The 144179-nt window shown below is 38.7% G+C and overlaps 1 protein-coding gene across 10 annotated transcripts; it reads left to right on the plus strand.

The window, feature by feature from the left end:
- The first annotated feature begins 3406 nt into the window (after positions 1-3406).
- On the plus strand, positions 3407-109159 carry AGTPBP1 (ATP/GTP binding carboxypeptidase 1). 10 transcript variants are annotated; one of them, XM_079790470.1, is made up of 27 exons: positions 3407-3612; positions 11507-11609; positions 20061-20125; positions 29100-29224; positions 32213-32280; positions 35454-35517; positions 35917-36063; positions 37124-37255; positions 40589-40682; positions 45721-45758; positions 48701-48909; positions 50877-51054; positions 54081-54178; positions 56189-56305; positions 62055-62770; positions 64184-64267; positions 66314-66400; positions 66485-66633; positions 79153-79240; positions 81669-81813; positions 84666-84819; positions 85851-86031; positions 87309-87438; positions 89119-89250; positions 91558-91734; positions 94157-94317; positions 108472-109159. In XM_079790470.1, exons 3-27 carry the CDS (start codon positions 20094-20096, stop codon positions 108644-108646), a joined length of 3681 nt encoding a protein of 1226 aa, XP_079646596.1. In that variant the 5' UTR covers positions 3407-3612; positions 11507-11609; positions 20061-20093; the 3' UTR covers positions 108647-109159. The 10 variants fall into 10 exon arrangements, with proteins under 10 accessions (XP_079646596.1, XP_079646594.1, XP_079646600.1 ...); XM_079790471.1 differs by lacking the exon at positions 3407-3612 and adding an exon at positions 3676-3765; XM_079790468.1 differs by lacking the exon at positions 11507-11609.
- Positions 109160-144179: the final 35020 nt, after the last annotated feature.

Here is a 144179-nt window from a genome sequence, read left to right on the forward strand (position 1 = left end):
TATTCCAACCAACTGAACCACCCGGCCAGGCCAGCCTCTCTGTTTTTAAGGTCTCATGTGATTAGATTGGCTTCAGATAATTCAAAATAACCCAAATAATCCAGAGTAGTGTTCTTATTTCCAAGGTGCTTAATTTAATCAAATCTGCAAGGTCTCCTTGCCATGTTAGGTAATCTATTTACCAGAAATACTTATGTAGAAAAGCTTCCTGATTGCAATCTGGCTTCCCTTTAGCATCTGCAAAGTTCTTTAACTCTCAGCAATTTAGTACTCACAGGAGCCTGCATAAATAAGGGGCTAAGTTTAGCTCCTCACTTCATTAGCCTCAAGATAAATTCACATCTGTTCATGAATTAAACCCCTTGGACCCCTGGTTAAGAACGCCTGCTTTGCCCCGTCATTTGTTAGGGCTTCCTAGTGATCTATATTATGAATGTACAATAATGTGTTTAACCAAGTGCCTTCTGTTGAACGTTAAAGATACTTTATAATACTGCTCGGGATAAAAAACCCTTCTAGGTAAATCTCTGCATATTTTCCTGGTTCTTTCTTTAGGATAAATTCCTGTATGTAGATCAAAGGGTATTCCAAATGTTACAATTTTAGATTTGGCAGGAATATTTAAGTCCCATTTCACAAATACAGAAAGTGAGGGTGGAGTGGTTTACAGATATGGTTCTTTGAACTCCACGTTGTTGGCCCTGAGTCGTGTGTCATTCACAGTCTACCACATGACTGCTGGGAACCATTTGTCACTGTAAAAGCTTTTGCCCCCAGAATGACTCCATTGTGTGAAGCGCTGGGGCTGCTTCCCTCCATTCCCCAGCCTTGCCACATGCCCTGAGGTTCAGCTCCCATTGTTCTTACTGCACTTCTGCCGCATGGTCTATTTGTCATAAACCTTTTAGTTTGACACAGGACAGCTGTTAGGTATTTTGTTGAGTGCTATCATTTGTTTAACTCCTCAGAAGATATCAGGAGTAGTGTGTCTAGCACATGAGGAGGGGCGGAATAAATTGGTGATTGTTGAATGGTATTGAATAGTTACAACAATCCTGCAACTCCGGAGGACTGGCTATGTTTCAGAAAGTTCGTGATCAAGCTTGTGCTCCTAACATTTTTGGTTCCAGATGGAAATGGCTGTAGACTTTTGAGAGGTCTATGGCTGTTCTAAACCTGACAGCTATAGAGTTTTGTTATAACGTTTGTTGGATTTTGTATGGAAGTTAGGAAATCAGCAAGAGAAGAAAAGAAATAGCTGGCTGGCTCCAATGCTCACCTATCTCTTCCCTGACAAGTGAGTCCCAAGGTAAACTAATACAATGTTTATTGAATACCTACAAGGCTGGACTTTTATGAGGAATCCTAGTTAAGTGAATATCATTGTAAGGTTAGACTCTGATCTACATCACACAATTATTTATGTTTAGTTTTATATATCATAATAAGGTGTGTTGAGGAAGCTGTTTAAAATAGTGGAAAAGAGTGACTGACCAGCAGGCTCTGCTTTTTATCTAGTTGTGTGTGTTAATCTATGGGGTCTGTGTTCTGGCCATCAAACCACACTAACGATGCTCTGCTAAAGTGGAATTCAAAATCTACAAACACAAGCATTCGCACTTATATTTATATCTTTCTATATTGCCTGTTGATACATTTAGGAAAATGCTTTTTGAATAAAATTTCATAATATTACATATTTAATTTCTGTAAAATGTTAAATATTCTTAGATAATTAGGTGTTCTCAGATAATGCTTTTCGGACTGGGTGGTCTGGGGTGGCATTTGTTTTAAAATTATTTAAAATACCATAACCTACTTTTTGGTGCTCACAGTGGGAGAAACTATGGCATTTGGAAAATGGTAGTCTCTTGTTTATCCCCGTAAAGACATCTGCCAAGGGTAGGCTGCAAGAAACTCGCCTGGTTCACTGTGGATTACTTTTTGTTTTATTTGCTAATCCTCACCCGAGGATATTTTTTCCCATTGATTTTTTTAGAGAGAGTGGAGGAAGAGGGGTGGAAAGAGGGAGAGAGAGATTGATCTGTTGCCTCCCACATGCGCCCCGACACCGGCATCAAATCCTACAACCCAGGTTTGTGCCCTTAACTAGGGATCAAACCTGAGACCCTTCTGTGTGAGGACCTGTTTTCTAACTACGGGCCAGGGCTCCTTTTTGAACCTCTTTTACACCTGCTCAATCTCATTTAAACAGGAAGATAAGAAAACAAAACAAGGCCCTCACAGTTCTCAATTTATTTCCCTATCTCAGCGATTTTCAACCTTTTTCATCTCACGGCACACATAAACTAAACTAAAATTCTGCAGCACACCAAAAGATATTATATATTTTTTTGCCTATCTGACAAAAATAGGTATAATTTTGATTCATTCACACTGACAGCTGTCGTTGTGTTGGCTGCTGTTATTTTTTTTTGACAATCGTAAGGAAAAGAGGTCCGTGGTCCTGACTAGTCAGGAATTGCCTGTTTTAAAAATTCTTGCTGCACACGGATTGGAAATCGCTGCCCTAACTGGTTGTAATCATGTTACATTCCTTACCAGCTACTATAAACAGCAGCCAACATGACCCATGCCCTTGAAAAAAAAGTGTATTTATTAAAAATATATTATAGTCAAAACAGAAGGGGGTGTAGCAGTATTTAATCTGTCTGGAGCATTACTTTGGCTCGGAAAAAAATTCCGTCTTTGCTTTCCGTCGCCCGTGTAGCATTGCCATTTTCGTGCCTCTATGTAGGCCCAACACAACACAGCAAAAACATGTCAGCATGCTGTTTTGTTCGCTGCTGCAATAGGCATGCAATTTACTGAGGGTTGGCCGCCAGGTGCGATTCCGTGGTGCTCTGGGAGCCCAGCTGGGGAAACTGCATGTCTTCTAGCTTCTTAATCATGGATTCTCCTTGAGGTCAGGAAAGGGCTAAGCGCCACCATGGCCCTCAGGGACTGATGTGACCCGGGATCACGTGGGGAGAGTTAAGAACCGCTTGTCTGGTGCGACTAAAGGCCTCCTAAGGGCGGGGGTGCGGGGAGATGGATGGGAGCGGGCTGGGCGCCGGGTTAGTCCCGGGAAAAGGAGGGGGCTCTGGTTGGGAGCCTACAGGAAGGTGATTTGTGGAGAGTGGCCTGGCAACCCGTTTGGTTCGGTTGGGCGTCAGCTGCAGGGGCCGACGGGGCACGCGCGACACCCGCTCCAGCCTCTGGGCCCAGCCTTCCCGCCCCACCCCCGCCAACGCCGGCGCGCGCGCTCCCTCCCGGCCCACGCGCGCTCCCCACCCCCACTGACGCGCGTGCGCCGCCCTCTCCCCGGTGCGCGCTCCGCCGCCCTCCCTCCGGCTCCGCGCGCTCCCCGGCTGGCCCGAGCGTGCGGTGGGCGGGGCGCCGCGCTGACGTTGCCCGGGATGCGGGAAGGTTCCTCCGCCGCCGCTGCTGCCGCCTCTGCCTCGCCTGCCAGCCGGGTTTCTATGAAAACACCCGGTGGCGGGCGGCGAGGGATCCGCCGTGCGTCCAGCGAGCAGCCGCCGGCCCTGCCTGCGCCGAGCCAGGTGGTGCGGCTCTGCCCACTCCCTGCCAGCTGCCCCTCCTAAGCCCCCGGTGAGCGCCCCGCCGCCGTCCGCGCGTCCGGCCGGCCGACCCTCGGTGCCCCTCTGCTCTCCCCGGGCCGCGGCGTCCTGGGGGCGGGAGAAGCGGGAGAGGAGCGAGTCCGGGCCCGCCGCTGTCCGCGCCCTGGGACCCCTCACCTGACAGGTTGTGTAACGCGTGTCTTTGGGGAGGTGGTGGACCGGATCTTGAGCGAAATCCCTGATGGGCTGGGGGTTTGGCTGTTAATGGAAAACGCTCTCTTCTCCCGCTCCCACCGACGAACACCTGATCCACCTCCCTCCCCCATCCCCCGCGGAGGGTCCCCGGCGCGGTCTCGGAGTAGAGGCGACCCCCGTGCGCTGCCCTTTCTCGCTCGCCGCGGCGCAGAGCAGAGCCCAGAGGGGCGGCGGGCCGGGGGGAGGGTGCGCGCCCGGCTTCTCCATCCACTCCGGTACCCAGCCCAGCCCTCTGCTCTAGGGTGTGCCGAGCTGCGAGGCGAGGTGGGTGTGGTGTGACACCTGCGGTGGCTGGGTTTGCTTCCTCGCCATGGGTGCGTTGGCCTCCAGTGTGTTCTCTGTTTACAACTTGTCGCCTTGGGTGTTTGATTTGAACCTGAATCAGATCGCCCCAGATGACACTGCAGAGTTTCCCCACGGCCTTCCTTCCTGAGTTGCGGGTTCTTAATCGCAAGTATTCAATCCAAGGACTCCTGCAATCCCTGACGCAAGGCTTGCTAGTTCCCCCTTCCCAGGGTCGTGTAAGCCTAGTAGTGCCAGTGTAGCTTTGAATCCGTTGGTTTCCTTTCCTGGGCATTGCCCATTATGGAATGGAGTTTTTAAATATATCTTAGTATGCTCGATGTGAATATTGGTGACTGCAAGCCCCCTTTTCCTTTTCAGATAGCTTGCTCAAGGGTCTGCAGGTCTAGCACTGCTGATTACCTACCACGTTTTAACACTTAAGGGTCATTTTCTCTGGCGATTTTAATTCTGGGTGGATGTTTTTTTTTTTTTTTTCCTTTAGGCATTCAGAATTGCAGCACTGTTTGCACTGCATGACAATTTGTAGTTAGATAGGACTTGAACAGTTTCTTGATCGCTCATTTTAACTTCTCTTTTGTGTCCATGTTGTAATCTCTGTGTAAGTTGAGTTATCCCTTTCTTTAACTTTTGCATTCCTCTTCCTAAATTGTCTTTTTTCCCTTAGAAAACCAGAAAGTTATTTTTGTAATTGTATCGTGGAATGTTTTCAGTTCAGTAGACCAAAAAAGCAGTCGTTTATTTAAGGAGCTTTAAATGGTACATATTTTAAAACATGTGCCAAAAGTTAAAACTCGGAAGATCTGTAAGGATGTCCTGTGTAATACTGTGAGATAGTTATCAGTTTCTTATCCACTCCTTATTTCTCATTCTTAAGCAGAGTTGTGATATGACTTGTTAGTTTTCCATTCCACTTTTCTTAAGTTCTGCAATGAAGTTTAAAGTTCATTTTTAATGACTTTAGAACTCTGCCTTGAATTGCTTTCGACACATAGTTAGAACTGCAGTCTCGCTCTGAACCCTGAAATGACCAGGGGGTAGACTGAGAGTTACCCTTGAAATTAGCCAACTCTGCAAAGTATTTAAATGTATTAATGTAGTTTAAGCTTTTGAAGAAGAACTTTTTATTGCCTTGAATCAAGGCATTATTCTCTTTAGAATAGTCTAACTGGAATCCTGTGTGATGGTTTCATCTCCAATAGCAGAGGGAAAAGAGGTCTAGATTATAGTTTATGGTATTATATTTTACAGTATTGTATTATATTTCACAGTATTCACCATCCAAAACCTGCTCTTCTTGCTTGAAGTCCCTCAGTGCTTGGAAGTTGAACATTAGTTGTAATAAATGAGCCCGTTAGTGGGTTCTCTGCAAGTTGGGAGCTTCCTGTAGACAATTGGTAGAGTGGGCACTGACTTTTACACTTTATATATGTCTGTTAGTTACACTGCCTTTATCCTATAGCGTAGTGACTAAGGGGTTGGGCCTCAGAGCCAGACTGGCTGGGTTTGAATCCTGGCTTTGCTTTAGAAGCAAGTTATTTATCCTCTTTGTGCTTCAGTTTTCTCAGCTTCAAACATGGGATAATAGTGGTTACACCCTTAAGATGATATTAAACATTAAAAGAGCTAATACACCTGAAGTGCTTAGCCTGGCACATAGTAAGTGCTCAGGAAATATTATTGCTGCTGCTGCTTTTCTTCAGCCTTTCAAGGGAACTGGTAAGCTGAAGAAGGACTTTGGGCCGATGGAACATGATTAGTGCAGATTAATTCCACTAAGACCCATTCGCTTTTTGGGGGCTCAGTGAGAGCTTAGTCTCACTGTCCTGCCTTGGAAGCATGTAATTTAGTTTTAAATAGAGCAGCTGGACCCTGAGTGGGGTGTCTTGAGATGCTGCCGGAGAGCTGCTCAGGTATCCCTGTTTGTCCTTGTGACAGAACCTTGGATTGTCTCCCTCATGGTGGTGGTGGCTGCTATTTTAATCACCTGTTTTTGAGTATGTGATTGTGTTTATTTGACTGACATGTAATTAGCCAACTCTGCAAAGCATTTAAATGTATTAATGTAGTTTAAGCTTCTCATGTGCTACTGTGAAAAATATTATCTATCAAACTATGTTTAATCAATATATTGCATGGTATTTCCAACATATACAAAATCACTTTCCTCTAAACATTGTTTTTTTTTTGCTAGTAATATTACATAGAGTGAAGTTAGTTTTGATTTGGTATAGTGTTTCTTTTCAGCTCTCATGTAATATTCTTAGGAAAGTTTAAAAAATATTTTTATTGATTTCAGAGAGGAAGGGAGAAAGAGAGATAGAAATTTCAATGATGAGAGAGATTCACTGATTGGCTGCCTCCTGCACACCCCCACTGGGGATCGAGTATGCAACCTGGGCTTGTGTCCTAACTGGGAATCCAACTGTGACCTCCTGGTTCATAGGTCAAAGCTCAAACACTAAAAAGGTTTTTTTAAAATTAATGATTTTATGTATTTGTTCTCGATTTGCAGGGATCTGATAGAACCTTGGATTGTAATACAGTGTTCTTTAAATCAGTTTTAAAACTCTTAGTCTCAGGACCCTTTTACACTCTTAAAAAATTATTGAGCACCCTAAAGAGCTTGTGAGTCTTCTCTCTTTTCTTAGTTAATGGGCTAAAGGGTTATCAACCTTGTTAATGTTTTCAGCGAACCAATTTTTGGTTTCATTGTTTTACCTATTCTCTATTTTATTTATCTCTGACATAATTTTAAAAAAAATTTTCTTTCTTCTACTGGCTTTGGGTTTAGTTCTCCTTTTTCTAGTTCCTTAAGTTGTAAAGTTAGGTTGTTTATTTGAGAGCTTCCTTCTTTTTAAATTTGCTTATAGCTATAAATTTCCTGATGAGCACTACTTTCCTGCATTGTGTAAATTTTGGTATGTTGTGTTTTTGTTTTCATCTGTCTCTTAAGTATTTCTAATTTCCCTTGTGATTTTTACTTTGCCCCATTGGTTGTTTAAGAGTATGTTATTTAATTTCCACAAATTTGTGAATTGTCCAGCTTTCCTTCTCTTTCTGCTTTCTAAATTTATCCTGTTGTGGTTGGAGAAGGTACTTTGTATATCTCACTGTGTATATCTATTTTTAAAAAAATCCATTGAGACTTAATCTGTGGCCTGACCTATAAGGTGTCCTAGACTGTCCCATGTGCACTTGAGAAGAATGTGCGTTCTGTTGTTAGGTAGCGTGTTCCCTGTATGTCTATTTGGTTTATTGTGTTGTTTAAGTCCTCTGTTTCTTATCTTCTTTCTGGTTGTTCCATCCATTATTGAGAATAGGGTACTGAAGCATCCAAGTAGTATTGTAGAATTGTCTATTTCTCCCTTTAATTCTGTCAATTTTTGCTTCATGTATTTTGATGGTCTGTTATTAGGTGCATGCCATTTATACTTGTTAAATTTTCTTGCTCCCCTGAACCTTTTATTAACATATCCTTTGTCTCTTAAAACATTTTTTTTGATCTAAAGTTTATTTTGTCTGATATTAGTATAGCGACCTCTGTTTTCTTTTGATTACTGTTTGCATGGAATATATTTTTCCATCCCTTCACTTTCAGTGTATTTGTTTCTAAAGTGAGTGTTGTGGAGAGCATATTGTTGCATCATGGCTTTTAAATTTTTTTTATCCATTTTGCTAATCTCTACCTTTAGATTGGAGAGTTTAATTTATTTACATTTAAGATATTACTGATAAGGAGGAACTTCTGTCATTTTGCTATTTTTTAATATGCCTTATAGCTTTCTGAGTCCCTCATATCTTGTGTATTTTGATTCTTATTGGGGATTCTTATTGGGGACCTGACTTTGGCTATGGTACTTTCCTTAAAACAAACAAAACTTAAGTCATTTTAATGGATCAGAGTTAGGTTAGAGGCAATGGATATGTTTGTTTCAAGGTAAATTTTTAAATCTCATCTATCACCTATATAGATTTAGGAATTTTGGAATTTGTTTAAGCTTAAAAGTAGTCATTTGGAATCTGAATTGCTGGAAGAGTAATTTTAAATAAACTAAATTGAAGTGTAGTGGGATTCTACTTCCCCAACAATAAGACCCTATAACTTTTAGTATAATTAAGGAATCACATAGCAGAGCAAATGAGACCTTTATAAGTGCCAGAATGTCTTTTTTGGAGAAATGTGTGAAACATCCAAACTTGTGTTCTTAATGAGGATGCATGATGAGGAAAGGTAAAAAGTATAATCTTTTTATAGGTTTATTCTTACCCACATTTTTTGATCAAGTTAATGACAGTAATATATGTGAAATAAATTTGCCTGTTTACAGTTGGGCTAACACATTCATAAACTAATAATTGGATGTCATAGGAGTCAGGTAACGAGATGAAAAAAAAGTCTACTTTAACATAGTAATTTAGAATAGGTTAATATACACAGACCATGTTCACGGTAAGTATTTCTCTCTTAATTTAAATGGTATTAGTCTATCTGCCTCTTCCTTTCTTTAATAACAAAACAGATATTTTTGACCTCCTTCCCCCAGAGTTTCTCACTTTTTTCTTTAATGATGCTGCCAAGGGTATGATGGGCATATTCTTTGGGTTGTTTCTAATTAAATACTCAGGGTTGCAGTTTTTCTCACATTGATATAGTTGGTGTGGGGGAATAATAGTTAGCTCCCTTATGTTCTCAAGAGTGACTTATTCATTTCAGATGGTGAAACAATTAGAGAAAGTCAACAAAAGATGATTTGTATTCAGTGTAGCTGTTTCCCCATCTCCTGGGCGGAACCAGCTACCCAGATATTCTTTAACTGTGGTCTTTTCCTGGTTGCCCGCTCCCACTCCAACAGGAACAATATGGTGTTTAATAGCAAAGGTTTTCATTGTTAACGAGAGAAATGTTTCTTAAATATTTTTAAACAGTGGAAGTTTTTTGTCTAACGGTATCTTGTAGGAAGACCTATCTGTAAATAGATGAGAGTAAAATAGTGATGTTGTTCTGGTGGAATGGGAACTGGACCAAGTTGTTTAGTCAGGGCAAGTCAGAAGGGAATCATATTTCCTCAGATTGAATTTACAAGATTTAGATGGGACTTTGGAGTGTGAACAGTGTATGTTTCTTTTCACTTTAAAAAAAAAAAGCAGTTTAAACTTGAAATAAATTAAAAACCATGTATATTTGAAGTATTTATATATCTAGAATATATGACTTTAGGTTTGGGCTGTGTGTCAGAATTTCTTCTATGGATTGTTTGTGGAATGAATATTAGGACAGCTTATGTGTATGAAATTCTGATGCCTGGTGTGTGCTTGCTTATTGACTTAGCTCATGGGCTTGATTTCAGGCTTAAGCTAGTGAGAATTGAAGTTTTCAGTTTTTAGATTCCCTGGGCTCTGGAACTAATTCTACTTGAGGAAAATCTCAAAAATTCAGATCTAAAATTTGGTACTTTTCTTGAGCTAGAGTAGACACAATTGCTTGCTTTTCCTTATGCATGGGCTAGCTTGAGGAAGTTGATTTTGCTGTATGATTTTCTGCTAAAGTCAAATTCCAATATATAATTTTAGTACAGGTCATCGTTAAATATATAAGAGCACTATACAGACCCCTCCTCCAATTTAGGGTAATGTATGCTGTGGATTTTTAGGTGACAGCATAGATTTTTAATGTAGCTTTTTTTTTTGAAGCGAACATATCAAGATTTTATTGTCATATAATAAAACAAAATATTAAGCTTAGAGCTGGATCACTTGACCCTTTCTCTTCTTATCTCCTCCCAGTTAAAAATGATTGCATCTCTTAATAGCCAGCATTCTCTTAGATCTGCAGTTGGGGTCAATGCATTCAAGCCTCAGCAAAATCTTCTTTGTAGTTTTAGCCTTTTTTTCAGAAAATCGGCTTAGTCTGTCCTCCACAAGCCACTCCGCTTCCTGTCACAACACCGCTTTCCCTGCACACACAGAGAATCCTTGCCCTTCTCCTATGGTGTTACTTTTTGGGGTTGATGCTTGCCATACTTCTTACAGAAGCTCAGCGGGTTTTAGGAACGTTCACCATGTTTTCGAGAGCGCTTATCAGCAGGGAAAGGCAGCCTATTATTATTATTTTTAAAAAAACTTCTGTTGGATAATTAACTCAGAATACATCTCCCAAAGACCCAGGTGGGTCGGTTGTTTTGCTTTTGTGCAAAATTACATAGTATTTTGTCATGGGAAGTAGGCATTGAGGTACAGAGGACATAAGTCCCTAATCCTAATTTATAAATCATTGAATTATGAAAGTTCCTGCAGAGACTAAGCTTGTTTTCCTCTTTAAAGAGCTTTGTTGAGATATAACTCACCATACAATCTTCCCATTTAAAGTATGCAGTTCAGTGGCTTTTAGTATATTTACAGAGTTGTGCAACATTATCACAATCAGTTTTAGAACATTTTTATTACCTCAAAAAGAAACTCTACACCCCTTTACCCTCTCCTCCCACCCTAATCCCTGTCTCCCCTAGTCCCAGGTAACCAGTAATCTGTCTCTATGGGTTTACTTATTCTGGGTATTTTATATACATGGAACCATACAATGATGTGGTGCTTCGTGGCTGGCTTTTCCCATTTAACGTAATATTTTCAAGTTTCATCTAGGTAGCAAATATTAGTACGTTGTTTCCTTTGATTACTGAATAATATTCCACTATGTGGATATATCACATTTTATTTATCCATCTATCCATTGATGGGCATTTGGGTTTCCACTTTTTGGTTGCTATGAATAATGCTGCTGTGAACATTTGTGTATAAGTTTTTGTGTGGATATAGGTTTCCATTTTTTGGGGTTATACCTAGAAATGGACTGTCTGAGGCATTTGGATACTTTATGTTTAGCCTTTTAAGGCACTGCTAGACTACTTCCACTGTAGCTGCCATTTTACATCCCCTTCAGCAATGTATGGTGTTTCCAGTTTTTTCACATTCTTGCTAATATTTATTATTATCTTAATTGTTTATTATTGATTATAGCCACTTTAGTGTTGTGAAGTGTGAAGTGTTATCTTATTGTAGACTAAATTTTAAATAGTAGTTAGGCAAAGCAGGGATGATAATAGTCTAAGATGGAATTCATATTACAATTAAAGTATTTAATAGACTTTAATCTAGGACTATAATCCTCAGTAGCCATCTTAATCCTGGCTATGCGTGATTAGTATCACTTCTAATTTTATTTACTTATTTTTTGTTAATCTTCACCTGAGGGTATTTTTTCATTGATTTTTAGAGAGAGTGGAAGGGAGGGGAAGATACAGGGAGAGAGAAACATTGATGTGAGAGAGACACATTAATTGGTTGCCTCCCTCATGTTCTCTGACCAGGACCCAGGATAGAGCCTGCAACCGAGTTACGTGCCCTCGACTGGAATTGAACTCGTGACCCTTCAGTCCACCAGTTGCCGCTCTAACCACCAAGCCAGACCAGGTAGGGTTCACTTCCTAATTAAAAAAAAAAAAAAAAGTCAGAGATTTATCTAATCTCTGAGGATATTGTATGATTCCTCACTCCTTAAAAATTTCTTTATTGAAAAAGAAAACGGTGAAGATTCAGTTGTAAAGAACAGAATCTACTCTAGATACCTTAAGCAGAAAGGGTTTATTTACCATAAGATACCAAAGAGCTTAGAGAATTGTTGGGATGTATCAGTTTGGTCCTTTCAGGAGATAGAAACCCCATTGTAATTTAACAGGAAAAGATTTGTATAAAGAACTAGAGGCCCGGTGCACGGATTTGTGCACCTGTGGGGTCCCTCTGCCTGGCCTGTCATCCCCCGAAGGGTCCCGGATTGCGGGGCTGGGGAGGGAATGCAGGAGGGCTCCAGGGCGTGTCCGGCCCATTTCGCCTCGCCCAGTCCTGATCGGCTGGGCCCCAGCAGCAAGCTAACCTACCGGTCAGAGCGTCTGCCCCGGGTGGTCAGTGTGTGTCATAGCTACTGGTCGAAAGGTCGCTTAGGCTTTTATATATATATAGACTAGAGGCCTGGTGCGTGAAATTTGTGCATGGGTAGGGTCTCTAGGTCTGGCCAGCAATCAGGGCCGTCTGGGGCCTTCCTTTCCCCGGCTGCCAGCTGCCAGCCGGGGCCTTCCTTTGTTCCACGCTGTCCCCTGGTGGTTAGCACACATCATAGCGAGCAGTTGAACTAGTCAGTCAAACTCCCGAGGGGACAATTTACATATTAGCCTCTTATTATATAGGATTATTGACTAGCCTGGCCAGCATGGCTCAGTGGTTGAGCATCAGCCTATGAACCAAGGAGATCATGATTCGACTCCTGGTCAGGGCACATGCCTGGGTTGCAAGCTCGAACCCCAGTGGGGGGCGTGCAAGGAATCAATGATTCCCTCTCATCATTGATGTTTCTTTCTCTCTCTCCCTCTCTGAAATAAAGAAAAATACATATATAGAAAAAGAATTATTGACTATACTGGGATTGGAGCAATGAGGGGTTTACCAGTAAGAAGTAAAGATAGCTCTAAGGAATATAGGAAAAACTGATATAAAGAGTAGTTACTGAGATAGAGTGGGGCTGAGATAGTAGATTTCCCTCTCCATCTGGGGCCTAGACCTTGTTGGAAAAGGGCAAGGTCAAGGCAAGTAGCTGTGGGTGGTGAATTTGATGGCTATCAACCCTCTGGGGTAGTGGTCGGCAAACTCATTAGTCAACAGAGCCAAATATCAACAGTACAACGATTGAAATTTCTTTTGAGAGCCAATATTTTTAAACTTAAACTTCTTCTAACGCCACTTCTTCAAAATAGACTCGCCCAGGCCGTGGTATTTTGTGGAAGAGCCACACTCAAGGGGCCAAAGAGCCGCATGTGGCTTGCGAGCCGCAGTTTGCTGACCACGGCTCTGGGGTGCCAGGGAAAGCTGTTCATGGGGAGATGTCTGTCCGGTCTCTGTGCTACCTCCTGTTGGGGTCGCCGGGTGTGCTGCAGGAGCCTGCGGCTGGAAAAGCCATCCTTGTTGCAGGAGTGGGTCCTGCAGAAGCCTTGTCTGCTGCAGCCTAGTGAGCAAACTGGAGCCAGAAGCACAATTCTCTCCTCTGCAGTGTCTTTCCAATGTCCTCTTTTGACAAAGCTTAATATCGTGCCAGCTGGCAAAGAAATGAATATTTTGAGGGCATACATCCATTTTCACAGAACAGGCAAACGGTGATTTTGGAGATGAGGGGCAATAAATTAATGTCTGGCACAGGTATCACGTGCTTTACAGAATTGTTTGGAGATCTAAAGGAAGAGACTCTAGGTTGAGCTTGAAGGAACAACTCCCAAAACCTCTGCAGAGAACTGAGAAACCAAGGTGTGTGTGTGTGTGTGTGTGTGTGTGTGTGTGTGTGTGTGTGTGTGTAATTGTTTCTTTTATGATTAAAAGGCCTCCTGTGTAATTGTGAAATCGCTCCTAGATCTTCATTGCTAGAACCACTCTCTTGTTTTAAAATTAGGAAACTGTTGTGGTTGGTCAGGAGGCTGTGTGATCAGGAAACGTTTGCTGTGCTTACCAGCTATAGAACTATACTGGACCAGGACCAACCTATTCTGGTCCGCACCAACCCTGCCTACAAGAGACTCGACTAGCCTTTCTCAATCTTTATACACTGGAGGATCCATGAAATAATTTCTAGGTCTCAGGGAACTCCTCCATAAAAGGTATAACACCTATAAACTTTCTGATATTAGTTTAAACAGAAAGTTTAGATATACTAATTGTTATTATCACCTATAATCCTTTGGTGAAGTATGGATCTTCTGTCCTAAATAGTTTGAAATCGGTACTACCGGACACTGGTGAGATGAGATTGACAGCAATTTTCTGGGAGAGGAAGATACTGCACATCGCATGGGAATAGAGTGAACCAGCCACAGGGTCTGTGGGAGACAGGCTTTGTAGTAACAAAAGGACGAAGTAACCTTCCCATCCCTTCACTGTGGGAGCTTGTGATTAGTTTGTTTGAATAATTCTGAGAGCTGGCAGGGGACCGAAACTAATTAGGTTTTGGATTCAATCGAGTACAACTGGTTTGGCTGATGGTGGAACTGGCTGGGCGAGGAGCCTTCCCACTGGAGGGGGCACACGTGGCAAGAGTGGGAGAACTCGCATTAGGCCTTGGGGCCCTGTGAAGCTCAGGATGGTCAGGACAGTACTTGAGAATAATTAGGTCTTATAATACAGTACTCCAGTAATGACTGCTAATGCTTTATAGACATCCAATATTTATTGTTTTGTTTCTGGCTTATTTCACTTAGCACAATGTTTAAAGGTTAATTCATATTGTAGCATGTATCTGAACATTCTTTTTTATTTTCATATATGTTGTGAGTAGGGGTTCAACTTCATTACTTTACATGTGGAAATACAGTTATCTCAGCAAAGAAAAGTCTGTTCTTTTGTTATTGAATGGACTTGGCACCCTTGCCAAAGTCACTTGGCCATAGATTTATGCGTTTATTTCTAGACTTTCAGTTCTGTTGCATTCATCTGTTGTCTATTGGCCAGTACTACTTGTAAGCTGATTTGTATTAATGTATTTACAATATGAAAATTATTGAGAATGCTAAGTAACAAAGCTACTAAAAATAATGTTAATAAAAATATAGCCTAAGACAGAATTTATATAAGAATTTGAAAAAAAAACCCAACTTTTTTTTTAACAGATTGACATGATGAGAATCAAATATAGTTCCATAAGTTTCAAATTATTATATATATATGTGTGTGTGTTGATTATTTGACCTTTTATGAAAAGGCTTTATACAAGACAGTTACTTTTTAAAACTAAAAATAAATAATGAAATTTATGTCTTTCATATGAAAATTGTGTTTGCTTTCTTTCGTTGAACTTGAAATAACCATTCACAGATTTCATTTTCAACTGACATGAGGTGATTTTCTCCTTGATCTTGATAAACAACTAAAAAATTTCTTGCATAAAAAGTTGAAAACTTGTAGCCAAAATGTTCATTTCTTTATTGTGATTTGCAGGTCACTACTCTTCCATAGAAATCCAGAATTTCTTAAGGGGCAGATCAGTAAATCTCATCTTGAGGGTCTAGCCAGAAAGTGGCACATAAGATGCTTCCTCCTCAAGGTCCAGAGATCCTTTTTCACTTTCCAGCCCAAGTAGCAATCATTTTATGATTTCCCTTTGTCACATGATTTTCCCCGGCCAAGAATCTTGTCACTTGAAGTAAAAATATTTTCTCTAAGGTCTTGCCGAGAGTTGTCCAGTTGTTTCATGTGATAAGTGTTTGCTAAGGTGACTAGCTTCAGTACACGCTCTTGATCCTCTGACCTACTTGTGAAAGTGCTCCTGCAATTCACCTTTCAGCGGACACCTGTTGAGAACTCTTCATTTGCTAAGCCGCTGGATTTCTGCGTGTAGCCGGAGCTTTATGTGCTCTTTGTCCAGGTTTCCATGTAGTTCATTAAACATTATTGAGTGTACAGGTTTTTTGTTGATCATTTTTATAGCTTTAAGTAGAACTTTAAAATATTTCATCTCCCAGAGTTTTTGACACTTAGCTCTCTGTGAAAATACTGTGTTGTGAAGTCAGGTATTTTTAATTTTACTTTTAATTTTTTAATAAGAGTAGCAAATCTTATACCACATGATCTCACTCATTTATGGATAATAAAGAACATTATAAACTGATGAACAAAAAGATAGATACAGAGACAGTAAAGCAACAAACAGACTTTCAAATTACAGGGGGAAAGTTAGGGAGAGGGGGGGGGGAGATAAGAAATCAAACGAAGGACTTGTATGCATGCATATGAGCATAAACAATGGACGCAAAACTCTGGGGGGTGAGGGCATGTGTGGGTGTGGGGTGGGGGGGTAATGGTAAGATATGTACACATATAATACCTCAATAAAAAAAAAAAGAGTAGCAAATCTTCATATAGAGCCAGCTATTGATGGGATATTATCAATTCAGATGCCAACATAGTGCTTCCAAACAGACTTTTAGTTTTCAGATAGGAGGACAAAACATTAAATACCCTGTTTTTTGTTAACCTTGGGCAGCAAGCACTCTGTAGCAAAAAAAATTTTCTTGATTTTACTATTCTCAAATTTTATGATATTTATGAATGCATAATATATCTAGAGTATAATCTTAGATATATTACAGTTTACAAACTCTGGATTCATCAATCTGGATAAAAAATACACCATATTTTTCTGTTTATTACATAAGTATTTTATATCATGTGACAGGTCAATATGTTGACTTACCTTACTGTTAATATGCTGTAGAACTTTAAACATTTCTCCTACTGCATCTCATATAAGCATTTTACTCGGCGTAATTTTACATTCTGATCTCATTAGTTTCTCAGCAATTGGATGGCTTTTCCTTTTCTAGTAAGTTCTGCTACTATGCAAATTGGTACATCAGCCTTTTCATTGTATATAATTTTTTAAAAATAAAAGCTTCATTATGTTTCAGATTCCAATAGTACCTTTAACTTGTTAAATGACTATAATTTGTAGTTAAATGTCCTTTGAATATTGCTGGGACCTTTGTTGCAATACTTGTAAAGTTGTTTTCCAGAGACAACAAAGAATGGAATGGGACAACTTGAATTACCAGCCTATGTGTAAACCCATTGATAAGTAGTTTTTGTTCTCAAGATGGGATTTTGTGTGTGTGTGTCTTTTGTTGCACTACTTTAGTGAAATGACTCGCAAAATTGTCCACTGGCCCTTCTCTTGTACCTCATCCTTAAAAATGGACACATTTGATTGTGAAGCATATTTGTAAATAAAATGTTATAATGTAAAACATAAGGGCATAATAAATAACCAAATGAGACAATCACAAAATTTCACAGTATAGGTTCCTTGTAATATAGTCAGTCCACATTTTTAGAAAGTTTGCACTAATAGCAAAGCATTAGAAATGGGGCAACTGGGTATATTTCTTGGTTTTGTTTTTTGTTTTCTTCTCATTCTTTCCCCCAAGGGTTTAAAAAGGTCAGTCAGGATGTTGTGTTGAGAATAAACAGACTCTAGGGAGCCAGAGGTAGAAGGGAGACTAGGATGGTGGCTTGATCATAGAAGTAGATGTGGTGAAAGTGATCAGATTCTATATTTTAAAAGTAGAATTATTAGGACTTCTTCTTCTTTTTTTTTAAATGGATATTTGTTTGAGGGGCGGGGGAGAGAGAGAAACATCGACTTGTTGTTCCACTTATTTATGCATTAATTATTTGATTCTTGTATGTGCCCTGACTGGGGCTAGAACCTGCAACCTTGGCATAACAGGATGATGCTCTAACCAACTGAGCTACCTGGCCAGGGCTTATCAGGGCTTCTTGGTGTGTTGGATGTGGGGTGTAAGACAGGAGCCAAGGAGGAAGTTAAGGTTTTGGATCACAGACTTGGAGAGAGAGAATTGTCTTTAACTACCCTTGGGAAAAGCTGAGGTTAGAGCACCCTTGAAAGGGAAGGGAAGGTCAGGAGATCAGTTTTGGATATCTTGGGTTTGTGATAGGAGAGATCTAAGTGGAAGTGTTGAGTAGACTGAATGAGATCACCAAGAGACCTGAGGTAGGAAAGGACAAGAGAGAACTGAGCCGTGGGGCATTCCAGGAAAAGAGGCTTAGAAGGAGTGGTAGTGGAGTAGACAGAAAACAGAGTATGTCCAAATGATGCAAGTACTTCCAAGACGAGGGAGTGATCAGCTATATCCAATGCTGCTGATAGAACTAGTAAGGTGAAGACTGAGAATGGACAGTTGGATTTGGTAACACTAAATGAGATCATTGGTTGCTGACAAGAGCAGTTAGCAGTGTTGATGGAGTGGTGTGTGGAAAAGTGGACTGGAATGTGTTTAAGAGGGAATGGGAAGAGAGGACTTGTTGACAATATATATAAACAACTCTGCTTTCAGAAGGGAAGAAATGGGACAGTAGCTGAACTGCGGAACTGGGAGCAAGAAAGTACCCCCCCCCCCCCCCCCGCCCCAAGGACACACAAAAACAACAACATGATTTTATGGTGATGAAAATGATCCAATGAAGAGGAATGAGTAGATTATACCTAAATTCCACAGTCAGTTATTATATACTCCCTTGCCTACCTTCTCAACTTCTTTGCCTCTTTCTTGCTTTGTCACCTTTGGTTGGCAAAACCACAAGCTTGGTGAAATGCAGCACTTCTGTTACCCCATACTTGCAGTGAACACAAACTTTCACAGCAACACGAAGGGCCTTTGTTTACTCTGAGGCACTCTGGTCTCAGGCCTCAGAAATAAAAAGCGCTGTAAGGGACATGCTGGGTAATGAGGACGAGAATTGGCCTTTTTCCTGAGGAACTCGGAAGTCTCAGAAGGCAGATTTCTTTGAGGTTGTCAATTTCTTTGGTGAAGATTATTTGCCAGACATGTTGAACATGGGGATATTGAGGAGGTAAAAAGTTATGTGCAATTATAAAGTTTTAGTTAGCTGTTTAGCAGTCTATTTCTCTGCTGTTCTTGGTATTTCCCAGTTCCCCTAGTTATGAGTTTCCTGAGTTCTTCTGGGCAGAGTACCCTCCTTCCCCATAGTTTTCCTCTCTGTCGCTGTGGACTTTACTGTCTACTTTACTCTAGTCCTGTGAGGGAGAGGAGAGAAATGCCTGTGGCTAAATTGCTATCTTACTGTGAATTGGAAGTTTGAATCATTTCTTAACTGTTGAGATAGGAATGATGGAAATGCCCAGCATTAATTTTTGCAAATCAGAATTTACAGTGAACTTTACATAAGATGTGCTGCTAATCTAGTTTTAGAGAGAAACATACCACTCAACAAGAAGTAACTTTTTATGGCAGCAGCAGCACTTTTGAAAACACATCGGATACCTCCCCCCTTGTATATACAGTTAAGTCTTAATTAACTTGGATTTTGGGAAAGTTACTTTGATTTTATAGTCATTACAAAATAGTCAATTGAGCCCTAGCTAGTTTGGCTCAGGGATAGAGTGTTGGCCTGCACATCAAAGGGTCCCGGGTTTGATTCTGGTCAAGAGCACGTACCTTGGTTGCAAGCTCCTCCTTGGCCTGGGCCCTACTCAGGGCTCGGGCAGGAGGCAATCAATCGATGTATTTCTCTCACATTGACATTTCTCTCTCTGTCTTTCCCTCTCTCTTAAACAATCCCTAAAAATCAATGGAAAAATATACTCAGTTGAGGATTAATCTAAATAAATAAATAAATAAGTCAGTTGAAAAAAAGAACAGCAATTTAAAATTTCTTATAACTTAAAAACAGACCGTGTAATTTTTATACATAATCCAAAAATTATCAAAATTTTGTGAATCAAGATTTAATGTTTTAAAATGTATAGTATGAACTTTATAAAGATAAAACCTGTACTGCTTGAAGGAAAATATGCATGAAATGCATTAAATAAGATGTTACAGGTTTTTACTCTGTCTGAACAATTTGTTATTAATGTAAAAGTATTCTCATGTAGAAATAATCATATATATTTGCAGTATTTGAGTACTTATGTGATTGGTGGACAATAAGTACACTAATCGCAGGATGCTATTGTTGGTTTGAGTATTTTAAGGAAGAGTACTTAAAACAGGAAGGATAATTTTATCGCAAAAGAAATGGGAACACTAGATCGTAAATTGTGTTAGATTAGGTTTTTGCATTTTTGTAGCTCTAGGATTCTGGTAATGTTTTACTGGTTGATTTTAGGTAATAGTCACATGTTGTGCGTTGAAGTGACTTGCCAGAAGCACATAGAACTCAAATATTCTCCTTTGGTTTCCAGTGTTATTTTGTGTTTCCCATAATAAAAACCTTCAGCTGTATGGCAGTTATGACATCTAATGTATAGAAAACAGAATTATATTTAATTAACTTTTTTTTTTTTTTTAGATTATCTGCAATGGTGAAATGAAGTAACTCAAGATGAGCAAGTTAAAAGTGGTATCAGATAAAAGGTACTGTAATTCTAAATACCAATATGTATAAATTACAGAAATAATACATGAAGCAGTTATTTGAAACTCATTACTTTAAAAATATTATTTATGTTTAATAGTATGTTATACAGTTGACCTTTGAACAGCATGGGTTTGAACTGCACAGGTCCACTTATATACTGATTTTTCTATTTTAAAAAAAATATTTTATTGATTTCAGAGGAGAAGGGAGAGAGAGAGATAGAAAGAAACATCAGTGATGAAAGAGAATCATTGATTGGCTGCCTCCTGCAACCCGGGCATATGCCCTGGCCTGGAATCAAACTCTGAATTCCTGGTTCATAGGCCAATGTTCAACCATCTGAGCCACAGATTTTTTTCAGTAAATACCTGTAATGTTTTCATTCCATAGTTGGGTTTTCATGTATGCATGTATGCATTGACCCATGCCATTTATATAGGGGATTTGAGCATCTGCAGATTTTGGTATCCGTGTGGGTTCCTTGAACCAGTCTTCCATGGATACCTAGGGACAACTAAGTTTTTGGGGAGTCAGAAGTTACAAATTTTCAACTGCATCGGGATGGGATTACCTACCCCCACTCTTGCATTGTTCAGGGATCAACTGTATTTATATTGTTTTATTAAGATTTACCTTTTCAGTTAAAGCTGGAGTCAGCAAACTATGACTGGGAGGCCAAATCTGGCCTACCTCTTGTTTTTGTATGGCCTGTGAGCTAAGAATGGCTTTTCCATTCTAAATGGTTGGAAAAAAGAGTAAAAAGAATATAATATTTTATGACACATAAATATTTCATGAAATTCAGATTTCAGTGTATGTAAATAAACTTTTATTGAGCATGCTCTTTCACTTATAGATTGTCTGGTCACTTTTGTACTACCATGGCAAAGTTGAGTAGTGACAGAGACTATATGGCCTGTAGTGCCTAAAATATATACACTATCTGGCCCTTTATAGAGAAGTTTTCATTGACTCCTGAGATAAAGCATCATCTCTACTGTGGACTTTCTTACTTTTTAGCAAATCTGGAGGGGTGGATGGATATCGATACTTGCTGAGTTTAAATAGGGTTGTAATTGAATGAATTAGATTGGCAGATTTAAAGACCATGGGTGGTGATTTAAATCAAATTAACATGTTTTGTAAGATACAGCAAGCAGAGCCCTGGCTGGGTGGCTCAGTTTGTTGGAAGTGTCGTCCATATGCCAAAAGTTTGCGGGTTCAATCCCTGGTCAGGGCACATAGACAACCCATTGATGTTTCTCTCTCCCATCAATGTTTTCTTCTCTCTCTCTCTCTCTCTCGCTTTCTCTCTTTCTCTTTTCCCCTTTCTCTCTCTCTCAAATCAATAAAAACATATCCTCAGGTGAGGACTAAGAAAAAAAAGGCTACAGCAGGCAGATATTTTCTCTATATCACATTCACCGTCGTCATGATCATGCCCTAAATGTTACCATCAGCAAAATTCTCGTTTCTAAGTACTAATTCAGACTTTTTTATTCTCCAACAACAATCTTTCATCTGTCTATCTCAACTTGTGCAAATATCTGTATTGTAAGTGTTCTGCCTTACCCAGAACTCTAGTTTATTGACTTTTATTGTTTTCTCATTTAATCTCCTTTTTTACTCAGTGTAGACTCTATTATACTCTTGCAAATACCTGGAATGTCTTTATCTCACTTTGTGTGTGTGTGTGTGTGTGTGTGTTTTGGTTAATCCTCATCCGAGGATATTTTTCCATTGATTTTAGAGAGTGGAAAGGAGAGAAGGAAGGAGGAAGAAAAAGAGAGAGAGAAAATCTATATGAGAGAGACACATATTGGTTGCCTCCTGCACGTACCCCAATGGGGGCCAGGGATGGAACCTACAACTCAGGTACGTGCCCTGATCAGGAATTGAACCCATGACCTTTCAATGTACAGGGGACAACATTTCAACCAACTGAGCCACACTGGCCAGGGTACTTTGTGTGTGTGTGTTTTTAATCACACCCACTGGACAAAGCCCTTTCCCTGTAAATCTTTATTGAGCAGCTGAGTGATGTTGGAAGATGAATGAACTTGGCAGAGATCATTAAAAATTATTGATTAACAACCTGAACAGAGCCCAGCAATCTTCTTATTGTGGTTATCTGGAAAGTTCATTTTCCCAAATTTTGTAATGACTGTTTTATACTTCCTTTTATATTCCTCAAACCTTTGAAATCCTCAGATAAGTCAATACATAACCTCAGCAAATGACCATTTCTCATGATATCATAGAGAAAATAAATCTATTATCCTCATTACTTTTTATATTTTTTCCTCATTACTTAAAAAATTTATTTTTTATTGAATTTATTGGGATGACATTGGTTAATACAATTCTGTAGGTTTCAGGTGTACAATTCTATAATACATCATCTGTATATTGTATTTTGTATTCACCATATCTTCATATTTCTTACACCAAATTTACATGCTCCCCTTTTTTTAATTCCATCCTCTTCTTACCATATTATTATTTACTCCAACAGAGCTTGTCTCTTTTCTTGTCGAAGACTAATACTGTCACCTCTGTTCTAGATTTTTTACCTCCTTTCTTCTCAGGGTCTTTTAATTATTATTTATTCTTCTGTCTTGAATCTTTAACTCCTCCATTTCTTACCATTTAAAAATGATCTGGGCTTTCCAGTATTTATAGACTCTGTTCTTCTTTTATTGTCCAATTTATATGATTCTTTTAAAAGCCCAAATTTTGAAATAGTCTATAAATGCAATCTACATTTCATTTCACACTCTCCAACCACTCTTGTTTAGTTTCTGTTTTATCTACTATACCAAGAGTACTTATTAAAACCACCTATTATTTTTCTAAACAACTTTATTGAGGCATAATTATCATAAACCAGTAATACATAGTGAGTACAGTTTGGTAAGTTTGGCCTATATATACCTGTGAAACCATTCTCTCAGTCAAAATACTGAACACATTCCTCATTTGTTTCCTGGCGCCCTTTTGTAATCCTTTCTTCCTGCTTCATCCCTCACTCCAGGTCAGTGGTCGCCAATCTTTTGGACCTCATGGACCACCAGTGGTCCGCAGACGACTGGTTGGCGACCGCTGCTCTAGGCAATCACTCGTCTATTTTCGGTCACTACAGATTTTTGTGTGTTTCTAGAACTTTATATAAAAGGAATTATACAGTATGTCTTGTTTTGGGGGTTGGGGTGGGAGGTAGGGGTGTGTGACTGGCTTCTTTTACTCAGCATAGTTATTTTGAGACTCATCTCGTGGAGTGTGTATCAGTTATACCTTTTTTTTTTTATTACTAAGAAGTATTCTGTTGGATTAGATATGCTGCAGTTTGTTTACTCATATATTAGACATTTGGGTTGTTTCCAGTTTTTGGCTATCTATAATAATAAAAGAGTAATATGCTAATTAGACTGGACGTCCTTCTGGATGTCCTTCCAGACAACCTTCCAGACAAAGCTGGGGCTGCGAGGGAAACCCGGGTCCCAGGTGCCTGCCGGTGGCCTGAGGGAAGCCCGGGTCCCGGGTGCCAGAGGGGAGCTGGTGCCGGTAGCCAGGGGAAGGAAGGCCTACTCTTGCATGAATTTTGTGCATCGGGCCTCTAGTTACAAATAAGGCTGTTAGGAACATTTGTGTACTAGTATTTGTATGGCCTTATGCTTTCTTTTCTCTTGGCCAAATACCTAGGACTGGAATGAATAATATAGTAGGCCTATGTTTCTTTTTAGGAAACTGCCAACAACCTGTTTTCCAAAGACATTATATTTTATACTTCTTCCCGCAGTATATGAAAATTCTAGTTTTCTACATTCTCATCAATACTTGGTATGGTCATTCATTTAAAATATTTAAATTCTTACGGTCATTCTTCTAAAATTGCAGTCATCCCAATAGAGGGTGTGTTGGCATCTCATTCTGATTTTAATTTGCATTTCCCTAATTGCTAATGATGTTGAACATCTTTTCCTGCACTTACTTGCTTTCAGCATATCTTATTTGGTGAAGTATTTTTCCAAATTTTCTTCCCATTTTAAAAATTGGAGTGTTTGTTGTTTTTATTATTGAGTTTTAGAATTTATTTTTTAATTAAAATGTTTTTATTGATTTTTAGAGAGAGAGGAAGGGAGAGGGATAGAGAGATAGAAACATCAATGAGAGAGAAATATCATCAATTGGCTGCCTCCTGTACTCCCCCTTCTGGAGACTGCAACCCAGGCACGAGCCCTGAATAGGAATTGAACCTTGATCTCTTGGTTCCCTGGTTGATGCTCAACCACTGAGCCACACCAGCTGGGTGAAATTTTCTATTTATTATACATAAAATTCCTTTAATAGATTTGCAGACATTTTCTTCCAGTCTTTTCATATTCTAAGAGTGACTTTTAAAAGATGAGAAGTTTTTAAATTTAGGTGATGTCCATTTTGTTTATTTGTTCTTTTATAGATAACTAGAGGCCCAGTGCACTAAATTTGTGCACTGGTAGGGTCCCTAGTGGCTGCCAGCTGCCAGCTGGCTACTCCCTACCTTTCCCCGGGGCCGCCTGCTGCTGCTGCTGGCCAGGGCCTCCTTCCCTTGCCACGGCTGCCTGCCGCCACCACTGCCGCTGGCCGTGGCCTCCCTCCCTCCCCCCGGCTGGCCCTGCCCCCTGGTCGAACTCCCGGACAATTCTTGGTTGAGGGGACAATTTGTATACTACACTTTTATAATATAGGATGCTTTTTAGAGCTGTAGATAGAAAGATATGCATAACCCATGTTTACCTATGTTTTCTTATAGAAGTTTTATAGTTTTAACATTTAAGTTTGTGCTCCATTCTGAGTTAAACTTTATTTATGGTGTAAGGTATGGGTAGTTCTTTTTGGCATATGGACCAGCACCATTTTCGGAATGACTATGCTTTCTCCATTGAATTGTCTTGGTACCTTTGTAAAAAATTAGATGTCCATTTATGTTTGGGTCTGTTTTGGACTCTGTTTTCTTCCCTTGATCTAGATGTTTATCATAGTGAGGATACCTCACTGCCTTGATAACTATAACTTTATAATGAATCTCGAAATTAGTGTTGGTCCACCAACTTAGTTCTTTTCCCCCCCAAAGTTTGTCCTATTTTAGGTTCCTTTGCATCAGTTTGACATTTCTACACAGTAGCCTGCTGGGATTTTGATTTTTCTCACTATAAAATAATCTATCCTATATATACTAGAGGCCCAGTGCACAAAATTTGTGCACAGGGTGGGTGTGTGGGTGTGTCCCTCAGCCCAGCCTGCACCCTCTCCAATCTGGGACCCCTTGAGGGATGTCCGACTCCCCATTTAGGCCCGATCCCACCGGGCAGTCGGACATCCCTCTCTGAACCGCTCGCCTGCCTGCCTGCCTGATTGCCCTTAACCGTTTCTGCCTGACAGCCTGATCACCCCCTAACCACTCCTCTGCCAGCTTGATCAACGCCTAACTGCTCCCTACCAGCCTGATTGCCCCCAACTGCCCTCCCGTGCTGGCCTGGTCACCCCTAACTGCCCTCTCTTGCCAGCCTGGTTGCCCCTAACTGCCCTCCCTGCTGGCCTGGTCCCCCCCAACTACCCTCCCTTGCAGGCCTGGGTCCCTCCCCAACTGCCCTTCCCTGCAGGCTTGGTCCCCTCCAACTACCCTCCCTTGCAGGCCTGGGTCCCCCCCAACTGCCCTTCCCTGCAGGCCTGATCATCCCCAACTGCCCTCCCTTGCAGGCCTGGTCCCTCCCAACTGCCCTCCCCTGCTGACCTGATTGCCTCCAACTGCCCTCCTTTGCAGGTCTGGTCCCTCCCAACTGCCCTCCCCTGCTGACCTGATTGCCTCCAACTGCCATCCTTTGCAGGCCTGGTCCCTCCCAACTGCCCTTCCCTGCTGGCCTGATCATCCCCAACTGCCCTCCCCTGCTGGCCATCTTGTGTCCACATGGGGGTGGCCATCTTTGACCACATGGGGGCGGCCATATTGTGTGTTGGAGTGATGGTCAATTTGCATATTACCTCTTTATTATATAGGATAAAATCCTAAATGACTGTAGTTATGATGTGCAATGACCACCAGGGGCAGATGCTCCGACCAGTAGCTATGACGCGCACTGACCACTAGGGGTCAGATGCTCAACGCAGGAGCTGCCAAGCTGCAATGACTAGGCAGCTGTGGTTCTTGGGTGATGCACCTGGAACCAGAGAGGAGGGAGCCCAATTCCAGGGTGTGTTACCCAAGAACTGCCCTCTTGCAATCCTGTACCCTTTGGGGATGTCGGAGAGTCAGTTTCGGCTGATCCCTGCAGGCCAGGCTGAGGGATCTCTAGTTAGAATTATTAATGGTTACTCTGAAGATTGGTCTTAGCCTCATTTTGATTCATCTAAAAAAATAGAGGAAGACAGTCAAGATACATCTCTTTATTTAAAAATTCTCTGCTTTGTTCATTGAAAAGCTATATAATTGTGTGTGTGTGTGTTTTTAATAAAGTCTAAAAATTATTCAAATGGTATAGCTGCCCTCTGGTGTTCACCCTATGATTCTCTCAACATTAGTGTCAACAGCCTTAAATTTTGGAGCTGAGTCAGTAGTGGCTTAGAATATTTTGTTCAGTTTTCATTCTGTAGATGAAAAAAGTACAGAAAGGGAATGCCCATGTTCTGAATTTCTATTTTTTTTCTTTCCTTCCTTCAAAAAATAAATTCATCCACCATCCATGCAATAGCATGATTCTCAGAAAGGAGTCACTTAGATGAAAGTTTTATTTTTATTTTTTTTAAATCCTCACCCGAGGATTTTTTCCCATTGATTTTTTAGAGAGAGGGAAAGACAGAGAGAAGCATCAATGTGAGAGAAACACATCGATTGGTTGCCTCCTGCACGAGCCCTGACCAGGGCCCAGGCCGGGGAGGAGCCTGCAGCCGAGTTACGTGCCCTTGACTGGAATTGAACCTGGGACCCTTCAGTCTGCAGGCTGACCTTTATTCACTGAGCCAAACTGGCTAGGGCAAAAGTTTTATTTTTTTATAGTGGTACAATTTAATATTTTAAGAGTTACTGACAAAACAAACTCTTAATTTGGAACGGAATAGAATGTGTGTTATGCTTAGTGTGTTTTTGAATTTTTTAAAATAGATGCCTTATTAGCTACTAAAAATATTAAAACATGAAAATAATTGAATAAAATTAGAAAAACACACTCAATTAGTATGTTTCTGAATTTTGGTTTCCATAATGCAAATTTCTCTTAAAGATGTATTTTCCCTAGTATGCAAAACTGTGGTATCTTAATGTAATTTCTCACCACAAAGAACTAGAGCTCTCAAAAAGAACAGGTTTGGCTCAGAATCTCTGTACTCTTAAATGAATGAAGACTCCAAAAAAGTTTTTGTTGATGTGGATTTTTTAATCTATTGATATTTACCATGTTATAAATTAAAACTGAGGAATTAAAAATTAGCCATTTAAAAATAATAAACTCAATGCATAATGACACAATAACATTTTATATTAAAAATAACTATAGTTTCAAAATGTAGTAAGAAGAGTGCTATTGATTTATTACATTTTTGAAAACTTAATGTTTGACTTAATGGAAGACAGGTAGATTTTCTTCTTCTGAGTTCAGTCTCTGGTGGTTTGTACAAATTAACTTACTGTTAAAGAAAAAGAGAGAGAGAATATGAATTCGGGAAATTTGAACTTGGAAATTAGATGTTGATGTTAAAGGATTATTGTTATTGTTTTTGGTATAGTAGTGCTATTATAGTTATACTAGAGGCCCAATGCATGAAATTCGTGCAAGAGTAGGCCTTCCTTCCCCCGGCTGCCAGCACCGGCTTCCCTCTGGCACCTGGGACCCTGGCTTCCCTCACTGCCCCGGCTTCGTCCAGAAGGATGTCTGGTCTAATTAGCATATTATGCTTTTATTATTATAGATACATTCTAAAGAGTTCTTATTTTATAAAACAGATAATTAATTCCAAAGTATTTACATAGGAAATGATCTCTCTGAGATTTGCTTCAAAATTAGCCAATGGATGTGTGTGGCTGCAAGTAAGCATGTGTGAAATAAGATGGTCCATGAATTGATAACTGTTGAAGCTGGGTGATAGGTACATGATAGTTCATTTTCCTATTTTGTCTTCTTTTGTTCATGTTTGGAATTTTTTATAATGTTAATGTTTTTGCTCATTCAGATTTATGGTAACAGTTTTAAGGAATCATTTATCTCTTGCAATATTGGAAGAAAAAGAAAATATATAAAAACTTAAACAAGTAACTTATTTTTCTCACTACAGAATTATTTGTTAAAAATATGAAATATTTCTGAAAACCAGAAAGTATAGAGCATCCTATATAATAAAAGCCTAATATGCTAAGTATCCAGTTGTCTGGTCATCCGTTCAACCAATCAAAGCACAATATGCTAATGATATGCTAAGGCCACACAATTGCTCACTATGACATGCACTGACCACCAGGGGGCAGACAGTTGACCGGTCAACCAGTCACTATGACATGCACTGACCACCAGGGGGCAGATGCTCTGACTGGTAGGTTAGCCTGCTGCTGGGGCCCAGCCGATTGGGACTGAGTGAGACAGGATGAACATGTCCTGGAGCCCCCCTACCTTCCTCCCTGGCCCCGATGGTGCACCAGTGGGGTCCCTCGGCCTGGCCTGTGCCCTCTCGCAATCCGGGATGTCAGAGAGCCGGTTTCAGCCCAATCCCACAGGCCAGGCTGATGGACCCCACTGGTGCACGGATTCGTGCACCGGGCCTCTAGTAATATAATGAACACCTTGTACCAATCACCCAAGAAATAAAACTTACAAATGTGACGTGTGCAATTGTCTAATAAAGGCATGTCAGAGGGCATCATTCTTCCGCTCGAAACTTCCCATTTCACTTAGTGTAAAAACAGTGATCTTGCTGTGCCCTAATATAAAGTAACATTCTTTTTAGCCTTACCAATAACTCTCGGGTTGTCGGACTCCTCGCTCAGCTGGAGAAGATCAGTACTGAACCTACAGAATCAGATACTGCCAGATATGTTACATCAAAAATTCTTCATCTGGCTCAAAGTCAAGGTGAGCTTTAACCTCTTGTTTTGGAAATGCTTTTTAAATTCTTTAACAGTGGAGGCAGCTAATAATGTTTAAACTTTTGATAAACTATTTTCCGTAAAAATCAAACTTCCTCAAATAGACTCAAGAAGTAGAAAATGGAATAGCTGTGCAAGAAATTAATTTTCAAAGCATTGTTTCTAAGAAATGATTATGATTTTAGGTATGGATGAATCCCTCCATCCCCTCCCCCCATCAAGTTTCAAGTAATACCTAATTCCAGTGCTACTTGCACTAGAATGTTGACAAAAGATGTCAGGTAGCAGAGAACATTGGTTAATTGCGTGGTTCCTGCTTTGAAATGCAGGTTCTGTCATTCAGTGCCTGGGTGACCTTAAGGAAGTATTGAATCTCTAGGACTTAGTTGTACCATGTCTGAAATAGAGATGAGAAATATCATGTGATTATTAATGTGTATTACATGAGAAGTATGTAAAAAGAAGGTTAAAAGTGTTTAATAAGTGATACCTCTATTATATGAAGCCAGTACTGAATTGGTATCAAAACCTTGATAGTGTACAAGAGAAAAAAAAGTGTTGACTTTGCACTTAAGAACATAAATGTAAAAAGTCCCAAATAAAATATTAGTGAATTAAGTCTAATTATACATTGAAAGATGAATATCATTGCTAAAGTGCACTTATTTCAGGAGTGTAAAATGTTTTAATATTAGGAAATATCTAATCTAATAATAGACAATATGCAAATTGACCGCACCTTCGCTACGCCCAAGCCACGCCCACCAGCCAAGCCACGCCCACCAACCAATCAGGACGAATATGCAAATTATCCAAACAAAGATGGCGGCTAATTTGCATATCGCGACAGCGTAGAAAGAAGCCAAGAGCTGCAGAAGGGAGCAAAGCTGCAGAGAAGCAAGCAAGCCAAGGGGAGGAGAAGGGAGGAGCGGAGGCGGGGCCGGGGGAGAAGGAAGTTGAGCAGGTGGGGCCGGGGGAGAAGGAAGTTGAGCAGGCGGGGCCGGGGGAGAAGGGGCGGGGCCGGGAGAGAAGGGAGGAGCGGAGGCGGGGCCAGGGGAGAAGGGAGGAGCGGAGGCGGGGCCAGGGGAGAAGGAAGGAGAGCGGGCTGGCGGAGAAGTTAGAAAAGCAGGGGGGCTGGCGGAGAAGGCGGGGCGGGGGAGAAGGGAGGAGCGGAGGCGGGGCTGGGGGAGAAGGGAAGAGCGGAGGCGGGGCCGGGGGAGATGGGAAAAGCAGGCGGGCTGGCAAAGAAGGCGGGCCGGGGGCGAAGGGAGGAGCGGAGGCGGGGCCAGGGAAGAAGGAAGGAGAGTGGGCTGGCGGAGAAGTTAGAAAAGCAGGGGGGCTGGCGGAGATCGCGGGGCGGGGGACAAGGGAGGAGAGCAGGCAGGGTGGGGTAGAGTGCAGCAGGAAACCCTATTGCAGGATTTTTCCTGCAACGGGAACGCTAGTATTCTATAACATTATTTGAACAGGTCAAATAAAACCGATGTGATTATCTCAATAGATGCTAAAAAATATTCTAAAACCTGTACTTGATTTAAAACACACACACACACAAAAAAACAGCAAACCTGATTTTTCTTTTTTCAAATAAAGGTAAAACTGCACCACCTTAATATTTAACAATGACACGGAAGGCGTTCTGTTAAAATGAAGGTCCAGACAATTCACAATTAATATTTTAATTAATTTTTTATTATTTCATTATTCTGGAGGTTCAGGTCATTGAAATAAGATGTTTAGCAGGCATTTACAGTGTCCAGGAGCTCAGTATCTATTAATCTTTCTTTGTGGTGACAGACCCTTAATTTCTTTTATAATATCCTCCTATGTAACCCCTGTGTTTAATGGGTAGTTGATAGCACCCCAAAACCCAGGAGAGGTCACTAATAGAATGTATTTGTTTCTAGCAAAATCTAAAATACCTGCACCTTTTAATTCAGAAAGTGGTTGTACTAGATTCTAGCCTTTGGAAATAGTATGCTTATCAACTAAGGCAGATGTATAAGGATGTTCATTGTATTAGTGCAAAGATAGGTGTACAAGGTATATTCACTGTATTATCCTCAAAACAAAACACCAACAAAAACAAAGCATTGCCCTAGCCCAGTGGTCGGCAAACTCATTAGTCAACAGAGCCAAATATCAACAGTACAACGATTGAAATTTCTTTTGAGAGCCGAAAACCGACTTCTGCGCAAGGGCCACGAAGTTTCAATCGCACTGTACGTGTGTGCCCGCATGTGGTATTTTGTGGAAATACCAAGGGGCCAAAGAGCCGCATGTGGCTCGCAAACCTCAGTTTGCCGACCACTGCCCTAGCCGGTTTGGCTCAGTAGATAGAACGTCGGCCTGTGGACTGAAGGGTCCCAGGTTCGATTCCCGTCAAGGGCAGATGCCTGGGTTTGTGGGCTCAACCCCCAGTGGGGGAAATGTAGCAGGGAGCCGATCGATGATTCTCTCTCATCATTGATGTTTCTATCTCTCTCTCCCTCTCCCTTTCTCTCTGAAATCAATAAAAAAAAAAAACCCCCAAAAAACCCCAAACCATTTAAAATGGTACTAGGTTTCTGTTTTTACCAATTTGATGAAATGTTTTCTAGTTCTGGTCATAAAGATGATAAAGAGGCCTTCCATTACCACTACCTCTTCACCTGCAGTTCTGGTGCCTGCACTGTGATAATGATTTTAAGATTACAGATGGACAGACAGGGATTCACCTAGTCCCTACTAGGAGCTGTGCTGAAGGGCAAGGAAAGTCTACAGAGAGTAGAATTAGCAGCATGAGAGGGAAGATCATGTAAGAACCAATTTAGAATGTTTACTGAACCAATGGAGACTTATTCTATGTTATCTGTATAGTAAAATGATATATACTTTTTTGAATGTTTTAGAAGATATATATATATATATATATATATATATATATATATATATATATATATATATATATATTTTTTTTTTTTTCACTTTTCAGAAAAAATAAGGAGAGAAATGACAGCCAAAGGTTCTACAGGAATGGAAGTTCTGCTCTCAACATTAGAGGTAAAGCATTTACAGGATTTAATTATGTAACTATTAGTATCAATCAGTACTGAAGAAAAAATAGTATATGAAGTATAACATTTTTATCCTAGAGGTAAAGCCAATGAATGGAAGTTTGTTTTATGTTTTAGATTAACATTTGGAATGGTTATATAAACATTCTAATATATATTAGGCAAACCTCTAAGTATATTACCCTATGATTATAATGATAACCACATTTTAAATCTTTATATGCCATTCTAATTGGTAATAGAAATAAGCATTAGCTGGAAATGAGTCTTTAGCTTAATATAAATTATTGGCATTGGAAATCCTCATTTATTGTGTTATGTCAGCTGACATATTTTTGATTTAGTTTACTACATATATTGGTTGAATAACTATATTATATTGATAATAATTAAATTTCTATGCCAGTGTGAAAGTTTTGGGTAGATCAACCGGATATTTTCAGAATCATTGTTTTATATTTTATTAAGAACAGAGGGTAAGTACCATTGTATACCTTAAACTTACATAATGTTATATATCAAATTATATTTCAAAATAGCTGGAAAAAAAGAACAAGGTGTGATTTTATGTTTTTTCATAGGAGTTACTTCCTGTCAAAAATGACAGTTATTTTATTCTAAATTGATCTGTTAGTTTAAAGCAATCTCGATAAAGATACTAACTTTTTTTTCCTGTAGTTCAGTGGGAAAATAAGAATAGAAAGGATATTTCTGAAAAATAAATGAGAAAAGACTAGCCCCACCAAATATCAGAGAACATTATAAAACTTCAGTAATTCAGGTAGTTTAGAAATTATGGGTGGAAACTAGATAGACATCAGTGGAATAGAATAGAAAAATCCAAATTAAGTTAAAAATGATTATGGGAATTTAGAACTACTTAATCAATGGTAGTATTTCAGATCAGTGAGGGGTAGGGGGATTGCTTAATAAGTGGAACTGGGACAAATTGGTAGCCATGCAGAAGAGTATAATGTTAGATCCTTATTTCCTACACCAAAATACATTCCATATCAAGCAAATATTTAAGCATGGAAAAGAAAACCAGAATACTCGAGGAAGTAATGAGAAGAATTTTTAATAATCTTGGCACAGGGAAGACTTTTCTAAGTATGAAAAAAAAAGGAGCCATAAAAGGAAAGATTGATAAATTCAACTATATTAACAAAAATGCATGGGGAAAAAACATCATAGACACTTGGCAAACTGAAGAAAAAAGATTTCAACTCATATAATTTCTTTAACATATAAAGAACTTCCACAAATTCGTAAGGGAAGAAGTCTACCCAATAGAAAAATGTGTAAAGGTTATGAACAGACAGTTTCTAGAAAAAGAAACACAAATTGCACTTGAGATAAAGCATCATTGTTTTTTCTCCCTATTTGCTTATGTCACAAATTATTGAGGTCAGCAGAGGTGGGAGGTGATGAATTACATTTGGGAGACTTGTGTAGATAAGGCCTAAAGATAACAGTGCAACTTCCATTCAGGTTCCAATAGCCTGAGCTCAGTCACATGGCTCAAACTTAATTACAAAAGGGCTGGGAAATACGGTGTAGCTCTGTACCTAAGGAACAAGATGAAATCAGTTCGCTGAACACAATCCATTCTTCTCTTTAACAAACATCTGTCCCTCTCATTCCAAATTCCTCCCCAATGAGACAGTGGTCCACTTAATACCTCCAATGCTAAAACAAAGGTCTCTGGTTATGTACAGTCCTCCATCTGGTCTGGATGGAGCTTTTTGGTTCTATCAGTCTCTGAGCTAAAATTTTTTGGAAAGAGGAAGAATAAGAGTCCCATGCCAGTTACTGATGCACAGTAATTCTGAGATTCCTCCGTATAACACTGTAAAATTCTCTACACTGGGGGTGTGGTGGTTCCTTGAATAGGCCATGCTTCTGCTCTGTGTGTCTGTTTTGTTTTTTGTCCATTCAGTCATTGCCTTTTATATATATAAATATTTATTGATTTGAGAGAGGTAGGGAGAGGGAGAGAGAGATAGAAACATCAATGATGAGAGAGAATCATTGATCGGTTGCCTACTGCATGCCCCCTACTGGGGATTGAGCCCGAAACCCCCGGGCATATGACCCGACTGGGAATCGAACCATGACCTCCTAGGTCGATGCTCAACCACTGAGCCACGCAGGCCGGGCCAGCCATTGCTTTTAATAAGAAAAATGTAACCAAGTGTAATATTTAAACTTTTTTTATTATTAGATTGGTTATCCAGAATTTGGGAAATAGTTAATCTTCTCCATTGCTGGTAGGAGTGTAAATTGCTCCATGAAAAGCAGTTTACTATGTAGTTACATCCATCAAAATACTCATATTCTTTGACCCAGAAATTCTAGGAATTTATCCTACATATAGCTGTAATTGATTCCATGTAAATATATGTAGTGTTTGTTGCAATTTTTTAATGCCAAATAACTTTATTTATTTATTTGTTTGTTTGTTTATTTTGCTTTTACATCTTTGTTGTTGAAAGTATTACATATGTCTTTTGCAATTTTTTAATAGCAAAGGATTTTTAAAAAATGCATTGGAAAAAAATCTCATTGATAGGTGATTAGTTACATAAACAATGTAACCAATACTTTCTGTAGTCCTTAAAAAGATGAAGAAATTATTTATTGATATGTAAAAATATCAGTTTACAAAACAATATCTATGTAGGGTAATGCTATTTGGAGAAATAAATCTGTATATACCCATGTATATTTACATGGATTTTTAAAAATATCTGCATATTATCTTTGGCTGGATACATGGAACCGATAACACAGTTGCCTTCTGAGAGGGGAGCTAGGTGACTAGGTAGTTACCATATATACATTATAGTGCCTTTATATTTTGATTCATTTATTTTTATTGCCTATTGGGCAGATCATGATGAATTCAAATACCCAATTAATTCCTCTTATAATAATAATGATACTAAGAAAGTAATAGCACAGATTATTTGTAAAAATTTTTAAGGGCAAGAAGAGACTGAAGTGATAGTGAGAATAGTTGAAACCTAATTACATTTGTTCTTAGAGAAATTGGAAAGGTCATCTGTAAAATATAGATAGTTCCCAACAGGAATAGAAAAAGCTTGGGAATTACAGATTTACAATGGTTTAATAAAGCAAATAAACTATTTATTTCAGAACACGAAAGATCTTCAAACTACACTTAATATCTTAAGCATTCTTGTTGAGCTGGTGTCAGCTGGTAAGTTTTTTTTTGTCTAATATCTGTTTGTAAATAGCGATCAATAATGTGTCATGTGTACTTTATGAGGAATTTTCTGATACTCATATAGAGGCTATTCTGAGTATTGGAATTTGGAAACTGGTATGTCATATTCTTGTTGTTGCTTGTTTTTGTTATTTTCCAGTATTCCTTAAACTGGAGCCCTGAACATAGAATTTTGGCATCACTTGTATTTACTCTCTGTACTGTTTCCTAAATAAAACAAATGAAATAAAACAAAATGTTATTTTGATGTGTTTTTTTTAAATTTCAGAAGTCTTCACTTTAAATATTTTTTGAATGCTAAAAGTTGTGATATTTGATATGTTATGGGAAGATTTGCTGTTTAAACAAATACAAATTTTTTTTTTCTTTTAGGTGGAGGTCGAAGAGCTAGTTTCTTAGTTGCCAAAGGTGGCTCACAAATATTGTTACAGTTACTTATGAATGCCAGCAAAGAATCTCCCCCAAATGAGGAGTTAATGGTGCAGATTCATTCTATTCTTGCAAAGATTGGACCAAAAGGTAAGGATTGCACTTGTATGATTATCAAACCTAGAAGCATCTTTGTGACCTGGCTTCTCTATGCCTTGATACTAGTAGAATTTTAAATCTGGAATGCTACCCTTTTTCTTGGTCTTAAGCCATGGAATGCTTTCCAAAGCCAATTAGTGACCTGAAAGAATTGAGGATCCTGATAAATTCTTGAGGAACTGCATTGCATGTGGTGAGAAAAAGAAGAAAGATATGTCAAAATCACAAGTGTGTCTTGATGTGTGTGTGTGATAAAAAGTTGTTATATCGATTATTGTAACAAGGCATGCAAAGTATTACAAAAATTGAGAAAACACAGAATATGAAACAAAGAAGCTGATTTAGGTTAATAAAAAAGTAATCCTTCGAATAGAACCTAATATCAGTTTATAGTTGTCTATCTGCACAGAGATGAAAATGATCCCCTAAACTCTACAAATAATGATTTCTGAGTTCTGCCATTGCCTTATGACATACATATAGGTTTTACACTTTGAAGTATTTGGTTAAATGCTTATTCTAAAGAGTATGTATGTATGTGTATACAGCTTGACTAGGAGTCGAAGCTGTGACTTTGGTGTACGGGGCAACACTCTAACCACCGAGCAAAACCGTCCAGGGCTATAAGGAGTACTTTTTAAAAAATCTTCACCCAAGGATATTTTCCCATTGATTTTAAGCATGAAAGAGAGAAGGAAAGACAGAGAGAAACATCGATATGAGAGAAAAACATCGATTGGTTGCCTCCTGCACGAGCCCCAACCAGGGTCAGGGAACCTGCAACCAAGATGCATGCCCTTGACCGGAATAGAACCTGGGACCTTTTGGTTCACAGGCCGACACGCTATCTACTGAGCCAAACCGGCTAGGGCATATAAGGAGTACTTTTAAAATCATGCAAGAAAATGATTATAATTTTAGATATTTCAGGTCAGCTTTACATTTGTAATATAACTTCATAATATAAGTTTTTAAAATTTCATTGCTTTATGACATTTTTATTTCACTCAAAGTTACATATAAATACATTGTGTTAATTTTGTATAAACAGACAAAAAATTTGGAGTGAAGGCTAGAATTAATGGAACTCTGAATATAACCCTGAACTTGGTCAAACAGAATTTGCAGAATCATCGCCTGGTTTTGCCTTGTCTTCAGCTTTTACGAGTATATTCTGCAAACTGTGAGTATTTCAGAGTAGTTTTTAGTTAACTCAGTGTTTTGAAGTTACAGAAAATGAAAATTTAAAAGTACCTTAACTCCATAACTCTAAAATTTGTGGACAAGATAAAGAAATTATTTAATATGGCTTTTTATAATGCCTAGCCGCACCACCACAGAAGTGATATGGGGTAAGAAGGAGAATTGGCAAAATCTTGAGAATTGTCATGAATTCCTCCAATTTGTAAAAGCTTGTAGTGAGGGGGAGGAGTAGGCAGCTCGTGGGAAATATGTGGAAGAATGTGAGGGTATTGGCAGCTAGAAAACCGCCGTGCCTATTTGGGTTTTCACAGATGAGAGGAAAGCTGAGAAGGAAGGCAAGTGGTAGCATAGTCCCTTGGAGCTAATTAGCTTCAGCAATCAGTAGGGAAGTAGCAGAACAGCAAATAAGTAGTATAGGAGCCCCTGAGGAAACTGGAAAGAAGAGGGATTACCAAGAGAACCTCAGATGAAGTAGCTTTCCTCTCTCTCCCTTTCCCCCTCTCTCCCTTTCCCCCTCTCTCCCTCTCTCCCCCTCTCTCTCCCGTCTCCCTCTCTCCTTCTCTCCGTCTCCCTTTCTTCTTCTCTCCCTCCTCCCTCTCTCCTTCTCTCCTTCCCTGTCTCTGTCCCTCCCTGTCTCTGTCTCTCTTTCTCCTTCTCACTCATATTAGATCCCAAACCCATAAGGTTCTTTCTATTCCTTGATTATGGAATTGGGGTGGTTAATAAAACATCTGAAATTGAAATTGTAGAGTACATGGTCTTATAGAGTATCACTGCAAAATAATAAAAGTGGTAGATATGTGTCTGCATATGTATGTGTGTGTATCTATATATACACTAGAGGCTCGGTGCACAAAATTTGTGCATGGGGTGTGTGTCCCTCAGCCCAGCCTGCACTCTCCCCAATCTGGGACATCCCTCTCACAATCCAGGACTGCTGGCTCCCAACTGCTCGCCTGCCTGCCTTCCTGATTGCCCCTAACCACTTCTGCCTGCCAGTCTGATCATCCCCTAACCACTCCCCTGCCACCCTGATTGATGCCTAACTGCTCCCCTGCCAGCCCAGTTGCCCCCAACTGCCGTCCCCTGCAGGCCTGGTCACCCCTAACTACCCTCCCTTGCCAGCCTGGTCACCCCTAACTGCCCTCTCCTGCTGGCCTGGTCACCCCTAACTGCCCTCCACTGCAGGCCTGGTCACCTCTAACTGTCCTCCCCTGTAGGCCTGGTCACCCCTAACTGCCCTTCCCTGTAGGCCCAGTCGCCCCCAACTTCCCTCCTCTGCCGGCCTGGTCACCCCTAACTACCCTCCCCTGCAGGCTTGATAACTGCCCTCCCTTGCAGGCCTGGTCCCTCCCAACTGCCCTCCCCTTCTGGCCTGATCGCCCACAACTGCCCTCCCCTGCTGGCCATCTTGTGGAAGGCATCTTGTGTCCACATGGGAGCAGCCATCTTGTTGGAGTGACAGTCAATTTGCATATTACTCTTTTATTATTTATTCATACATACATACATACATATTTATGTATTATGTGTGTATATCTATCTGCTTTGACAATACAGCTAAAGGTGGGCTCAGAGGAATCTAGTTCTGAACACTTAAGTAATTAACACTTATATAATTAAAAAGAACATAAAGAAATTAATGAATTGGATATCTAACCAAAGAAGTTAGGAACAGAGCAAAAACACAAGAAAAGAAGAGGAATGAAATAGTAAAGGAAAAAAAACACACACGTAGAAAATAAAAAACCTCCAGCTGATCCAAAAAAAGAAAACAGTTGGATTAAAAATAAATAAAATAAACCACTGACTACTGCAATTAAGGAAGAAACAAGACAGCACAGACAAAAATAGAAGGGGTAATGGAATACTAAACAGATGCAGAGGAAATTAAAGTCAGCATACAGAACTTTAGGAGTTACATTTTTGGTGGCATTTTATTAACCACTAGAAGGCTAGTAAATGGCTTACCTGTAACTTAAAATAATATTTGTTCAGAGCTGAAAATGTTTGGCACAATTTTTTGATTAGGTAATTGTTTGCATCTTCTGTGTGGAACCTTTCCCCTGCTGCAGCTGTTTAATTCAGGTCCTTATCACCTGCCACCTAGCACACAGCCTCCTGATGTCTCTCTCAAACGTGCCTTCCCCAGCGTGCTGTGAGGCTAACCTGTATTCAAAACGCAGATCTTATTTTAAAACAACCATATTTGCACTATAAAAATTTTAGTGTACATTCTTCTATCTTTTATCCATACATTATTAAAATGTATGTTTTATTGATTTACTATCTGTTGGTGCTATTTCACACACAATGTTTTTTATCTATTATTTTCCAATAAATGAGTGTTGTTTTTTTGCCGGTGGGGGTGGGGTACTTTCCTGTGGTTGAAAGAATGAACAACTTTAGGGTAATAATTTGCTTTACCCAGCTCATCTTCTCATTAGAATGCTTTTGTCTGATACTATATGCTCATACCCATTGTGTTCCTTGACTATCTGTGTTCCTGTCTCCAGAGATATTCCACAGCCACTTTCGCCCTTTACTGCAACTCCTATCCTAGCTAACTCCTTCTCATTTGTAAAGACTGAGCCCAGAGCCCTGGCTGGTTTGGCTCAGGGATAGAGTATCGGCCTGTGGACTAAAGGGTCCCGGGTTTGATTCTGATCAAGGGCACGTACTTTGGTTGCAGGCTTTTCCCAGGCCTGGGCCCTGGTCGGGTGCGTGCAGGAGGCAACCAATAGATGTGTTTCTCTCACATCCATGTTTCTCTCTGTCTTTCCCTCTCTCTTCCACTCTCTCTCAAAATCAATGGACAAATATCCTCGGGTGAGGATTAAAAAAAAAAAAAAAGACTGAGCCCAGATATCCATTTCTCCAGAAATGCCTTCTGTTTCACTAAGAATTAAGGACTCCTCACTGTTGTGATCTAAATAGCCTGTAACTCTTCATCTACTTAACAAGTAATTTAGTATTGATTTGTTTACTGTTACTGTCATTCTCCTGTAAACTGTTCTTTATTTTTGTCTTTCAATCCCCATGACCTGTATTTAGTAGAGTTTTTGAAGAAACAAATGAAGCAACTTAAAAGTATTTTTTTAGAAGTAACATCTTTCAGAATTACCTGCAATTTCCCCTAAAAATAAAGTAAAAAAAATATATCTTTAAGTGATTGGCTAAGGTGGATGAGGGAACATGAGTTATATTTACTGAACAATTAATATATATTTTGACTATGTTTCACCAAGTATATACGTACATTCCTACTTACCGAGTTTTTAAAATAATTTAAAATTTTTTCTTCCCCTCCCAGCTGTGAATTCAGTATCCTTAGGGAAAAATGGAGTTGTGGAACTGATGTTTAAAACCATCGGACCATTTAGTAAGAAGAATTCGGGTCTTATGAAGTAGGTAAATGTTTTGAGTGTAAATAGAGATATCCTTTGTTATTCTGGGTCTCATCATCTTGATCTGTACAATGAACAGTAGAGTTAAATTGTAGATAGTGATTTTATTATGATGAAGATTTTCTTTGCTATAAAGTTTAATTTTCAAAATATATCAAAATTAGAAAACTTTAAATTCATTGAATATAGTGTTATGGAAATTTAGACTTTGAAAATTCCTAGATACTATAAGAGGAAAAAAAGGTTTATAGAGTATCATTCACTCAGAAACATTTATTGAGTGCCTACTATGTTCCCTACCAATTTTTCAATCTTCTAATAACCATGTCCTTCATTATCACAATTATCTGAACATATTTTTAATTTATACCTTTTTTTTTGTGCCAAAATAATGTAATTCTTAAAAAAACCCCACATTTATAGGTCTTTCAACCTCAGAAAATTAAAAAAAAAAAAAGCTGTATTTTCTTAGGCCGTATTAGAGGTCATACTTTAAAAAAATTTGTACGTGGAATTTTTCAAATATACATAGAGTTTACATTATAGTAAACTAATCAATTGTCTTGAATAGTTATATTATTATATGCAGTTGTCAGCACTGTGCCATTTTTTTCATTTACTTCCTTACACGTTTTATTTTTGTTGGGTTATTTTAAAGCAAATCCTAAATGTCATATGAATTTCTGTAAGCAAGTCTCAGATATTTTCTAATTTCTCCCTTAAGAACTTCAGTATATCTCTACTAATAGGGACTTAAAAAATGACCACTAAACTATAGTCACACTCAACAAAATTATTAATTCCTTAATATAATCTAAAACCCAGTCTGTGTTCAAGGTTTTCCAGGTGTCCCAGGATGCCCTTTTACAGTTGGTTTGTTTGAATTGGGATCCAACCAAGACACACACATTATTCCTCATTATATTTAGGAAATTTCCAAAACTACTCAAAAATAGAAGGAATTGAATAATGAACCTTGATATGCCTACCCATCATTCAATTTCAACAAAAATCAACATTCTGTCACTTTTAATTCATCTTTCCCTTTCTAGTCCTTCCCCTTCACCACCCCCCACCCCTCACCGGAGTATTTTAAAATAGACATCAGCCTTTACATTTGTTCCGTAAATTATTTTGTGTGATTGCTATTAGACACGGAGCTCTTTTAGTGTTACCACAGTATCATTTCTTTGCCCAACAATATTAATAATTTCTTAATATCCACTGATATTTTCTGATTATCTAAGAAATCTTTTTTTTTTTTGCAGTTGGCTTGTTCAAATCAGGATTCAAATAAAGTCTATACATTCTATTTGATTACTATGTCTTATAATCCTTTGAAATCAATAACAGTCCCCCAATTTTTTTGGTTCTGTTTTGTTATTTGTTGAAGGACCTGGGTGCTGTCTTATAGAAAGTCCCAGCATTGTGGATTAAGATGACTGTATCCTGGGGTCATTTAAACATGTAGGTATATCCCTCGAATTTTCTGTAGACTGATAGAGCTAGAGGCTTGATTAGATTTGGGTTCCTTTTATTCCAATAAAAAATGTGTCATAGGTGGTGCTAGTCACTCTATTTCACATCACTTAAGATCATTGAGTTGATGTAATCCATCTACTTTTCACCTGGTAATTTAGCAGTATTTCATGACATTGTCCAGATCATTGACTTTGCTAATTTTCTCATTCTTTCTGCTTTTATTAGCTATGATTCTTTTGTAAGGTAGAACCTGTCCACGTTAACTATTTGATTAAATTCTACTAACAAGATTCAGAACATTTTCAGTCTTCTTACCCATTCTTAGTAAAGGTAAAATATATTAGCTTGTATCCTTTTGAAAATGGAAACTTACTTGCACATATAATCATTTATTAAATATTATTTGGTGGGATAACTTAACAAACTTGTGCAAAGGTCATATACAATCTTATAGCATCTGATGAAATGTAACAAGACAAAGAAAAGGATTGTGTCACAATTAGTAAAACCAACTTGGTGTAGTGTAGTGAGTGGGCTGTGGAGGTAGGCAGAACGGGTTTGCATGCTACTGGCTCCATGATACAAAGTAAGTTACCTAATGTATTATGCCCCAGTTTCCTGGCTGTAAGGTGGTAATATCAGAATGTACATCATAGGGTTGGTGTGAGGATTTAATGAGATGATTCCTACAATTAGCACAATGCTTTTATTAAAGCAATGTAATTAATTTAGGTAGGAAATGTGGTAATGTGCATGTGAATACTAAAAGTACATTCTTTATTTTTAAATTTATATACAGTTTTCTCCCTTGATATTTAAAGTATTTTATTACTTATCTTTTGTCTAGTGGTTCTGATCTCCTAGTTACCGTCTACATTATTCTATTGTAACCAAGTTACCAACTCTAATATAAAATGTCCCTAGGAGAAACATTTCACAATATCTTTGTGATATACAACATTGAATATATCCAAAACCATGTAGAAATCAGTGAGTCTAAACTTCTGAGAAAGGAGTATTGTTACATAAATTACCCCTTAATTCTTTTCTATTTATATTTTAAAAAGAAAAACAAAATCTTAAGCTTTATTTTTACTTTAAAAAGAAAAATCACTCATTGACCAAACATGTATATCTTGATCTCTTTATCACCATAGGGCCTTCTCCCTTAATTAAGATATTTCAGCATCTAGCATTTGTATCAGTTTTTATTCTCCTTAAACAATGCCCTGAATTTCATGGAACAAGATTGAAGGATATTATTTAGTTTGAAAGGTCTTACTTCCCTTTAGGATTTACCTTTCTTCCAACTTTAGGTTTTGGATTTAAGTACTGTTAATCCAGAAGGAAGCAACTCCAGAAGTTACTGTAACTCTGTCTTTTCAAGTTACAACAGGTTTGGAGATTATTGCAAGGATTGATCCCCATCTTAATGTAACTTCATGAATACCTGGGGTTAAGTTTTTCTTCCTTTACTGCTCCTAAATAGATACGCCACAGGTTGCTGTCTAAGCCATTGCTGGTTGTGTTATTGTGTGTGACATATGAAGATTGGGAAAACATGTGAGGAAGAATAAAATATTGGTACTGCAGAGTTCTAATCAATTAACATAATACAAACTATGCATTTCAAAAAATCTATTCTAAAATTATTTTGTAATTTTTGTATTACAAATTCCTACTGGCTTATAAGTGTTGCTGTAAAATTTCAGAAATTCCTTTATACTGAAGTTTAAAAAAATACCATTTAAATAACACGTTGGTAAAAATATTGAGACAACTTTGCATCAAACTCCATAATTTTTTTTAATCTAGTGAAACTGTGGAACAAGCATGGAGTCAGAAAGAATGGGGCTCATGTTCCAGTTGTGTCAGTCTTGAAGAATAAATGTCAAGGATTACAAACTGTCAGAAGCACTTTGATTTGGTTCAGATGTGTTACAAACAGCTGCCAGCAGGGAGAAAAGCTATTTTTAAAGTACTCTATGATTTTTATAGTTTGAATAAAGACTGAGCTGTAGGTGGGAAAGTCCTATAAGTTCATTGCAAGTGATTGCATCTAAGTGATTGTATTAGTTTCCTAGGGCTGTTGTGACCAAGTACCTGGTACAAATTTGGTGGCTTAAAATAACAGAAATTTATTGTCTCGCAGTTCTGGAGGTAGAAGCCCAATAGCAACTTGTCAGCAGAGCCAGTGGTCCCTCTAAGTCCTTTATGGGATAATCCTTCCTTGTTTCTTCCCAGCTTTTGGTGGATTGCTGGCAATATTTGGTGCTCCTTAGCTTATAGCTGCAACATTTCAAACTCTGCCTCCATCATCACATGGGTTCTCTCGTTTGTGGCCTTGGGATTATTGTTTCAGGCTTTCCTATGAACCAGTATCCATCTTCAGTCTTCTAATTAATTATGTTCTTTACCATTACTCACACCTGGTCATGCTGTGTCTCCTTTACTACGAATGTATGCAGCTGTGTTTTTGGTTTTAACTTCTTGAGTAGCTTTTGCACAAATGTGTACATTTTACTACATTAGCTAGATTGTAAAATTATCTGTGGAAGACATACATTTGTTTTCTAATTTTATACCCATGAAGAACCTGCTTTTGTGGGTATCTAGTAGGCATTCAACAAATGCTTAATGATGAGTGAAATATGTAAGTTTAACAATGTACAGATTTTTATGCAAATATAATTGTTGAAATCTTACTAAGAGGAACTGTAACATGTTAGCCTTATATTCTTAAAGCTACTGATATTAAGTGCCATTTCTTCAGTAACTCTTCCTTAAAAACACACACACCTGTTTGAATTATAGGTTTTCATAGTAATATTTATGTGTATTTTTAAAGCTGATTAATGGCAGTTGATTTCACTGTGGGTAACTGAATGTTTATGTGCAAAGAAAATGTAAGTACCTTCAGTTTTGGGGGCTATTTTTTCGTTCTCTGATGGGCAGTAAGGGTTTTTGAGATATCAGTTAGGTTCATTATTCTCATTGGTGCCTTAGGACTGAAAAATGTTAAGGGGCTCCTCCTTCCTCTTCCCCAACCTTCTAGTTCCAGTATTTTGTATTTATTATTACCTTAAGTATTAGGATTATTGCTTGATAGGACTAAAATACTTTATAGTCAGACAGCTACAAATATCTATAGAATTTAATTTGTGTGAAACTTTATTTGTTGGAAACTTGTTTTTAATTTCCTTGTGAGTCTTAATAATGCTTTCGTGTGAACTCTGCTAGGGTCAGATACAGGAACAACAACTGGTTTAATTCATCTAACCTCTGATGTAAAGACTTAGATATTGTTAATGTTCTCCTTTTTTTATTTCTTAAAAAATTTTTTTTGGGTGCTTTTCTGTTGATATTTCAATCTTCCTGTATTCAGTTTTAACCTTAAGGGAGAAATACATACAGAGAAACGCCGTATGTAATTGACTATAACAGGAATGGCTTTTGGAATAGAAAATAATGACTTATCTGAAAAAACTGTGTGAATTTACTATTGTAGATTAATTTTACTAGTTTTGTTGTTGTTTGTGTTTTCTCATGTCGACAGGGTTGCTTTAGACACTCTTGCTGCATTGCTAAAATCAAGTAAGTTTTTAAATATTAGAACTACTAGATACTGTTTTTCTGAGTATTTTATCTACAGTGTTAAACTGGAAATGTAGAGTTAGTCTATAGTTATAAAGCTGGTTTATAATAACTTAATGTCAAAGTTGATTTTACCTTTTGGTACTGTTGTTGAATGTGCCATAACTAATGTCATTTATGTTTATTAAGCTATAATTTATTAAAATACATTGACTTCCTTTTTCTAAGTGATTACTATAAATATAAAGCCCTGTTAGTATAAGAAAGTAATATCTAAATATTATGTAAGTATCATTTTTTTTAAAAAAAGTAAAGTTAACATGGTATTGAGTATGTTTACTGTAAAGACTGTCTTGAATAATTATAGCACACATAATTTTAATTTAGAGCCCTTTTATATCTACCATGAATCCAGATGGCTACTGATGTAAATTTATAGTTTACTAAATTAATTGACAAACTATGGCTCTATCTTCAAAACTGAGGCGTTGGAATAAATGTGTCTTGTAATATGATGCCTGTGAAGAGTGATTACGATATATTTCTTCTCACCAAGATACTCAGTATCTCCATTTTAAATAATAATTTTCATTAGCACCCATATTTCCATTGGTTGATTAACATTTACTTAACCATAAAACATTTTAGTCCCAAAGAGCTGTATTGATGGCTTTTAATGTTATTCCCCCCAACCCCCACAAAACTGTTTATCAAGGATATACCAATTTTTTCTTAAATTTGAATGACCAGAACTGTTTATTTGAATAGTAGCAAATAATTAATTGGTAAATCTGATATTTGGCAAAGTAATGATTTATTAAATTTTAAAAATCACCTTAGGTGATAGTATTATATACTAGAGGCATATTTTTAAATGTACTATGGCGTTTTGGAGCATTCTCAGTCATTGACTTCTTTTTTGGGGGGACAGTAATTTACTTTAAAAGGATAATTAAACTATTGTAATAAACCTGAGAGAGTATAAAGCAAAGCATGTATATACACAGCGCAGAAAGACAGGCAGCTTAGTTATCATCGCTGGGGTATAGATTAAATGCTGCAGTGTACAGGGAAGCCTAAGTGTATTTTAACTCGAGAGAGAAGAAGAGACACAGGCTGATTATAAGTTAGGTGTCCTGAACACATGAATAAATCCCCTTTACTAAACTGTTTTAATTGTGCTCAGTTGCAGGTTACTCTGTACCCTTCTCTTTAGGGTCACTCAGTACCTGTGTTTGAGTTAAGGGCAAGTTTGTTTTATTTGAATGTTAATGAAGAGTTTCAGTATTCCTCATAAATACCATTTAGGCTATTGAGAATTGCAATGGAGACATAGTTTGGAACAGGAGTTACAATGACGATAATGTCTTTTTAAGAAACTCATATTCACAGCTAGAAAGTTAAAGGCTTACTATTATATATGCCAACTGGTATAAACAAAGTGAGTATGTGAATTTAAAATACATGAGACTATTTGTTGCTAGTCAAAGCTATTTAACTGATATTGCACATAGCCACAATTTTAGCAAAACTAGCTCTTCTAGACACGATAGAAGTTTTAAAGCTTTTATATAAGAATCCCCATCCCTTCCCCACCCTGGGAGTTTCTTCCAGTTCCCTCAAGTAGGAGCATAATTTCTGAGATGCATCAGTAAGGTTCCTTTCACTGTCTTAAACCTTATCTTTCAGCTATATATCAGCACTAGTAATTCTCTGAGGCAACTGAAAGCAATGGAGCTTTACTCTTGCATTATCTTAGTGTTCATGTCATGAGGCAGGGGGTCATTTTATAGGTAAATTTAGATTAGGAAGGGATTAGTATTTTTTAAATATATTTTTATTGATTTCAGAGAGGAAGGGAGAGGGATAGAGAGATAGAAACATCAATGATGAGAGAGAATCATTGAAAAGTTGCCTCCTACACGTCTCCCACTGGGGATTGAGCCTCCAACCTGGGCATGTGCCCTAACTGGAATTGAACCCTGACCTCCAGGTTCATAGGTCAAAGTTTAACCAAGACTGGCCAGGCGAGATTGGTATTTCTTTGTACAACCTAAGATGGGTTGGCATTCCACTTTATTTTGTGCTCTTATAATAGGCCCACCCAGTGATGCTCGGTGGTTCAAGATGTTGCTGTGATAGGTTTCCTTTGCTGCCATCTTAGTTAAATGCACCCATTTGGTTAATAATCTTAAATATTAACACTTTAAAAATAATAAAATAGATCAGATTTGTGGATATTTAAAAATTAATCTATCCCAATAAATTTGACCATTTATAAAAAAAGCCCTTTAATGTTTTTTCATTACATTAAAAATTAATGATTAGAAAGTCCTATCTTCTAATTACATAATGCTTCTTATATTTATTTACTAAAAAGCTTTACAAGTATTTTTAACTTAGCATTAGTATTTATATAATTGGGGTAATTAAAGCAACTAATTTCAATGGAAACACAAAGTTTGTAATAACAGCTACAATCCAATGTAGTTAATTTTAGTGGAAGCACACAAAGTTTGTAGTAGAAGTTACAACCATGATAATGGCTTTTAACAAAACCATATTCACAGCTAGTAAGTTAAAGGCTTGTATAGTCCATTTATTGTAATCAAAGTCAGTATAATCCTAAGTTTTAAAATACATGAAACTTTTGTTAGTATTAACATTTAAAAAGCTGCAGCCCTAATTGTATTAAACACATATCTATTATTTATAACCACAAAATAATATATGGGCAGGTTTCTGGAAAATATCATAATTTACTATCTGGAAGTTATATTTATTTTGTTAGATAAAAATGTTTAAATATGTGAGTGCCATTTTTTTGATGAAAAAAATTTTAACAATTCCTTATAATAGTGTGGTTATATTTTTTAATTTGGTTTCTACTATTTTCTCTGGTCATTTAAAAAATATTCTTTCTCAATTTTCTTTTGTTAAAGAAACAAATGCCAGGAGAGCTGTAGACAGAGGATATGTCCAAGTCCTTTTAACAATTTATGTAGATTGGCACCGCCATGACAATCGGCATAGAAACATGCTCATTCGGAAAGGAATTTTACAGAGTTTAAAAAGTGTTACAAATATCAAGTTGGGAAGAAAAGCATTTATTGATGCCAATGGGATGAAGATTCTCTATAACACTTCACAAGTAAGTTTTTCCCTATTATTGTGATTATGTGTTAATAATATGATTTGGTTCTTAAGAAAACTTAGTATTTCTAAAAATACCCTAAAAGTAAGATACATATATTTTTAAAAAATTAGAAAACAAAGGCATAATAATTTCTCACATGTGACCACAGACTGGGTTGGAGAAAGTGCATAGTGCATATATCTGCAGTGTGAGATTTTATCCCCTCAGGTAAAAGCAAGATACATAAATCCATCAATATAGCCATATTTTCTAAGGGATTCCATTTAGCCATGCTTTCTAAGATGTGCAGTTGGCTATACTCAGTTTTGCATGTTTCCCTCATAAGGTATTTATGGATTCTTTACAATTGGTAATGCAGTTCTGTTGTTTGTGAGGGTTCTGTGTCTTCCTCTGGATAGTGCATTTTTATTTTTTATTTATTTTTGACTATTTTTTTTAATTGAGGTATTATATGTGTACATATCTTACCATTGACCCCCCCCAACCCCACACCCATACATGCCCTCACCCCCCAGAGTTTTGCGTCCATTGGTTATGCTTATATGCATGCATACAAGTCCTTCGTTTGATCTCTTATCTCCCCCACCTCTCCCTAACATTCCCCCTGAACTTGACAGTCTGTTAGATGCTTTACTGTCTCTCTATCTATCTTTTTGTTCATCGGCTTATAATGTTCTTTATTATCCATAAATGAGTGAGATCATGTGGTATTTTTCTTTCATTGACTGGCTTATTTCACTTAGCATAATGTTCTCCAGTTCCATCCAGGTTGCGGCAAATGATGAGAATTCCTTCTTTTTTATGGCAGCATAGTATTCCATTGTGTAGATGTACCACAGTTTTCTGATCCAGTTGGATAGTGCATTTTTAAATGGAGAAGGTACAAAAGTGAAACCTGGAGTTAGTGTCCCTAGTTCTGTCAGCTATTGCACTAACTAAACCTTCTTGACAATATCTTTAATAAGATTTGTTCTAGCATCTGTAGAGGACTGTCAGCTATGGGAAATAGGGATGTTGCAACACAATCCTTTGTTTTTAGTAGTCTGTGATTATTAGAAAGAAAACTGTCCTTTTGAAAATTCCTGGCGATTATCCTGGTTGTGCCCTTTTGGTCTTATATACAACTGACAATCTCTTTCTACTTGAGAGTAGTTAAGATACAAGAACACACATTTTATGTTTACTCTTAGCTTTTTTTCCCTTTATCAATCATATATACTTGTTTTTATTATTTCTAATATAGGCAATGATGGATATTTGATATACTAGAATGAAGAAGATTTGGGTGACTTTGATTATGCCACTTGACATTGCTGAGCCTTAATTTCTCATCTGTTTTGACAGTTCTGATGTGAAGATTTGTATTGTAAATTTTACAGGGTATCAAAGTGCCATATAAATGTCAATAATGATGATGATGCTATATGATATAGTTTCAAATCTCCTATATATTAGCCCTTCTCAAGATTAGATACTAGGACAGCAGATTAAACTCTTAAAACTTAAAACTGATATTCAGACTATTTTTTATAGTTGAACAGATAATGTATTTGAGGTGCTATTGCATGATAACTGATAAAATTCTGAGAATGGTTCAGCCAAGTTCATGTTCCTTTTTATTTCTTACTATATTTCTTGCTTACTTAAAAAAAATTGTGTGCTAAGCTAGCTAAATGTGCCTAAGTCCATCATAGATATTACTTAGTACTTTGGTGACTTTTAGTACCAAAGTTGGCACTGATTTCTGCATAGTTAAAATATATAAGGTAAAGTACTACTAAATTTGCCACATGAGGTTCTTACTTCTGAAGAGTCAAAGCTATTTTATAATTACTTTATGTTAAAATATTGTTTTCTTGTGATATGTACTCTTGAAAATTATTAATGTATTACTTTCTGAAGTAATGTGAAATTGGTTCAGTTACTCACCAAAGGCACATTATTTTTTTCTTAAAAAACAGGAATGTTTGGCAGTCAGGACCCTTGATCCTCTTGTCAACATCTCCAGTCTGATAATGAGGAAGTGTTTTCCTAAAAATCGCCTGCCACTGCCAACGATTAAAAGTTCTTTCCAATTCCAGTTGCCAGTTATTCCTATCACTGGACCTGTGGCTCAGCTCTACAGTTTACCCCCCGAAGGTAGGACCACATGCTCACCGCTGGGCTTCAGTGGTTCTTGGAATTGTGTGACTCTGTTGACTTTTTTTTTTTCTTGTGTCCAACTCCCCAGCAAAAGAAGGTCTTAATGAACACAGTAAATTTTCACATTGTATTTTAGTTAATAAATATTTCTTTAAGTATAAGAAATTGTGGTCTAGTAATGAAGGGAAGTGGGTGGGATTTGTTACAAAAATGTAAATATGAACTGTGAAAAAACGTAAGCATCATATAGGACCATTACTTGGTAGTTCATGTAAAATTTCAAAGTATAAGGATATAAACATTAAATGTCTAAGTAATTATGTTTGTCTTACATTTGTAGCTTTTTTATGAACTTCATTTTTAAAAAAATATATTTTATTGATTTTTCACAGAGAGGAAGGGAGAGGGATAGAGAGCTAGAAACATCGATGAGAGAGAGACATCGACCAGCTGCCTCCTGCACACCCCCCACCGGGGGATGTGCCCGCAACCAATGTACATGCCCTTGACCGGAATCGAACCTGGGACCCTCCAGTCCGCAGACCGACGCTCTATCCACTGAGCCAAACCGGTTTTGGCTATGAACTTCATTTTTTAAAGTTAAAAATACCTAATTGGCAAACTCTCCTTCCCCCCAAAAAAAAACCTAGTCATCAAAAATGTTTTATAAACATATGAAATTATCAGAAGTTGATTATTTGCCATCTTCCATACAATATTGTAGGAACATAGTAAAGAAAGTAAGAGTTTAAAATTTTTAATCTGGGGAAAAAGTAGAATTTGTTTTGCTAAGATCTAGAAAAAATGGAAAAGAGAAAGTTGTCCAGACTACTAATAGAATTTCTGAGGTATTTTCTTGTCACTTGATCACTTCTTTTGAGTAAAAAAAATTTTTTGAGGGTACCTTTTTTATATTTAAAAGCATTATTTGAAATGAGTGGTTTAAGAGATTAAGTAATTATAATTAGTTTTATTCTTTTTTTTTTTTTTTAAATATATTTTATTGATTTTTTACAGAGAGGAAGGGAGAGGAATAGAGAGTTAGAAACATCGATGGGAGAGAAACATCGATCAGCTGCCTCCTGCACACCCCCCACTGGGGATGTGCCCGCAACCAAGGTACATGCCCTTGACCGGAATCGAACCCGGGACCCTTGAGTCCGCAGGCTGACGCTCTATCCACTGAGCCAAACCGGTTTTGGCTAGTTTTATTCTTGACACAGATTTATTAGTGGTATTTATCACAGAGTACACTTTTATGATTTTATTTTAGAATATTTAATTATTGTAGTACAAGTTTAGTCCACACAAAGTACAAAGTTTAGTTGCACAAAATGTTAAAATGGATTATTCAGAAACTTCCTTTAAAAGTTTAAAAAATCTAAACTCAAGTCTGGGAACTTGAGTAAGGTAGATAAATAAAAGCAATTTTTATTTTTTTCTTCCCATTCCATTAAAAATTACTGACAGACTTTAAAAATATGGGAAAATATGTGCTAAATCTAAAAACATTCTCATGGAATAAACATAGAACATGCAAAAAAACATGGCAGAAATATAAATAGATTAAGAAGAGTGTCATCCTTTCACTCACCCTAATATGAAATGCAGTATCTCTGACTCAAGTTGAGGTTCAGTTAGCACCTGATTTGGAGGGACAATTAAAAAGCAGTTGGGCCCTCGCTGGTTTGGCTGAGTGGATAGAGCGTTGGCCTACCGACTGAAGGGTCCCAGTTCTATTCTGTTCAAGGGCACATGCCTGGGTTGTGGGCTGGATCCCCGCAGTAGAGGGCGTGCAGGAGGCAGCCGATCAATGATTCTAATCATTGATATTTCTATCTCTCCCTCTCCCTTCCTCTCTGAAATCAATAAAAATATATTTAAAAAAAAGCAATTGGAATCCTTTTCTCTTGTGTATCTCAGTGTAGGATTATGGGGGTTAAGTGCTGATTCTAACTGGCAGATAGCTGGTGAGACTTGTCTGTGATATGACAGGTAGTAACACTGAGTGGGAGATAGGATATATCTCTTAATGTCCTTTATACAGTGTCTAGAATAATCACATGTACAGGGAAAGCTGACTTCTAGTGCAAAAAATGACAGACAGATGACATTTTTTGAGGGCCTTTTTCTGATTCATCTCAGGCTGATGGATCAGGGATAGAAATGGAGATTTACATTAACTACCAAGCCTTCATGATTAAGATGTATGGGGAAGGTCCTATTAGCAACTGCATAGGTAGAAGGAAAAATACCATCTTTCTGTTTTCTGTTATTTTCTCACATATCAGGCTTCATAACATTTATCAAACTTTTCATTATTTTTTTTAACTTCCTCAGCTAGTTTCGTGAAGATAGACTGTTATTTTTTCCCTTCATTTTATCCTCAGCATCCATTAGATTATATGAGACATAATAAGTGTGCATTTAACATTGGTTGATGGATGGAGTTAGCCTCAGTACTTATTTTCTTGGATATTAAATGCCTAAAGATAGGCAGCTTCTACTTGTTTACTCTTTTCTGCTCTTTAACCTCCTGAGCTCCATATCTTTAAAAAAATTTCTAGCACACAGCACAGTACATGGTACATGGTATCACTGAAATAAATAAATGGGAAGTGAATTATAAAAGGGATGGAATGAGTTATTAAAATTTACCAAAAATAGGAAACAAGATGCTTTATTCAGGCTGTTGCAACTTAAGACAATTTTTTTTTTGTAAAGAATCACTAGATACAGGTGGTACTTTTAAAAGATATTAATTTTTAAAAACAAACAGTCAAAAAGCTCATTCATTTTTATAGTGCTTTTCCAAATTTTAAAGCACTTTCACTTTATCTCATAGGTTTTTCAATACCTGGGACAGCCTTAGAGACATTTTTAATAAGAAATTTAATTTAATTTTCCTTTGGTAATTGAAATACTTTATATATATGTATAAATATAACATTCTACCTTTGGATGTGCATGTTGTAGAATGCTTACCTCTGACCTACTTACTTATAGCACATTTTGTATCACAGTGGATGACGTAGTAGATGAAAGTGATGACAACGATGATATTGATTTAGAGGCTGAAAATGAAACTGAAAATGAAGATGACCTAGATCAAAATTTTAAGGTTAGTATAAATGTCTGTCTTCAGTCTACTTAATAAATTGTATACACAGTTGTAAAACAAAGATTGGATAAACGGACATAGTTAATGGTAGATTAATTTGTTCTGTCCACATCTTTTTATCATGGCTGACTATGGACAGTAAATTATTAAAAGAGAAAATAATGTTGCTTTGAATGCATTGGTCTGAAAAGGGTTAATGCATTCTTCACTATGCCTGTTTTACAGGTAAATTCTTTTTAATATTAAAAAGTTTTTCTGTATATTCATATATTAAAATTGTATTTATATGCGTGATTAGTGAAGATGTAGGAAATGAAAAAACACTTTAAAGTACCACTTACAATAGCATCAAATCATTAATTACTTGGGTAAATATCTTACACAATATATGCAAAAGTTTATATCTTAACAATCACAAAATACTGGTTGAAGAAACCATAGATGATCTGAAGAAATGGGTAGATATAACATGTTTATGGATTGGAAGATTTAATACTATTTACAGGAAAATTTTTTTTTTAAGTACAGAGCCACTATTGTAAGGCTATATTTTCACAAAATAATATTGAATATTGATCTAGTAAATAGAGAAAGTAATGCCTCTGTAAAGTTTTTGTTATTTTGAAAGCATTGTCTTCTTTATTCGATATTAATCAAGAAAATTATATATTTTTGATTTATCAATGCATAATTTAAGATATATGAAGTTATATATTCAAGTAATATTAACATAATAATTAACATGATACTCTAAGTTAAACCAATCTTTATTATTTATGGCAATGGAAAAAATCTTTTTATTGGTTATACAAATTGTAGCTAAATTCCTGAATAAGAAATATGAGAAATACATAGTATGTTTTTTCTTTTAAATTGCTTATTGATAGGAAATGTATATAGTCTGGTATGTGTATATAAAACATTTTAAGGATGGAAGCATAGTAGACTAAGGCAGAAAAATAAGCAGTGAACTTTGTGGTAGTAAGATAAATGCACAATTAAAAACAAATACCAGTTGAAAATTAATATTCAGTTACCTCTCTTTAGCCACCAATGAAGATAATAATGAGCTTGCATTTGTGTGAGACCAGAGTTGTTGAGGGCCCTAGAGACTAGCCTAGATAGTAGGTCAACTGGCACTTGTCTTCCCATCATGCTGTACATTAATTAGCTCTTTGAACAGATACAGACCACATTGCTCCTGGATACATACCCTGTTTCTCTGAGGACATACTTCTCCTTTAATCATATCCTCTTCTTTCCCAAAGGGTCACGGAAATCACTTCTGGCTGTTTTCCACTCCTTTTCTTTTCCTGAAAAAAACCCAGAGTGAATGGTGACACTGAGCTTTTCTGAGGGCACTTTGCTGACCATGGAACATAGAGTGCATGATAATCATGAGTCTCCTGAGGCAGTGCATTGTGCCGACTCGGAGACACTGACTACTCTATGGGCAAGCTGTGTAATTTTGAGCAAGCCACAACCTCTCTGTACCCATTTCCTTCTCAGTTAAATGGAAGTAATAATACTATTCCTTCAGAGTGCTCTTACGAAGATTACATTAGATGATATATGTAAAATCCTTGGCTAGTGTTTCACATATTTTCAATGCTCAATAAACGTTTGTTTGATTATTACTAACACAATCATATTTTTAATGTTTTTCAATTTAGCTTTCCTGCCCTTTAATATGAGCAAAATGATGGCAGTTAGGGAGATTAGGGGAACATACTTGAGTCTTGATCTTGACATTAGCTTTTCTGTCTTCAGCCCAAATACCATATTATATTAGAATAACCTTAGGCAAAAACAAAACAACCAAAACTATAACACAGCAACAACCTAAAAATACAAACAAATTTTAATTTACGGTAAAATTAACACACCCTGTGTTCAGCAATTATTCTCTAATTATATGTAATTAATAATTTGGAAAAATTTAAATCTGTAATGTATTCTGTAATTTTAGGTTTTTCTTTAACTGGTGACATGCCATTTTTGTTATTTCAGAATGATGATATTGAAACAGATATTAACAAACTAAAACCCCAGCAAGAACCAGGACGAACGATAGAAGAACTTAAAATGTATGAACACCTTTTCCCTGAGCTTGTTGATGATTTTCAGGTATAAATATGGAAAACTCAGCATCTCAACTGATTTTTATAAAATAGTTTCCCCCCCTCCCTTAGGTATACTAGTATAATCACTATTTTAATTTCTAAGAAATGAAAGTAGCATTGCATTTCTGAGTGGCATTGGTCAGTTACTTTAACATTCTGGGTATAAATTGCTTATCTATAAAATGAGGGAACTAGCTTATTTAACTGTTGGACTAGATTTTTAATTTTTTCATCGCTTTGGTTTATCACTTTAATTGACATAGTTTTTACTCTTTAAAAATGTTCTTTAAAGTGGTATTTCAAAAATCTTATTTTAAAGTCTTCTTTGTATCAGTTTTGTTCAACTAAGGGGAGATGAGAGCTAAGAAGCTGCTGAATTTAAAATATGTATAGTCTCTGCATGCTGAATTTCTTTTCCTGAAGGTCATTGTATAATTGTGGAATGTTCAGGAGGGAGGAAAGCAACTCGAAGTCTTTAAAATCGAAGTTGGTTCATAGGGAGAATGACTTGTTAATATTTCTTAAACTCAGTTATTTATTGGAATACAGTTATTCAGCCTGGATTACACAGCAAGTAAAGCTGACTGAATGATGGCAATTGGTAGATCTAGTTTCTTATTCTCACTATGCTGCTCACTTGTGGTGGGTCCTTGAATAACTCTGAAATTGCCTAGGATCTTAAACTGTGAAATAAAGGGTTTGAATCAGATAATCTCAGACTTATTTAGCTCTTTCTCCAAACCTCCATGCCCCTACATTCCATGCACTTAATTTCCAGTTGCTTAAAGAAAAAGATTTTAATGTGCAATCATATGTAGAAATCAAATAAAAGGGAAGTACTTGCTAGCTAATGTTTACATTTCTCAGTTCTGATTATTCAGGTTTTTCTCTGAGAACTTTTGAGCTTTGGCTGCAGTAGAAGGAGCAGCAAATTGTTCTCCTAACCCCTTCCCTAGCGTTTGGTTCCCTCCATAGATTTGAGGTATGGAAAGTCACTCTGAAATCAGGGGTACTAAAAAAGGGCAGGAATGAAAGAGAGGTTATTGTTAAAAAGAGACAAAGAAGGTAAGAAGAGACATTTGGGAAAGGATACAGGTTGATTTTTATACAATCAACCTACAGGAAGTATTCTGGCTGCTCTGCTAATATTTTTATGACCAGGTAAGAACCATTTAAAAATAAAACCACAGAAGTAAGAAATACTGCTAACTCAAAGTAGAAAAATATGTGAAAGGGATTTGGGGGAAGGAATTATTGTGTGAAGAAATAATTATTTTTTTCTTTGTGTGCACATGAGAACTATATAATGTCATTAAAAATTGTAGGCATAGAGGTGAGTAATTTGTTAATGGGTGTGAAGGCCAGGATTTTGATTCTCATTCTTTCACAAGCCAATTCTTTTTTGTTGTAGGCTACAAATGATGAGGTCTTCTTGTATGTCTGTCTTTTTGTTCATCACATAGATAGGCTACCCTTGATGGTTTCTTGCTTAGTACCTATGAGCAGGTGACAACTTGCCTTTCGGTTTGACAGCTCCAAGAGCAGATTCCTACTTTTGGTCTGACTTGGTGTGTCCAGGGTCAGTTGGTAAAGACAGGTTTGTCTAAGTGAGAGACCTCTGAAAAATCTTTTTCCCAAGCGAGGACTTCCATTTTTTTGTGTTTAATCAAAAGAAACTACTTCAAGTACTTCAGATAGTACGTAATTATTAACATATCCTCTATTTTGCCAGAAAGTTTTACGTAGAGGATTTAGTTATATTTCTGTAGCATACTAGTGACCCGGTGCATGAAATTTGTGCACATTAAAAGGGGATTAATTAGAGGAAATAATTTAATTTTGCTATTTGCCCTTTCTCTATAATAGAAGTGCCAGAGATGAAAGAAAATTAGTAAAATGTATATAAAAATCTTCCTCCTGTCAGAGTCTGGGGCTCACCACGGGACCCAGAGTCAAGTCCCTGCCCACCCACATGCGCCTTAAAATCACGTGAGACCCAGACCCAGCTGGCCCCCCCCCCCCCCCATTGGGCTAGATCCAGACCTGGCCAGTCCCACCCCTGTCAAGCCGTGCTGGGCAGGGAGCATAGCCTCAGGTTCCCTGGCCCGGCGCCAGGACGGGGGGCATGGCCTGAGGTCCCCCAGCCCAGACCAGGGTGGGGGCGTGCCTTCAGTCCTCCGTCAAGCCACGCCAGGTGGGAGGCATGGCCTGAGTTCCCCTGTCAAGCCCCGCCAGGCGGGGGGGGGGGCACAGCCTCAGGCCCCCCTGGCCCACTGCTAGGGTGGGGTGTGTGGCCTGAGGTTCCTCAGCCCAGATCAGGGCGGGGGGCATGCCTTGAGGTCCCCTGTCAAGCCCCGCTGGGTCGGGGGGCACAGCCTGAGGTCCTCTGTCAAGCCCTGCTGGGTGGGGGGCACGGCCTGAGGTCCCCTGTCAAGCCCAGCCAGGCAGGGGGCACAGCCTCAGGTCCCCTGGCCCGATGCTGGGGCGGGAGGCGCAGCCTGAGGTCCCCCGTCAAGCCCCGCTGGGCGGGGTTGCGGTCTGAGGTCCCCAGCCTGGTGCCGGGGTGGGGGGTGTGGCCTGAAGTTCCCTGTCAAGCCCCACCTGGTGGATGGCATGGCCTGAGGTCCCCCGGCCTGGCGCTGGGGCAGGGGGAGTAGCCTGAGGTCCCCTAGCCCAGCACCAGGACAGGAAGCGCACCTTGAGGCCCCCCCCCCGGCAAGCCCCGCCAGGTAGAAGGTGCGGCCTGAGGTCCCCTGTCCAGCCCTGCCGGGTGGAAGGTGCGGCCTGAGGTCACCTGTCAAGCCCCACGGGGGCGGGGGAGGGCGTAGCTTCAGGTCCCTGCTGATTGCTCATTAAGACTCCTTATGGGAACTTGGCCTCAGCTGTGGGTACAGCCATCTTTGTGACAGAGTGATAGTCAATTAGCACATTCCCTCTTTATTAGATAAGGATGCTATAGGAAATAGCATTATCTTTTATTTACATAATTGGAAAATCATTTCAAATGATACTTGACTATCTCAATTTTAGGTAGAAGAATGTGCTGTTCAAATACTTTAGTCTCTGTTTTTTGAAGTCTGTGTTGGAACTACATATAGGCAGTGGTATTTAAATGATACACTTTTGAGAATTAAAAATATTGATTGGAGCCCTGCCCGGTGTGGCTCAGTTGGTTAGGCATCATCCTGTGCACCAAAAGGTCACCTGTTTGATTCCTGGTCAGGACACATTCCCAGGTTGCCAATTCAATACAGCCAAACAATGTTTCTCTCTCTTGCCCTCCATCTCCCTTCCTTTCTCTCTAAATAAATAAAAATATATTAGAAAGAACTATATTGGTTGGTTCTAGATAGGAAGTATTTGAAAGAATTTTTTTCAGCCATCATCATACCAAATACTGGCAGATCATGGGATAGCAAACATAAATGAAATTAATATGATGTTTTCCATTTTGATTTGTATGTCCTTTTCAACATCAACTAGTGAAGTTGAAAATTACTTGATGTTATTGTTTTAGTCCTAAACACCATCCACTTTGTGTCCAGATATGTTAAGTCTCTTATTCATAGCCAGAGGGAGGCAAAATGAATGCATTTGAAGGCAACATATGGAATTACTAAAGTAATTACCAACAGACTTTTGAGGGGAACTTACCATGCTTTAAAGGCCATGATTGTTTATTCATAATGACAATTATAGTTTTATTTGCTTTTGTTTCTTGATGGCAGAATATGGGAGGTGTCAAAATTCTGCATTTTCACAGCTCTTTTTTCATACATCTGTGGTAGCATGATGATATTTACCATATGGACTTTTGTTCTGTTTTATTTTTATTTTTTTAATTTGGTTTTAAATTTTTATTTAAAAATTTTTTTTGTTAATCCTCACCTGAGGATATTTTTTTTCATTGACTTTTAGAGAGAGTGGAAGGGAAGGGGAGAGACACAGAGAGAGAAAAACATAGATTGCTTGCCTCCTGCATGTGCCCCAAGTGAAGATAGAGCCTGCAGCGGAGGTCCGTGCCCTTGATGGGAATTGAACCCAAGACCCTTCAGTCCACTGGCTGATGCTCTATCCACTGAGCCAAACTGGTTGGGGTGGTTTTAAATTAAAGTTATATGTGGGCAGAGTTTTAAGAGCCAAATAGTTTTGTGTAGTTTAATGAGGAAAATAATTGTTTCCTTCCCACCTGACATTTCCTACAGTCACTTTTAGCATGTTTTTGAAATTAATCCCCATATTTCTAAGTAATATAATAGACTTCCACTGCCATGTCTTGATTTTTTTTCAATTTTTGTTCTTTTTAAAATTTTATTTTTGTGTATATTATCATGTTAAGATAGGCATCTAGTTTTTTTCAGCCTTTCTTTTCTAATATTTACATTTTTAGGTGATAAATTTTATTCTAATTACTATTTAGCTATATCACATAAGTATTGATTTTCAGCATTTTTATAATTTTTGTTTTGAAACTTTATTTTCATTATTATTTTTTTTCTTTGATTCATTGGTAATGTTAAAGCTGGCTTTTTAATTTCCATTTTTTATTGATTTCTAGCATATTGTTGTAGGATAAGAGGACATACATAATTCTTTATTCTTATAATCCTTTCACATTTTTGAGGCTTATTTTATGGTTTTAAATATGGTCAAGTTTTGTTATGATTTCTTGTGTCCTTGAAAGAGTTCTGTGGTTATATGCCTATTAGGAAAAGACTGTTAATCGTGTTGAGAACTTCTTTTCTGTTTCATGGAGTTTTATTCCTATGCTATCAATTACTGTGCAAAGTATTTTAGAAATTTCTGTGATTGTGAATGTGTCTCTCTTTTAGCAGGTCTATCAGTTTTTTTTAATATGTTTTGAGGCTTATTATTTAGTATATATAAATGTAAATTGATTTCCTTTTGAACTTTTTATCATTATGAAGATACTGTCTTCATCTCTAAGACTTACTAGTAAAAGGTTTTAAAAAATATTAATGTAGTTAAATTAATTTTGGTTATTTCCCTGGTACCTGTTTATTTATTTTTATTTTTATTTTTATTGTTGATACTATTACAGATGTCCCTATTGCCCCCCACTTGGTTCCCCTCCACCCAGCGCCCGCCACCCCATCCCCCTCTTTTTTGCTATTAACACTTTATTCTTCTAATATTCCACGAAATATACTTATGTCATGTTTATTACTTGTATTGACAGTCCTCTCTCCTTTGTCCTTAGAAAAATGTAAGCTGCAAAAGGGAAGAGTTGTTTTCTGTTTTTCAAAAGATGGGTCTTAAGTTCCTGAAACATTGCTTGGCACAAAACAGACACTTGTAAATATTTGTTGAATTAGAGAATAACAATTTGTGTTTTCTTTAAGAGGATTTTAATGTGTTTTTACTTTTCTAAGTTTCTCATGTTTTTGTTACTATATATAGGCATTATTTTTGTAATAGAAAAAGTAAAATAAGTATAATGAATTTTGTTGTAGTTAAATACAGGATGGGGCAAAAATAGATTTACAGTTGTGATTATGTGAAACACAGTTTATTGTATTATTATTAATTATTGTATTACTTTCCATACGAACAACTGTAAACCTACTTTTGCCCCTCCCCTGTATTGTGTCTTTTGTTAGCAAGATTAAAATATATCCATCTTTAAAATTTTAGGTTTCTGAAGCAGCATATAAAATGAATATGGCCTTAGTTTTGTTTATACATTTTAATATTTAGAGATAAAAGATTAAACATATTTTTTATTTTCAAAGGACTATGACTTAATCTCCAAAGAACCAAAGCCTTTAGTATTTGAGGGAAAAGTACGTGGTCCAATTGTTGTGCCTACAGCAGGAGAGGAAGCAGCTGAGAATTCAGGCAATTTCAGAAAAGGAGTTGTAATGAAGGAGAATGTGTCTCCCCTGGGAGATGAAGGTGATAAGAAACCTAGCTTTATGGATCTGGCAAAAGAAGATATTAAAGATAATGACAGAACATTACAGCAACAGCTAGGTGATCAAAATAGAACTATTTCATCAGCCCATGGCTTAAACAATGATATTGTGAAGGCCTTGGACCGAATTACATTGCAGAATATTCCTTCTCAAACAGCTCCAGGTTTTACTGCAGGAATGAAGAAGGACTACAGCCTCCCTCTTACCGTAGTTACATGCTCTAAAGCATGCCCACACGTGGCTGCTTGTGGAAATGTTCTGTTTGAGGGAAGAACAGTTCAGCTGGGGAAGCTTTGCTGCACTGGAGTCGAAATCGAGGATGACGAAGATACTGAGTCTGCTTCATCGGTGGAACAAGTATCAGTTGAAGTCTCTGATGGACCAACACTCCATGACTCAGACCTCTACATTGAGATTGTGAAAAATACGAAGTCTGTCCCAGAATATTCAGAGGTGGCTTATCCTGATTATTTTGGTCACATTCCGCCTCCGTTCAAAGAGCCTATTTTAGAAAGGCCTTATGGTGTACAAAGGTGAGTTGCAGATTCCTTCTTCCTTCTAAACAAGACCATTGTCAAAAGATGAGGCACATGTACAAAAACTGGGTATTTAGAAAGAAAATTACTCTGGATTAAAGTTACTGTAATTTTTATCCTGTGTTGGTAATTTTACATTGTTTTGAAATTGTCCTTAGGAGTTTAGTTTATTTTCTAAGCTCATTACTTAATTCAAGTGAAACCAGCATAATACACCTGACCGCATCATGGAAGCACAGAGCATCGGGAAGCGGACTTACTCTGCTGGGAAGGGTGTGTGGGAGTGGGCCTGTTCCTTGGCACCTCCTGGTTGTATCACAGACTGCACCATCCAGAGGCAGCTGGCTTCTTGGTGTGCTGTAATGGCCCTCAAAAAGCACAGGTGCAGCTATTATGAGTTATTGTTGTCAGTCTCGTATTCTGCTTAATTTATAAACTAAACTTTATCCTAGGTGTGTATGTAGAGGAGAAAACATATATAGGGTTAGGTACTATCTGCGGTTTCAAGCATCCCTGGGATCTTGAAACATCCCTCTCAGACTAACTACTCTACTCTGAGAAGTAGCTATGTATTAGCTAACACCAGCAGGCACCTTCCCACTATGGCTTTTGTGACCCATCTACCTGCAGTTCCAGGCACCTGGCTTTCTGATCCAGATCTCTTCTGTTTCAGCTACAGTTTGGTACCACTTTTGGTGACTATTGTGTTCCTTGGCTTGAATATTGATGGGAAGATTGTGGGGTCTCCGTGTGGCTGAATCTTCTAGGACAGTGGCAGGGATTTTAGGAATTTTCCAGTAAGTTGGTGTCTATGTTGTTGGACTGAGTCAGGGGAAGGTCAGGCCTAGAAAAACCCTGGAGCTGCAGGGGGTCCGCCTTCCGCTTCCCAACACAAATGGTTCCCTCCCCTGCACATTTCCTCTCCAGCTGTAGAAGAGAGAATGGACTCTGCAGAATGTGCAGGCCGATTCCCAACTGCTTTTTAGCTATATACCAGTGACGGTGGGTTTTAAAAATCTCTTTCTTATATAATCTCTGGCTTTTCAGATCTTTACTGCTTCTAATAATGCTGCTATTATGTATACAGAATTATTTGCCTAAGGGCTAGAGAGTGGGTCCACACAATTTCTATGTAACAAGGCATAATAGACGTTCAAGGTTTTAAAAAAACTATTGAGCTTGTAACTGTATACTACATGGTTATTTTCTAGAACTCAGACTTTAAAAATACTGAAATTTGTCTTGTTATATAGTGATAATTTTTTGGTAGCACAAAATATATATAGAGGAATGGTCATCTTTAAGACATTTTTATCATTTTATACTTTTTATCCAAAACTTAATTTGGAGAAAGTTGTGCCTTGGCATAGATTAGTGAATTTTGGTCAAACGTCTCTTTTATGATTTCAGGACAAAAATTGCCCAAGATATTGAGAGGCTAATACATCAGAGTGATATCATAGATCGAGTGGTGTATGACTTAGATAACCCAAAGTAAGTCTGATTTTTTTGTTTGGTTTTGTTTTACTTTTATTAGTTACATTTTTACTGTAAATTTTCAGTGTTATTTTTAAAAGATAAGGGTTATCTTTTAACTTCCACCTAGTTTACTGTCACTACACTTTCAGTTTTTAGCAGGGATATAATGATAATGTAGTAATAAAATCATGTTTATTTACTTATAAATTGAATATATCACAAGCTTTTGTTTGTTCTTAGGTGGACTTTTAATGGGTTTAATAAGGTAACGGTCACAAATTGATGCTTAAAAATTAATTTTTAAAAAATGAAAATTACTTCCACTTAAGAGAGTGGAGATGTCATCTGAAATTCTTGAATTTTGTCCTGTAATATTTAGCTTTCATATCCTTAGGACAATAAGTTACCACCCCCTTCAGAAGGAATACAAGTTTGCTAATTCTCCACAGTCCCTGCTATGCTCCTTTGTCTCTTACTGTTTATAATCTGCTTCAGTCCTTGAAATTACTTGCCTGACTGTTTGTGATGCTTGATGTAGTAGTGTCATTTACAGTTTAGGATTATCACTAATATCACATTTTAGGGTTTATGTAAAATAAATGAAAATTACAAATTATGAATGTGACCATTATTTAGTCATTTGCATCATCAAATGAGAAATTTAATTAGCTCTCAGTGGATTTTTCCCTCCCCCTTAACATTCTAATATTTTTGGAAATTTTCACATTTTATTGGTCTTATTTGGAGAAAATAAAGCACTTTTCAAAGACTTTTATTAAAGAATAATGACTGAAGTTGAAATAACATTCTTAAAAATGAAAAATCTCCTTATTTATCTCTCTTAGTTATTTCAATATTTGTAATTCTGTGTCAGACAGATGAGTCAGATGTGGTAAGAACAGAAACTAAAGAATCCTGAGTGTGGCATATTTTTAAATGAAATGATTTTGAACAAAATCTTTGAGCTTTTTGGAGTTTTCCCCTATTAAATGTAGGCTCCAGAAGAGCAAGAATTTGTATTCATTTAGGGAAACAGACAAATAACAGACAAAAAAGAGTATCTGGCACCTAGTAGGTGCTCAGTAAGTATTTACTAAAGTAATGAGTATGTAAAATGAGGATAATACCTTCATCTTTCTAGGTATCCTATCTAATAATAATAGAGTAACATGTAAATTACCATCACTCTGGTACGCTCATGATTGGGCGGCGGGAGGCTGGGGGGCGGGACTCGGGGTGGCCTATCCGGCCATTGAGAGGCACGGATCCACTGCCACTGAGGGGGGCTACCCTGCTGTTGAGAGGCGCAGGGGGCGGGAGTCCCGCCCCCTGCGCCTCTCAACGGCCAGATCCGCGGCCGCTGAGGGGGCCTGCCGCGGACACCCAGCTGCGCCTCTCAAGGGCAGGGTAGCCAGGTGTCCGCGGCAGCCCCCCTCAATAGCAGGGTAGCCCCCTTCAGCGGCCGCGGACCATCAAAAGTGGGGGAGCTGGGTGCCTATCTGCTCTGCCGAGCCGGAGGTTTCTGAAAGGCCTGGTGCACCAGTGGACAGGCACCCAGCTCCACCGCGAAAAGCGAAAGCGTGTAGGGGACCCTACACGTGCATGATTCAATCATGCACTGGGCCTCTAGTTAGAAGATAATAGATAATGTAGTTATCTAAATTTAAAATAATATTTTACTTCAGAACTGCTTAGTTAGAATTATTAGTACTCAGAACAGGTCATGTGCATTTAAAAAGTAAGTCTGGCTTTTTAAAATATGATTACGAGTACATATTTAGAAATGACACTTATTCACTGAGGCAAAAATTCTTATTTTTATTAACATTTGCTATCAATGTAGGAACAAATCTCTACTTATAATTATAATGTTTTTGTCTATAACTATTAGCCAGAGTTTGTATTTTGCTTGTGTTGGTTATGTTTTTTGGTTTCAAAATAATAAGGAAGGTGAGATGGTAAGGGTGTATTTTTAATCTGTAGTGTATTTTTATGTTTATTATTGCTTACCTGCTTAAAGGCAATGTATTTTATTATACTTACTTTAAAATTTTTATTTAGTTACATCGCTCCAGAAGAAGGAGATATTTTGAAGTTTAACTCCAAATTTGAATCTGGGAATCTGCGCAAAGTAATTCAAATTAGAAAGTAAGTCATTTAGAATTTTCTCATTTTGTGTGTGCACAGATACTTTCCTCATTTTCCTCAGATTTCTTCATTTTCTATTTTCAGAAATGAATATGATCTTATTCTGAACTCGGATATAAATAGTAACCATTATCATCAGTGGTTTTACTTTGAAGTCAGTGGGATGCGGCCAGGTGTTGCTTACAGGTTTAACATCATTAACTGTGAAAAGTCCAACAGTCAGTTTAATTACGGTAAGACCGTTTTTTTCCCCCAACTTAGAGGGCACACAGGCATCATATCCAAGGGATAGATAATTAAAAAATTGCTAACTTAAAAAAAAAGTTTATGTTCTTTTGTTTTCTCTGGTTCTCAAAATTCAGATGTTATGCAAAATTTGACATAGACTAAGCTTTGCATTGTTAGTAACGAGAGTTATCCCTGTGTGGAGGCAAGCCCTTTAAAATGTAATGAGTATGGTTGATTTCATCCAGATTGAGTGCCACTATAAATATATCATGTGTGCTGCTCAAGTTACTCATGTCAGTTCATCTAGGAGAGAATTGCAGAAAGCAATCTTTTTAAACTTTTTATTTTGAATAGATTCATAGAAAGTTAAAAATTACAGAAGTTGTGGAAAGGTTCCAAGTTCTCTTCACTAAGATTCCTCCAGCGATTACATCATACATAACTGTAGTCCAATATCAAAGCCAGGATTTGACATTGGTAAAATGTGGGTGCATAATTCTGTGCTATTTTATCACATGTGTAGATTACTGTAACTGTCACCACAATCAAGATACAGAGTACTTCCTTCACCACATAGCCTGTGCTACTCCTTCAGATTTCACCATTCAGTTGGATGTTAGTTGTAGGTTTCTGTACATTTTTTAAATCTACTTGAGGAAGTATCTATTACTAGTTTTCTGAGACATTTTATTGTAAATGGGTGTTGAATTTTGTCATATGCCTTTTCTTCATTCGTTGATTTGATCATGTGATTTTTCTTCTTCAGTCTATTAATATGACATGTCACATTGATTTTAGAATATTGAATCAGCCTTTTTTATCCATGTAATAAACCCCTCTTGGCCACTGTGTATAATTGCTAATATTTTGTTAAGAATTTTTATATTTCTCTTTAGGAGGGATATTGAGCAATAATTTTCTTTTTGTTTTGTACTGTATCTGGCTTTGGTATGTCCTGGTGGTACTGAGCTTATAAAAGGAGTTGGGAAATGTTCCCTCCTCTTATTTTCTGGAAGAGCTTGTGTAGATTTAGTATTGATTCTTAAACATTTGATGGAATTCTCCAATGAAATTACTTGGGCCAGAAGATTTCTTATTTGATGGTCTTTTAACTTAGAAATTCAGTTTCTTTCATATAAATTATCTGTTTTATTTTGAGTGAGTTGTGGTAGTTTGTGTTTTTAGGAATTGATCCATTTCTTCTCAATTGTCAAATGTGTGTTAGTTGATCCGAGTGCTCCCTTGCTGCTCTTTTGATGTTGGCAGGGTCTCCAATGATATCCCCTGTTTCATTCCTGATAATAGCAATTTGTGTCTTCTCTGTTTTTCTTTGTCAGTCCTGCTTGAGGCTTGTCAATTTTATTGACATTTTCAAAGAATCAGCTTTTTGTTTCATTGGCTTTCTCTACTGTTTCCTCATGAGGCAATTTAAAAAAAACTGGTGTTGTGCCAGCAAAAATATTAAATTCATAGCCTCAGTTAAGGCTATGTATTTAGTACTTTAAAAAATATAGCCCTAGCCGGTTTGGCTCAGTGTATAGAGTGTCGGCCTGCGAACTGAAGGGTCCCAGGTTCGATTCCAGTCAAGGGCATATCTCCGGTTGCAGGCTTAATCCCCAGCAGGGGGAGTGCAGAAGGCAGCTGATCAGTGATTCTCTCTCACCATTGATGTTTCTATCTCTCCCTCTCATTCCCTCTCTGAAATCAATAAAAATATAAAAAAGCAAAAAAACAAAACTAAGAGTTCTTTGTCAGGCATCAGTCTTTATAGTCAAATATATCAGTGGAAGATAATATAATTGTAAAAACTTAAGATCAGTCATTTAAAATGGAAACACCAATTTTCAAGTATTTAATCTGATAATTTTGGGGTAAAAGAAAATAATTCTTTTTTTAAAAATATATATTTTATTGATTTTTTACAGAGAGGAAGGGAGAAGGATAGAGAGTTAGAAACATCGATGAGAGAGAAACATCGATCAGCTGCCTCCTGCACACCCCCTACTGGGGATGTGCCCGCAACCAAGGTACATGCCTTGACCAGAATCGAACCTAGGATCCTTGAGTCCGAAGGCCGACGCTCTATCCACTGAGCCAAACCAGCTAGGGCAGAAAATAATTCTTTACAGATATATTTTGTCTGAAAAGTTGCAAAATCTCAGAGGTCTCAAGTCATTTGTTGTAAGGATGAAAAGCTTTTAACAACTAAGGAATGAGAGGCCATGTTATCTGTTTCAAATGTTTTAACTTGTTAAAAGCATGAATATGAAGATGCTCTTTAAGGGGGCGTTTCTGAAAATGGAACCTTTCAAGAGCTGAAGAGGTTGTTCCCAATTGTCATTATTTATGTGGAAAACAGGAAATTATCTACTCTAATCACTTTACATGTATGGCATGAAAGCTTTAGTCAGATTCACTAATTTAATGTACTAAGTATAAGAAGATTAGGTAGCATAATATCTGGTTTAGTTATATTTAAAATTTTGAAATAATCTAATTTTAAGGATTATCTCAGTGATTATATTGATTTGCATGAATAGTAGTACGAATATTCTTGGTAATTTATTTCACATTCTTAATGTTTGATTTTTAGGTATAAATACTAATCATTGAATGCCCTAACTCTTAGAAACATTTGTTTGTTGACCTTAAATGTTTGTATAACTTTAAAAATGACCTTAATGGACTCATTAAAAATACCCAAAACAAGTAAAGAATCTTATATTTTTCCTATTTAACTTGTAAGTATAATGCTAACATAATATTTTAGAGGAGAAAAAGATAAATAAATGTAATTGCATTTGCATTTTGAGTGCTCTTTAAGAGTAAAACATAAAGGCATATTTATTGCTGAAATGATAATCAGTATAATTTTTAAACTGTAGTGCTCAGTAAGGTAGATGGTATTTTTACTAACTTTATAAAATAATACTCTTACTACTTTAAACTTTATTCAACATTTAATTTTTTAAAATTAAAAACATACATTTGGAATGCTTTTAAAAACTCCATATATCTATAAAATAATCTCTTCCTCTAGTGCCATTTTAAATTTAAAATGAATATAATTCTGCAACTAAAATAAAGCAATGAGATAGATGAGTGCTTTATTTTTAAATTTTCCTTCTTCCTTACCTCTTGCCCATTAGATATTATTATTTTTTTAATCCTCACCTGAGGATATGTTTTAATTGATTTTAGGGAGAGGAAGAGAGAGAGAGGGAGTGAAAGGGAGAGAGGGAGTGAAAGGGGGAGAGAGAGAGAGAGAGAGAGAGAGAGAGAGAGAGAGAGAGAGAGAGAGAGAGAGAGGAGAGAGAGAGAGAGAGAAAAACAGAAAAACAGAAACAGAAACATAAACATCGATATTAGAGAAATATCCATCTGTTGCCTCCCTTACATGCCCTGATCAGGGATCAAACTGCAACCTAGATATGTGACCTAACTGGGAATTTGAACTTGCAGCTTTTTGGTGTACAGAATGACGCTCAACCAACTGAGCTTCCCACCTGGCCAGGGTTGGATATTCTTATATGTATATCACACTTTTCAAACTCATTTTGTGGAGAATTTAGAAAACAAATTGGTGTTAAGAAAATAAAAACCATCAACAATGCATCATCCAGAGATAATCATTTTTACATTAGTTGTTTCCTACTAGGCATTTTAATAATGCAATATGTGATTTCTATGTATACATAGTTATCTATTTATTTAAAAAATGAGGCTGATAACCTATGCAAGTTTCATAATCTGTATTTTAACCAAACATATCGTCAACATTTTTTTCTGGTCATTGAATGTGTCTGAAACAGAATTTAATGGGCATCCTATGGAGGTATTGTAACTTACTTATATAAACATTTCTTTATTGGACATTTATGTTGTTTCTAATTATAGTATTTTCTATTTTAAATAATGCTGAGATAAACATTATACTAAATCTTTGTGTATATAATTTTTAGTTATCAACTCACAGGAGTGGAATTTTTAAAATCTATCTGCCAGCTGTAAATGTGTTTTTTTCCTGATTATTAAACAGTGGGTCTTTAATATAGGAAGTTGGTAAATTAAAAACAGTTTAAAAGACTCTTTTAGGAAGGAATGAGAAAAAAAAAAGTACTGTTTAGCATTTTGTATCTATCCCTAAATTGACTCACATTCACATAATTTTAAATTTCAATTTTACTCTTTTATAGTTAGAATTACAGTAGTAAAGCTTATTTGTAATAATATATAAATATATTTTATTTTATTAATTTTTTTTTTAGAGAGGAAAAGAAAGAGAAACATTGATATGAGAGAGAAATATCTATCAGTTGCCTCCTGTATGCCCCCTATTGGGGATCAAACCCCAACCCTGGCAGAATTATTTGGCACATAGAAATTTTTCACATTTTCATAATACCTTTTAACAGTATAAAGTAGTCATATTTATTCCATTCAGTATCTTTTGCCCTGAATTCTATTTTAATATTTTTGTTTTGAATTTGATTGATATCTTTGCATCTTACTTCTTGTAAATAGAGTTTGCCTTTTGTTGTTTTACCCTTTTAATATGTGATTTTTAGCCTGTTAAAAATTTTCTTTATAATTGATGTTTTTTTTATGTGTTTTATTTCTTGTACTTCTTTATTATATCTTTATCTGTTATTTTTTAAGAGACTTCAAAGTGTAGTGCAACACTTCTTTGAGTTGTGGAAATCTAAAATTTGTATATAAAAAATAGGTCATGAGCGTATTTGGATTTTTCTCAGTCTTGCTCTATCTGCCTTAAATTTAGTATAGATTCCTCCCAGATTCTAACAAGAAGTTGTCTGTTGATTTTCCTTTTTCTTTCCACATATTTGTAAACATTTAACTATGAAGTTGGTATAAGCTATAGAAGCAGCTGTTAGGTAGATGTAATTTTTTTTATGAAACTCTATCATAAGATTTAAGTTAATACAACATAGAGCAGATTTTGGTTTGTCATAACATGAATTGAGTTAGAAGAAGGAAGGGACCAATATTTTAGTAAATTAGAATTCAACATTTTAAGAATTTATAACTAGCTGTGTAGTTAATGTTATTATCATCAGATTAATTTTGAAGTCACTTTAAGAGAGGATACTGATGACTAAAAATATTTGCAGTAGAACTTCTTCAGCCAGAAGGATTTATTTAATTGCCATACGTGATTGATATCAGGAAATAATAGTAATTAGAAAAGTAGCTTATTGTTTGAATGTTTTTTCTTTTCTTGATTGGGACATACTGGTCGGTGGAGTACTTAATGTTGGATTTTAGCAAAGGTGCCTTAAAGAGGTCTTGTTCTTTGGCAGTTCCCCCCAAACAAGCTGAATTACTGCTGCTTTTGTTTCCCAAGTTGTCCTTTTCTGGGGATATTTAAGGGAATTCTACTAAATTCTTAATTTCTTTTCTTTTTTATTTCTTTCTTTATTTTATTTTTAAAAAAATGAATGATCTTATTTGTGAACTTACATTTGAGAATTATGACACTGAATAATAGTGCTATATGGTATCTGTTGTAATCCATGACCTCTTACCCTCTCCCTCAATACTTGAAAGGGGTTTGCTCAAGTTACCACTAGATGGCAGTCTTGCATTTTAGTAAAACTTGGAGCTTTCATCACAGCTTCCTCTCTGGCACTCTGGGTTTTCCTCTCCCATTCCCCTCACCCTCCACTGTCTCCATATAAATAGGATTTTTAACAACCTTCATATATAAATTGAACATTGTAGAACCAGGCAACAAAATAGAATTTTGGAGTCTAGTATGTAGTATTCTAAATCGCCCACATTAGTTAATTTCGTACTGTGAAGTTGAGCAATCTCTTGACTGAGGAAGTCTTCCCTGACTCTCCAGACTGGATTAGTCCCCTTGATAAATGTTCTTTGTAATCTTTTCCTTTCAGGGTGCTCTTTACATCTTTATGTTGTTATTGTGTGTGAATGATTAATACCTTCTCTGCCTACCCTTACCACTTGCTTGTAAATTTCATAAGGTCAGGGAAAGTGTCTCTGTTGCTGACCACTGTATTTATACCATGGCATTTAATTCATATTCAGTAAATATTTGTTAAATGAATGAGGCAATGGATAGATGAACTGGTATTCTCTTTTACTCAGTGGCTTATAATTTCTTTCTATCATTATTTATTTGACACCCAATTGCCCAAGATTTGGCCAGTGCTGGCTTATGTGACCTTTTGACATGTCCCCATCGGATTCAAGTGACTGCTGTTAGCCTCTAGACCAAGAATCTGGCCTTCCTCTTTTTTAGTATAAGTCTCTGTTGTACTAGCCATGTGTTTCTTCTCCATAGAGCCACTGAGCCTAGAAAACATATGCCACTTGTGATAGGTGCCCCTAAGTTTATTCAGGCTCCATTTTAAAGTTTTCTTGTTCCTCTGATCTATTAATTGAGGGTATTAGCTTCAACTTGAAAATTTTGTGAGTCAGTGATTCATGGTACATTTGATGATTAGTGCTTAAAACACCTTGTCTTTCTTTGTGTCTACACCTGTTATTGAGAATGTACTCAATACAACTTTGGCCTTTACTTGGGTAGTATTAGAGGTTAATGTCATTGGGTGTTGGCTTCACTGTGGCAATTTAATATTTTGATCGTCTATATTCATATGACAAGATGGGAAGTTCTTAGTATATTTGTTTTATGCAAATCAAGGTTTTATTCTTTGGCTAATGACTACATTAATTATTCAAAGATAGCTTTTCTATATCACGTTGAGTAGATTGTGGTTGATTCAGCCTGAGTTACCTCATTTGATTGATTCTTATTGGGCACCCTGTTTTGTTCATGTGGTTTTTATTATAGTCAGAATTTCCAAATATAGCTCCCTTCACTGCCCAGAATTAGCTTATCATTTTAAAAGTAATGTAAGAATACATTGTCTTTTATATAACTAGAATACTTCAGATAAATCTAATGTGCCCTTTGACCTCAGCCTGAATCTTGTTCCACCTTGCTATAAATAACCATTATGAATTTTGTGTGTCTGGAGGAGGTTACAGTTTCCATTTGAAATGGCTCACTGAATCCTAGGTAGAAATAAGAAAGACAGGGATCTTTTATGTACCAGTGAAATACATGAGTTTCAAGTATAAAAAAAGATCTTTACATACATCTGCTTTAAAACAACTGGTTAATTAAATAACGATAATAACAGCAGCTAATATTTATTGAATATTCATCATGTACCAGACCTTCTTCAAGTGCTAACAGATGTGGTGCTCTTAATCCACACAACAAACACTCCAGCGCAGTCGTTACACTCATTTTAGAGAGGGGAAACGGTGTAAGTGGCTTAGTAATCTGCCCAGGATCGTGCACCTGATGTGATGAAGTTGGAGTTCAGACCCAGGTAGTCTGGTTGCAGATCATGTACTCGTAATGACTTTGTTGTTCTGTGTGTGAAAAAATTAGTATTGTACTTCTCATTTGTGGTGCTGGGAGCGAGAAGACAGCCAAATAGATGTCTTTTGCAAAATCTGTGATTTTTTGTCACTTCCAACAAACTACATCTTTGTGTATGTAGAAATCTGAAAATATGCTACCCCTGAACTATCTCTGAGAAGAATAAATGAGGAAAATGGTCTCGAGATAGAAGACTAGGAATTTATAAAACGTGTTAAGTAAAAACATTCTAAGAGAGTGACATGGAAGAAATGAAAGTTAATTTTTTTTGGTGGTATTGCTTAGTTATTATTTTTATATAGTATCAGAGAAATAGTAATCATAAGTATTATGATGGAAAGCACAATAGAAAACTTTTCAAATTAAAAGGAAATGTGGAGAAATGCAACCAAACCTGTAAAATAAAAAAGTAAAGAAGGAGAAGAAATATTTAATCAATAGAAGAAAATAAGATGGAAGGAATGAAATGAAATGTATATCTGTCATTACTAACTATGAATGAGCTAAGACGTCTTCAAAAATCATGTATTGAGAATGACACAATTAGGGGAGGGGTGGTGGGAAGAGAGCAAGAGAATCTTTGTGTGTGTGCTATTTAAATGACAGAAAAGTTGAAAATGATTGGGCAGAGATAAAGTAGGCAAATACAAATAAAAGGAAGCAAAAGTGGTAATGTTAATGTTAGACAAAGAAAAATTCAGGGCTAAAAGCACTGAATAGATGTGTATTAACAAGTTAAAATCCTTGAAGATGCTTTAATAACCACGATTCTTTTATAAATTGAGATAAAATGACATATAATTTGTAATGTATTGACACATTAGTTTTAGATGTACAACATGACAATTAGATATTTATGTACTTGCAAAATGATCACAATAAATCTAGCTAATACCCATTATGACACAGTTTCAATTTTTTTCTTGTGATGAGAACTTCTCAGATCTGTTCTCCTGGCAACTTTCAAGTGAGCCATATAGCAACATTAACTCTGGTCACCAGAGATTTTAGATTTCCTTGCCTGTGATTAAACATAGTAGTAATTAACAAAAAGTCGAACAAAAATGGGTACTTGGAAATATGTAATAGTCTTCTAAAAACAAAGACCCAGAGAGAAATATTAAAACTGACATTAGAAATTATCTAGAATTGTACTGGTCAATATGGTAGTGACTTGCCTTATGTGACTAAATATTTAAATTAATTAGAAATTTAAAATCCAGTTCTTTAGTATCTCTCAGTTCACTTTCTGTGCATAATAACCATGCCTGGTGATTGGCTGCCAAATTGGACCGTGCAGATAGAGGACATTTCCACTGTGGCAGAAGGTTCAATTGGATCTAGAAAGTACTACACATTATAGACTTATGGGACATAGCTAACTGGTATTCAGAGGAAAATTGAAAGCCTTTAATAACTGGCATTATCCTATATAATAAAGAGCTAATATGCTAATTAGACTGAACAGCAGAATGACCTTCCGGACGACCGGATGACCTTCCAGATGACCTTCTGGACGAAGCCGGGGCTGCGAGGGCCGGCCGGGGCGTGAGGGCCAGCCGGGGCTGTGAGGCGCTGCGAGGGCCGAGCCCCTTGCATGAATTTCGTGCATAGGGTCTCTAGTCTGTATAAAAGCCTAAGTGACCGTTTCGACCGACGACCGGCCGGTAGCTATGATGCGCACTGACCACCAGGGGGAAGATGCTCAGCGCAGGAGCTGCCACCTGGTGGTCAGTGCACTCCCACAGCCAACCTTCTGTGGCCAGCCAACATCCCACGGTCCCTCCCCCCTGCCAGACATCCCCAATTGCCCCGATTGGGACTGGGTGAGACAGCCCCCATCAGCCCTGATTGCTGGCCAGGCTGAGGGACCCCACCTGTGCATGAATTTGTGCACTGGACCTCTAAGATATTAGAAAAACAAGAAGATAAACCAAAAGAAGAAGAAAGTTTTTAAAATTAGAAATACTATTTTAAATATATATATTTTTAAATATATTTTATTGATTTTTTACAGAGAGGAAGAGAGAGGGATAGAGAGTTAGAAACATCGATCAGCTGCCTCCTGCACACCCCCTACTGGGGATGTGCCTGCAACCAAGGTACATGCCCCTGACCGGAATCGAACCCGGGACCCTTGAGTCCGCAGGCCGACGCTCTATCCACTGAGCCAAAACGGTTTCAGCAGAAATACTATTTTAGAAATACTATTTTTAAAAATAGAAATAAAAATATAGAAGCACTGGAATTGATTAATAAAAAGTAATGATTCTGAACAGTCTATAACTGTTCTGGTGGAAATAAGAAATCTATTAGGTGCTATATTGAGATGCTGTTGCAGCTGAGTTATACTTAACTTTTAAAAAATAGATTTTACTTTTATTCCAATAAATTACCATTAATATATTTTTCCAAAGCTAGTATAATCTTATATCAGTACTTGGTAAAGCTAATTAAAATAAAAAACTAATTTTTAGATGCAAAAGTCCTAAATGAGATTTCAGCTAATCTAATCATGCTGTAAAAGAATAGTATCTCCTTGGAATACAAAGAGTTCATATTAGGAAACCTATCAGCATAATTTATTGCATCAACAAATTAAAGGAGAAAAGCCATGTGATTCTGTTAGTGGGTGCTAAAAAGGCATTTGATAAAATAATTAAAACACGTGTAATAAGAATTATGGAAGAAACGACTTCAGCTATGGAAATGATCATAGCACCTATCACAGAGGGTTGTTGTGAGGACTTAGTGACTTCAGTTATGTAAAAATGCTTAGAGCAAGGTCTGGTGCATCAGAATTATTCAGTGTTAGCACTTTTATTATTTAAATGTGATAGAGTTGATTTGTAAAAAAAAATTGACAAATGTTCTATTGAATGGCAAAATAGCTGGATTAAAATTATGAACAAGACAGTTCTGCTTACCACTATATTCAGAATCATTTTGGAGGTTTCATTTCTCTAAATAGAAAATAAAAGTAGAAAGAGTAAATGATATAAATACTAAAAGAGATGAAATATTTTAAATTACAAATGGTATGGTTTACATACTTAGAAAATTCAAGAGACAACTAAAGACTAAAAAGATACCCAGATAAGTTTAACAAAATGGTTCTGTAGCAAGAAAATGATTATATCTTTAAGTTAGGATTTAAGGAAAGTCAAATTGAATCTCAAAAACGATCATCATTTGTAAAATTAACATGAATTTCATTAACTCCAGTTAGAAACCCAGTACATTCTTTTATGAAATAGGATAAGGTGATTTTAAATTTCACGTGGAAAGTATATTTCTAAAACTACCCAAGAAAATATACTATATATTTAATCCTATTTTTGTTAACAGTCCTTCCTTCTCCTCCTCCCTGCTATAATCACATTTGTATGGGAAGAAGGTTGAGGAGGAAAATAACCATACTATTTTGTTGGCATTTTTTCTTTTCAGTGTAGATAATCCTTAGAGAGTTATAGAGCTATTTCCTTTTTTTTTTACTCTTTCACTTATTATAAGACTAGAGGCCCGGTGCACGAAATACGTGCACGGAGGGGGGTTGTCCCTCAGCCCAGCCTGTACCCTCTCCAATATGGGACCCCTCAAGGGATGTCCGACTGCCCGCTTAGGCCCGATCCCACCGGTACACCCCCCACCGGATCGGGCCTAAACGGGCAGTTGGACATCCCTCTCACAATCCAGGACTGTTGGCTCCCAACTGCTTGCCTGCCTGCCTTCCTGATTGCCCCTAACCGCTTCTGCCTGCCAGCCTGATCACCCCCTAACCACTCTGCTGCCAGCCTGGTTGATGCTTAACTGCTCCCCTGCCAGCCTGTTTGCCCCCAACTTCCCTCCTCTGCCAGCCTGGTCACCTCTAACTGCCCTCTCTTGCAGGGTTGATCACCTCCAACTGCCCTCCTCTGCCGGCCTGGTCACCCCTAACTGCCCTCTCCTGCAGGGTTGATCACCTCCAGCTGCCCTCCCTTGCAAGCCTGGTCCCTCTCAACTGCCCTCCCTTGCAGGCCGGGTGCCTCCCAACTGCCCTCCCTTGCTGGCCAGCTTGTGGTGGCCATCTTGTGTCCACATGGGGGCAGGATCTTTGACCACATGGGGGCAGCTATATTGTGTGTTGCAGTGATGATCAATCTGTATATTACTCTTTTATTAGATAAGATAGAGGCCTGGTGCACGGGTGGGGGCCAGCTGGTTTGCCCTGAAGGGTGTCCCGGATCAGGATGGGGTTCCCTTGGGGCATGGGGCGGCCTGAGTGAGGGGCCTGTGGTGGTTTGCAGGCCGGCCACGCCCCCTGGCAACCCAAGCGGAGGCCCTGGTATCTGGGATTTATTTTCTTTCTACAATTGAAACTTTGTAGCCTGGAGCGGAGCCAAGCCTGGGGCTCCCTCCGAGGCCGGCAGCCATTTCTGTTGGGGTTATAATTGAAACTTTGTTGCCTAAATGGGGTGGGCCCGGCCAGGGTGTGCGGAAAGCTTTGCTTCCCCTGTTGCCGGTGGCAACCCTGGCCTGCTCTCTCAAGCTCCATTCTGCCGTCATTTGTTTGAATTTGTTTACCTTCTATAATTGAAACTTTGTAGCTTGAGTGGAGGCTTAGGCCTGGCAAGGGCAGGCGGAAAGCTTGGCTTCCTCTGTTACCTAGGAAACCTTGCTCTCTGTGGCTGTAGCCATCTTGGTTTGGGTTAATTTGCATGCTCACTCTGATTGGATGGTGGGCGTGGCCTGTGGGCGTGGCCTGTGGGTATGGCGAAAGTATGGTCAATTTGCATATTTGTCTATTATTAGGTAGGATATACCTTTTTATTTTAATTGATCTAACATAGAAAATTTAATAGAAAAAAGTTTAATGACTTCACTCATTAAAGTTGTAATCTATTTTAGTTAAACTGGAAATTAAAGCATATTGATTGACTTACAGATTTTAAAGAAATTTCTCAGATTTTTTTTTTAATATATACTAAAATAATGGAAATATGTTGCCTTTTAACTTTCTGAATATTTGGTGCTTTCTACAATGGCAAGATTAATTTTTATTTCAAAAACTTGGAAAGAATTTTCTTTTTCTGTCTCTCTGTCAAAGGTATGCAACCACTCATGTATTCAGTTCAGGAAGCGTTAAATGCCAGACCATGGTGGACTCGTGTGGGGATGGACATTTGTTACTATAAGTAAGTATTCTAAGACTACTAGGACATCAATTTACAGAAGGGGATATTAACTTCACTCTATTTCAATTTAAGGATGAAAAAGTAGAGTTGTTATTGCATTCTTTGAATTGTGGTGATATGCTTTAATGTTACTTCAAACACAGTGGTTCTCAACCTTTCTAATGCCGCGACTCTTTAATACGGTACCTCATGTTGTGGTGACCCCCAACCATAAAATTATTTTCATAGCTACTTCATCACTGTAATTTTGCTACTGTTAATCGTAATGTAAATATCTGTGTTTTCCGATGGTCTTAGGCTCTACAGCAGCGGTTCTCAACCGGTGGATCGTGACCCACCAGTTGAGAACCGCTAGCAGGGTCGCCTAAGACTATTGGAAAACACAGATATTTACATTAACAGTAGCAAAATTACAGTGATGAAGTATCAACAAAAATAATTTTATGGTTGGGGGTCACCACAACATGAGGAACTGTATTAAAGGGTCGCGGCATTAGAAAGGTTGAGAACCACTGTTCTAACAGAATCCTTTAAAATTTGAGATCAGTTTAGGGGTACATTTAGTGGAAATATAGTTGATTCTTGAATAATACAGGTTTGAGCTGCACGGATCCACTTATATGTGGATTTTTTTTCAATAAATACCTGTACTGTTTTCGATCTGTGGTTGGGAGTCCACAGACTTGGAGGGCCAACTATATTCATTCATCTATGCCATGTTACATAGGGGACTTGAGCATCTGCTGATTTTGGTTATCTGTGGGGGTCCTGGAACCAGCTCCCAATGGGTACTAAGGGACGACTGTTATATTGGGGAATCAAAATGTATACTGTTTTTTTTTTTTATGTTTTGTTAATCCTCACCTGAGGGGCGGGGGGTTGAGAGAGAGAGAGAGAATATGAATCTATTGAAGGTGTAATGCTAAGTTAATGAAGACTATACCAATTTGAAAATTCCTTGAAAGTCTATGTATGTGTCTATAGGCCATAGCTTTTCTTCAGTTTGTGGCTTAAATAACACAAGGTGATTTGGAAATTTAGAAATTAAGTTAATAGACAAAGCATTTTTAACTCATCACATGTCACTGATATTTAAAGTCTGAAAAGTAAATTTACATTTACAAAAACAAATAATAGGATAATGAGATCTCATGTATTCATCACCCAGTTTCAACAAGTATCAACACAGGGTAGTTTTTAGTTAAACTTTCACCCTTCCCCCCCACTGAATTTTGAAAACATTTCCAGATACCATATTTTATCCATGAATACTTCAAAGGTCTTTGTCTTTATTTCCAGATACCATATTTTATCCATGAATACTTCAAAAGTGAACAGTAATGATGTTGCCTAATAGAAATTACTGTATTTAAGAGAGTCTAATAACCACAATGTCATTATCACATTATTTACTATGATAAAATATCCAGTCAGTGTTCAAACTTCCCCACTTGTCTCAAAACAAATGTTATTGGTTTCAGTCAGACCTGCCAAGGACTGCACATTGCATTTGATTTATGTTGCTATGTCTCTTAAGTCTCTCAATTTATAGGCTTCCCTTTTGTCTCTTTTTATTTCTCCTTTGTTTATTGAAACTAGATTACTTGCCATGTAGGATTTTCCACATTTTGGATTTTGCTGATTGTTCCCTTGTGCTGTTAATGAATTCTCGTAGTCTCACCGATTTCCTATAAACTAATAGCTAGATCTAGAAGCTTGATCAACTTCAGGTTTGACTTTTGGCAAGAAAACTTTATAGGTGGTGCAGTGAATTGGAAAACATATCATCTCTGGTTATTTCTTTTTTTTAATCTTAAGATTGACTAGTGAATTCATGTATGGGGTGAAGCAAAACTAGGTTTACAGTTGTGAGTATGGGCAAAACACAGTTTATTCTTGTATTATTGTTTATTAACTATTATATATTATTTTTCTTTTATATACAAACAACTGTAAACCTACTTTCGCCCCACCCACTGATCCATCCACTGCAAAGGCGTCCTTCAGCCTTTCATCTAATGGTTGTAGCAGCCATTGATGATCATTGTCTACCAGTAATGTGTGTGGCCACCAAAGAATGGGTTCTAAAACCTTTATTGATGTGTAGGGTATTAACTCTATTTAATTAGTAAATCCAAAAGTGAACAGTAATGATGTTGCCTCATAGAAATTACTGTATTTTCCGGCGTATAAGATGACTTTTTAATCCAGGAAAATCTTCCTATACTCCCAGTCATCTTATATGCCGGGAAATACGGTAATTGTTTTTTATTAGTATCAAGTCTATTTTTATAGAATACTTAAGTTGTGCTTTTCACAAATGATGGTTTTTCTCCCCACTTTGAATTTCTATTTAATATAATAGCAAGGGAAAAAAAATCAGGATTTTGTGTGGAGGAAATAAATGTTTTATGCTTTTCTATTGCAGAAATCACTTCTCAAGAAGTTCAGTTGCTGCAGGTGGGCAAAAGGGAAAATCCTACTATACAATGACATTCACTGTCAATTTCCCACATAAAGATGATGTTTGCTACTTTGCTTATCACTATCCATATACGTACTCAACTTTACAGGTGAGAACTCATTAAGTTGTATTATGACTATTATTGTGTTATATGGATATGTGTCAGATAATAGAAGAAAAATTACTTTAATTAATTTTCTTAATGAAATAAGAAACAGATCCAGTATTGAAGATTTTAGATAATAATACAACATTTGTTGAAAACATTAAAGGGTATAAATGGGGATGTAGTCTTTATTTTTATGTAATAGAAAGGAAAATTGACATGATTTTTACTTTCTATCTTTGGGTAGAAATCTACAGTTCTTTAAGATTCCATGATTTTCAGATTTTAACTGGATGAGATTTCCACCTGTTTAATGAGAAGCATTGGATCTGATAGAAAAATCTAACAGTAGAAAAATGTGGATGCAATTAAAGTTTTCTATAGGGAATTTATTTCTTCTAATAGTTTTATATGGAGTCCTAGATCTAGGTTGCTTAGAATTTGGGGTACAAGAGTTGCTTTGTGGGTTCTTTTGAGATTTTTGATTATTTGCATTGTAAAACAAAATAAAACAAGTGACTTCAAGTAATTATTGTGGTAGATTTACTCTCAGAACAGAAAGGCTATCCTACTGACCAAGGATCATGAAGATATCAATTTACCCAGAAAGGAATTGGAGCACTAGGGTTAGAAACAAGCTTCCACATGATTAGAGAGGGAAAATGAGAGAAAAACACAGTCCATGGAGCAGCAGAGGTATCAAGGCTGAGGACACTAAACGATGCTCCCTTTATTTTAATAAAGATTGCAATAAAGGTATAATCAGGTATCTCTCTGAATAACATAGCACCACAATATATACTGTTGTTATTTAGAGGGTTACATGTTAGTGCTCTTTACTGATGTTTACCTGTTTAGTGTATGTTGAATTCCCCTACTTTCTTTCAATCCCATGACCCTTTTTTCCAGACATTTGCATGTTTTCTCACCTGGACTTCGGCCAACCTTTTTCTTTCTGGTGTCCTAAAACTTACTTTTACCCCATTTCCTCTTCGTCTGTCTTTTTTCCACACTATAGCAAGAGAGTTCTTTGATGGCAAATCTAATCATATAACACCCCTGCCTAAGACTCCTTTGTGATTTTTCTAGCCATTTGCACAAAGTCTAAAATTCTCACCAAGTCATTTCTTTGCTGTCTTCCACAATTTTTGCCATCTCCACAGACTGTGTGAGCTCTTATTTACTTAATATTTATTATTAAATAGTTTTAAAAATAATTCACTCTTTAAAGTTTATACACATCCTAAGTTAATATCCAGGGAATTGCAGGTTTAATGTGTAGACGTTTTTCTAATTCACAATGAAATACATACCTATTACATTTTTTAAAGGTAACCCACACATCACTTAGTTATCTCAATTACCAGTAGTTTGTGTTCTTCCTGCACACTTTTCTTCTGCCTGTACCTCTCTTCTCTGTCCTCTTCACTCATCCTTTGGCTCCTAGTTTAAATGTAATATTTTCCTAGGAGACCTTTCCTCACTGTGCAGACTCAGCTAGGCTCTCCTTACTACAAGCTATAAGTGCTCTGTATTGTCCCCACGTAGGGTAGATTCCTTCACTGTTATGTTCTTGGTACCAGGCACAGTTTCTGGCACAGAAGTATTGACCACACAGTGAATAGTGATTACGTGAATGAACATAAGCAAAAGTGTGAAACCAACTAAGTATCTTAAGTAAGGGATTGAACAGTTTATATTTGGTATGACCATATACTAATGATATTATATGGTATTCATAATTATGAATATGTGTGTGGTTGAATAAATTACTAAGGAATAAAAGCAGGTTTTAAAAAGTCGTGTAATTATAGTTTTGTTTATGTACATTGGCATTTGTTAGTAGTAATCTAAATGATGCAATTATGGATGTTTAAATTTTTTTCTTCTTTATCTTCCCCCCTTTTCACAATGAACCTATATTAATCCTGAAATTAGGAAAAGTTGTTACAAACTTTGTCTGACATAATTTTTCTGCATGTTTTACATTGCTGTTGTAGGTCTATAGTCATTTATCATTTCAAAATTCAGAAGGCTTTGAGAACCAAAAGCTTTTTCATATCCCATTTGGCAGCAAAGCCTGGCCTAAATTGATGTAAGCCTGTTTAGAATATTGGTTCCACTCAGAGGGACTCTTTTTATTTTTATTTTTTAAAATAAATCTTAATTTTTCAGATTATTACAGATGTTCCTCTCCCCCCCCCCTTAGCTCCCCTCCACCCGATTCCCCTACCCGCCCCCCCGCCACTGTCCTCATCCATAGGTGTAAGATTTTTGTCCAATCTCTTCCCGCACCCCTCACACCCTCTTCCCCCTGAGAACTGTCAGTCCACTCCCTTTCTATGCCCCTGATTCTATTATATTCACCAGTTTATTCTGTTCATCTGTGAATCAATTATTCACTTGATTTTTAGATTCATTGTTGATAGATATGTATTTGTTATCACTTTGTTGGTCATAATTTTTATCTTTACCTTTTTCTTCTTCTTCCTCTTCTTAAAGAATACCCTTCAGCATTTCATATAATCCTGGTTTGGTGGTGATGAACTCCTTTAGCTTTTTCTTATCTGTGAAGCTCTTTATCTGACCTTCAATTCCTGCAGATTTATAACGTGCTTATACAGGCTGCCTCTGACCCTGTTTGTGGTATTGCACATTTCATGGTATATGCACTGTATCTGTCTCGAGTTCCCCAAATACTGATGTTTGAACGACATCTGGCCCCTGAGGGTTCCAGAAAAGGGATTAGGAATCTGATTGACATTTAGTTATGTGGAGATCTAGATGCATTTATTTCTATTTTTCATAGGGGGTTTTAAAATAATTGTATATTTTATTTTTAAATTTTTATCAAGATGCATCTTCAAAAATTGGAATCAGCGCACAACCCTCAGCAAATCTATTTTCGAAGAGATGTGTTATGTGAAACCCTGTCTGGAAACAGCTGTCCCCTGGTGACTATAACAGCAATGCCAGAGTCTAATTATTATGAACATATCTGTCAATTCAGTAAGTCTATCTTCTTCACTCAAAATGCCAGTCGTCCTTACTTATTTTCCTTTGCTTTATATATATCTGCGAGGGCAATAACACCAGGAATAGGCATCAGAAGTCTTGGTCCTGTTACTGCCTAGCCCTCGGTCTACTTTTGGGCTTCAGTTTCCTCATCTCGAAAATGAGAGAGCTTTGTGAGATGATCTCTAAGGTCCCTTTTGATACTGATATTCTGTAGTTCTTATCCTTGTAAGTCATAACCATAATGTAACAAATTATTTTAAGAGTTTATGTAATAATGTCATCAATCAAATTTATAGCTAAATTTATTTATAAATAAAACCACCAGAAAGTTATCAAGTGTTTTAAGTCTAGCACCAAATAGCTACTTGTTTTTCTCGGCCATTTATATTTTTAAAGTTGCCTCAGATGTATAGCTGGGGTAGAAAAAATAAGAAAACTGTTCTAATTTTGATAAGAAAGTAAAATATTTTCAGGAAAGAGAAAGATCTTGCTATGAAAATATGATCAGGTGAGCTGTTATTTTGTAGATGGGTATATCTAAACGCATAGTGAAAATATTTCTCTTTGTAAATTTCTGAGAAGATATACCTTTTTTTCTGTACTTGTCATAGTGACTGTAAAACGGGTAAGATTATATTTTCCTTCTTTTCCCAATGACTTTATGAAAAATAATTTTATATTTAAAACTTCCCCAACTACTTGTTCTTTATAAAACCAATATTATATTAAAGAAATATTTTTTTATGTTAGGGTAATGATTGGTAAATAAGTGACTCGTAGTACTTATTGCATTATGTTCATATTATGAACTCCTTTAGGATGTGGCTTGCATGGGTTTCTATCTGTTTTCCTCTCCAGGGCTGAGTACAGTGCTTGTTTATAATTGGTGCACACTGAATTCTACTATGAATGTGTATCAGAATTCATGATTAAGTAGATATATTTCTAAAGCTCCAAAGTCAAACATCATACAAACTTTTAGTCATTGTTCATTTTAATTTGAGATTTTATGTGTACCTTAGGAAATCGCCCTTACGTTTTCTTATCTGCTCGGGTACATCCTGGAGAAACTAATGCAAGTTGGGTAATGAAAGGAACATTGGAGTATCTCATGAGTAATAGCCCTACTGCTCAGAGCTTACGAGAATGCTATATTTTTAAAATTGTCCCTATGCTAAATCCAGATGGTGTCATCAATGGAAAGTAAGTTAAGCAATAGTTATAGAAATATTATAGATAATTGTGGTGAGCCTATATAAAATTGTTGAAATAATATTATCCAGGGTGAATTTGGAGAGCAAATCTAGTGATTTTGCTAGAACAAATTTTTAGTGGGGAATTCATTTAAGATACATTTTTAAATGAAAATATATTTTGTATATTAGTAGTATGGCATTTTGACAAATTCTGTATTCATGACAGTATGATTTCATAAAATGTCTATCTTGCTTGAATTATTTGAGAAAAATCACAGTGTTAGGATATGAGAAAGATTTTTTTAACATATCCTCTTATATTTCTTTTTTAATTTTGTCAATGGTGTGATCTTAGTTGTAAGATTTAAAATCTCCTGGGATCTCTTTCCACTGATATGGCATGTTGGGTCCATCTGCTAACTTCTTCCTGATATGAGGAAGTACAGTCTCTGACAGAAGGAATTCTTTAGACTGGAGATGCTAGAAGATACTACTTTTTAAGTGAAGGTAGCTCATTGTTAGTACAATTCATTTATTGTGGCAAGTAGACAAGGTCTCTTTAGTGCATTGGAAAGATTCAATTTGACATGAGCATCTCCAAAGTTGAGGGTACTGTGTTTTATTCAATAAGTGTAGCATGAATCTTTCTCATATTTTAGGAAATTTTTAAAAAGAGGATAATTTATTTTTAGGTATGTTATGGTAATGGAACTAAAATGAAATTTTATGTTTTATTTTAATCAGTTAGAATCCTGTTTATATTTCTGTTATCACCTTCTGATTGTTTGCTTAAAAGTTTGCTCAGTGGCTGTAATACTTAATACCTATGATTAAATGAAAATGTTTTTAAGTATATATGCTTTTCATAAACTAACCTTTCTTAGGAGGGCCCAGATAGCACTTTTAATAATAACTAATACAATCAAAATATAAAATGTTAGTATAAAATGATTATTATGTAGTCAGAATGGGAAATATGGCCATTAATTTTTATAGAGTATGGAATAAAATCCCAGAATTGAGAATTAGTATTTTTCTATAGCTTGAAAGTTTTGACCTATGAATCTGAAAGCTTACCACACTTAATTGCATGTAACACAAGATCTTGGACACAGCAAATGCTTAATAAATGATTATTTAATGACTAAAATATGCATTCTGTTGAGCCCACCATCTATACCAATTTGAAATTTTTAGTGAAATAGAATCATAAAATCAAACCAAATATATATAAGAATTTATTGGTATCAGTGTTTGTCTATCATTGTGTTTGCATTTGTGTAGTCACCGCTGTTCTTTAAGTGGAGAGGATTTGAACAGACAGTGGCAGAGTCCAAATCCCGATTTGCATCCTACAATTTACCATGCGAAGGGGCTGCTGCAGTACCTGGCTGCAGTAAAGCGCCTACCACTGGTAAGTGCCAGGATTTGTTTGTGCTTTGTACAAAGACATGACTTTGTTGATTAAAGACTTAGTATTTTATACATTACTAGAGGCCCGGTGCATAAAATTGTGCACTCTGGTGGTGGAGGGATGTCCCACAGCCCGGCCTGCACCATCTTGCAGTTTGGGACCCCTCGGGGGATGTCTGGGACCCCTTGCTCCTTATCGTCCACCTGCTCGCTGCTCCTTACCACTTGGCTCACTGCTCCTTAGCACTGCCTCGGAGGTGGGAGAGGCTCCTGCCACCGCCGATGCACTCGCCAGCCATGAGCCCGGCTTCTGGCTGAGCGGTGCTCTCCCTGTGGGAGTGCACTGACCACCAGGGGGCAGATCCTGCAATGAGTGTCTGCCCCCTGGTGGTCAGTGCGCATCCTAGCGACCGGTTGTTCTGCCGTTCGGTGGATTTGCATATTAGGCTTTTATTATATAGGATTTTCTGGTTATAAAAGCTAAGTGTTAATTTCAGAAGCAATTTCTTCAAAATATCTTTTTCTGTTATCAGTCACTTGTGTACTAATTATGGTATCAATATAATGTATTTATATTCTTATTTCATCAGATTTAATTTTTATAATTCTCATGAGCCCTTTACCTTTCTTTTTTTATTTATGAATATTGGCAACTCCTGGTAGTAATTTTAGGGATTTAACTTCACTGTTTCAACAATACTGAGATAACAGTATTTTCAAAATTCTCATACTAGTAGCTTATATCTGAGCTCTTTAGTCAACTCTGAAGCTGATCAGTCTCGGCTACTCACGTGGGAAAGGTCGTATAGATGGGGTGGGAGGCTCCAAGAGCTGTGTGAATGGGCTTCTGTTTTCAGCAGCTTTTGTTTAGAATGTTTCCATTCTGTTAGTGTTTAAATGAGTTAATCTTTCTTTAGGAAAGTAACGTTTTGCAGAGGGGAAAAATTGGCATGTGAGCCTGTCCTTCATTTTTAAAATGATGTTCTCAAAAATTAAATTGAAACTATACCCTTTAAAAAACATTTATTTTTATTTTTTAAATTATTGATTCCAGAGAGAGGGATGGAGAGAGAGAGAGAGAGAGAGAGAGAGAGAGAGAGAGAGAGAGAGACATTGATTGGTTGCCTCCCACCTGTGCCCTGACCAGGGATGGAACCTATGACCTGGGTATGTGCCCTGACCAGGAATCGAACCCACCACCCTTTGGTGTATGGGACTGTGCTCCAACCAACTGAGTCATACCAGCCAGGGCTCACATGGGCCAGGGCTTAAACCACTCTCTTTTTAATAGTGTTTTTCATGAGAACATTTTCATGTGTTTTTAAATTAGATAAATATTTTAACAGCCCTTGGGGCAGTGATGACAACAGATGTAGATTTGACCTATAATTGAATTTATTATTTTTTTATAATGGTGCATAGGAGATATATAAGAAAAGAGTGGAATTTGTGGTTTGATGCAGGTCTTGCAAAGGAATTTCTATCCATTCTAGTAATCATAGGTTTCCTTCCAAAACTAGATATTTCTACTTTTATTGACTCTACTTGTTAAATGGTGGCTCAGTTACAGTAAAAGGATCAAGGAACACAGACCAGTTTATTGGCTTAATAGTAACTAGATTTACTTGACAATATATGAATTTGAAGGTTTTTAATTCTTAAAACATATAATCTTTTCAAGGTTTATTGTGATTATCATGGCCACTCCCGAAAGAAGAATGTATTTATGTATGGCTGCAGCATCAAGGAGACAGTGTGGCATACCAATAATAATGCAAGTTCCTGTGATGTCGTGGAAGATGTGGGATACAGGGTAATTATGACAGATAAGTCAGGAGTTTTTGAGATACAACTATGCATACAACTACAGAAAATAATTTAACATATAAACTACTCAGATTCTGTTCATGTTGCCATTTTGCTATTATGGTTTCAAATTTTTCATTTTAAATGTTTCTTCCAAATGTTTTTGCTTTTTACATTTAGATGTTTATCTGGAATTTGTTTGCTCTGCGATATGGGGACCTATTTAGTTTTATGTATAACCATTGATTAAACAGTACATCCTTCCTCGGCCGATTTTATAAAGCCATCTGTGGCATACCATTTTTCCACATGCACGAGATCTTACTGCTTCAAGCCCTGTGTGCTTTCATTCTCCTCCTACATTTATGCCTAGACAAGCACCCTAGGTTAATTTGCAAAAAAGTTTCAGTAACTAACCACTGCCCTTAAGCAGCAGCTCAAAGTACATTTTTATTTTTGGTTCTCTCTCTTCCCCTTTTCGGAATAAATAAAATGTTAGAGTTATATAAAAAAAGGACATAATCGAGGAATTCAAAGTAGTAAGTGAAAGTCATCTCACAGTTACTGATTAAGCAGTTTTGCTATTCTGAGCACATTAATTCATAGATTATACCTAGAGAATGTGAAGTTTTTGTTTGTTCAGTGCTCCACAGCTACTTGTTTTTTCACCTGTTTGTTGGCTGTCTCTCCTGGCCCTCACATGGAGATCTGTGTCAGTCTTTATGACAATTCCACAAGATTTCCATTGTGTGCTTTTGTTCTTGTTGTACGGATGTGCCAAAACTTATTTATCCAGTTACCCCCTGTTGGTGGTCATTTGATTAGTATTCCAAATTGTTCTTCATAAAGATTATACAAATTGATGTTCCCCAATATAATGAATGATAGTGCTATTTCTCCACACCCTTATTACATAATACTATTATTTTTGCCAGGTTAAAAAAAACCTCATACTTTTAATTTGTGAATCTATAATTTTTAGGATGAGTATTTTCTCATATGTTTGACCAATTATGATCTCTCTTTTTCAAAATAGCTTTTTTGCATATTCTCTGCTTACTTTTGTGCTGGCCACCTAGTTATTATTGTTTTTTAAACTATTTGTATTACAAGTGTAGCAAATTATTTGTGATGTATAGTAATTTAAAACTTATATTTGTTGAATTCTTAAAAAATGGCTTCTGGGCTTTAAGGTTTAGAAAAACTTTTCTCATTCCAAAATTTAAAAGTATGGTTCTATGTTTACTGTTTTTAGTTTCATTTTAAAATTTTACATTTAAAATTTCATTCTAATTAGAAGTTAATTTACTGAAGATGAGTGACTGGAGCTTGTTTTTCTCAGTGGCTATCCAGGAGTGTCAGCATTAGTGAGTGATCAGTCTTTTCTTTAGTAACTGTAATAACTTTAACAGGTACCTTTGGTTCTAATTTTGAATCTTTTCTTTCTAGAGATATATCTATTCCTGCACCAATATCACAATTTAACTTAGCCTTAGGCATATAATTTAGGTTAATATCTGCTGGGTTATTTCTCCAGTCATTGCCTTTTCTTTCAGAATTCCTCAGGGGGTATTCCCATATTTACACTTTCAGGTAAACTTCAGAATGATTTTAAGTTGCCATAAACGTTGTAGGCATTTTGATTGTGATTGTCTTAGTTTTATTGATAAATTTGAAATGATTGACATTTACAGTGGCAAATCTTTTTTTGTTGTTAACCCTCACCAGAGGATATTTTTTCCATTGATTTTTAGAGAGAGTGGAAGGGAGGAAGAAAGACAGAGAAAGAGAGAAAAGAACATCAATGGGAGAGAGACACATCGATTGGTTGCCTCCTGCACACCCCTCGGCCAAGGTACAAGCCCTTGACTGGGAATTGAACCCAAGACCCTTCAGTCCGCAGGCTGATGCTCTGACGACCGAGAAAACCAGCTAGGGCTACAGTGGCAAATCTCTTAATTAGTCAAGCCATCTTTCATGACTGTAAAGTTTTTTTCATTTTTTAAAACATGTTTTCTTCATGGTTTTTCTTACATAGTTTTTATTCCACTTAACTGGTTGCTACTATACTAGTAAATGTGATACTTTCGTCCTTTCTATTTTCTGATTATTTTTCTAGGAAAGCAGAAAATTCTAAATCAGTAAGAGAATTATTTTGATATTTTGAATAACGGGGGGTATAGCAAGAAGATCTGCATGACCCTGCTTTAATCACTGCGCTTTTATGAACATTTTTTAAAGATTAAAAACTTAGAAAAATTTTAAGTTAAAAAATTTCTTGAAATATTCTATTTTATCATTCTTATCCTTGCAGACTTTGCCTAAGATACTGAGCCATATTGCCCCAGCATTTTGCATGAGTAGCTGTAGCTTCGTAGTGGAAAAATCTAAAGAATCCACAGCACGTGTTGTGGTTTGGAGGGAGATAGGAGTACAAAGAAGCTATACCATGGAGAGTACTTTGTGTGGCTGTGATCAGGGAAAATATAAGGTAAAACATTTCAGGACTTATAGCCTTAAAATAATATTTGAAGACTTTTTTCATATGTATAATCCAAAGGTTTTCAAGTATATATTCCATGATACATTTGATATACTGAGTTATATGTAATTTGCAATGATGAAATTGAATTGTATGCAGTCTTAAACATTTAAAAAAATTTCTTTGAACTAAATAGTTTGCTTTGGATTCTCACAAAATCTTGAGTATATTTACATTCATACTTTTAAAGAAAACATGTTATAAATACTGATTAGTAATTTATAATGAGTTGTGCAAGTAATACATTATTAATAAAATTTTTATATCATTTTAATTTGTTGGATGTAAATATATTTTTATGCATTTAGAAATAAACACATTACACTTATTTATAAAGTTTTTGAGGTATATTTTTGTTGAAAGTATTTCAGATTTCCCTCTTTCCCCTCCACTGACCCCCTCTTGTGTCTCATTTTTAAATGTATATCCCTTTACTAAATATTTTTATTTACTAAGACTACTTTTCTGTAGTGCCATACGCTTTTATTGGAAACAACCTGAGTTTAAACTCTGCTTTTGAAATGTAAGACTAATACAATATTAGGTGACTTTGAACTTAAAAATTTTAAATATCGAGAACTTAATGGACAATGAATTGGACTTTATACACGCAACAGCAAACCTGAACATCTTTCTTGCCTTGGCACAGAAAGGTTTTTTAGGTGTCCTGTTTTGTTTTGTTTTTGACGTAGGGCAAGAGGGAACTGAATCTAATAGTGACTTTCATTTACTTCACATAAAGATGGTTATAACTTTATGTTTTGAAAGAGCTAAAAATCTTCCAATTGTTTAGTATTAAAAATGTAAACATATTACAGTTGTCAGAATGTTTAAGTGGAGAGAGAGCCTAAGTAATGACTTTCAGTCTGTAACAAGCTGGAAGAAGATTTTGTAGATTTTTGCAACTGACATTCAAGCTTTTGGGGCCTGGTAGAATAGAACTTAATGACATTTCAGTACTTTGTGTTTTAGGTTGACCACCGTATTCTCTTCTTCCAAAGTGTAATAATAACTTTTGAATTCTCTCCAAATATTGTAAAACGGTGACTTCTAGTTTGCCAAAGGCATGATGGTGATGAGAGAGAAAATGTAGCTTGAGCACCATTCCAGCCCCCAAACTCTGTCCCCCAGTCATTGCTTTAGTGGACAACTCTGCCATGGACATTCAAACTCCATGGAGAGAAGTGTGTTTTACAAAGCCAAGTGTTTTTATGTCTGAAATTCAATTCTTTGATCATAACATACACTTCTTTTTAGTTTTTTTTCTTTTTTTGATTAATAAACTTTTGTTTTTTAGAATAGTTTCAGATTCACTGAAAAATTGAGTGGAAAGTACAAAATTCCCACCTACCTCCATCCCCACACATGCATCAAACTTATTAATATTAGCTAATAAGTTGTGTGAGTCTAATTGTAATTTTTAAAAAATATTTCTTCGCCCTGAGAATGCATTATTATAAAGGCATGTTGGTTAATTAATATTTTTTACAATTTATTTTCTTCATTTAGCCTGTGCCTTTAGTCTTGTCATTGAGAAGGTGTTTTACAGTACCTTGTCTCTAAATAATGTCAGCTCTCTTCTATACATCCAGCTTTTATTGGTGTAAGAATTTCACTTATTTTAGAGATTTATTTTTATCTGAAAATTACATGATAAGCAAAATCTTGATTTACACTCCATTTTTATCCTTTTACATGGTTACATTTAACTTCCAGTAAACCTTATATTGTTTATTGAAAACTCCTGTGTATAAAGGGTATGGGGGTTGTGCTAAAATTTTCTCTTTGCTTTAGTAGACAAAATTTGAAATGGGCATTCTTAATTGACATGGAATATAGGAACTTATTTTACTTATACCTCATTGGCTTAGATTTGTTTGTTTCTTTTTTGACATAGTTACCTTTCTTTTATTTGTTTATCATACAATAAAAGTACCTATAATGTTCAAGTATACAAATTGGAGCCTTGATTTTAACACTATAATATTTCAACATTGGCATCCAGAGTAGTGGATTATAAGAAATATTAGCGAGATCTTGTAAAAATCTAATTTCTCACATGAACTCTAAGGGTAACATAAGCACAAAATGTTTATGTATTTCCCCCCCCCCAGTGTATTGGTGAAAATAGTTTGCATTTGATGAATAAGAATAGATAGTTTAGAAATGATTTTTAAAGACAGTTTCCTTTATGACTTAGAATATCTAATATTACTAAGACATTCTGTTTGTTGAGTCCTAGGTCCATACAAAATATTAATCTTCTAATCTTATTAATATAATTATAAATTCTTTTTATGTAATTTTAATGAGATACATCCAGAGGATAGCAGACATCATAGTTACACATATAATATTGCTTTATATCCAGGGCTTACAGATTGGTACTCGAGAATTGGAAGAGATGGGAGCAAAATTTTGTGTTGGTCTATTGCGTTTAAAAAGACTGACATCCCCATTGGAATATAGTCTGCCTTCCAGCCTGCTTGACTTTGAAAATGACTTGATTGAATCAAGCTGCAAAGTAACTAGGTAAGGCACACTTGTTTATTCTGTTGTTACCTTGTAGTATTCTGTTAGACTTCATTAAATCAGCTAAGCATAGAAAAGGCACAGAGATTTTGACAGCTGAGAACATTTTTAAGATTATTATAATTAATTTTACATATTTAATATTTGTTCCAAGTTGTAATAATATTCTTGATTCTTTAATATTGATTTTTAGATGAAATTTTAATGAAATATTCTTAAATTTTGAATGCTGTTTTTAGTGATTTTAATGGTTTACCTTTAACCTCCCCAAAAAACAATGTGGAAAACAATATGTATATCAGGTGATATCTAAATTAAGAGGGCTTTAGAATTAGGATTCATACTTTACAAGGAAGTCTATTTTGTTGTTATCTACACACATCATATAACTTTCCAATAATCTTCTGGTTACATATACTAGAAACAGCTAATTTAGTACACCTTTGAAACTTGAACTGTATCTGCCAAATATTCTTCTAAATAGGTAAATTTTGGTTCCTAAAATTCAATGTATATAAAATTTGATCAGCTATAGGATCAGAAACAATTCAGTATCATAGTTCTTAATCATAATATTAGACCTTAGAATTTTATAGTTTGATATATGAGTAAGAATACTGTCATTATACAGAACCTTAATTTTTGTTGTTATTGACTTGTCATCAATTTAATTATTGCCATGCTCTATTATATATCAACTTAGCAGTTTTAAGTATAGTAAAACATCAGTTAGAACTCTGTTCATTGTGATAGCTGACAGAATGATCACCTGAATTTTCTACCCTTGAAAGTGTCTGCTAAACAATAACGGAAGCTAATATAAAGATTGTTAGTTGTTCTCACTCATGTGTAGAAACCTCCTTTTAAGTTATTTCATGTATTCTCCACCCACCCCAGCTTTGTTGAGGTATAATTCACAAATAAAATTGTAAGATATTTGAAGTATGCAGTGTGATGATTTGATATATGTATACAATGTGAAAAGATTTCCCATATTGAGTTATTAACATATCCATCCATTACTGTACACGTTTGTGTGTGTGTGTGTGTGTGTGTGTGTGTGAGAATATTTAAGTTCTACTCTCTTAGCATATTTCAATTATACAATCTAGTGTTATCAACTATAGTCACCATCACATCCACAGACCTTATTCATCTTACAGCTGAAAGTTTATATCCTTTCATCAACCTCTCCCTATTTTCTCACCCCCAGCCCCTGGCAACCACTTTTCTCCTCTGTTTCTATGAGTTCCATTTTTTCCCCCCTTTCTTTTAGGTTTCACATTGAAGTTACATCATGCATTTTTTTTTGGGGGGGGGGCTTATTTCACTTAGCATAATGTTCTCTAGGTTCATCCATGTTGTAGCAAATTAAAATATTTCCTTTTTAAAAAAGAATGGTTTATTGATTTTTAGAGAGCAAGAAAGGGAGAAGAGAGAAATATCAATGTGAGAGCATAATATCAATCAGCTGCCTCCTGCCCGCCCCCTACCAGAGATCAAACCTGCATCCCAGGCATGTGCCCTGACAGAAAATCGAACCAACAACCTTTCCGTGCATGTGATGATGCCTAACCAACTGAGCCACACTAGCCAGGTTTCCTTCTTTATTAAGGCTGAAAAATACTCCATTTTAATCTATGATAATTATGAAAACCTAGAGGCCTGGTATACGAATTCGTGCACAGATGGGGTCTGGCTGGCCCGTCCTGATTGGGGCTGATCAGGGCCAGGCTGGCCAGGGGGAGGGGCCGTGTGCAGTTGGCCAGCCGGCCCCACCCCTGATTTGGGTGGGGGCGCCAATTGGGGCCGCATTGCACGTCAAAGCAACCGGTTGTTCTAGCATTCCAGTCGCTTGACTTTTATATATATAGATAAGTTTTCAGTTATTCTCTTAAGTGTATCTACCATGCTTCATTCAATAAATATAATTTAGTTTTATAAATAACAATGGAAATCTAAAAAATAATTACAAGTTTAACAAAGCTTAAAAACTGATCTGTAAAATTATTTTACTTAGAAATCTTGAAACCTCTGAATGTAAGACTTTATATTAAAAAGGTCACAGATTCTTTAAACCATGTTAGTATTACTATGTATATAAGCTATAACTATTCTTTATTTAATGTTTGTTTCTAACCTTCTGTCTCTTTATATTTAAGAATGTCTCATAATTAGGACATAGCTGTTTTTATAAATTTTAATCTGACAGTTATATTTTAATTGAAATATTTAGTTCATTTACATTTATTGTAATTATTGACATATTTAGACTTAACTCTACCAGCTTATTACTTGTTTGCTATTTGTTTCACTTGCCCTGTGGCTTTTGTTTGTTTTGCCTTTTTTAGATTGATAGATTTTAGATTGATTTCAGATTTATATTGATTTTTATCCTCTTAATTTCTTTTAATGGATACTTGGTATTACTTTATACATTCTCAGTAATCAAAGTCAATACAGATTTGTACTTTTATCTTTTATTGGACAATATAGGATCCTTAGAACATGTTAACTCCATTTAACTCTCTCTCAATATATGTGCTATTGTTATCAGATATTTTATGAGTATACTATTAATATTTTAAACTTTACAGACATTATTACTGTTTTATGCAGTCTTTGGATTTCCCCATACATTTACTGCCCTCTTCCCCCATTTCCTCTTCATTCCTTCCTACATTTCATTTTTTATCTGAAGTAATTTTTCTTTTGTTCAAAGAATACTGTTAAGTCTTCATCTTCAGTTTTGAGGGATATTTTTGCTGGATAGGTAACTCTGCCCTTCATTGAAGAGGCCATTCTGTTGTCTTTGGTCTTCCACTATTGAGTTGTCAAGTTAGGTGTCAGTCTGATTGTTGCCCTTTGAATGTAATCTGTCTTTTTAGGCTAAGTTGCTTTTATGAATTTCTGTTAGTCTTTGGTATGTAGGGATTTTACTTAGGATTTTATTTATTTTTCCTGGGTTCACAAGCTTTCTTAAATCTGTGGCTGGATATCTTCTGTCAATTTAGGGAAATTCTTAGTCATTTTCTCTTCAAACATGGATTCTGCCCCATTATGTCCTTTCTGGGACTCCATTTACCTTTAAGTTTGACCTTTTCATAGATCTTCTGTGTCTTACTCTCATGAATAAGTTTTCTGCTCTTTGTCTTTCTGTGCTGTGTTTGGGCTTGTTTTTAAACCTTTAATTCACCCATGCTCTCTTAGGCTGGGTCTTATCTGATGTGAAATTTATCTTTTCAGTTATTAATTGTAGTTAATTAGGAAGGATTTAGACATTTTCCCCCTAATCCTCTTGTACTTAGCAAAAGTGTTATTTTACATGTCACCTGAACTATTAAATAGTTTTCTCAGTACCCCTCATTTAAAAGATTTGAGAACTGATAAACCATTTAACAATACTTCTCATTAGGATTTTGCAGTGATGACTAAATTTTAGTATATTGGGCATATGGAAGAAGTATTTGAAATTTGAGTATGTTTAAAACATTATCAAAAAGTGAAGTTGAAAAATACCAAATTCTGTATAGTGTTTCATCGTAATACAAAATGTACCCATATTGAAATGAAGCCTAATTACTGCCTTTCAATCAAGCAGTATTTGGACTTCTTTTTTAAAAATTGAGATAAAATTCACATAGCATAAAATTAACCATTTTAAAGCGAACAATAGAATGGAGTTTTAGTACGTTCACAATTTTGTGCAATCACCTGTCACCTCTATATAGTTTCAAAACTTTTTATCCAACCTCCCCACCAAAGGAGACCCTCATACCCATTAAGCAGTCATATCTGGCCCCTGACAACCACTAGCCTGCTTTATGTCTCTGTGGATTTGCCTATTCTGGATATCTTAATATATAAAAGGCCAGGGTTGTAACGACCGATCACGACCGAAGGCTGACCAACCTGGAAGTCCTTCAGTCAGTGCTGGGTTGCTTTGGTGACCCAGCGCTGACTGCCCCGCTGCAGCCTAGTGACCCAGTACTGACTGCCCAGGTGGCTGAGACCCAGAGAGAGAGGCAGGGTCTAATCTGCAGCCTCAGTGGCAGCTGTTGATCAGTACTTGCCTCTCTTTCTCTCCCTCTTTCTTTCTGAGCCTTGCCAGCAGCTGGGCTTTTCTTTCTTTCCCAGCCTACAAGGGGGCTGCTGTTCAGCACCGCCTCTCTGATCAGGACCAGAGATAGGCCCGGAGATGCTGACTGCCATAGGAACCGACCAATCAGAACCAAATGTGGGTGCTGTGAAGAACCAATGGCTGACTAGGAGGTGGAGCTTTTGACACTGACTGGCATAGGAACCAACCAATCAGAACCAAATGTGGGTGCTGTGAAGAACCAATGGCTACGTAGGAGGTAGAGCTTTTGACGTTGATTGGCATAGGAACCAACCAATCAGAACCAAATGTTGGTGCTATGAAGAACCAATAGCTGCCTATGAAGCGGAGCTTCTGATGCTGACTGGCATAGACACCAACCAATCAGAACCAAATGTAGGTGCTGTGGGGAGCCAATGGCTGTCTAGGAGGTGGAGCTTTTGATGCTGACTGGCATAGAAACTGACCAATCAGAACCAAATCTGGGTGCTGTTGGGAGCCAATGGCTGCCTAGCAGGCAGAGCTTTTGATGCTGACTGGCACTGAAACCTACCAATTAGAATCAGAACCAAATCTGGGTGCTGTGGGGAGCTAATGGCTGCCTAGGAGGCGGAGCTTTTGACACGACATAGAAATTGACCAATCAGAACCAAATTGGCTGGCAGGGGAGGGCTGTTGGGGGCGAGATCAGGCCAGCAGGGGTGGGTGTTGGGGGCAACCATGCCAGCAGGGGAGGGAAGTTAGGGGCAATCAGGCAGGCAGGCAGAGGCAGTTAGGGGCAACCAGGCCAACAGGGGAGGGCAGTTAGGGGTGATCAGGCTGGCAGGCAAAGGCAGTTAGGGGCGATCAGGCAGGCAGGTAGGCAGGTGAGCAGTTAGGAGCCAGTGGTCCCACATTGCGAGGGGGCTGTCCGACTGCTGGCAGTCGGACATCCCCCAAGGGGTCCCCAATTGGAGAGAGTGCAGGTTGGGCTGAGGGACCCCCCCCCCTCCATGCACGAATTTTGTGCACCAGGCCTCTAGTTTCAAATAAATGGAATAATACAATGGGTGACCTGTTGTGTCTGGCTTCTTTTCACCTTGCTTGTTTTGAGGTTCATCCTTATTGAAGCATGTATTAGTACTTAATTCCTTTTTATGCATACAGCATGAACATTAGAAAATTTGATGAAAATTGTTCCTAATACAAGTAAAAGAAATAGAACTTAAGCTAGAGAAAGACTTTAAAATATGCTTAGTTTTACTTCTATTTTGTATTAAAAAATTAAAAAATCTAATTTGATGTATTTTGATAAAGGTAGAGGACCTTTCTAATAAGGTATAGGGAGTAAGTACAGGTCTGTGGATCAGTTAACATCATTATGCCCCTTGTTTAAAGGCTGTACTGATCCTGTCATTATAATAGACTGCCTTGAAGTTATTATAAAGTAGTAATAAAGATACTGATTGCTACAGACTATTAACACTAGAATGAAATATTAAACTCTATATTATCCACACTTTGTTTATGTGAAGCTAGTGTTTATACATACATAGGAACTTTTTTTCTGAGAAAATTAAATTAATATTGGTAAAGAAAAAATTATTCGTGACACTTTTTGAAGCATGGGAATCAGGCTTTGTTCAGGAGTGCTGCTACATGAGGTTTTGTAGTAGTGGAGAGAGATTGGGCTCAACTCTGAATACAGTAAGGAAAAGTGGAGGTTTATAGCCAAGGAGTAGAGTGGGGGGTTGGTGGGCTGAAACATCGGGGCTGTGGGAGATATTGGCTAATCGGACTTGACAGAATTTTTGCTGAAATCAGGCCAGGGTGATTAGATGTTGAGAGTGGGGGATTTTTGATAAACTGACTCAGCAGGATTCTTGCTGAAACTGGACTAAGAAGGCAGAGCCACTGGAGTAAGGACACAGCCCTCGGTCAGGGCCTACTCCTCTAGAGGACTCAGAGGAGCCTGACTTAAGTTTGGTCAAGGAGAGTATTTCTGTCAGTATAGAGGACTTGGGGCCACATGTTAACAGTAATATTGAATACATAGCTCTGTAGTAAAGCTTACTGGTATTAATGTGCTTTGTTTTTAATATGAAGTTTACCATTCAATCAAGCCAATCTTAAAAGATCTTTCTAGTTAATGGCTGTGATGTACATACTTGAGCCTGGTTTGCATTTCTTAGTCATTTATTGCTGCCATGTAGGGAATTCTTACAGCTATACTTGCTATTGGGATATCTTCTAGGCAGATAAATCATGCCATATAATTGAAGATCATATCACAACTTCCAGTCCACTTGAAATCATAGTGGCTTATAAGTACAAGTGAACCAACCGATTGTGTTTTTGTGCTGAGTCAATGAAATGCTGTTGTACTCACAGATACAGAGGAGATCCAAGTCATCTAGAAAAATAAGTTTGGGATTTATATGAGCACCTCAGGACCCCAGGCCAGATTAGATTATAATGAGAGCTTTGAGGCTTATAATACTAGTAAGAGAAGGAAATGCTCCTTATCATTGAGATCCAGGTAGATATCAAACTAGTAATTTCTAATCTCTAAGATTTAGCTATACAAGGAATTTGCTGACTATATATTTTATAGATATTTGTGTGTTTTATTTTTGGTAGCTCTTGGAAGAATGAAGTTATTCCTCTCACATAAGTGTCTACTTGAGACTTTAATATAAAAATATAGTATATCAGAATAAGGAAGAATACATATTCCTTCAAAGAGGATTCATTCTATCCTTTGGTAGGCTGTAGAGTAGGGCAGATGGCTCCACTCCAGTGTGGGACCTAGCTGACTTGAGGTGGGTTTGCAAAACCTGTGAAACTTGTTTGATCCTTGGTTCACCCCTTCCCCTTTCTAGGGCGTAGCCCTCCAGAGGTCACAATTGAAGGCCTAAGACTTCTTTCCTCACTACCACGGTGCTGCCAAAAACTTTGTGTTTATTTTCTGTTTCGTTTGTTTTGCTTCCTTCTGCTCTGCTTCTCGGTTTTGTGTATTATGTATTTTAAAAATTTGTCAAATGCCATTAGGGGAAAACTATTGGGGTCACATCTGTGCAACTCCCTTCTTTCAGGAAACTTGGCAGCTCTGAACTCCCGTTTTTGCCTGCAATCCTTTGAAATTGCTGAAAGCTCTGATGACTTCCCTGCCTCTTAGCAGCTGCCCTTGCCTGACCTTGGTTGCCTATGGACTTTGCCCCAAGCACCCTTTCCCTTGATTGATTTTGCTTTGTATCCTTTCACTATATACCAGGTGTACCGGTTAATAATGCAGATTTTTTCAATCGATGGAGTTACACATATGTTGATATATATGCGATTTGATATGTATGCTATTTTGTTGTATTGACAGCAAGCTTCAAAACTGCATATGTCAAATTTTCTGAAGGTGTTAACATCATAGATATTTTTACGCTTAAAAATGTCGAATTTCATGCCAAAAAAAGAGCATTTGTGGGAAGTTTTAATTCATTACTTTATTTTGAAGAAAAGTGCTGCTGAAAGTTATCGTATGCTTCGGGAAGCTTATGGTGAACATGCTCCATCTCAAGATACTTGTGAACGCTGGTTTAAACGCTTTAAAAGTGATGATTTCGATGTGAAAGACAAAGAACGTCCAGGTCAACTGAAAAAGTTTGAAGACCAACAATTACAAGCATTATTGGATGAAGATGCGTGTCAAACTAAAAAAAAAACTTGCAGAAAGATTAAACATTGCTCAGCAAACAATTTCCGATCGTTTACAAGCAATGGGAAAGATTTTAAAGGAAGGAAAATGGGTGCCACATCAACTGAACGAAAGACAAATGGAAAACCGAAAAATCATCAGTAAAATGTTGCTTCAGTGGCACGAAAGAAAGTCTTTTTTGCATTGAGTTGTGACTGGCAATGAAAAGTGGATTTATTTTGAGAATCCCAAACGCACAAAATCATGGGTTGATCCAGGTCAACCATCAACATCGACTGCAAGGCCAAATCGCTTTGGAAAGAAGACAATGTTCTATGTTTGGTGGGATAAGGAAGGTGTGGTGTATTATGAGCTTCTAAAACCAGGTGAAACCATTAATACTGATCACTACTGACAACAAGTAATCAATTTGAACCATGCTTTGATCGTAAAACCACCAGAATGGGCCAGAAGACACGGCAAAGTAATTTTGCTTCATGATGATGCACCATCACACACTTCAAAACCAGTTAAAGACACATTAAAAGATCTTGCCTGGGAAGTATTAACCCACCCGCTGTATTCACCAGACCTTGCTCCTTCAGATTACCACTTGTTCCGATCGATGGCACACGCACTTTCTGAGCAGCACTTCAAAATGTATGAAGAAGTGGAAAATTGGGTCTCTGAATGGTCTGCCTCAAAACAAGAAAAGTTCTATTGGGACGGTATCCACAAATTACCTGAAAGATGGAGGAAATGTATAGCTAGCGGTGGACATTACTTTGAATAAAGCACTTTTGATGTTTCTCTTGAAATTATGTTTTCTTTGATTACAAAATACACATTATTAACCGGTACACCTGGTAAGTCTTAGGTGTGTGCTGAATCCTGTAAGTCTTAGTAGCAAATCACTCAGCCCAGAGTGGGACCCCCAACCTGTGCGTGCCATTCTGAATTTCTGTTAAGTTTGATTATTATTTCAGAGATGTTAGTGTTTTATTGAGAATGATCAGAGACAGCTGGTATTGTAATCCCTTTATACGTGTGGGAAACTGAGGCTCAGAGATGCATTTACCCAAGGTCATCCATCTAGTAATTCCCAACAGAACCAGTAATGCATCCAGGTCTAACTCCAGAATTCCCCTGTACTTCCATTATATCTTGTGTCTTCCAAGTAACTGAACAGGTGTGGCTTCAGTTTTTGAAGCTCTCCTGTGTCATGTGAGGATTTAATCATTTAATCCTCCATGTGTCTAAGGAATCTTACCTTATAATAGACAAATATGCAAATTGACCGTACCTTCGCTACATCCAAGCAACGCCCACTAACCAAGCCACGCCCACCAACCACGCCCACCAGGAAACCGTTGCAGGGACGTTGGGGTGTGGCGGAGCCCAAGGCCGGGAAAGCCTCCGCCCGAGGCTTTCCCGGCCTTGGGCACCAGCGGGGAGCCTGCACCCATCGCAGGAAACCACTGGGGGTCGGCTCCTGCGATCGGTAGCAGGGATGCTGGGTGCCGCCAAGCCCAAGGCCACCACCCGGGGCCAAGCCCCGACCTTGAAAAAGGCAGAAGGTGGTGGCCACAGCCAAGGCCTGGGTCCCCGGTGCCGGCAGAAAGCTGGTGCAGGCAGCCAGGTGAATGAAGGTCTATTGCACGAATCTTCGTGCAAACGGGCTACTAGTGTTCTCAGAATAATAAAGTAAGTTGGAGTTTATTAGTTAATTACTGTTTCCCAAGGACAGTTTAGTTATATTTTCCAACAAAGTATGTGTAAATTAGCTTTCCCCCCACCCCAAATAAGTAACATTCTCTTGTTAGATATTCTATACACTAAGTCTGAGTGTTGGTATGTGCATGTGCAAGTGTGTGCAAGTACTTACATGTATCCTTATATGTCCATCACTTAAGATGGACAAAATTGTTACTTGTATTTTCTGTGGATAATTTTATTCACTTTGTGATATTTAGGAGATGCTATATCTCTTATAAGATAGGAATCTAATTATATAAATAAAATATTCTCTAATATTTATGCACATAGATATTTTCTGCCACATCAGACCTGACATTTCAACCCAAAGATACAATCAGCAAGTCACAAATTGCTGAGAGTTGGGGCCATGGAATTGTTTGTGCACCAGTTTCAGAAATTCTACTCCAGATTATCTTTATTGTGCTGTCTTAAAGTAGGTAGGTTAGTCTCAAAATTGTAGCCCAGCGTGAGATTAAGGAGGGACTCAGAGTTACAAAGGTAAGGCAGTATTTTTCGTCCTATTGGCCTGGGGCAGCTCTTTGTCTGGGCTCTTTAGGAATTGAGAAAGATTTGATTTACACTTTAACAAGGTAGGCTTTATAATGTCACAATAACATTTTATATTTGTACAGCTTAAGAGTTCACAAATGCTTTCACATTTACTACCGAATTTGAGGCAAACAACTTTGTGAGGTCGTGGGGCTGATATTGTTATCTCGGCTTCACACGTGAGAAAAACGGGTGCTTGGAGAGAGAGACTCGCTTAAGACGCGGCTGGTTAGTAGAAGAGAAGAGGCACAAGAGAATTTCTGACTCCATATACAGTGTTTTGTTTCTCTCATGCTTGTATAGGTAACAGAGCTGAAGATCTACATTCTGATGTCTCGGATGGCCAATCAGCTCTAATGGAAGTAGACGGGTGTACGTTTGAGGAAGATGGTGAATTCTTTAGGTTTAATTTTATGCAGTGCTGATTAATAGCTTAATATGAAGATAGCTATAAAACGTTGAATCTGAACGAAGCACAGTTTTTTCCTATTTTAGAAATAGTTGCAATTATAAACCTTTTCTGCATCACGATGACACCATGCAGCGGAGAATTTTACTGCCTTCATCTGTGAGAAGGCCCTTTGGGTGAAGGTTTTGCATTTTTCTTGAAGCAGCACAAGGAGGATTTGTATTTAGACTAAAATGCTATTTTCTTTTAGAATGAAATGTTCCATATTGAATTGTTTTTGGCTTTGTCATCTTTACACTAAGAATTAAAATCCAGAATAGAAGGCTGTTAAGGCAGGTGTATCTAGGACAGCTATTGGAAAATGAAGCAAAAACAGGGTAAAAGGAGTAACTTAGTACATGAAGAAAATGAGGGAAATGAGGAAATAGTGGTGGGAAACCAAAATTACAGCAATGGGAAAGAATTAAATGTTGATTAGACATTTTTTATGACTGAAATAATATTTGAATTCCTATCTACTAATGGAAAGGGATTAATTATTTTATAACCCTAGGGCAAATTACCTTAAAATCTTTCTCTTAGGTGATGGTTATTGTGTGATAATGTGTGTAAAGGTACTTCCTAAATTGTAAAGTGCTTAAAACGTATGTTGTAATTATTAATAAAAGTGAAACTGAATTGCTGTGATTGGTCTTGTGCCTTAATTTTTTTACTAAAATGAAATCAGTGGGAGGGGGTGATGTGAAAGTCACTGATCTTGCAGACCTCGTGGCTCCTCATAGACAGTGCAGTGGACATTTCGTTTAGGTCCTGCAATGTGTCAGGCACTTCTGGGAGCCGCCAGGTGGTACTAAGATGGGTAAGTCACAGTTTCTGACTTTAAAATGCTTGTGATTTAGTACTGAGAACACAGGCCCCCACATGTAGATGGTTTCAACTGCTTCTGATAGTGATCAGGTGGAATGTTTGTGCAGGGTGCAAAGGGAATAAAGAGAAAGGGCTCTTATCCCAAGCTGGGCTTTAAGAAAGGAAGACATGTAAAGATGAGCACAAGCTGCGGTTTGAAAGAAATGTGAGTGGTGAGAAGGAAGATGTGAAGTACGTCCTAAGCAGAGGAAACAGTGTCCTGTAAGTGAAGACCTGTAAAGTGTGAGGCAGGGAGTGGTCTGGACATTGATTGGCAGGACTTGCTTGCTGAGAATTTTGGTTTTATGACCCAGTGAATGATACTGAGAAAACGCAAGAGGAGCTGGTTTGGTGGGGAGAACAATGAACGTGCCCCATCAGTTGAACGTGCCACATTCACAAGGTGCCTGTGAGATAGACATGTGACTATACTAGCAAGTCCCGGCATACACAGGAAAAATTCAAGGCAGAAGCTGGGGCTAGACATTTGGATTTGGAAATGATCAGAATGTAAATTAAAATACATGAACTCAGAGAGGGCATGCATACAAGAAAACAGAGCACCTACTTCTACGGCATACACAAGGGGTGAAGAACACTTGGTCAGGGTTGAGAAGAGACAGAGGAGAGTCAGAATTTCCCCCACAGTCAGCACAGCAGAGAGACCTAGAAAAAACGGACTGGAAAGTGGCAGCTGGAATAGCAGTAAGAAGGCTGCTTTCCATGGAGTGATGGGGTTTAATCTTCCTTCCCTTCTCTCTCAGTATTCCTCCAGTTCCTTGAACCTAGATCTGATCGCTCCTCCCCCACCCCCCTCTACTGCTCACCCTCCACTTCCCAGTACATCAGTGAGCAATGAGGGCCCAGCCCCATCACCATTGCTGGAGGTACTCTGTATCCTTCAGTGGCAGGCTAGGAACATGATTTTGTTAGATCTGCAGATTAACCATCAGGGCCAGTATGGGTTACCGGAATGGAATAGGAGTATGAAACTGGTCCACTCTGGGTATAAGGATGATCATGTCTTATTATGACAGTGTCCAGGAAGAAAACAAGCAATTATGTGGCAAGAGATTGGTCTTTTCTTGCTTTCTCTCCTCACTCTCTCTTTCCCCCTCCTTTGCTTCAGCTAGTCTTCTATTTGAAGAATCACCTGAGACATCCTGTGAATTTGAAATAACAAGGTTGAGCAGAGGAATGAATTAGTTTCTCAAAAGAAAGAAAATAATCATTTTGAAAGGCAAATAATTTTTTCTTTTAATCTAACTTTTCCCTCTAAAGATATAACAGAGTCATCATAAGTATTTCAGATGCATAATTGAAAGCTGCACAGTCGTTTTTATAGTGTGAGGTCTGTTGTAAATTCTCCCATAATCCTCCAGGCCACTCAGCTTGGTTTATGAGGACTACTCCATCATAGTAAGAGGTAGTTTGTTATATATAAGGTCACGATGGTTTTGTAATATATTATTTTCTCTTATTTAATGAACAAAATTAAAACAATTCTAGGAAAAAGGATACTCTTACCAGATGAGTTTGCATTCTCTTCTCAGAAAATTGGAACCTTATAATCCATTCACTTGTTTTTCTTGCCCAAACTTGCAGCTATCTGGACTGAATTTGATACTCAGTTGCATGAATTCTTTCATTTTAGGGGTCTAATGACATCTGCTTCTCTGCTCATTTTAACAGATTATTGTTCCCTTTTTATTGTCTGATTTTGTAGCTTTTAATTGCACCAGTGATGGGAAATCCATTTGGAAGCAGGTGGGATATAAACGAACATACATCTATATGAAATTAAGATAGTTTGGGTCACAAAATGGGGACATTGAAGTGCTGCTGTAGTGTTTTGTTGATTGTGTGTGTGTGTGTGTGTGTGTATAATCTCTCAAATGAGGAAAATCAGAATACTGCTATTTTCTTGAAGAGAAAACAATATATATCCTAGTGGAAAGACTGTCTTAATCCCAAACAATGTACCTGATGAAATATGTAGAAGCACTTAGTGCTTTTAAGCAAATATATTATTCCGTGTCCCCAGGGAAAGTAAGTAATATGAATATGGAATGTTCACTTGTTTTTAATTTTTATTCTTGACCAATAGAAACTGAGGATGGATATATGTTTTTATGGCAAATAATCACTTTACAGACTTAGAAGTGATGTCAGTGCATTACTGGAGGAACCAATTCAATACCCAGTTTCTTCTTTTTTTATACTTTATTGATTTTTAGAGAGAGAGGAAGGGAGAGGGAGAGGAAGAAACATTGATGTGAGAGTGCACCATCGACCAGCTGACTCTCACTGGGGACTGAGCGTGCAACCCGGGCATGTACCCTTGACTGAGAATCGAACTGGCCACCTCCCGGTGCGCAGGACGACACCCAACCAACTGAGCTGCACTGGGCAGGGCTACTCACAGTTTCTTATAAAGCCTACTGAAATTATTGGTTGCTTGGTTTATGGATGAAACTCTTCAAAGAAGTAACCTAATGAGAGTCTATTGTTTTTTGTTGCTCTCTAATTGTAGGATGTATATTGACACTTGTAATATAATTAAAAACTAGCATTTCACCCTTTATTATCAATGTAAGAAGGTTTTAACTGTTATAAATCTCTTAATTTTTTCATTTGAGTAACATTTTTAAAGTTGGCCCGATCAGATTTATTACATTCAAATCAAAGTTACTCCAGTGTGTTGAAATAATCTTAGAACCTTATAACCTAATGAAGCCTTGTATGTTCTGTGTGCTTTGGCTGCAGCCCTACCACTTATGTTTTGGATGAAGATGAACCTCGATTCCTCGAAGAAGTTGATTACAGTGCTGAGAGTAATGATGAGTTAGATACTGAATTAGCTGAAAGTGCAGATTATGAAACTTCTACTCAAGAAGAAGTATTTTCTGACTCTGATTCATCCAGAACATACCTACCGTGAACCCTCTGCTGTCTCTTGTAAATGCAAAGAAGAAATGAACTATCTTGATTTTTATTACATGAGAAGTTTGGAAGAAATGAGTTTATAGAGAGCTGACTCGTAAAGATAAAAAGAAACTTGGGCCTGTTTAGTTTCAAGACAATAAATATGTTATTAATTCATGATAAAATTGGCACTTGTTTTATTTTAGCTATTCAATGCACTTTATATAGCATTGAATCATCAAGTATTGGATTTATGTTTTTAAAGGAAAACCTGAGTATCATTGCATGAATTTTTATCTCCTTATGGTGATATCCTGCATCAGATGGATAATTCTGAAGTGTGTGAGAACATAAAATCTAAATTCTAGAGTTGTTGAGAATCCTGAGCTTTTGAGAACTAATATATATGTACATGGATGTCTATAGATGTGTCTGTGTAGGGAGGGTGGGTAGATATTGAAGATAAGACTGTTCTTCTGAATCATGTTAACTGTTGAGCTGTGATTGAATAATCCAGAGTTTGCCTTGAAACCATTACATTCTACATTTACCAAATTAAACAAATAAAATCAATATTAAATATTGCATTCATTTCGTCATCCTTTCTAACCAGTTCAGATTATTGGTTTATAGAATCTTTGCGAAAATATTATAAAAATCTAACATCTGAACACACATTGAGAAAAATTTGTAAAAAAAAAAAGCTTAATTTACCAGTGTTAAGTGTTTCATGGTATGGCACACCTCTACCTGTTGTAAAAGATGTAATTGAACAGCTCTTTTGTCTAAAATGGTGTCTCCTGGGTGCACCTGAAGTTGATCACTGCAGTCAGTTAAGAAGCTTTAAAAATGCAGTGAGGACACAGTCCACTGTTAAATGTCTAGTTGTATGCAAGCGTGTTTAGCATTTCCTGAGCTGTGCTGTGTTATTAGACTTACGGAAGTAAATCCATTCAGGGCATGCCCACACTGGCACGTGAGTCCTAGATGACTGCAGTGAGTTTAGGCCTTTTCTTGTAGTGCCATCTTCCCAAGTTTAATCTGTCTTGCTGCAGGAATGAATTTGTTTTCAAATAAAATATAACAAGTCCAATGATGTTGGATAAGCGCTTTATGAACTAAGTAGCAAAAGAAATCCAAAAAGATACCTCATTAACATTCTTTTTTTTCCCTTTTTAAAATCTTTATTGTTGAGAGTATTGCAGTATTGTACCCCCTTAACTCTCCCATTACTCCCCTTGCACCCAGTTCCCACCCCACCCTAGGCCTTCACCACTATTTAATGTCTGTGTCCATGGGCAATGCATATATGCATATAAATTTTTTGGTTAATCTCTTCTCTGGACTCAGGGGCTTAGGTTTTAGCACATTAGTTTTGCTTATTCCTGAGTCATTTTTTTCAGTCTTTTTTTTTTAGCCTGTAATAATTGGAAAGAAATAAAAGTATATTTCAGATTTTTGCATTTTCCAAATCAGTGGTTTTCATTGTATTATTAGAGGCATTTTATCCACGATGTAGCTTCCTTTTGGTGTCATGGGGACCATATCTAAAAACAGCATGGAGCAGTTGATAAAGAGGTCTTTTTCTCTAAATAGCCTAATTCTTGTTAATCTCAGAAAATAAAGACTAAATGGATTGTGAAGTTGAAGAAAACCTCTTGGTGTGTGGTGACCTAATAATTTAGGAGAGATCAGGATACTTTAGCAAGGTAAAGTACTATGTATTTAGTAATTTGTCTAATACTTTATCGTATTTATTTACATATTTTATACATAACATAATTACATATTTAATTATATATTTTCAGAGTAGATTATGGAGCTACTATGTCCATATTATGAATTTTTCTTGGTTCTTATAACATTAGAAATTAAAAACCAAAGCAGTCATTATGAAAAGCAGCTCTATAGCTACTATAATGTGCAGAATAACTCAAAACTTCACTTTATTATGTTAAGTGGTGTAAAAACCCCTTGCCATGTACTGTTGCAATATTTTGTTCATCTTTTAGCATATGTTATAAACCTGAATATACCTTTTATTAAGTAATTATTCATAGAATTAAAGAGGAAGTCTTTATGGTTAGGAAATGATCTTTTTTCTTAAACGATAAATAGCTTTGGAAATATGAGAAATAATTTAAAATCTTTCCTAATTAGATGTAAAACTAAGTTTCATTGGCTAGTCATAGCTAAAATTGCCCTAACTCTTACCTCTGTGGCTATGTCCTTTCAGGACTTTCAAAGAATGATTTCAGGACTTTTTCATAAGCCTGAAAATTAATGTGTGGCTGATCAACTGAGGCTAATAATGGAGTTTAGATTTATTTGCTTTATCTTGTGTTTGGAACTACAGTGAATTTTTTTTTTTTTAACAGTGAATTTCTTAAATGTAGTTTTGGTCTAATCCAGTGGTTCTCAAACTATAGTGTACAACAGAATTACCTGAGACCTTGCTTCTCAAAACAGAGATTACTGATCATATACATCTGGGGTGGGACCCCTAAATTTGCATTTCTTAAAAATTCTCCAGTGCCGTGGGACCACTGGTGTGGTCTCATGTGCTCTTTCGTGATCACAGTTTCCTAAGAATCAGAGGACCTCTGACTTGGAAATTAGCACCAGAGCTGGTTTAGGTCAGCGGTCGCCAACCTTTCGGACCTCACGGACCACCAGTGGTCCGCGGACCACCGCTTGGAGATCGCTGGTTTAGATCAAACTAACTTGTAGAATCAAGAAAATTTACACAAAGTCACAGGGTCATTTGGGCATGGCCAGGGTTTTCAGCCCAGGTCTCCTGACAATTAGCCTCATGTTCCTACCACAAAAGAAGATGCTGCCCTTTGCCTTTCCCCAAAGAGTGAGGAATGTTAAAAGCTCTAGGGTCTCGAGTTTGTGAAATGTATTCAGGCAAGGCAGAATGCAAAAACCTAGGCTGCACATTGGCTTTTCCCTCACTGCAGTCATAGTGTTGTTTGAACCCAAGATTTTGTCTTCCATTCATTTGTTTCTGCCACTTTTTCCACTTTCTGTGTGGTGTTTGGAAACACGGACATTTGTTTGAATCCTAATTAAGTAACCTGGAGTTTGACTTCATATAGCATACTAATAGCAATGAATACAATACTTTTAACTTTCAAATGTCCAAATTATGATGACCATATTGTGAGCATGGAGATGGATAATGTAGTAAATGTATTAATGGAATTGTTTTGTGCACGATCCAGAAATAAATGGCAGTCATGAAACTATAAATGCATCTTCATAAATCCTTTTGTTTTCTATGTACTTTAACCTTAAAACATTAATTGAAATTCAGTGATTTTTTTTCTTCTTATTTTGGTGAGGGTTCAGTAGCTACATGTAAACATTAGTTCTCTCCATTAGGAAAAACCTGTTGAAGCATTATTTTAATTGAAAAGCTATTCTACCTTACACAATAGGATGTTATTATTTATGTTAAGTAAATATTTCTCAGGTCTGTATGTCTGAAACCTGTGAAAAACCAGCCACCTCTCATGCCCGTCCTTGGTGGTGGCTCCATCCAAAGCACACATTCTAAGAGAAGTTAAAAAGAGGAGGGTTCTTTCACCCAAAGGGACACTCCGGGAAGGCAAAAACATCACATGTCCACTCAGACACACCAGACGTAACTAATTTTTATACCTACCAGAAAAGTTTACGGGGCTAGAAATGAACCTTATTTTTGGCATTGCCACCTCAAAACTTAGGGGTTATTTCTTCCAGTCATGACACTTGTTGGGGGTTTCAGAGATAATATTGTCCCAAGAGCTGACTTTTCAGCATTGTGAAAGTTCTCTCCAGTAGTAATAGAGGTCACAAATGTGCAATGTTAATATTGAAAGTGAGGACTTCTTCAATGGTGTATCGTAATAAGATGGACATAGGGAGTAAGTAGAGGGGGGTCAGATCCCTTTGTTGAATTACATGTTAGACCAGTGAGCAAATATAATGGGATGACCTTAGTATTATTCAGTTAGCAATTTCAAAGCTACTTCCACCCACCCACTGATTAGAACTGCAAAAGCCTGCCTTTCATCCACACCAGATTTGTAGATAAAGAACATTTAAATAGCTCTTTAAAGTTCAAGAAGTGCTTTCCTAAAAGTTATTTGAACCCAGCTGGTGTGGCTCAGTGGTTGAGTGTTGACATATGAACAAGGAGGTCACAATTTGATTCCCGGTCAGGGCACATGCCCAGGTTGTGGGCTCATTCCCCAGGGTGGGGCATGCAGAGGCAGCCAATCAATGATTCTCTCTCATCGATGTTTCACTCTCCCTCTCCCTCTCTGAAATAAAAATATATTTAAATTAAAAAAACTTATTTAGCGTCTTGCAAACACTATTTATAAATATATCATTAGCATTTTCATTTAATTTGTGAGAATGTGAGGCTTGGAGAGGCTATCTGGTTTACCTGGACTTGCTAGGATGCAGCAGAGGTGGGGCTCAGACTTGAGCCTGGGACCCTCCTCTGAGGACCCTGTGCTTCCTCACATGCAGTCACCTGGTGGGCCTGGGCCATCGCTGTGAGTGAGCCAGCCCAGTCAGCCTTGGATAAGTAGTTCGATGATATTGGAAAACCATGCAACTGTTTATCATCACATACCACAGGGTCCCTGAGGAAGGTGGGGAGAGCTAACCCTGACAACATCTGTTGAGTGCCTTCTGAAAACGATCTCAATGGAAACATTTTCTCTCGTAGCCCGTGGAATAATTCTCATATTTTCCAAATCAGTATTTTTATGATTGGTTAGGAGAAAGGCAGTATATTCAGAGGTGGTGACCCATTGTTTCGAACCATTTTATATTTTTTTTCAAAGGAAAGAGACCCTTGATTTTATGTTTAACCGAATAGGTAATGGTTTAGCACACGCCTTTCTCTGTCCTTTCTGGTTTCTCCTAAGGCTTGGAAAGGCTGCTTTTCTATCTCCGATGGTGAGGGCAAAGAATTTTGAAGTCTCACAGACTTCAAGTCCATTTTTACTTCATTTTCTTTAAAGAACTTATGTTTCCACTGAGAAGATAGTTTATTCTGTAGCTCATTATCACTTTAGCTGCCAGGGCTAAGAAGTAAATCTTAGAAATAAGCCCACGATTGCGTGTTTTTCTAGATTTAATTTTAGAGGAATATAATCTTTTTACAAAATAAGAATCAGACGACTTAAACCCTGCAACTTTGTTTTAGTTTATGATCAAATTATTGGCAAAACTTTCATAGACTTTTATTCATTGGTTGATTATGCTTAATCTGTATCATCTCTAAATTCTGTAATCCTAAGGGTGTGAGTTGAGAACTGTAAGCTCTGTAACCCTTGGACAAGGTGCCCTCTTGCCTGCCTTGTAGCAGACATGTTTTATGGATAACTTAGGGTTTGGATACCCAGCTAAGCGAGGAAGAGAACTCTAGTCTCCTACATGGCTTTGCTTCTAGTTAATGTGATATGGGTGGGAGGTTTCACTGTATCTTTATAGGCAAGCCCATCAAACTTACAAAAATTTTCAGACCATTCCAGAGCATGCCAATCTGTTCAAGACTTAGAGCAGAGCAAGACTTGACCTTTAGATTTTCAGTATGTGAATATTTAAACAACTATTTTCCCAAGTGAAAGCTACCTGCCTAGGAATGTACAAGGGACAGATGTAACACTCAGAAGGGTAAGTTCACCAGAGGTCTTTCGAATGACAGTTTTACTCTTGAACGTCCCCCGTTGCCAGCACCACCCACGTGTTCTCTGGCCCCCCAGGCTTGTTTTGCTGTCCCAGCTGAGAGCCCTGCATCTTATTAAGTGTGTATTCTTTCAAATTATCTGATTTTTCCCCCCAAAAGGACAGAGGATGCCCTTTCACAGGTCTATTTTTTAAATTTGGAATTAGTCTGCATTGGCCGAGGGATTTAATGTCCACTTAATTAATTCACCAAGTATTACTATTGCAGCTTATGAGGTTATAAAGACCTAAAGTAATAGAAGCAACCTATTGACTGAAGGAAAATGGTGCAATTCAGGAGTTCAGTCTGCTCTATTCCCTCAAGAAAATAATGCATGTTTGTAACAAAGAGAGGGAAGAAAAGCAAGAGACATTCTATAATTCTTTATATCTAGCTTAAAACTGTCTAGAAATTGCCTCTTCATTTTGGGTCAAAATATCCTTAGACTTCTTGGACATTGGAGACACTTTAGTTAATGAATGACTAAGAAGCACAAATTCAAGAGACTAATTCAGCTCTTGCATCTTTGTTGGACTCATGTCCCTAATTTTGTTGTCTTTATTGATGAACCTGGGCCATAATATTCTTGGGAAAATTCTGGTATTGATTTGGGAGGTCACTCACATTGAGTAAGTGGAATCTGATTTAGATAACCTGTTGGGGCCAAGGTCTACTTTTTAAATTCAGAATTAGTTTGCATTGGCTGGAGGATTAATATCCATTTAATTAATTCACCAAATATTACTGTCACTGCTTATGAGGTTCCAGAGACCCAAATTTGTAGAGTGTCAGGCACAAAGCCCAGCACACAACAGCAGCTCAATAATGCTGTGGGCAGTGGCCCATTTGACTCCATTTCATTTGTTCTACTTAATATTTCAGAATGTTTCTGTCCTTCCATGGCATCTTTAGTGCTGAGAAGGCTCTCAGAGGTTATGGAGTCCCACTATTTTTTAGATTAACAAATTCAGTCCAGGAGAGGTTAGGTGTCTTGCCTGAAGCCATCCAGCTTTCTTTCTTTTTTGCTTTGTTTTGTTTTGTTTTGTTAATCCTCACCTGAAGATATTTTTCCCATTGGTTTTTAGAGAGAGTGGAAGGGAGGGGGAGAGATAGAGATAGAGAGAGAGAGAGAGACAGAGAGAGAGAGACATCAGTGTGAGAGAGATACATCGATTGGTTGCCTCTTGCAATCGCCCTGACCAGGGCTGGGGATCGAGCCGGCAACTGACTTACATGCCCTTAACTGGATTTGAACCCGGGACCCTTCAGTCAGCGGCCGATGCTCCACCATTGAGCCAAACTGGCCAGGGCTACCCAGGTTTCTGACTCTGTTCTTGCACCCCCTCATCGGATCCTTTCTGATGTGTATGCTCTGCGGGCACCTCTTTTAAGGATGAGCAGAACTGACTCTAATTTCAGACATGTTTCATATTCTGTTGGCAATTACATCACCCATCTTGCCATTTATAGCTTTGACTTTATAGCTTTGGGGAAGCACCTTAAAATATAATTGCAAACACTCTACCCATCCAAATGTGCACTCCCCATGCCTAATAATGAGGCTTTTAAGTGGTGGCATAGGAGAGCAGCATGATGATAGCTCATGTGAAATGAGAAATCTGGGCAAATGGGATTTGATAATGGATTTTCAGTGACACTGGTTGTCTGGTCTGCAGTTATGTTGGTACATTTTGTATTTTGAAAGGCACAACATGTCAGGTTATTGCCCAAATACTGGTTAAGATTTGGATTATTTTTCAGATTTGTAGCCAAGTACTTCAGGATTACCAGGTAGGCACAATGTAAGCACACGAACCCTCGCAAGCACAAGAGGGGGCAGAAGTGCCAGACAGAGAAAGGAGGCAGAAAGAGGTCAGAGAGACTGGGAGGGCTGCTGCTGGCCTTGGAGGTGAAGGCTGGGGGCTGGAGACCCACAGAGCGGGGAGTTCAGGGAGCTGGGAACAGCATTGACCCAAAGCTAGGAAGTGGGCACTTCAGTCCTGCCAGGAAGGGCATTCTGCCAACAACTCGGCTGAACTTGGAAGCGGGTTCCTGCCCAGAGCCTTGCAGCCCTGCCGACGCCTGGATTTCAGCCTTGCGTGGTGTCACCCCACACGGAGAACCAGCTAAGCCGTGCTGTGGCTAGACTTCTGCCCCAAAGATACTGTGAGAGAATACACTGTGCTCTTCTAGCTGGGCGTTTGGAGTCATTGAAATCTGCTAAATTCATAGCAACAGAAAACGAATCCAAAGGAGGAGGGAAAAGGGCCAAAGCCAGCCACCTCGCTGCCATGTGACCAGTTCTTCACGTCCCCTGCGACGGAAGCAGGCCTGCTCCCGTAAACACAGTGACCGCTTCCTGCTGGCTGAGCCAAACGTGTTCGCGTTCGGCCTCAGCTTCAAGGTGATGCGCTTTATTTGTTTGGGAGTGTCTGGGAAGTTTATTTTAATCTCCTTTGGAGTCAAGAGAATACAAAAATGGGGAAAAGACACTCTCAGTTCAAAAAGTCAAATTGTGCAGAGTGGGTTGAATTTTCAGGCTTTCTATGTGATTCATACTCTTTGTGGAAGGATAGTCTGGTTTAGGTCTTAGGGGAAGATTGATAAGCACATGCCAGATGGGATCGGGAAGCAGCCAGCGCTGTCCTTTAGGACTGCGGGGCGGGGAAGTTGCCTGACCCAGGGGGTGCAAATAGCTCAGCCAGTTTCCGTGTCCTCCTTTGCCGGGAGCTGTTGACAACATGTAGCCGTTCTTGGCAGGGAATTCCACAACTCCAAGTGCCCTCATCCACATATTCTTATTTTCCTTGAGTTTTGAATTACGACAATGCTGCATTTTGTTCAAGTGACCTTGGCCATTTTAACTTTTTAATGTCAGTAAAGTGGACTTTTCTGGCTGTTTCTGCCAAGAGATAAAAATCAAACCAGATGAGAATGTGCACACCTTTCCGCAGACTGTCCCTGCCACCTGGCGTTTGCTCAGCTTAAGGAGATCAGTCGTGTTTCCAAGCACCAGGCCTTCCTTCCCAGCCCCTTCCCATGCCCCCAGAAAACCCGGGGAATCTTGTTCTTTGGCCTGTTACTGTGCTTCGTCTCGTTTCTATTAGAAACCATCCTCCCGGGTTTGATGTGCCATTGCTGTGGCGAGCCCTTCTCCCTAAGCTCTGGCAGGCTCCGCGGTCCTCCTGGGAAAGCCACTTCCAGCCTTGGCTGCAGGTTTGCTGGCTTTGGGTCAGGCACCTCCTTAGAAGGCCACCCAGCCAGCTGGTACCGGTTGAGCTGGGCTTACCAGTCAGAGGCCCATGTTTCTCTGGGGTGTTTGCTCCTGTCCTGCCAGCTGACCGTGGTCAGAATGTTCCAGTCTCACCAAGAGGCTCTAATAGCGTGAACCTCAGAGACTTGGGTAGTTCCCCACCCCTGTGCTCCCTGCATCTCCCCGCTGCAGCCTGTTCTGGGTAGAAGCAGTTCTAGGGGGGAGGCCCTTGCTAAGGCCCCCGTCAGAGGAGGCCGCTCACCTCCACAGAGCCCGAAAGCTCACCTGAGCAACCCTTTCTTGAGGAAACTGTGTTGGGCCCATCTAGACAGAAGGGTAGTCAGAGGTCTCATAAGGGCAGCTTCTTCAAATTCTGCCTGGTCATCTACCTGTTGAGTCTCGGTCAAGCTGATCACCTCCCAGGGTTGTTTAAAAGAGCGTTAGCTAGCATGGATGGAACTGGAGAGCATTGTGCTAAGCGAAATAAGCCAGTCAGAGAAAGATAAATATCACATGATCTCACTCATATGTGGGATATAATGCTCAACATAATTTGATGAACAAAAATAGATCCAGAGACAAATGGCATGGGAGGTGGGCGGGGGTTAGAGAACAACCAAAGGACTTGTATGCATGCATATTAGCATAACCAATGGACACAGACACTGGGGCAGTGGGGCTTGCCCGGGGTGGGAATGGCTGACGGGGGTGTGGTGGTGGGGGGTTGGGGGCGTCAATAGGGGAAAAAGGAGACATGTGTAAAACTTTAGACAATAAATAAAAGAGCGTTAGCTGCTAGTTTGGAATGGTTGTGTCATATAAGAGCAGCCTGTGTGTGTGCGCGGTGCATGTGTCTGGTTAGGGCAAGTTCAGCGGGTCTGTGGCTCCCCGAGCGTCCGTCAGGCCAGGAGCAGCCCGACTGCACGTCGCATGTCACAAAGCGTTTCTTCCAAGTGGTAAACACACACACAATCCATATTGTGCTTTAAGGACTGAGACAATAGTTCAAAGGATTTTCCGGGCTATTTTTAACATTGAAGTCTGGAAGGAAAATGATGTCACATGCTGGGAAAAGTGTCCAGATATTCCCACAGACCACAGCCGAAGAATTCTGGTTTCCATTTGTTTCTCTCAGGGTTGGGATCCCTCAAAAAAGGTGAGTTTTAAGTCCCTCATTCCAAAAAGCCTTGCAGCTCGCATTGTGCCTGCAGCGGCCTTCTCTCCTGTGGTTTGTCAAACAGACAGGATCACTCCTGCAAGCCAGCCGCCCGGGTGGGAGTGAGCAGCTGGTGGCAGGGAGTGTTCTTCCGGTGGAGACCGCACATTCCAGGGAAGCAGAAGGCCAGCCACGTTAAAAGTGACGAGAAAAAAAAAGGTGATCACGTTGAGATTTCCTTCCTCTGCTCTGCGGTCCTGGACAGTTACTGAACCTCCCTGATTTCCAATCATCTCATTGTGGTCTAGGGCAACACCTACCTCAGGAGACCATTGGGGGCACTGCTATGATAATGAATGGCAACAGCAATTGCAGTGCAAGTCACATACTAGGTTTAAACATTGGTTTAAATGTTGGTTCTCATCTCTCCTTCCCTCTGACCTGGTTTATTCCACCAGGCTTTATTTCCCACGTTGTCTACCAGGGAGCCGGGTCTCCCTGGTAGACAGGTCTCCCCAAACTGCTCAGGCCTGCCGCCTTTAAGTGAGAAAGAGCGCCTAAGAAATAAAGCCAAGGAAGTTGTGGAGAAGGAGGAGGAAGGACAGAGTAGTGGCTTGTTCTGCTCCATTTGAGGAGGGGTCCGCCTCCCTTCAGGGAGTGGTGGTTTCATTTGCAGATGAATGAGAACCTCTCATCATCCAGGAGACACTCTGGGGGGGAGGGTGTCATCTAGGGTGGCAAATTGTCAGTCAGAGGTAGGGCAACCTGGACTCCCGGAACAGCCCAGCCTGGCCTGCTTTGGCATTTAGGTGCAAGACGATGACCCTCCTGGGGGGTCTCTGGCACTCTTCTTGGTGAGAGTTGTATTCTTTAACATCTTATTTCACCTTTGCCCCTTTGCCTGGGTTTCTTCCTTGTTTGCTTATAACAGAGAGACTGGAGACAGTTGATTATCTCTTTGGAGGAAACATGGTGCTTTCGTAGGACACTCCCCTGGAGGAGGAGGAGAAGCGGTCACCCAGGGGAAGAGAGGAGGCCCTGCTTTCAGAGCCTGCGCAGGAAGTTGCGCCTGCCCTTCCTCTTGGAGACGCATCTGGGGTCAGCTTTGGGTGAGGGTGGGTGACAATTTCTCGACTGTCATGTAAATCTGGAAACGGATCCAGCTTCCTGTCCTCTTCTGCTCACTGCTCATTCAGTAATTATAGTTCAGTGACTTCATCTTACAAAAGCAAGAGTCTCAAAAATGGTCCATTAGGTGACCCTGGTGCTGGGACAGTTATGTCAATGTTAGCCTTAAAGAGAAGGGTGCCCTTTTCTTATAAGGACGATGCTCCTGCCTACTGGTGGCATTGTATCCAGGCCAGCTTGCTTCAGGCTTGGTCATTGGTCTAAGGGATGTGGGGACGAGCACCGATGAAGATGGCCCAGCAGGCTAGGATGGGTTTCTCACAGGCGCCCACCAGTGTGGGTGCTGCTGGTATAGGGACAACACTTGGAGAACCACTCACTGCTCAGACATCCTAAGGAATGAGTTGGAAAGTCATGTGTGAGTGGTTTTCCATTCCTTCCAGTCCCCAGAGCAGCTGAGGATGTCCGGGGGAAGGGGCGATTGGAGTTGTGGCTGGAATCCTAGAGAGAATTGGATGCCACTAATGACTGTCACCATTGGAATAAACAACGTGTGCCTTTTGTTCTTCAGGAACGGTGGGGACGTGACCAGATAAGGGTGTCCTCCCCAGAGGCACGTCCACACACAGCTCCCTCACGTCTCCCACGCTGTGGCCTGTTCCCCATCACCATCGAGCCGGGCCTGCCCTGCCACCAGTCTGCGGCCTGGGCTGCACAAGCAATCCTGGATCGAGGCATGTTTTATCCATCATGGCTTAGTTGTTACCATACACAGTGTTTATTTTTCTTCATAGAAAAATGCAAGCTGTGTGCCTGCAAATGCTGGAAGCTCAGAATATTCCATTTGTTTGTGGAGAGACAGACTGGATGGCACAATTTCAATCAGACACTGAGATGCAGCCTGGCATGCCCCTGGGGAGTGAGGGGGGGGGCAGGGAATAATAACACCGAGTGCTCTTCTTCCTGAGAAGCCTGCACTGTGCGCTCGGTTAACTCGTTAGTCCCTGGCAGGGGTCCTGGAGGGTGTATTCCTCCCATGACGGCTCCAGGAACTCTGGTCCTTTCTCTTTCTGGGGACAGGCAGGGCAGTGTGGCACAGGCTGGGCCCCATTGATTTACTCTGGGTAACAGGCCTGTGTCATTTTGCTTCCCAAATGGAAATGGCCCTTCTCTCCATAATTACAAAATAAATGATCATTATTTTTTCCCCTGGAAACAAAGATTAAATACCAACATTATCCTCTCCCTCCTCCCCCTCCTCTTCCTCCTCCTCCTCCTCATCAGTCTCCCTGTCTGCATCTATCCGCCCATGTATCTCTAACCTGCCTGTCACCTGTGGCCATTGCCCTGGGTTAGCACATGTGGACCTATGTCCTATATTGTGATGGCTGAATATTATTCCATCATGTGACTATCTCAGCCCCCGAGTGAGGAACAGTTGGTTGGTTGCCAGTCAGTTTTTCTTTTATAAACTGGGCTGAATTGAACACCTGTATACATATGGTTTAGCCCATTTGTTTTCTTATTTTCTTAGGCTAAACTCAGCAGTGGAATTGCTGGGGAAATGTTTCTGAATTGCCCTTCTAAAAGCCTATGCCAATGCCACCCAACCCTACAGAGTAACACCCTCACACCCTAATTCTTTGTCACTTTCTGGGGTTATCTTCATTTAGATTTCTGAATGATCAGTATACCTTGACATGGGAAATCTTTATGTAATAAACTAGAGGCCCGGTGCACAAAATTTGTGCACTTGGGGGTGGGGTGTCCCTCAGCCCAGCCTGCACCCTCTCCAATCTGGGACTATTGGCTCCCAACCACTTGCCTGCCTGCCTGCCTGATTGCCCCTAACCACTCCTCTGCCAGCCTGATCGACACCTAACTGCTTCTCTGCAGGCCCAATTGCCCCCAACTGCCATCCCCTGCCGGCCCAGTTACCCCCAACTGCCCTCCCCTGCCAGCCACCTTGTGGTAGCCATCTTGTGACCACATGGGGGTGGCCATCTTGTGCGAGGGAGTGATGGTCAATTTGCATATTACCTCTTTATTATATAGGATATTTTTAATTTCCTTATTATAAATTGTAGTTATAAGTATTTTATTATTACAGTAGCATTATTTGGCTGTTTCCTTATTTCAGCTTTTTGCTATGAAAATATTTAAACTGTGAGAAAAGTTGAAATAGTAATGTAATGAACTCCCATATGACTTCCATCTAGATTCAATTATTTCCTTAGCTATGTATGATTTATCTATCTCCATATCTCTATAAATATGAATTTACTTTCTTTTCTTTTTTTTTTAGAGAGAGTGAAAGAGAGAGGGAAAGATGAGAGAAATATCAATGTGAGAGAAACATATCGATTGGTTGCCTCCAACCAGGGCCCGCGCTGGGGAGGAGCCTGCAACCAAGGTACTTGCCCTTGACGGGAATTGAATCCGGGACCCTTCAGTCTGCAGGCGGATGCTTTATCCACTGAGCCAAACTGGCTAGGGCTCTATGAATGTGAATTTAAATTTTCCTAACAACCACGGTACTTTTATCACACCTAAGAAAATTATTAATAATTTTGTATCATCTATGTCTAGTCACAGTCAAACTGGCCCAGTAAGTATATGCAGAGTATTATTTCAGTATAAGAGCTGCTATATACCATGTGGACACAATACTCAGGTCTCTCTGTCCTGGTTTAGGCGTTGCAATCAAGGGGACTGTGTTATTAAGAGGTGCTGAGGCTTGAATGCAACATTCTTCAAGGGGTGGGGGAGGCCAGGGTAGGATTTTCTTTTCCTACTGCAAGTTTTCCTGCAGTGGCCGTGACAGGGCCAAAAGAGGAAAGAAACTGGACATCTGGGGAGGTGGTACCTGCCCTGCGGTGCTGCGGCCACAGTTAGCCTGGCAGGAAAGACAGGGGCGGGAGATGGGATCTTGGAGTGCGGACTGGAGAGAGGGACAGTGGTGGCCGCACAGGACCGCCCGCCCCCTGACACCGCCTGGGCCTGTGTGCGGGGCTGTGGTCTCCCTTGACGAGGGCCTGGGCATGCTGACGGCTGCTGCCTGCTCCCTGTGCTGTCTCCTGTTTCTGACGCCCCGCGGGGGAAAATCTAAGCAAAGGTTTAGCCTGAAGTTCCCCGAGTCTCTCGCTGCTGCCCGGAGAGAGAGTCCACTTCCCTTAGAACTTGGAACCCCCGTGGTTTTCAGCAGCGACGCCTAATGAACTGGGCCTGAGAAGCAGGCAGTAAACTCGCTGGCCTGCTTAACCGAGTATCCTCTCTCTAGCTCTGACTACAGTATGTGTTTTACTGCCCCCCGTTTTATTAGCTCCCAGCAGAAGGCCAGGCTGCGTGGCTTTCTCTTTGGGAGCAGCGGGAATCTGGGCTTCTCGCTCGTGAGCATCGCAGCTTTCCCAGTAGTTAGACCCGAACCCTCGCCACTGAGATTTCAGCCATGGCGATGGTTGGCGCCTTCCAGCTTACAGAAGCGGTCGTTCCCCTTTCGTGCTGGTTTGGATTTATGTGAACTGCGTTATGTGAGCTGGCAGGGTGTTTTTTAAGGAGACTGGCGATGCCAACCTAGAAACGTTCAAATCCCTGCTATTCGCATAAAGCAGGTAAGGTGGAGGGTGCCCCGCAGGGGTATTTCGGGGATGCGTCTCCGAGCTGGATTTCTGCTCGGTTTCCAGAGGGCGGCTTCCTTGTGAAACATCTTTGCATTAGGTTTGAAATCATCAGTGATTTGTTATTTGGTGGCACACATTTGGTATTTGCAGTCGAGAGAGGGCGGGAGGGAGGGAGAGAGAGAGAGAGAGAGAGAGAGAGAGAGAGAGAGAGAGAGAGAGAGAGAGGGGTGGTCGGGCATCAGGCATCAGGGACTTGGGGGCCAGTCTCAGTTTAGCCCTTTCTGAAGCCACGGAACCACTCCCAGGCTCAGTTTCCTCCAATCCTCTTCATCTCTGACCTTGAACGTACCGTCAGTTCTGGGACTCTGTCAGCACAAATGAGCTCTTTAAAACGGCGATATTGCATTTTTTATTGCATTTACTAGGATGGTGAACATAGAACCATGAGTTTTATCTTTAATCATAATTAGAAGGGAAAAATAAAACTGAATAAGTGGTATCTGTAAAATATATGTGCCATAACCAGGCTATGAAAGAAAATTTGTTATATCTCAAGATTTTTTGAGAGTTATTTTATTGACAAATGCTAATTCTCCCATATTTGAAATATGCAAAAATCTAAAGGATGCAAAATCGAAACGCTTCAGTGATCTCTCTTGACTACCTGAAACTGTGAGCATGTGAGCCATCTATCCATCCACCTACCCATCATCCACATACCCACCCACCCACATATTTATCTATTTACTCATCTTTCCATCCATCTACCCCCCCCTCCGACATCCCACCCATCCATCCACTCATCTATTTATCTACTTATTCACCCACCCACCCATCCATCTATTCATTTGGCCATTACTCCTACCTTTTTAAAGCACCTGCTGTGTAACCAGGTTTCTAGCTTCTGTAAATGTGATGCTTTAACATCTGCCCGCATGCATATTGGAACACAGTTGTTCAGGACAAGCTGATGCTGTGCTGAGTCCCCTTGCTCCCAGAGGTGTGCTTTTCAAATACAAAGCAGCCAGTCCAGAGCCTACATCCCCAACCACCTCCTTTATTGGTTTCTCACATTTGGGGCCACTATCCACCTGCCCTATTACCCGAAGGCCGGATGCCAGGAGACTAGGAAGAGCCCCTATACCCAGAGCCCTTAAAATTATTCCAACAAGCAAATCCCTGGCCTGCTTATCCTGCCTTGCCCATTACTTCCCGTGAAAACCACAGTGAAAGCTCGTGCCCATGTTTCCCCCTCACTCCCTCTGCCTCCTGCCCAACTCTGGTGCTTCTTCTCCATGTGACACCCCACCTTCTCCCTGCTTTAAGAATCCTTACCGTTTGGATGGAGACACAGAAGAGCAAACACAGAGCGGCAGCGGAGGCAGGTGGGAAATGCGGGATTCACGATTTTGCTGGGAGCACCAGGGGAAGGGAGCTGGAGAGGAGCCTGCTGTTTGGGGCTGGAGCTTTGCAACACCAGAAGCGGGGAAAGCACGTGGAGAGGCACGGAGCTGGAGCAGCCAGGGCGGAGGTAAGAAGGGGCCAGTAGTTTGCTGGGGCTGCAATGCAGGGTGGGGGTGGCAGGACGCCTCAGGGTGGTGGCTTCAGGTTCTGAAGGCCATGCTGGGGGTTGGGGACATGAATCTCTGAGTGATGAGGAGCCAGTGAAGGCTTAGAAGCTGGTGGGAAGGTACCTCCTCTTCTAGACCAGAAGGGAGTAGGTATGAACTGGCAAGTGGAGGGAATACTAGGTGTGAATGTTTCTCTTTCTCTCTGAATCCAGGGGTGAGTGGAGGCTGAACATGTAAGGCAACAGGACCGAGTTGATGGTGCTACAAATAGTGGACGTGCAGCATCAGTGGTTGTGTCTGAGTGAGCCTCCCTGCGCACATGCTGGGCCCCGGGGCACGGTGGGTGATGCGGAAGCCCCCGGAGGTGAGGGCCGCAGGCTTTGCCCGCCTGGAGTGTGTGGTCCTGCAGTGGAGTGAACAGCCTCACCCCTGGCTGCAGAACAAAGCCGAATGGGGGAAGTGCTCCAACAGCTGTGAGCCTGAGCCACAGGGATCGGGACCAGCTTCCTAGAGGACATGGCGTTTGAGGATTAAAGGCTGTGGAAGAGGCCACCAGGCTAAGAAAGACGGGACGGATCCTTTTGCAAATATGGCAAGCAAGAAACCCTCTCAGGAGAAAAGTAGAAGTCAGCCCAAGGGGTGGGAGTAGGGGCTGAGGCCAGTGTTCAAACATCCTCTGCGGCTTTTTCTCCATCGTTGAGAGTGCAGAGCCTCGGCAGGGACTGGACAGTGATGAGCATGTTTCCAATGCTCACGTCGAGCTTTTGATCTGTTTTAATTATTTGCTTCCCTCCGCAAACACAAATTTGACTCACTGGCGCTGTGTTTAGCCAGCTGCTCTGCTTGGAGGTGCTGGGGCGATAGACCATGAATGTTCCCACATGGAATACGAATGCCCTGCCTTTCTCTTGGCTTCACACACACGGAATGTGTGAGGTGATGAGGCGAGCAGGAGGGCCTAGGTCCCCATCTCAGGTTGCCTCAAATGCGTCTGTATGCCGGCGTGTGTCTCTTTCCCCAGGAGGAGCTCCTGGAGGAAGACAGAAGAAAATATGATAAGAATCCTGACAATTAGAACCCAACCTACAGAAATAGGAACACTTTGCAGGTGGGTCAAAGCTGGAGACTTGCTAATAAATAAAAGGCTTTCTAGGTAGGTCGTATGGGATTCAAGGTGTCAGCTCTGTATTTGAACTTCCCGAACCTTGAGGGTAAAACCTTCAGCAGTGATCAGTATGGTTCACCCAACTGATGGAGCCTGGGACCCAGTCATGCAAAAAGGATTTAAAAATACAGGCTTGTGAATTTTAGAATAAAAGAAAAAAAAACCACAAGTTTATTGAGGCATATATTATATATCATATAATTCATCTGTTTCAAGTGTACAATTCAATGTGTGTGTTTTTCCCCCAGTAAATTTACTAACTTGTGCCGCCACCACCACAAATCACTTGTAGAACATTTTCATCACCCCAATAATATTTCTCATGCACATTTACTATTAATTTTCATTATTCTATCCCTACACCCCAGGGCACCATTAAACTTCTGTGTCTTTTTAGAGTTTCCATTTTTTTGACATTTCATATAAATGGAATAATACAATATGCAATTTCTTGTGTCTGGCTTCTTTCACTTAGAAAAATGTTTTGAGGTCCATCACGTCTCATTATGTGTTGTTACTCTGTTTCCTTTCATTGCCAAATAATATTCCATTGTATGGAACAATGCATTTTTTTTATCCATTGCACATTTGAATTGTTTTTAATTTTCATCTATCATGAATAATGCCACAAAGATTTCCTGTGCGTCTTTGTGTGGGAGAAAGGCTTAAAACTTGGAATACAAAGCTTTGCTCTGATTCTCAGCTACCCAGAATAACATTAGTTCAAGAAAAAGGTTTTATGTGCAGGCCAGGGTTTTATTATTCCAACAGGTGAGTACAAAAGAACAATGACTGAACCTGAGTTGCTAGAGAAATCCAGCTGAGTCCCGAGGCTGAGGATGGCTGTTAAGATGAGGTAAATTGACAGGCACTTCTGAATTTCAGGCACTTGATTCCTGAGTATTTGAATCAATCGCTTTAAAAAAAAGTGAAAAGAGTACAACTTATATACTGAGAAGGGAGGAAAAATAAAATATAAAATGCTCAATTACAGCCACAAAAGGCAGAAAAAGATTGGGAGACAACAGGAACAAAGAACAAGGTCAGAAATAGAAAACAGTAGCAACTATGATAGATATTAACCTAATTATATCAGTAATCACTTTGAACATCTGTAGTCTAAATGTATCAATTAAAGGACAGAGGTTATGAAAGTGGATCAAAACATAAGACCCAACAATATGTTGTTTACAAGAAACTCACACATATAGATTAGAAGTAGAGGGAAGGAGAAAGATATACCATGTTAACACCAGTCAAGAGAAAGAAGTAGCTATAGTAATTTCAGATAGAGCAGACTTCAGGGCAAGCAAAGATATCAGGATAAAGAAGAATATTACATATCACATGATCTCACTCATTCATGGAATATAATGAACAACATAAACTGATGAACAAAAATAGAACTAGAGACATAGAAGCATCGAACAGACTGTCCAACCTATGAGGGAAGGTGAGAGGGGTGAGGGGGTAAGAGATCAACCAAAGGACTTGTATGCATACATATGAGCATACAAGGATGGCTGTTAAGATGAGGTAAATTGACAGGCACTTCTGAATTTTAGGCACTTGATTCCTGAGTATTTGAATCAATCGCTTTAAAAAAAGTGAAAAGAGTACAACTTATATACTGAGAAGGGAGGAAAAATAAAATGTAAAATGCAATGGACACAGACAGTAGGGGGGTGAGGGCATGTGCTGGGGGATAGGGGTGGCTGGGGAGAGGTGAATGGGGGAAAAAGGAGACTTATGTAATACTTTAAACAATAAAGAATTAAAAAAAGAAGTATATCATATAACTAGTAGCCCTGCGCACGAATAACTAGTAGCTGTCGCCCTCCTGTAAGTCTCCATCTGCTACCCTGCCCTCCTATAGCTCTCCCTGTTCCCCCCATAGCTTGCTGCCCTGCCCCCCTCCTGTAGCTCTCCACCACCTGCTTGTAGTTCACTGCCCCACCCTCCTGCAGATCTGTGACCAGGTCGTTATGCAGTTGGTCATTACACCTCAGGATATAACGGATAATTAGCACATTCCTCTCTTATTATATAGGATGATAAACAACTCAATTCTCCAAGAAGAGATAAGAATCTTTAATGTGTATGCACCTAACAACAGAGCATTAAACTATATGAGGCAAAAGCTGATAGAACTGCAAGGAGAAATAGATGACCACACTATGACAGTTGGAGACTTCAACACCCTTCTGTCAGAAGTGGACAGATCCCACAGGCAGGACGTCAGTGAGGACATACCTCGGTAGCTCATCTCAACAACACCATCAATCAACTGGATTTACGCTCAATAAACATATGTATGTACACCTGATCTGCATAAGGAAGTGACTAAATAAAATTTTTAAAATGCTGGGACTATGTATACAAAGACTAGGTTTTAAGTCCTTGCTTTGCCACACACACTTTGAATAACCCTTGTAGAATCACTTGACCTCAATGGGCCTCAGTTTCCCCATCTGCAACAATAAGACATTTGGACTAGGTTCTATTATATTACACAATAGAATGCACAATTTGAGAAAATGGTGGGGACAAAAGGAGCTTGAGAAGGGTGTGTATTCTTCTGTTGTTGAACGAAGGCTAGGCCATAAAAGGAGTTGCAGTTCTTGCCCCACACGAGTGGAAACACTTGTGCGTAGAGCCCAAGCCCCACGTAAGAAGCCTGAGCCTGCCAAGCCTGCCATGGTGTGAGGAAGCTGCCCACAGGGAACAGCCACACATAGGAGCTCTGGTGCGTAGTCCTGTCCTCTCCTACCCACTCAGATGACTCCAGCCTCCTGATACGAGGGCACCCCAGCTCCAAGTCTTCCTGGGAGACACCCCAGACATTGTGGATAAAAGGTAAGCCGTCCCTCCGTGCCCTCCTGGTTCCTGACCCACAGAATTCGTGGGCAGGTGAAATGATGGTTGTTTTATACATCGAGGTCAGGGTGGTTTGTTCCATGGATTCTGAGAAAGTGGGAGGGAGAAGAGTGTGGAAAGCCGCTTGGCCCAGGTTCTTCTATGATCGAAGCCAGGTTCAATCACTCAGAACTGCTGAGTGGGCAATGCCCATCGATGTCCAAAATGGATAAATTCAGAAATGAAGGTACAGGGGTGCCTGTTATCTGAATGTTCATTATGGTGGTCTCTATCGTTCAAAATTCAAAATTATATAAATATTGATCAAATTAGTTTCCACTAAAATTATATAAATATTGATCAAATTAGTTTCCACTAAAACAGCCTCACTTCCTGACACTTGCAGTCACGTCCCCCTATCACTCTAACTCAGTCAACTGCAAATTTGAAATAAGATGTAGGGAGTGAGGCCTGTTGACAACAGGAAAGGGCATTCACTGGGAGGAAGTGGATTCGAATTACACAAAATAAAGAGAAGTCCTTGGGAACATCTATGAAGTCTTCGAAGGCTCTTTGTGAGTGAGCATTCTATGAACTGTGTAAGTCAAATATGAAGCGAAGGATGTTGCATCCTGCTGCTGTACAATTTTGTCTGAAAATTACTCCCCAGACCCTTTAAATGCTTGATTTATTTTTTACTCTTTCCAAGAATTAGTGTACAGTGGCCATTATGTTTTATTAAATAAAAATACATTTATTTTTATAATTTTAGTTTCAGTTTTCAAGATAATCTCCTAATCGCCATTTAGTGTGAAATTTTGATCTCAGTTTTAAATGGATTCCCTGTAAGTGGCTTTTTCCGGTGCTAATTGTCCTTGGATTGTGAGGAACTCCTGTCTAAGCGCATGATTTAAAGGGATGATTGTACCCAACCATTTAAAACAGAAACCGTTGAGGGAGTGGATACCTTGGTGGAATGAGGTAGAGACAAAGAGTTGTATTTTTTGATTGTGTACATTTCTGTATTGTTCCAACTTATTTCATTGTATTTTATTTTGCTAAGGACACATACAATTTTCAAAATTTGATTTTTTTCTTATTTGATAAAAACATCTCAGTGATGTAATTGGTAAAAATGGGCATGATGTGAGGTCTAATGTGGGTCCCTGGATATGAGTTTGTGGCAGACACCGTTGTCACCCCATCCTCATCCCCTCAACACTTACCGTCCCTGCTCTGAACATGCCCACAGCTTCCTGCGCAGGCACCTGGGGCTCAGCCTGAGGCTGTCTCTGGCTGCTGAGACACCCGTGCACAGCAAAGACCCGAGTGCCGGGGAGTTGGCGCCCTGTGAGCACCAACAGTGCCTCAGTCATAATGGATGGGGCCACGCTCTACAGCATCCCCAAAGGTCCCCAGCAAGAGTGAGCCCCGGTTGCCCACAGTGGTGTTCTGCTTCTTAACACCCTCTCTTGGCTCCCCTCCTTCCCCCTCCACTACTAGTGCTTCCTCTCAGGTTAACTTCTTGCACTTGAATCCTTGTCTCAGAATCTGCTTGGGGGAACCCAACCCAAGACATAAGTTCTAGTGTGTGTCCAGGGAAGATTAACTGCCTTTCTCCCTTGAGCAGGGGAAGTAGGTGGGGAAGTTCTGAGGAGGTGAGCACCTTTGAGAGGAGAGAGTGGAGAGAAGAAACCTTCCAGGAGCGAGGTGCACCCCTCAGGCAGAGGGCTGGCACAATGTTCCCCTGGACCCCTCACTCCTTCGTTGCGGTAGGGGGTAGTAGAATGGCCACACCAAGAGGGAAGGACCAGAGGTTGGCCCCTTTCATTCTTCCCCTCCTTGAGAAGGTCTGAGGCCACTGCTGCTGGTAGCACTTAAGAACGCAGAAGCCTGCACTGGGAGACCCTGGGTCTGGATGCAATGCATAGGTGTGTAGTTTATGTCTCCAGATTGAGAATCCACAGCAGGACTGAGAACACATTCACACCCACCTTCCAGATCTGGTACTATTCCTAGGTTTCAGTTGTTGCTCATCTTCTTACAAAGCCCATCTCAAACATATGCAAAAAGATCAACATGGAAGCCCAGCTGCTCCGACCCTGTTGTCCTGAGGAAGCAACAGGATTTTAGAAATGAATGGGCTGACCTTGTTTGCGCCTGCTTTGAGCAATACAGTGCAATGGAAGGCACTCTGTGCTGGCTCTGGACCCAGTCCTTAACGGGCTGCAAGCTCCCACTTCCTTTCTCTTGGAACTCTCTCTGGGTGTTCTGAGGACCTAGCTTAATCCATCCCCTGTTCCTGGTCCATAAAACTATGACGTCTTAATAAAATGGTTGTTTAAGCCACTAAGTTTTTCAATAGATAACCAAAATCAGTATGTTGAATCAGAGCCATGGCATTTATTTATTTATTTATTTATTTTTTTTCAAAATCAGAATTTTATTTTATTTTTTTTCCTTTTTTTTTTTTAAATTTCTTTATTGATTAAGGTGTCACATATTTGTCCTCATCCCCCCATTCCCATCCCACACCCCTCCCCATGGATGCCCCAACCCCCTGTTGAACTTAACCATTGGTTAGGCTCTTATGCATGCACACAAGACCTTTGGTTGATCTCTCCCTTCTCCCCCCACCCTCCCCTATCCTCCCTCTGAGGCCCGATAGTCCGATCGATGCCTCCTTGTTTCTGGTTCTGTTCTTGTTCATCAGTCCATGTTGTTCATCATTTCCCCTAGATGAGCGAAATCATGTGTCACTAGAGATATACTTATAAGAATTGAATGTGCGACGAGCAATAATAGTTATGCTGACAGGCAAATGAATCAGTCTGTAGTGAGTTTCTTTCTGGACCAACAGTTCTTCTGAGACCCAATATCAATGTCCACCAGTTCCTTATGAGTACATGTCGGCACTGACCCCTCAGCAGAGCCATGGCATTTAGAATTCACTCTTATTAATATTCTGTAAATCAACATTCTGTGTAGCAAGAAATAAATTTAGAACTATAATTTCCTTAAATACATATTTTTTAAATCATTGTACCCCTGTTTAAAATCTATAGACTTCCAATCATGTAATGAATTAAAATAAAAATTCTCAATTCCTTGCGCGGTAGATTGATTATTTTAATGGTCCAAATTTTCATGCTTCCAGGGTCCATGCCCTCTGGTACCCCCTCCCACAACAACTCTGCACTTACCTACATGTTATAGGCTGGATTGTGTCTCATCCAAATTTATATGTTAAAGTACTAACTACCAATACCTCGGAATTTAATCACATTCTGTATTTGGAGATAGGACCATAAAAGGGGTAAATTAAAATGAGGCCATTAGGGTAGGGTCTAGTTCAAAATGACTGGTGTCCTTATAAAAAGGGGAAATTAGGCCACAGACATGCATTGAGGAATGACCATGGAGAAGACAGTCATCTACAAAGCCAAAGGCTTCAGAAGAAATCAACCATGGCGGCACCTTGGTCTTGGACTTCCAGATCCAGAAATATGAGGAAATACATTTGTACTGTTTAAGCTACCATCTGCGGTACTTATTATGATAATCCTCGAAAACGAATATGCCATTTGTCTTGCTCTCGCCAGTGGGATGGTAGTAATCAAACAGAAGACTGAAAAAAAAAAAAGCATTTAAATTTCTGCTTCTTCTCTTTTGACTCCTGCTACTACTAAGAGAACACACTCAAGCTACACCCCTTGGAAGAATGCGAGAGACTCATGGAAAAGAGCCACGAGCTCCCAGCTGAGGCCAACTTGGACCAACCAGCCCACAGCCAACCTGCCGTCTGACCACAGATGCATGAGCCAGTCCAGCTAAATCAGCCACGTCTGCTCAGATCAGTGGAACCACCCAGATGACCCAAGTGATTTGTGAAAAATGATAAATGGGTGGCGTTTGAAGCCACAGTTTTGGGGTGGTTTGTTATGCAGCATAATTGTAGCCACAACTAACTGATATTCCCCATTCAAAGCTTTCCGCAGTCTGCTTGGTGTTACCTCCGTCACCTCTCCAATAAGCTCTATGATCACAACCAAATAAAAAATTAAAGTGAAACCTCTGTCCCATGTGTGCTTTTATGCCTCTATCCATTGCTGACATGGTCCCCTCTCTGGCGCCCAACTGTCACCCCTGCCTTGGCTCCCAGAAACATTCTACTTCGTTTTCAAACCTATATCCGATCTCTCCCAGGAATCCCTTCCTAAGCTTCTGCATTAGTCCCTTGCGGCTTCCATAACAAATTGCCATAAATTTAGTGCCTTAAAACAACACAAATTCATTCTCTCTCAGTTTTGGAGGTCAGAAGTCTAAACTGAAAGCTCCTTAATTTAGTACTTCTGTAAAGTCCTTTCTGTCATACAAGCTAACATAGTCACAGGCTTTGGGGGTTAGGACATGGATATATTTGGGGGCATTATTCAGCCTATCTATCTCCTGCTAGATAATGCTATTCTGTCCATCCTCTGAATGTTCTCTAAATCTGAAAAAAAAAGCCCAATGCTGTACTTGATAAAAAGGCTGAGATGATTAGAAGTCTGTATCCACTATTAGTGAACTTCATAAGAAAATATTTTGTGCATTATTCATTTTCAAATCCATAGCACTTAGCATAGACCCTGGCACAGGGTAGGAGTTCAGAAAAGATTTCTAGATATTTAACATAAATGCAACCCACAGTCCCCTGTGTGCAATCTATAATAATAAAGGGGTAATATGTGAATTAGACTGGATGTCATTCCGGATGTCCTTCCAGACGAAGCCAGGGCTAGAGGGAAGCCTGGGTCCCGGGTGCCAGAGGGAAGCCCTTGCTGGCAGCCGGGGGAAGGAAGGCCTACTCTTGCACGAATTTCGTGCATCGGGCCTCTAGTTGTGTATAAGAAGTATGACTGTATGTCTGTGTAAATAGATGTACATAGACACACAACTATCTGTGCATAATTTAAAAAATTATATTTTTATTGATTTCAGAGAGGAAAGGAGAGGGAGAGATAGGAACATCAATGATGAGAGAGATCATTGATTGGCTGCCTCCTGAACGCCCCCTACTGGGGATCGATCCCACAACCCAGGCATGTGCCCTGACCATAGGTTGATGCTCAACCACTGAGCCATACCGGCTGGGCTGTGCATAATTTTTGAGTGAGTAGGAAAAACTTGTATTGAATGAATGATATTGATTTATTTAATCACCAAGTGAGATCAAAGAAGACTATTTCCTAAAGCACGTATTTCATATTTCCTACATTTCCTACATTTTCCATCTTCCAGTGACTCAGACCTCACAACCACACACAGTGGATTCTCACACACTCTTTCTACGGCATCCCAGGGGAGGAAATGAATGCTTTAATCCTCTTGATTGGAAGAGTGGGCGATAAAGCCCAAGGCAGCTGAAAGACTGGACAAGTGGTGGAGGTGTGAGAAAAATGCAGGTGGCTGGCTTCCGAGGCCAGCACTTGCCCCCCGGACGGCAATGATGAGTGTTCAGTATTGTATCCAGGTGTACATCATTACCACTCCTCCTCATTTGCATCACAGCTTTGGGAGGAATTATTGCTCTGACTGGACATTTTCCATGCTTGGTCTGCATTCAAAGAGAGAGGAAGGATGAACATCAAAGAAAAAAAATGTTTCCTGCTTTGCAGCTAGATGGGAAAATTGTGTGTGTGTGTGTGTGTGTGTGTGTGTGTGTGTGTGTGTGTGTGTGTGATAGGCAAACAAAGAAAAGGGGCATTGCTCTAAACTTAGGTAGCAGGGGCTGTGGGTAGAGTGATTTTCCTTAGAAAGAGCTCTGGGTGGATAGATATCAAATGACATGAAATAATAGGGTTAATCAAGAGCATGGATGAACCAGAGAAAGAAAATAAAAACGTTCAAAATCATGTTTACATTTATAAAGATAAAAGTTAAATTAAGGTTTAAAAATTTGAATGAAAAATCATGCATTTTAGCGTGAGCTCTAGTCTTAGGCACACTATTGGAGGAATAATGTGATTCCTAATCTTAGGTCTGGAACAAACATTTCAAGAAACAGAGCAGTTTCAGCTGACAGAGAGCAGAGCTCACTAAAGGAATGTGTTGCAAACAATGATTTGTTTTGTTTTGTTGCTTCACTAAAGACCAGTCCCTTCTTTACCAGTGGAAACAGTCACTACTGCCTTTAAATCCAATTAGACCAGAGAACAAAAGATCACGGACCCCAGAACTCTTGGCATCAGTCTTGGTGAGAGTATTTTGGAGTTGACACCAAAAGCAAAGGAAGCAAAGGCAAACATAAATAAGTGGAACTACATCAAACTAAAAAGCACCGGCACAGCAATGGAAACCATCAACAAAATAAAAATGCAACCTAAGGGATGGGAGAACATATTTGCAAATTATGTATCTGACAAGACATTAGTATCTAAAATATATAAAGAACACATACTCATGGTGATGCTCTGGACTGAACCAATGGACTTTCTTTCCTTCCAGCTCCTGCTTAGCTTCAGCCCATGGAAAAGGAGGGAGGCTAGTGAGGCTGGGAATTTGTTCTCCTGGGTCCCTGGCCTTGGACGGCTGTGCCCTTAGACAGATCACAGCTCCTCTCCATTGTCATCCTCTCCATGACTTTGACCTTCTGGTCCTCAAACACTCCGCCCTCCTCCTTGAGTCCCAAATGTTGAGTCCCAACGACACTAGTGCAGGGGGATTGCACTGTTCCTTATGGTTCTCCTACATAACTGTATATTGTCCGTTCATTTAATATTTCTTGCATGTCAAGTCTTTCCTGCTGGAACCCTGGTAGAGACAGGATCTATGAAAAGTTGTCATTAATTAGGCATGGTATTAAGGACCTAATTCTAAGAGGACTAAGGAGGATGGCTAATATTTGGCACATTTTCACATTTCAGTGTGTGCAGTCTTGATATTACACTTGCTCTGGTTTCTTACAAACCTTGTGATCCTGCACAGGCAGGCAGAGCTTTGAATACAGCTGCAGAAGAGACAGATCAGCATTGAATGTCCTAATTAGGGCTCAGAATTCCTTCCCTGCATCACTCCTAAATCATCCCTGATGCATAATGCAATGAAAGGTACTTCCAGGACACTTAAAACGCTCTTTCCTCCCATGCACGCTGGCTAACAAAAAGCCCAGGGATATTCTCAGGGAGGGCACAGAATCCTGGTGTTCGGGGATTTGGGCTAAATTACAGCCACACTTACATTGGCAGACGAGTCTGAGAGAGGATCAGATCAGCAGGAATTTAGCGTAAGGGACTGACCTTCCCTCACCTGCTGGACAAACTGAGCTGGCTCTCAGAAGTCTGCACAGGCTGGGTTCCGCTGGCGGATCGTGAGCTCCTTAGGGCCACGTTTTAATTGAATAATTCCGTAGTTTTAACCACAGACACCAATGAAGCGCTTGTGGAATGAGCTGTGTAGACTCTCAACTCGTATGGCTTTAGGGCGCTCAGGAGACCCTCTCTCCATCCCCCTGCCTCCAGTGGGCTTCCAGCAAAGTAGCAGGCTCCCCAGTGTGAGTGAGCTCATCCACACATTTACAACCTCTCTCTGATCGATGGCTATTTAATTGCAGGTGAAGCTCATTTTATTGGCCATAAATAAAAATAAGACCTTTATAGTAACTCTTTTTACATCGAAAGGCATTCAGACCTTCCCTGGCATCTTTCTCTTTCTGGACTGAATTGTTCCAGTTTCTTAAAAATTTCCAGGTCTCAAACTCAATAGGGTGTGAGGAAACTGGCTAGAGACGTTTGAATTTATACTGTACCTGGATTAGAGACAGTGTTTCCTGGACTCATTCTGTTTTTACAGAGCAGCATGTTTAAGAATAAAAAATTACTCAGAAGCTGGTCATTGATATTGAGGGGCCTTCATGAAGGCCACTCACTTCCCTTAAGCAGTATTAGGGGAGATAGGCAGCAAAAAAGGGATGCATTGAAGAGAAATCTTTTAATCCAACTAGGGTTATGACTTTCAGCAAGTGAGACAGAGAATTGATGGCATCAAACCATGCATGTTGATAAAGGGGACTGGATCACTTTGCAGTCCCCAAGCATAGGCTGGCTCATTTGTTTTCAAAAAAAAAAAAAAAAAAAAAAGAGGAGTTAAGTCCGAAAGAATAAGTTTTTATTTTTTAATTTTAATTTTAATTTTTTTAGGTGTGTACCAGCTAATCCCTTGAGTAATTTGGAACAGAAAACAGCAAAGAAAAAAAAAAGTAACTGAGCTGATTCAGGGGCTCTGAGCAACCAGCAGCCAAACCAGCCTAGATTCCTAAGGGAAATGGTGAAGAAAGCATACCCATTGGCTTTCTGACTCCTGGTGAACTCAAGAGCTTGAAAATCACCTGAGTGGGTGTGGCAAATGCTCTCTTCCAAGCAGGTAGCAGTTATGGTCCTAGTGGTGGAGCGGAGGGCCTCAGGGTAAGATTCTGTCCGGAGCAGACCCCTCAGGACCCCACTTACCCAGTGCACGAGCCTTAAGTTAAAAGACATACTGAATTATAGTCTGCATCTATTTTGAGGTGGAAATAGTTTATTTTATTAACAGCAGGCTCTGGGGTTACATCCTAGTTCCGGATAAAGCTCTGGGTAGAAGGTGAAGCTCTAAAGGTCTAGTGTCTGCTGAAACCAAGGCCTTTACTCTGCAAAAGAAGGGAGTGATTTTTTTTTTTTTTTGGAGGGGAGAGGGACTCTTAAACAGGAGGGCCAGAGAGAAAAAGGAGAGAAGGGAGGAGGGGAGAGGAGTTAGCAAGATAGAATCAATTGAGGGGCCAGGGTCTGCAAGGGTGGGGCAGTCTAGAGGTATTTTAGGAATGCCACCACCCAAAGCATGAGTTGTACCAGCTGGTTTTGCCTGGAACACATCATACCTCTAAGGAGAGCAATGCACTGTGCAGGTAGGAATATTTGAACTTGAATACTTATGCGTATCCACCAGATGTCAGTAAAGTGTCTCATTCTAACAAGATTAGTATACTGAAGGCAATTTTCCAACTGATGAAAGTATCTCGAGGAAGGGATGCTTTAAAAGAATTCACACACAAAAATAGCATGTGCTGGCAGAGGCCTGATTTTTGGCCTTCTTCCACTTACTATTTAAAATATCTTCCTCTTACACTTCTCCAAAAAGAGAAAGGGAGGAAAATGCTCCCAAATTTTCTACCCTCTGGGAAGCCATCATATCTAAAATCTACAACAAAATAATCGAACCGAATTGAACACAACTTTTATTGTACTCAGATGTATTTGATTCATTTTAAGAGCGCTTTCTGTTTCACTCATAACCCATCATGCTTCACTCTGGGTTTTTATAGTTTGTATTCTGTAATTATTTACGCTCATGTCTGCTTCTCCTAGAAGCTTTAGAATTTATATTTTTACTTAATATAAATAATTTTTAGGTTAATGATTTATATATATATATATATATTTATTATTGATTTTTTACAGAGAGGAAGAGAGAGGGATAGACAGTTAGAAACATCGATGAGAGAGAAACATCGATCAGCTGCCTCCTGCACACCCCCTACTGGGGATGTGCACGCAACCAAGGTACATGCCCTTGACCGGAATCGAACCTGGGACCCTTGAGTCCGCAGGCCGACGCTCTATCCACTGAGCCAAACTGGTTTCGGCAGATTTATATTTTTATTTAAATTATGCATGCATGTAGTTAAAAGTTACTATTAGGCTTATAATGAAAACAGGCAGTCACCCCACTTTAGTTTCCCATCCCACTTTATACCTCGGTTATACCACTTTCACTCTTTTACTTGTTTCTTTTGCTATATACGGTCAAATATCTAAATAATTGGCTTCAATGCCTACTTTTTGATTTGTTTATTTTTTTCATTGCCTTCCTATTCCAGTGGTTGAGTATATTAGTCAGGCTAAATTATGCTAGCTGCTAAAATAAATAACCTCTCCATCATGCTAGCTTAACACAAAAAAGGTTTACTTCTTTCCCAATGTAGTTCATCAGGGGAAGTAAAAGGTTGCTTTCCACACATTCAGGAGCTTGAGCTCCTTCCAATTTTTGATGCCACCATCTTCAACATGTGGCCTCCACATTGTCCCCTGAATAGGAAGACAGAACAGATGATTAAATGTGGGGCTTTCGGCCAGTGAGGTGGGAAGGTCGGGAGAGTGTGGTGTTGGAGAAGCAAAGGGAAGGGAGTTAGCACTTCAGAGAGCGTGATGAACTGTGCCAAGTAAGGAAGGGAGGGAACTGACAGCTGGAGTTAGCAATGTGGATGTCATTGGTAGCCATGCTAAGATGCTAAGATTATGGGGTGGAAAATTTGATTGGAGTGAGCCTTAAAAGGGAGAGGAATTGGAATGAAATAGCATGTAAGATGGCCTTGCAGCCCTACATTTGTTGAGGCTTATTTAATCCTGACAACTTCTCTTTGAGAATTATTGTCCCCATTTTACAGGTAAAGAAACTGAGGCACAGAGAAATCCACTGACTTGCTGAGATCAGATAGAAGGGAGAGGCAGGATTTAATTCCAGAGCTCCCAGCTCCTAACTTCTGTACTAACTCTGGGAGCCTTTATTTTCCTATCTTTCAAATGGGAACATGATTATGTACTTTGCAGAGTTATGCTGAGAATTAAATGAGATAATGTATATAAAGTACTTGGCATATCACAGGAATTCAGTAAGAGTTTTGTTAGTATTTAAAGTTGTTTTTTTTCCTCTTATTTTTTTGTTAACAAGAAGTACAACGATGTTGATATTATTTGAACCATTTGTTATGATGCAGGGGTGGGCAAAAGTAAATTTACAGTTGTTCCTATAGAAAAGACATGCAGGTTATGATTATAATAATATAGGAACAAACTCTCTGTTTCATGTATTCGCAACTATAAACCTACTTTTGTCTACCCCTGAAGTCTTCAAAATCCATACCCGTGTTGGTGGCTACATTTGTCACACAAATGTACAATAATTTATCTAACTATCCCGATGTTATTAGAAGTGTTTGATATTTTACAAAACACTACGCTGAAAAACCTTGTATAAATACCTGTCCACATCTCAAATTATTTTTTAGGCTAAATTCTCAGAAATGAAAATACTGGGTAGAAGACACGAAATGTGATGAGCATTCTAATAGCTAACTTGTTGTGCACATCCTTAATTATTATGTACAGCAGTTCTGTGAAGTGCAATCGCTGTTCGAGGAATATGCTGGTTTTGTTTTATATACCTGTGCTTTTAAAACGAGAATAGGTCTTTTTGTCTTTTTCTCTTGATTGTAAAAGAAATAACGCACTCACTGTAAAAAATATTCAGACACAGAAAAGCATAAGGAAGAGAGTAAAAGCCACCTGTCTTTCCACAATTCCCCTTGACATTTTGGATTCTGCGCCTACATACCAAAATATGTGCACCCAAATGGGAGAGGGCATGCGCACCTACACCCAGTTACAAAAATGGGATCCACACTATATACTAGTGAACTAGGTTACACACTGACATTTTAAGAAATGATATGAAGAGATGGCACACCTAGAGAAATGGGCATGAAACATAAGAGTATGGCTGGATGAATGTTCATAAATAAACACCCAGATCAAGAAATAGAAAAAAGGTGGAGCTCTTCACGAGGCTGAATGGCACCCTTACCCAGGTGCCATGCTGTGTCATTCCAATTTGTCTGTGCTCCTGAAAGGAACACTTAAAGTGTATCAAGGATTTCTTTCCATGATAATAAAGAAACTATATTTCATTGTATATAAGATGTCATTGATTGTTAGTGTCCCATTGTTTTATGTACTGCTGAAAAAGACAGACAAAATTCTGCCAATTAAACTATAGCACAACACCTGTGTACTAACCAGTTTCCTTTTAAAAAAAAATTGAGATATAATTGACATATTACTTTAAAATATATTATTATTGATTTCAGAGAGGAAGGGAGAGAGAGAGATAGAAACATCAATGATGAGAGAGAATCATTGATCGGCTCTTCTCCTTCATGCCAGGGGGTCGAGCCTGAAACCTGGGCATGTGCGCTGACCAGGAATTGAACTGTGACCTCCTGGTTCATAGGTTGATGCTCAACCACTGAGTACTACGGCTGGGCTTTTTTTTTTTTTAATTTTGTATTGCTTTTAGAAATAGATTTGAGAGAGAGAGAGAGGGAGAAAGAAAGAGAGAGAGAGAGAGAGAGATTGTTTGGTTGCCTCTGGGACACACCTGGACCGAGGATCAAACCCACACTTGGGTATGTGCCCTGACCAGGAATCAAACCAGCGACCTTCCCATGTATGTGATGATGTTCAAGCAACTGAGCCACACCGGCCAGGGCTGACATATTACTTTTATGTTTACAACATAATGATCCAATATTTGTTTACATTGTGAAATGATCACAATAAGTCTAGTAAACATCCATCACTAAACATAGTTACACATTTTTCTTGTGATGAGAACGCTTTAGATCTGCTCTCTTAGAAACTTTCAAATAAACAGTGCAGCATTGTTACTGCAGTCACCAGGCTGTGCATTGCCCCCCATCACCTTTCTGTCTTATTATAGGAAGTTTGTAGTGTTTGACCCCCTTCATTCATTTCTCCCCCTACCCTCTCCCTGCCTCTGGCAACCACCAATCTGTTCTCTGTATCTATGAGCTTGGTTTTTCGTCCATTAGTTTCTTTAGATCCCACATGTAAGTGAGATTACACAGTATTTGTCTTTCTCTGTCTGATGTAACCAGCTTCTTGATGCTTTGAGATTTCCTTCATCTATTCTGAGGTTTGCCAGTTCTTCCACCTTCAGATGCACGGCATGGTGTGTGAAGCCAACTTTCTGCATTTTATTATCATCAGCCACTTCTGGGCATCTTTTTCTTGGGTCCCATTAAGCTCTTGGTTGTTTCTACTCCAGCAAATATGAAACTGTGGTCATTCTTCCAGTGAAGAGATTTGCTTCAGTAATATTAAATTCGTGCCCTGCTTTTCGCTTCCACATCTTTCTGCACATGCTATATGATTTTGCCTCAGTGCTGGTTATGGTGAAGTCTCTGACAGACTTTAAAGAATAGTAAACTCAGTAGGTATAGTACCATTAAAGCACATAACACAATTTGCAATGACAACTTTATAAAAGCTTTGCTGGAGTTAAGTTCAGGTGTGCCCAAGCAGTTAGGACAGCAGAACTCCTGCAGAAAATATGTCTTAGAGTCAATGGAATACAGTATCTACACACCATTTTTTTTAATAATTGGGATTTTTTTTTGGTTTCTGTCTGACCTGTTTACAGACAGTAAACACAATCTATTCACAATTCTTACACACAAGAAGCCATACATAATTCTTTAAAAAATTTTCTTTAAAAAATATGTTTTTATTGACTTCAGAGAGAGGAAGGGAAAGGAAGAGAGAGATAGAAACATGAATGATGAGAGAGAATCATCGATCGGCTGCCTCCTGCACACCACCTATTTGGAATTGAGCCTGAAACCCCGGCATGTGTCCTGACAGGGAATTGAACCATGACCTCCTCATTCATGGGTTGAGGCTCAACCAGTGAGCCACACCAGCCAGGCCATAGATAATTCTTATACAGGTTCTAACAATCTAAAAATAAAAGGTCGCACTCCTTTTCTAAAAAATTATCCAGTCACTTTAGTTAAAATTTGGAGGTAAATTGCTCTTAAAAACAGGGTGTCAGTACCTATATAATAAAATATTGATAAGCTGTTAGGTCTAAAATTCCACGGATTCATGATTTAATATGGTACTTACAACAGACTAAAAGAAGTCCCATCTTTCACAGCCTATTGGTAAAGCTGCAGGATACACTGGACTGCTGAGACCAAAGATGTCACAAATGGCACTCAGGTCTGACTGGAGAGTCAAAGAAGGGAGCAGTTTCCTGAGAAAATGATTCTACAAAGAACAACATGGTCTAGAAGAAAAGCAATTTGAAATGTTTGTGACATGCCAAGGGAATGATTATGGCTTTGAATTGCATTTAATTATGCTTCATATGATAGGATATGACCTTCCCCACCCCAGCTCATGGGATGGTAATTGGTGAACAAGGTATCAAAGATGTCCTTAATTCATCATTTCTCTAATTCCTCGTTGTGCAGAAAAATAAACAAAGACACATGATATTAGCTTTTAAGAAAAAGTATTAACACTTACCTAAATACCTAAAAAAATTCTTAACTATTTCTAGAGCTTCTAAAATTCTTGCCCTTACAAAACAGTTGAACAGTACAGGAGGTACGGGGATCATGGAGAAGACTTGGGATATGATGTTTATCATTGACTGGACTCTCCTCTTTGTTCTGTTTTCTGTAGATAAGTCATTAGTTTCTTTGTGCCTGACTCTGGCCTCTTCCTTTGACTCCACTTTTATTTGTTTGCACTCTGAAGATTGAGTCTTTCTTGTTGCCTTTCTGTGGCTTAGTTTCTTTCTTTCTTTCTTTTTAAAATAATTCTTTATTGTTGAAAGTATTACATATGACCCCCTGTTCCCCCCATTGACCCCCTCCAGCCTCCCCCCACCCCCCACCCCAGGCCTTCACCACCCCATTGTCTGTGTCTATGGACCATGCATATATGCATACAAGGTCTTTGGTTGATTACCTCCCACCCACCCTCACCCGCCTTCCCTCCAAGATTCTGCACTCTGTTCCACGCTTCCATGTCTCTGGATCCACTCCATTCATCAGTTTATTTTGTTACTTAGATTTCTGTGGCTTAGTTTCAATGTTTGCAGAAACAGTTTGGCGGGCCTTTAGGCTGATCCCATAGGGTTTCTTTAGCGCTCCTTGGGCTGAATCGCCCTTGCTCTTGGGCATCTTGGTGGTGCTTGCAGTGGGCACCGAGAGGGAACGGGCACCTCGCTGCTTTTCTGCTGGGACCTGCACCAACCCTTTTCATGGCTGCATAATAGTCCATCGCATGTAATAACCTGCTGATGGTAGGAATGATCATGTGGCAGAATTTTAGGTTTCATGAAAAGAAAAAGAAGCTTTTATAATAATAATAAAAAATAAAATAAGAGAGGGCAGAAAAGAGAGTA

Source organism: Cnephaeus nilssonii (genome assembly GCF_951640355.1).
Source record: "Cnephaeus nilssonii genome assembly, chromosome: 14".
NCBI lineage: Eukaryota > Metazoa > Chordata > Mammalia > Chiroptera > Vespertilionidae > Cnephaeus > Cnephaeus nilssonii.

What these genes read in the sequence shown, in the direction of transcription:
- AGTPBP1 (XM_079790470.1), top strand. Translation starts at nt 20,094, where the DNA reads ATGAGCAAGTTAAAAGTGGTATCAGATAAAAG. An exon ending in AGGCCTTATGGTGTACAAAG is followed by an intron (nt 62,771 to 64,183) that starts GTGAGTTGCAGA and finishes TTATGATTTCAG; the next exon opens with GACAAAAATTGCCCAAGATA. An exon ending in ATGGACATTTGTTACTATAA is followed by an intron (nt 79,241 to 81,668) that starts GTAAGTATTCTA and finishes TTTCTATTGCAG; the next exon opens with AAATCACTTCTCAAGAAGTT.